The following is a 144,179-nucleotide window of genomic DNA, read 5'->3' on the forward strand; positions in this document are numbered from 1 at the left end:
AGAAGAGGAGGGGGCCTAGGACTGATCCTTGAGGAACCCCAACAGTAAGGGGAAGGTGAGAGGAGGAGGAACCAGCAAAACAAACAGTGAAGGATCGGCCAGAGAGATAGGAGGAGAACCAAGAGAGAACGGTGTCCTTGAGGCCGATGGAGCGGAGCATAGTGAGGAGGAGCTGATGATCCACAGTGTCGAATGCTGCGGAGAGATCCAAGAGAATTAGCATGGAATAGTGACCATTAGATTTAGCTGTTAGTAGGTCATTAGAGACTTTAGTGAGGGCAGTTTCAGTAGAGTGTAAAGAGCGGAAACCAGATTGAAGAGGGTCGAGAAGAGAATTATCTGAGAGATAGCGGGTAAGACGGGAGTGGACCAGGCGTTCCAGGAGTTTAGAGATGAAGGGAAGATTAGAGACAGGTCTATAATTAGCGGCATAATTTTGATCGAGGGAGGGCTTTTTAAGTAGTGGATGTATGATGGCATGCTTAAATGAGGAGGGAAAAATACCGGAAGTGAGGGAAAGGTGAAATATTTTTGTTAGGTGAGAGGTGACAGCCGGGGAAAGGGACTGGAGGAGATGCGACGGAATGGGGTCGCTGGTGCAAGTGGTCGGGCGAGAAGATGCAAGGAGCCTGCCCACCTGAAGGACGATGCCGCCATGATTGTGGTGGTAACTTCTTCCCGTTCTTATGATCAGAATCCGATGTATAAATAATTATCTTATTGTCTCTTGTATGGGATTGTTCTTCATCTGAGATGATCCTCGCTAATCCCATTACTCGGACTTTTGTACTGCGGCTTGTTGTGCGGCCGACGGCAACCCGGACACTGGCAGCCCTGACTATGCCGCGTGCTCCGTACCCCAGGAGACCATGAGCAGATTTATCCTCGTCTCTTACATCCTATCATAAATGCATTCAGTGACATCAATCCTCCCTCCTGGAATATTCCTGCCCTTAGTGAATCAGGAGGTTCATGATTAACAATGAGGCCGACTATTGGTACCACAAGAAAGAAGCCTCCGACCCCTGACGTCACTGCATGGATTACTCCAGCCCGTGTCTCATGTCAGGTTGTCAGCCCCGCCCCCTGGTGATGACATCACAGATATATGACACGTGGTCAGATCAGGGCTGTAAGTTTCCATCCTTTCTTTTATTCATCTTATTGATAAAAGCCTCTCCCAGCTGATAACAGGGAGCAATAGCCTCTATTTACCCATCCTACATTCAGCCTTACAGCCTGAGGTGGCTGATAACAGAGAGTGCAACGATCCATACACTTTGTCACGATAATATGAATATGCCATGTTTGAGTATATACCTAAAGGGTCCATGTCTTTTCAGACCCCCGCGGTGGGCTTTTCCGACCCCCCCTCTTCACTCTGCCTAGAAATCTCTCCACTCTCTTAGCCTGCAGGCAACTCCCTCCCCCTGCTATATAGTGTAATGTGAGACCAGCCAGCACATTCACTGAAGAATTTATATGGCTTTGTGCTGCAAAAGCCAGGGTCCTTAAACTCCTCATTTCCCCCTCCAGCCTAATACCAGCCAAAACTGGTGCAGAAACTGCATGGGACTCTTTGTTCTTTTAAAGCTATGTATAATGGCACTGGTCAGGGCTAGAGATATAAGGATTATATATTCCGGATGTCCATCGAGAGATCTATAACTCACTGAAATCTCTAGAAGCTAAAGCCAACGAGTGCAAGGAGTGGGATTCTCCATAAGCGGGTCATGTAACTACGCCATATTTATACTTAAAAGAACCCCCCTGACGTGGTGAACATCCTGATCATGGTGTCGTTAGTATACGAGGTTCATACAGCGAGTTAGGTACATATATGGTTTGTCATATAACTTTAAGAAAGGGGAGGATTCAGCCTCTGAGTGAGGTCACCACAGGGGGAGAGTGCCTTGGTTTTGGGCTGGGAGATAACTGAGTGGAACATCAGTCTTCACGTGTCTTTTGTCCAGAGTCTAGCTGCTATACAGATGTGTGATGCATCTTGATGTGTCCCCTGAGCACATGGTTAACTAGGAGATTAAATGATCGAAAGAAATGTAAGTGTTTTTTCAACTTTAATCCCATTTTATTTGTAATTGTACTTTACATATGATACTTGTCTTCTTTATAATACCTTTTTATACATCTGTAAACACTGCCTACCTTTTTTGGAGTAAAATATAACATTACTAGCTTTGTCTCTACTTGCTCTATAACGTACTGTCACATCCTCTGAAGTGAATTATGCTATTTTGGGTTGGCTCCGGCCCCGTTAAGAAATTGGAGCTGGTGGCAGCGGATTTGTCCTGTGCGTTTGGGAGGCTTTGTAGGGACTGGCGGCATTGATAATTATTGCTCCTGCCTGAGTGGGAGTAGTTATATCGCCCTCGCTGCAGTGTGCCCATTAGCCAGTACAAAGTAAGGCAGACTTTCTGGTGACTAATTATCATAGGTGCAGTACCCTGTCTGACCTGAGGGTAAGGGGGGCGCCAGAGAGCTGCAAGTTCCAAACAGGAACTGAGATGTGGGATATAGATAAATCCCCTTCAGAATGAACCAGGGGCAACCAAACAACCTCGGTTCATGACAAATTGGTGTGAGTGGTTGGGATGATAAAGGTATCCTCCCCGTGAACTGTGACACACTTGTACGGTAAAGGCCCTCAACATAATATTGTTATTCTTCCCCCTGTATCATGAAGGCGTCCCCCCGCTTTCTGTCTCCCATCTCTCCCAGTCTGTCAGGTTGGTCGCAGCAGTTTCCGATCACTGCTCACACTCAGCACTGCGGCTGCCAACAGAGAGTGGGAGAGAATGACAGGCAATAAACACAGAAAAAGATGGAAGATGTCAATATTGTGAGCAGAACGCGCAGCTCCTGGCAACAGCTCCGTCAGCGCAGAGTTGCACAGCACCAACAGCGACAATCCGGAACACTACATATCCCAGATTGTCTCTACAGTCTGCGGAATCAGTGCACACACATTACAAGTAACTCAGGATTAGTGCAGGGTAAGTAATGTAATGAATGTACACAGTGACTGCAACAGCAGAATAGTGAGTGCAGCTCTGGAGTATAATACAGGATGTAACTCAGGATCAGTAATGTAATGTATGTACACAGTGACTGCACCAGCAGAATAGTGAGCGCAGCTCTGGGGTATAATACAGGATGTAACTCAGGATCAGTAATGTAATGTACACAGTGTAACGTTTTTGAAGGCAAGAACGAGAGTGGACCCTCTGGACCGTGGAAGGGACAAACCTCCGGGCGAGCAGACCTAGAGTTAACCAACCCCTATACAGAGGCTGTCAGGCGCAGGCCCAGAGGCCGCCAATCCACAGTTGCAGACACCAAGAGGGACGGCTCAGAAGGAGGGAACAAGGAAGGGTACTAAACAAAAACACAGGAGCTGGGTAGGTGGAACCAACAGCAGGACCAGGAGGTAGGTACGTCAGGCTTGTACTAGAAGGAACACTGGACCAGAGACAGAACTGTAGAAAGGGAGAGAAACAAGAGAAGCTGAGTAAATGGCGACACAAAGAACGCAAGGCAAAGTAAGGTACACAAAGCTAGCACGGAGGTGCAATACTCAGAGAGGAAGGTGGCCGGAGGCAAAAGCCAACGCAAATGACACTCAGGCACCTCCTAGTAGGGGAGGTGGCTAGAAATACTGTGGGCCTTACCAGGATTGGCTGCCAAGGTTCTCTGGATCAAAACATCCGGGAACAGAAGATCCAGGACTGGAGAAGTGCGTCTATTGCAGAAGTCTGCGCACCTGCGCAGATGCTGCACACCTCCTAGCAGTGCGGGCAGCAGGACGTGGAGGAGGAGTCCGCCGAGAACGAGCGCACCACCTCCCGGAAGTAGGACAGCGGGGACGAGCAGAGATGGAAGCAGCCGGAGCCGCCGAGGAGGAAGAGAGAGACGCGCGCCGGGACCCGGAAGAAGAGTGACCAGGAACAGCAGCCACAGCAGAAGAAGCAGGGACGACGCGCTGGAAGCCAGGAGTGGAGCGACGAAGGTGAGTAGCGGCGGTAACAGTACCCCCTCCTTAAAATCCCCCCTCCGAAAGCTGGTGAGGATTTGGTGAGAAGACGAGGTGCATTGATATTCTCCAGAGGCTCCCACGATCTCTCCTCTGGGCCAAAACCCCTCCAATCCACCAAGAAAAACTCTCTCCCATGAACCTTCTTCATAGCTAGAATATCCCTCACTTAAAAAATGTTATCGGCACGAACAGACTGAGGAGAGGTACAGGAAGAAGAATGGAAGCGGTTAAGAACAACAGGTTTGAGCAGAGACACATGGAAGGTATTGGGAATACGGAGCGAGGCAGGCAACTTCAGCTTGTAAGCGGCATCGTTGACTCGACTCAGAATCTCAAAGGGACCGATGTAGCAAGGACCAAGTTTATAAGAAGGTATCTTGAGTCTGATGTAACGTGAGGAGAGCCAGACCTTGTCGCCGGGTAAAAATGGAGAGGAATCTAAGCGCCTTTTGTCTGCATGTCTTTTCATCTTGACAGATGCCTTATTGAGTGCTTCTTTAACCTCTCTCCATACTGAAGAAAAGTTCAAAATTAAAGAATCAGCTGCAGGGACTCCGGAAGTAGTGGAAATCGGAAGGGGTATATTCGGATGCTGACCAAACACGATGAAAAAAGGAGCCTTTGCTGAGGACTCACTGGAGTGATTATTATAGGCGAATTCAGCCCAAGGCAGAAGACTGACCCAATCATTTTGGTGGGCATTAGAGAAGTGACGAAGATAGGCAGCCACAATTTGATTTGTTCGCTCAGCTTGACCATTAGTCTGAGGGTGATAGGCAGACAAAAAATCAAGAGACACCTTCAAGAGTTTGCATAACACCCTCCAAAAATGCGAAGTAAATTGTACTCCTCTGTCGGACACGATGTTTTGAGGAAAACCGTGAAGTTTGAAGATATTAGAAATAAAGATCTTTGCCAATTCAGGAGCCGAGGGTAGTCCGGGCAGGGGAACAAAATGGGCCATCTTGGAGAACCGATCTACTACCGTAAGGATGACTGTACAACCAGAGGAATTCGGTAAATCGGTAATGAAGTCCATGGCGATATGCTGCCACGGACTAGATGGTACGGGAAGAGGAAGAAGACCTCCACGAGGTAACCGTCTAGGCACTTTGTTTTTAGCACAAGAAGGACAAGAGGCGACAAATGCTTCAATATCTTGACTGTTGTGAAATTGGATTTTGGGCTCCCCCGGTGGCCACTGGTGGAATTGAACTTGTGTGCATCATCCCCTCTGTTCACCTGTTCCCATCAGGATGTGGGAGTCGCTATTTAACCTTGCTCCTCTGTCACTTCCATGCCGGTCAACATTGTAATCAGAAGCCTTTCTGTGCATGTTCCTGCTACCAGACAACTTCCAGCTAAGTCGGACTTTTGTCCTTGTTTGTTTTTTGCATTTTGTTCCAGTTCACAGCTGCAGTTTCGTTTCTGTGTCTGGAAAGCTCTTGTGATCTGAAATTGCCACTCTGATGTTATGAGTTAAAACTAGAGTCTTAAAGTAATTTCAGGATGGTGTATTGATAGGGTTTTCAGCTGACCATGAAAGTACCCTTTCTGTCTTCCTGCTATCTAGTAAGCGGACCTCGATTTTGCTAAACCTATTTTCATACTACGTTTGTCATTTTCATCTTAAATCACCGCCAATATATGTGGGGGCCTCTGTCTGCCTTTCGGGGAAATTTCTCTAGAGGTGAGCCAGGACTATATTTTCCTCTGCCAGGATTAGTTAGTCCTCCGGCCGGCGCTGGGCGTCTAGGGATAAAACGCAGGCTACGCTACCCGGCTACTGTTAGTTGTGCGGCAGGTTTAGTTCATGGTCAGTTTAAGTTTCCATCCTTCCAAGAGCTAGTTCCTATGTATGCTGGGCTATGTTCTCTTGCCATTGAGAACCATAACACTTGACGTAACGAAGGCCACCAATAGTAGCGGGTGATGAGAAGGATGGTCTTCTTTATCCCGGCATGGCCTGCCAATTTAGAGGAATGTCCCCAACGAAGCACCCTTTCTTTGTCATCCTCCGCCACCAGGGTTTTACCCGGAGGAGGACAGATCATCCTTAAAAGAGCCACCATGACGACCTTGCTGGGATCCAAGATATGAGCTGGTTCTTCGTCGGCATCTTCTGGCTGAGAGAGCCTTGACAGTGCGTCTGCTTTGACATTTTTGTCGCCAGGCCGAAAATGAAGTTCGAAGTCGAAGCGGGCAAAAAACAGGGACCATCGAGCCTGTCGAGGATTAAGCCTTTGTGCTGTCTGAAGGTACGCCAGGTTCTTGTGGTCAGAGAAAATTACGAATGGATGAACAGCTCCCTGTTGTGATTTTGCTTTTTGCTCCCTCTAGTGGTCATTAGTGATTTGACTCTGGAGCTTCTGTCTTTTCCTATATCCTCACCTGGGCCGTTAGTTCAGGGGCGTTGCTATATAAGCTCCCTGGACCTTCAGTTCAATGCCTGGCATCGTTGAAATCAGAGCTAATCTGTTGTGCTCTTGTCCTATGATCCGGGTTCCTGTATTTCAAGCTAAGTCTGCTTCCTTGCTTTTTGCTTTTGTTTTGTTTGGTATTTTTGTCCAGCTTGTTCCAATCTGTATCCTGACCTTTGCTGGAAGCTCTAGGGGGCTGGTGTTCTCCCCCCGGACCGTTAGACGGTTCGGGGGTTCTTGAATCTCCAGCGTGGATTTTTATAGGGTTTTTGTTGACCAGATAAGTTATCTTGCTATATTCTGCTATTAGTAAGCTGGCCTCTCTTTGCTGAACCTGGTTCATTTCTGTGTTTGTCATTTCCTCTTACCTCACCGTTATTATTTGTGGGGGGCTTGTATCTTGCTTTGGGGTCCCTTTCTCTGGAGGCAAGAGAGGTCTTTGTTTTCTTCTCCTAGGGGTAGTTAGATTCTCCGGCTGGCGCGAGTCATCTAGCGATCACCGTAGGCATGATCCCCGGCTACTTCTAGTGTTGGCGTTAGGAGTAGCTATTTGGTCAACCCAGTTACCACAGCCCTATGAGCTGGATTTTTGAATCTCGCAGACTTACACGTTCCTCTGAGACCCTGTCCACTGGGGTCATAACAGTATGCCAGGCCAGTATTAAATGTTTAATGCATTGCAGAAGTGGGATTATAAGAAAGAAAATTTTGAGGTTTTTTTTTTCCTCTCTCATTTTTTATTTTTTTTTTTTCTTTTCTTTTCCCCTTTACCTCAGAGTGGCTTAAGTTTGCTGCAGACATGAATGTCCAGACCTTGATTACAAGTGTGGACCAGCTTGCCGCTCGTGTGCAGGGTATACAAGATTATGTTACCAGAAATCCTAGGTCTGAACCCAAGATTCCGATTCCTGAACTGTTTTCAGGAGACCGATTTAAGTTTAGGAATTTCAGGAATAATTGTAAATTGTTTTTGTCCCTGAAACCTTGTTCGTCTGGAGACTCTGCTCAACAAGTAAAAATTGTTATTTCATTCTTACGGGGTGACCCTCAAGATTGGGCTTTTTCGTTGGCGCCAGGAGATCCGGCATTGGCTGATATTGATGCGTTTTTTCTGGCGCTCAGTTTACTTTATGAGGAACCCAATCTTGAGATTCAGGCAGAGAAAGCCTTGCTGGCTATGTCTCAGGGCCAGGACGAGGCTGAGGTGTATTGCCAAAAATTTCGGAAATGGTCCGTGCTGACACATTGGAACGAGTGTGCACTGGCCGCTAATTTTAGAAATGGCCTTTCTGAGGCCATTAAGAATGTTATGGTGGGTTTTCCCATTCCCACAGGTCTGAATGATACCATGTCCCTGGCTATTCAAATTGACCGGCGGTTGCGGGAGCGCAAAACCGCAAATTCCCTCATGTTGTTGTCTGAACAGACACCTGATGTGATGCAATGTGATAGAAAAACCGCAAATTCCCTCATGGTGTTGTCTGAACAGACACCTGATTTGATGCAATGTGATAGAATCCTGACTAGAAATGAGAGGAAAATTCATAGACGCCGGAATGGCTTGTGCTACTACTGTGGTGATTCTACACATGTTATCTCAGCATGCTCTAAACGTATATCTAAGGTTGTTAGTCCTGTCACCGTTGGTAATTTGCATCCTAAGTTTATTCTGTCTGTAACTTTGATTTGCTCACTGTCATCTTATCCTGTCATGGCGTTTGTAGATTCAGGTGCTGCCCTGAGTCTTATGGATCTCTCATTTGCTAAGCGCTGTGGTTTTATTCTTGAACCATTAGAAAATCCTATCCCTCTTAGAGGTATTGATGCTACGCCATTAGCAGAAAATAAACCGCAGTATTGGACACAGGTTACCATGTGCATGACTCCTGAACACCGCGAGGTGATACGTTTTCTCGTTCTACATAAAATGCATGATTTGGTTGTTTTGGGGCTGCCATGGTTACAGACCCATAATCCAGTCCTTGACTGGAAGGCTATGTCAGTGTCTAGTTGGGGCTGTCGTGGTATTCATGAGGATTCCCTGCCTGTGTCTATTGCTTCTTCTACGCCTTCGGAAGTTCCTGAGTATTTGTCTGATTATCAGGATGTCTTTAGCGAGTCCAGGTCCAGTGCATTGCCTCCTCATAGGGAATGTGACTGTGCAATAGATTTGATTCCAGGCAGTAAGTTTCCTAAGGGAAGACTGTTTAATCTGTCGATACCTGAACATACCGCTATGCGTTCATATATCAAGGAGTCTCTGGAGAAAGGACACATCCGTCCGTCTTCTTCCCCTCTTGGTGCGGGATTCTTTTTTGTGGCTAAAAAGGACGGATCTTTGAGGCCTTGTATTGACTATCGGCTTTTAAATAAGATCACTGTCAAATTTCAGTATCCTTTGCCGCTGTTGTCTGACTTGTTTGCCCGGATTAAAGGTGCCAAGTGGTTTACCAAGATAGACCTTCGTGGTGCGTACAACCTTGTGCGCATTAAGCAAGGGGATGAATGGAAAACCGCATTCAATACGCCCGAAGGTCATTTTGAGTACTTGGTGATGCCTTTTGGGCTCTCTAATGCCCCTTCAGTTTTTCAGTCCTTCATGCATGACATTTTCCGGAACTATCTGGATAAATTTTTGATCGTTTATCTGGATGATATTCTGTTTTTTTCTGATAATTGGGACTCGCATGTGGAGCAGGTCAGGATGGTCTTTAACCCCTTCCCGACATGTGACGGAATAGTACGTCACATGTCGGGACCCCCGCTTTGATGTGCGCTCCGGCGGTGAGCGCACATCAAAGTCGCGACATGTCAGCTGTTTTTTACAGCTGACATGTGCGCGCAATAGCGGCGGGTGAAATCGCGATCACCCGCCGCTATTAACTAGTTAAATGCCGCTGTCAAACGCAGACAGCGGCATTTAACTACCGCATCCGGCCGTGCGGCCGGATATGAGCGCATCGCCGACCCCTGTCACATGATCGGGGGTCGGCGATGCTCCTCCATTGTAACCATAGAGGTCCTTGAGACCTCTATGGTTACTGATTGCCGGTGGCTGTGAGCGCCCCCCTGTGGTCGGCGCTCACAGCACACCTGCATTTTAGCTACATAACAGCGATCTGATGATCGCTGTTATGTAGCAGAGCCGATCGGGCTGTGCCTGCTTCTAGCCTCCCATGGAGGCTATAGAAGCATGGCAAAAGTAAAAAAAAAAAGTTTTTAAAAATGTGAAAAAAATAAAAAAAACATAAAAGTTTAAATCACCCCCCTTTCGCCCCAATCAAAATAAATCAATAAAAAAAAAAAAAAAACTACACATATTTGGTATCGCCGCGTTCAGAATCGCCCAATCTATCAATTAAAAAAAAGCATTAACCTGATCGCTAAATGGCGTAATGAGAAAAAAATTCGAAACGCCAGATTTACGTTTTTTTGGTCGCCACGACATTGCATTAAAATGCAATAACGGGCGATCAAAAGAACGTATCTACACCAAAATGCTATCATTAAAAACGCCAGCTCGGCACGCAAAAAATAAGCCCTCACCTGACCCCAGATCACGAAAAATGGAGACGCTACGAGTATCGGAAAATGGCGCAATTTTGTTTTGTTTTGTTTTTTGCAAAGTTTGGAATTTTTTTTCACCACTTAGGTGAAAAATAACCTAGTCATGTTAGGTGTCTATGAACTCGTAGTGACCTGGAGAATCATAATGGCAGGTCAGTTTTAGCATTTAGTGAACCTAGCAAAATAGGCAAGCAAAAAACAAGTGTGGGATTGCACTTTTTTTGCAATTTCACTGCACTTGGAATTTTTTTCCCGTTTTCTAGTACACGACATGCTAAAACCAATGATGTCGTTCAAAAGTACAACTCGTCCCGCAAAAAATAAGCCCTCACATGGCCAAATTGACGGAAAAATAAAAAAGTTATGGCTCTGGGAAGGAGGGTAGCGAAAAACGAAAACGGAAAAACGGAAAAAGCTCCGGGGGTGAAGGGGTTAAAATTTTGCGTGAAAATTCTTTGTTTGTCAAGGGCTCAAAGTGTCTTTTTGGTGTACAGAAGGTTCCCTTTTTGGGGTTCATTTTTTCCCCTTCTGCTGTGGAGATGGACCCAGTCAAGGTCCGAGCTATTCTTGATTGGACTCAGCCCTCGTCAGTTAAGAGTCTTCAGAAGTTCTTGGGTTTCGCTAACTTCTACCGTCGTTTTATCGCTAACTTTTCTAGCATTGTGAAACCTTTGACGGATATGACCAAGAAGGGCTCCGATGTGGTTAATTGGGCTCCTGCTGCCGTGGAGGCTTTCCAGGAGTTGAAACGTTGGTTTACTTCGGCGCCTGTTTTGTGTCAGCCTGATGTCTCGCTTCCCTTTCAGGTTGAGGTGGATGCTTCAGAGATTGGAGCAGGGGCCGTTTTGTCGCAGAGAGGCCCTGGTTGCTCTGTTATGAGACCTTGCGCCTTTTTCTCTAGGAAGTTTTCGCCTGCGGAGCGAAATTATGATGTGGGCAATCGGGAGTTGTTGGCCATGAAATGGGCATTTGAGGAGTGGCGTCATTGGCTCGAGGGTGCTAAGCATCGTGTGGTGGTCTTGACTGATCACAAAAATCTGATGTATCTCGAGTCTGCTAAACGCCTGAATCCTAGACAGGCCCGCTGGTCATTGTTTTTCTCCCGTTTTGACTTTGTTGTCTCGTATTTACCAGGTTCAAAAAATGTGAAGGCCGATGCTCTTTCCAGGAGCTTTGTGCCTGATGCTCCTGGAGTCGCTGAACCTGTTGGTATTCTTAAGGATGGTATTATCTTGTCAGCTATTTCTCCAGATCTGCGACGTGTGTTGCAGAGATTTCAGGCTGATAGGCCTGATTCTTGTCCACCTGACAGACTGTTTGTGCCTGATAAGTGGACCAGCAGAGTCATTTCCGAGGTTCATTCCTCGGTGTTGGCAGGTCACCCAGGAATTTTTGGCACCAGAGATCTGGTGGCCAGATCCTTTTGGTGGCCTTCCTTGTCTAGGGATGTGCGGTCATTTGTACAGTCCTGTGGGACTTGTGCTCGAGCTAAGCCTTGCTGTTCTCGTGCCAGCGGGTTGCTCTTGCCCTTGCCTCTCCCTAAGAGACCTTGGACACATATCTCCATGGATTTCATTTCTGATCTTCCGGTGTCTCAAGGCATGTCTGTTATCTGGGTGATATGTGATCGCTTCTCCAAGATGGTCCATTTGGTTCCTTTGCCTAAGCTGCCTTCCTCTTCCGATCTGGTTCCTGTGTTTTTCCAGAACGTGGTTCGTTTGCACGGCATCCCTGAGAATATTGTGTCAGACAGAGGATCCCAGTTCGTTTCCAGATTCTGGCGGTCCTTTTGTAGTAGGATGGGCATTGACTTGTCGTTTTCGTCTGCTTTCCATCCTCAGACTAATGGACAGACGGAGCGAACTAATCAGACTTTGGAGGCTTATTTGAGGTGTTTTGTCTCTGCTGATCAGGACGATTGGGTGACCTTCTTGCCGTTGGCTGAGTTTGCCCTTAATAATCGGGCTAGTTCCGCCACCTTGGTTTCGCCGTTTTTCTGCAACTCTGGTTTCCACCCTCGTTTTTCTTCGGGTCATGTGGAACCTTCTGACTGCCCTGGGGTGGATTCTGTGGTGGATAGGTTGCAGCGGATCTGGAATCTTGTGGTGGACAACTTGAAGTTGTCACAGGAGAGGGCTCAGCGCTTTGCCAACCGCCGCCGCGGTGTGGGTCCCCGACTACGTGTTGGGGATTTGGTGTGGCTTTCTTCCCGCTTTGTTCCTATGAAGGTTTCCTCTCCCAAATTTAAACCTCGTTTTATAGGTCCTTACAAGATATTGGAAATCCTTAATCCTGTATCCTTTCGCCTGGATCTTCCTGTGTCGTTTGCTATCCACAACGTGTTTCATAGGTCCTTGTTGCGGCGGTACGTTGTGCCTGTGGTTCCTTCTGCTGAGCCTCCTGCTCCGGTGTTGGTTGAGGGCGAGTTGGAGTACGTGGTGGAGAAGATCTTGGATTCTCGTCTCTCCAGGCGGAGGCTTCAGTACCTGGTCAAGTGGAAGGGCTATGGTCAGGAAGATAATTCCTGGGTGGTCGCCTCTGATGTTCATGCGGCCGATTTAGTTCGTGCCTTTCACGCCGCTCGTCCTGATCGCCCTGGTGGTCGTGGTGAGGGTTCGGTGACCCCTCACTAAGGGGGGGGTACTGTTGTGATTTTGCTTTTTGCTCCCTCTAGTGGTCATTAGTGATTTGACTCTGGAGCTTCTGTCTTTTCCTATATCCTCACCTGGGCCGTTAGTTCAGGGGCGTTGCTATATAAGCTCCCTGGACCTTCAGTTCAATGCCTGGCATCGTTGAAATCAGAGCTAATCTGTTGTGCTCTTGTCCTATGATCCGGGTTCCTGTATTTCAAGCTAAGTCTGCTTCCTTGCTTTTTGCTTTTGTTTTGTTTGGTATTTTTGTCCAGCTTGTTCCAATCTGTATCCTGACCTTTGCTGGAAGCTCTAGGGGGCTGGTGTTCTCCCCCCGGACCGTTAGACGGTTCGGGGGTTCTTGAATCTCCAGCGTGGATTTTTATAGGGTTTTTGTTGACCAGATAAGTTATCTTGCTATATTCTGCTATTAGTAAGCTGGCCTCTCTTTGCTGAACCTGGTTCATTTCTGTGTTTGTCATTTCCTCTTACCTCACCGTTATTATTTGTGGGGGGCTTGTATCTTGCTTTGGGGTCCCTTTCTCTGGAGGCAAGAGAGGTCTTTGTTTTCTTCTCCTAGGGGTAGTTAGATTCTCCGGCTGGCGCGAGTCATCTAGCGATCACCGTAGGCATGATCCCCGGCTACTTCTAGTGTTGGCGTTAGGAGTAGCTATTTGGTCAACCCAGTTACCACAGCCCTATGAGCTGGATTTTTGAATCTCGCAGACTTACACGTTCCTCTGAGACCCTGTCCACTGGGGTCATAACAGCTCCCTCTAGCAGATGCCTCCATTCCTCTAGGGCCAATTTTATGGCTAAGAGTTCTCGGTCTCCAATGGTATAATTACGCTCTGATGCAGAAAAAGTTTTAGAAAAGAATCCGCAGGGGACCGGTCGACCCATAGGAGACCTTTGGGAGAGCACTGCTCCGGCTCCCGTGGAAGAGGCATCCACCTCCAGGACGAATGACTTGTTAATTTCTGGATGGTGTAATACAGGAGCGGAGGAAAAAGACTGCTTCAGGAGCTCAAAGGCATTCTCGGCCTCCGGGGTCCAAATCTTCGGGTTGGAACCCTTATGAGTGAGAGCTAAAAGAGGTCGAATTACTGAGGAGAAGTGAGATATGAATTGCCTGTAGTAGTTGGCGAATCCCAGAAACCGCTGGATGGCTTTTACTCCAAAGGGACGCGTCCAATTAAGAATGGCATTCACATTCTCTGGATCCATCTTAAGACCAGAATCCGAAATGATGTATTCAAGAAAAGGCAAAGAAGTTTGTTTGAAGAGGCATTTCTCATACTTAGCATAGAGACGATTCTCCCTTAAACGTTGCAAAACCAAACGGACACTTCTTCTGTGTGTCGGTAAATCTACCGAAAAAACTAGGATGTCGTCCAAATACACCACCACACAGGAATAGAGAAGGTCCCGGAAGATGTCATTTATGAATTCTTGGAAGACTGCGGGAGCATTGCTGAGGCCAAACGGCATGACCAAGTATTCGTAATGACCGTCTCGAGTGTTATTTGCGGTCTTCCACTCATCTCCGGCGCGGATTCGGACTAGGTTATAAGCACCTCGAAGATCCAACTTAGTAAAAATTCGTGCTCCTCTCAGTCGATCAAAGAGCTCAGGAATGAGAGGCAGGGGGTACTTGTTTTTAACTGTAATGTTGTTTAAACCCCTGTAGTCAATGCAAGGTCGAAGTGCACCGTCCTTCTTCTTGACGAAAAATAATCTGGCTCCTGCGGGAGAAGAAGACTTTCGGATGAATCCTTTAGTTAAATTTTCTTGGATGTATTCAGACATGGCTTTGGTCTCAGCAGGTGAAAGTGGATAAATTCTCCGTCTAGGGGGAATGGAACCGGGAAGAAGCTCGATCGGGCAATCGTAGGAACGATGCGGAGGAAGAGTCTCAGCTTCTTTCTTATCAAAAACATCTATGAAGGACCAGTAGGGAGAAGGTAGTCCAGCGGGGACAGAATCCGTCGGTGGAGGAACAACAGGGCAAATGGACAGAAGACACTGTTTTTGACAAGTGGATCCCCAACGGAGCACGTCACCCGAACGCCAGTCAAGAGTAGGTTCATGAGTTCAGAGCCATGGTAACCCAAGTAACAGAGCATGGGCGAGGTTAGGCAGGACATAAAAAGTGATCCTTTCGTGATGTAGGGCTCCGATCCGTAGTTCTACCTTTTCAGTAACCATGGTGATTGCATCTGGCAAGGGTCTCCCATCTACGGAGGCAATCAAACGAGCAGAGTCCAAAGAGAGTACTGGAACGCGTAGCCTCCGAACCGCCTCAAGACTGATAAAATTGCCGGCCGCGCCCGAATCCACATACGCAAGCTCGGAAAAATGCTTCTGATTAAGAACGAGTAAGACAGACAGAAACAGGGGTTGAGAGGAATCAGGAACACCTAGGGAGGCCTCTCTTACCTGTCCTAGGCGGAGGAGTTTTCCGGTCTCTCAGGACAAGACCGCAATAAATGTGAGGCGCTACCACAGTAAAAGCAGAGTCCCTGGGAACGTCTCTCCCGACGGTGTTGCTCTGCCATCTTGACCCGATCAACTTGCATAGGCTCAGGTGCGGGTGCAGTAGGAGACGTCAAAGGAAGCGGACTTCCCGACCTGCGAACAGATGGTAAGGCGCGGTTAGGCCTCCTCTCTCTAGCAGACTCGCGAGATCGCTCTTGGAAGCGTAAGTCGATACGTGTAGACAGAGAGATGAGGTCTTCTAAAAAAGTTTGGGTATCTCGTCCAGCCAACTCATCCTTTATTCGACTGGACAGACCTCGCCAGAAGGCGCCAACCAATGCCTCATTGTTCCACCCTAGCTCAGAGGCTAGGGTACGAAAACGGATGGCATATTGGCCAACAGTTAGGGAACCTTGTTGAAGGCTAAAAAGCGACTCCGTCGTGGAAGCTAAACGCCCGGGTTCGTCAAAAACCCTGCGAAAGGTCTCCAGGAAAAAAGCTAACTGGGAAACTATGGGATCATCCCGCTCCCACAGGGGATTGATCCAAGCCAAAGCCTCCCCCTCTAAATGGGACACTATAAACGCCACCTTGGCCCGATCAGTAGGGTATTGTTGGGGGAGGAGTTCGAAGTGGAGACGGCACTGATTCAGGAACCCCCTACAGAGTTTGGGATCCCCGCTAAACCTGGGTGGTTTGCCAAGGCGAGGTGACGGATGGGGCAGAGAAGCAGAATTAGAGTCTTGTGTGACCAGCTGAACGGAGGCCGCAGAGGCTGACTGCAAGTTAAATAAGCGGTCATCTATAGAAGCCATATAGCTGAGCATGCGCGCCTGCGTATCTCGCTGCTGGGAGAGTTCTTGCTGCAAACCCGCTAGTTGAGTGGCATTAACTGGGTCGGAAGTCTGTAAAGCGGTCAGACGAGACTCCATGGTTTTCAAGAAGGTCATGATGCGCTGCTGATTGTCACGCAAGAGTGCTAATTCCTTCTGGGCAGAAAACGTGGTACCTGCGGGGTCCATGGCCTGAGTGTACCGTAACGTTTTTGAAGGCAAGAACGAGAGTGGACCCTCTGGACCGTGGAAGGGACATACCTCCGGGCGAGCAGACCTAGAGTTAACCAACCCCTATACAGGGGCTGTCAGGCGCAGGCCCAGAGGCTGCCAATCCACAGTTGCAGACACCAAGAGGGACGGCTCAGAAGGAGGGAACAAGGAAGGGTACTAAACAAAAACACAGGAGCTGGGTAGGTGGAACCAACAGCAGGACCAGGAGATAGGTACGTCAGATTTGTACTAGAAGGAACACTGGACCAGAGACAGAACTGTAGAAAGGGAGAGAAACAAGAGAAGCTGAGTAAATGGCGAAAAAAAGAACGCAAGGCAAAGTAAGGTACACAAAGCTAGCACGGAGGTGCAATACTCAGAGAGGAAGGTGGCCGGAGGCAAAAGCTAACGCAAATTACACTCAGGCACCTCCTAGTGGGGGAGGTGGCTAGAAACACTGTGGGCCTTACCAGGATTGCCTGCCAAGGTTCTCTGGATCAAAACATCCGGGAACAGAAGATCCAGGACTGGAGAAGTGCGTCTATTGCAGAAGTCTGCGCACCTGCGCAGACGCTGCACACCTCCTAGCAGTGCAGGCAGCAGGACGTGGTGGAGGAGTCCGCCGAGAACGAGCGCACCACCTCCCGGAAGTAGGACAGCGGGGACGAGCAGAGATGGAAGCAGCCGGAGCCACCGAGGAGGAAGAGAGACGCGCGCCGGGACCCGGAAGAAGAGTGACCAGGAACAGCAGCCACAGCAGAAGAAGCAGGGACGAAGGTGAGTAGCGGCGGTAACACACAGTGACTGCACCACCAGAATAGGGAGTGCAGCTCTGGAGTATAATACAGGATGTAACTCAGGATCAGTAATGTAACGTATGTACACAGTGACTGCACCAGCAGAATAGTGAGTGCAGCTCTGGAGTATAACACAGGATGTAACCCAGGATCAGTAATGTAATGTATGTACACAGTGACTGCACCAGCAGAATAGTATGTGCAGCTCTGGAGTATAATACAGGATGTAACTCAGGATCAGTAATGTAATGCATGTACACAGTGAGTGCACCAGCAGAATAGTGAGTGCAGCTCTGGAGTATAACACAGGATGTAACTCAGGATCAGTAATGTAATGTATGTACACAGTGACTGTGCAGCTCTGGAGTATAACACAGGATGTAACTCAGGATCAGTAATGTAATGTATGTACACAGTGACTGCACCAGCAGAATAGTATGTGCAGCTCTGGAGTATAATACAGGATGTAACTCAGGATCATTAATGTAATGCATGTACACAGTGACTGCACCAGCAGAATAGTAAGTGCAGCTCTGGAGAATAAAACAGGATGTAACTCAGGATCAGTAATGTAATGTATGTACACAGTGACTGCACCAGGTAACCACAAAAAGAAGGTGTACTAGTCCAAAGTAAATATAAATATCAACTTTATTGAAATACATACATGTATAGAAAGGCTAGAATGACGAAGGGTGAAAACCGGCCCTCGGATAGCACATAAAAGGGGGACCCAGCAACTCACACAAACCAGACGAAGGGGCATATAAATGTACACTAGTCCATAATAACCCCCTGCTCACACTTATATGTAAACACAAAGTGACCCAACAGTGGGGAAACAAATAGCAGTGGTAAAAAACAAAGGACCAGTGGCATACCTGATGACAGTATTAGCTGGATATGTGATGCGGCATCCCCCACCTCCCGACGCGCGTTTCGGATAAACCTTCCTCAAGAGAGGCATATCCATAATGAAAAACCCCATCCATTTATGCTCGCTGTTCCGGAAATCCATCCACCATTAAGACCGCCCACCACGTTGGTACACATGGGCCAATGTGACCAGACGCGGGGAGACGGCAGGAAATAGCGGAGAAATAACAAAGCGCATACTGCGCATGGCCGGAAGTATAGTCGCGGCCATCTTGGAACAGGTATAGTATGCCCACATCGCGAATATATGTTCTATGTAAATAAAATTACACAGGTGGCCGTACCTCAAAAACAGTAAAGCACGAAGGTGCCATTATATATATATAGAGGATGTGATCAACCAGGGAAAACAGTCAAAACGGCCATCTAAGTCGAACAAAAAAGTGCGACGTATAGCGCCATATGCATAGTGTCATATATATAAAAACAAAAGTACAACATACCACAGCACACAAAAAAGGCAATATAGGCATATGTTAAACAATATTATGACCGGTATACATAGCACAAACAGAGCAAAATATATCATGTAATATACAAATAACCAGACCATAATAAGGACACAGTGGCCACATTACCATATAAAGGTTACTAAATACTATAACATATCACATATTAGCAATAGACGACAATTGTTGAAGAGATATATGACTAATGATGATAAATGGTGTCGACGTAATCTTTTCAGATGGGGGATAACGGCACATACTTGAAACTGCAAATAATAAGGGAAAAATTAGAAACAAAAATTAAAACCATGATAAAAACAAGTGCGACTAAGCGCACGGTTATGGTGCACAGCAGCCAGCAGACATCAATTTAAAGGAAGGGAGCAAAGGAGAGTCCCTCATTTAACCCGAACGGATGAATAGTATTAAGTTGCCAAATCCATCTGGTCTCCAGTCTACCCAGTCTTTTGGTGAGGCCACCCCCCCTGATATTGATTTTAAGGGCATCAATCCCTTTAACTTTCAGGGAGGTACCATCACAGTTATGAAACTCCTTGAAGTGGTGGGGTAGGGTCTTAAGTGTGGATGTATCCGTGTGGGTACGTGCCGCCTCAATGCCCAGTACGTGTTCTCTTATGCGGACCTTTAGTTGGCACGTTGTTAGTCCAACATAAATTAATCCACACGGGCATGTGGCATGATATACCACATACCTCGTAGTACAGGTGATCCGCTGTCTAATTCTGAATTGTTTGGTGTTATCAAAGTTAGAGAATTCACTACATCGCACAACATTGGGGCAGGCGACACATCCACCACACGGAAAACATCCAACACTCCTAGAAAAATTGTCAAGAAACGTAGCCACCCCGTCACTAGAGTAATGACTGGAGACCAGATGGTCCCTCAGATTTTTAGCACGCCGAAAAGCCAGAGATGGCCTCTCAGGGAGCAATTTGGCAATACTAGAATCCACCCGTAAAATGGGCCAAGCCCTTTGAAGAATAGATCTAAGCCTATCCGATTGTGAGCTAAAGGTAGTAACGAATCTTAATGTAGAGGGATTATCAGTGTTAGACCGTACTGTATTGCCAAATAGGAGATTCTGGCGAGTAGCATGTTTGGCACGATTAAGAGCCCGTTTAATAGACCGATTACTGTACCCGCGGGATCTAAACCGCTCACTCAAATCCTCCGCCCATGAAAGGAAATCCGCCTCTGAAGAACATATCCGGCGTAGGCGGAGAAATTGCCCCACAGGTACAGAATTGATCATGTGGCGTGGATGGCCAGAAGAGGCGTGTAAGAGTGTATTTGTAGAAGTTTCCTTCCTGAAAATGTCCGTCTGTAGGGTTCCGGAGGGATCTCTCCTTATTGTCACATCGAGAAAATCCAAAGATTCACCACTATATATGAATGTAAGATGGATATTGAGATCATTGTCGTTAAGGGTATGAATCAACCGCTCAAGATCGACTGGAGTGCCCTGCCACATGAAGAAGATATCGTCAATATACCGAGTCCAGAAAGGGACCCGGTCCATAGACCCCAATTCATCGGACAGGAAGAGTTCCCTCTCCCACAGCCCCAGAAAGAGACCGGCATAGGCCGGCGCAAATGCCGCCCCCATGGCGGTCCCCTGGAGCTGCAGGTAGAAGTTGCCCTTGAACACAAAAAAGTTGTGTGTGAGGGTAAACTCTAAGAGTTCCAGCAGGAGGTCCCTGTATCCAATAGATAAAGATGAAGTAGAAAGGAAGAATCGGACCGCTGATAGCCCATCCTTATGTTTGATGTTAGTGTATAGGGATTCCACATCTGCTGAAACTAGTAGAGTATCACCCTCAATTTGCAGTCCATCGATCCTGCGCAGAAGATCACCCGTATCCTTGAGGAAGGAGGGGAGGCCCGAGACAAGAGGTTGGAGATGATAATCAATCCACTTGTTAATATTCTCCAAGAAGTTACCCCTACCCGAAATAATCGGTCTACCTGGTGGAGAGGATGTGCTCTTGTGGATCTTCGGGAGGAGGTAGAGGGTGGGAATAGTCGGTTCAGGAACCACCAGGGCAAGTCTAAGGTCGCGGGTGATAACGTCATTCTCCAGTGCACGTTTCAAAATGATGTCTAATTGACCCGAATATGCCGAGAGTGAATTATAAGTAAGCCTCCGGTAGCAAGTGCTGTTATTAAGCTGACGGAAAGCTTCCCTCTCGTACATATTAGTGGGCCAGAGAACGACGTTACCACCCTTGTCCGCTGGTTTAATAACAATATTCGGTAGCTCCAGAAGATATCCCAGACGACTCCTCTCCTCCCGAGAGAGATTATCATTATCCACACATGTTGGAACTTTATAGAGCTCATCCATAACCACCTTGACAAATAAATCAACATTGGTACATGTAGATAGTGAGGGGAACTTATTGGAGCGTGGACGAATTGTGGGTGGGATCTTACCTCCACCTCCAGTGTGTTCAATTGCCAATTCCTCTAGGATTCTCAGGGCCTCTTGTTCCTCCTCTGTCGGGAAAATAGATTGAGTGTTATTAGTACTAAAATATTTCTTAAAGAGCAATGATCTCGCAAACATATGCAGATCTTTAATAGTGGTGAACAAGTCAAAACCAGATGTAGGTGCAAAGGAGAGACCCCTCCCAAGAAGCCCCAAATCCACATCAGAAAGAGCATACTGACTTAGGTTAATCACCTTATTGTCCCTGATATTCCTTGGGACCGAAGGAGCTCTCCTGTATGGGTGATAGGAGTGATCCCGAAACCTATTACTTTCCAAAGGTCCAGTAGTAGACGTAGAGGCGATGGACACATCAGAGCCGCCACTTGTGGAAGTAATAGATGTAATTGACGGACTTTTCTGTAAATTGATATTATTTTTGCCACGCCACAAGTAGACTTTTTTATTTTGATAGTCCCTCAGATCTCTTGCATATTTCAGCATTTGAGTTTCCTGAATCTTTTTTACCATTAAGTCCATAGATTTATCTAAACTGGCTTCAAATTTATTAACTTTATCAGTTGGACATAGAGTTCGAACCTCAGATTGTAAGCCATCAATCAAACCATCCAGTTCACTGATCTTGGTGGTGTTCATTTCAATCAACAGTTGCATAAGTGTACTAGAGCAACCGTTACAGATCTCCTCCTATTTGGCAATAATTCCCGGATCCTCCACTGGATAGGATGGAATAACTCTTACCCTTAGTCCCCTCGGGATCATTTTGTTACCAATATATCTCTCCAAAAACATTTTATTCCACCAAATTCTAGTACGTTTCTCAATATAATTTTTAATGGTGAAAAGCTTATCGTCCCATATAGAATCTGCTGGCTGCGGTGCATCAACCCCACCGTCACGAAAAACCTTATCCATCTCACAGAGCCACGTTTTTTCTTTGGCCCGGAAATCCATGATGCCACCCAAAATGCCTGTGCATAACACAGAAAGAATTAGATAAAGACACGGAAAGCATATATGGCTTCTAACACAATGAAGCAACATAGTGCCATAGATAGAAGCCAAATGGAGCCGATGTGCAGGACACACCAAAATATATAGGTAACCACAAAAAGAAGGTGTACTAGTCTAAAGTAAATATAAATATCAACTTTATTGAAATACAAACATGTATAGAAAGGCTAAAATGACGAAGGGTGAAAACCGGCCCTCGGATAGCACATAAAAGGGGGACCCAGCAACTCACACAAACCAGACGAAGGGGCATATAAATGTACACTAGTCCATAATAACCCCCTGCTCACACTTATATGTAAACACAAAGTGACCCAACAGTGGGGAAACAAATAGCAGTGGTAAAAAAACAAAGGACCAGTGGCATACCTGATGACAGTATTAGCTGGATATGTGATGCGGCATCCCCCACCTCCCAACGCGCGTTTCGGATAAACCTTCCTCAAGAGAGGCATGTCCATAATGAAAAACCCCATCCTTTTATGCCCGCTGTTCCGGAAATCCATCCACCATTAAGACCGCCCACCACGTTGGTACACATGGGCCCATGTGACCAGACGCGGGGAGACGGCAGGAAATAGCGGAGAAATAACAAAGCGCATACTGCGCATGGCCGGAAGTATAGTCGCGGCCATCTTGGAACAGGTATAGTATGCCCACATCGCGAATATATGTTCTATGTAAATAAAATTACACAGGTGGCCGTACCTCAAAAACAGTAAAGCACGAAGGTGCCATTATATATATATAGAGGATGTGATCAACCAGGGAAAACAGTCAAAACGGCCATCTAAGTCGAACAAAAAAGTGCGACGTATAGCGCCATATGCATAGTGTCATATATATAAAAACAAAAGTACAACATACCACAGCACACAAAAAAGGCAATATAGGCATATGTTAAACAATATTATGACCACCTGTGTAATTTTATTTACATAGAACATATATTCACGATGTGGGCATACTATACCTGTTCCAAGATGGCCGCGACTATACTTCCGGCCATGCGCAGTATGCGCTTTGTTATTTCTCCGCTATTTCCTGCCGTCTCCCCGCGTCTGGTCACATGGGCCCATGTGTACCAACGTGGTGGGCGGTCTTAATGGTGGATGGATTTCCGGAACAGCGGGCATAAAAGGATGGGGTTTTTCATTATGGATATGCCTCTCTTGAGGAAGGTTTATCCGAAACGCGCGTCGGGAGGTGGGGGATGCCGCATCACATATCCAGCTAATACTGTCATCAGGTATGCCACTGGTCCTTTGTTTTTTACCACTGCTATTTGTTTCCCCACTGTTGGGTCACTTTGTGTTTACATATAAGTGTGAGCAGGGGGTTATTATGGACTAGTGTACATTTATATGCCCCTTCGTCTGGTTTGTGTGAGTTGCTGGGTCCCCCTTTTATGTGCTATCCGAGGGCCGGTTTTCACCCTTCGTCATTTTAGCCTTTCTATACATGTTTGTATTTCAATAAAGTTGATATTTATATTTACGTTGGACTAGTACACCTTCTTTTTGTGGTTACCTATATATTTTGGTGTGTCCTGCACATCGGCTCCATTTGGCTTCTATCTATGGCACTATGTTGCTTCATTGTGTTAGAAGCCATATATGCTTTCCGTGTCTTTATCTAATTCTTTCTGTGTTATGCACAGGCATTTTGGGCGGCATCATGGATTTCCGGGCCAAAGAAAAAACGTGGCTCTGTGAGATGGATAAGGTTTTTCGTGACGGTGGGGTTGATGCACCGCAGCCAGCAGATTCTATATGGGAGGATAAGCTTTCCACCATTAAAAATTATATTGAGAAACGTACTAGAATTTGGTGGAATAAAATGTTTTTGGAGAGATATATTGGTAACAAAATGATCCCGAGGGGACTAAGGGTAAGAGTTATTCCATCCTATCCAGTGGAGGATCCGGGAATTATTGCCAAATGGGAGGAGATCTGTAACGGTTGCTCTAGTACACTTATGCAACTGTTGATTGAAATGAACACCACCAAGATCAGTGAACTGGATGGTTTGATTGATGGCTTACAATCTGAGGTTCGAACTCTATGTCCAACTGATAAAGTTAATAAATTTGAAGCCAGTTTAGATAAATCTATGGACTTAATGGTAAAAAAGATTCAGGAAACTCAAATGCTGAAATATGCAAGAGATCTGAGGGACTATCAAAATAAAAAAGTCTACTTGTGGCGTGGCAAAAATAATATCAATTTACAGAAAAGTCCGTCAATTACATCTATTACTTCCACAAGTGGCGGCTCTGATGTGTCCATCGCCTCTACGTTTACTACTGGACCTTTGGAAAGTAATAGGTTTCGGGATCACTCCTATCACCCATACAGGAGAGCTCCTTCGGTCCCAAGGAATATCAGGGACAATAAGGTGATTAACCTAAGTCAGTATGCTCTTTCTGATGTGGATTTGGGGCTTCTTGGGAGGGGTCTCTCCTTTGCACCTACATCTGGTTTTGACTTGTTCACCACTATTAAAGATCTGCATATGTTTGCGAGATCATTGCTCTTTAAGAAATATTTTAGTACTAATAACACTCAATCTATTTTCCCGACAGAGGAGGAACAAGAGGCCCTGAGAATCCTAGAGGAATTGGCAATTGAACACACTGGAGGTGGAGGTAAGATCCCACCCACAATTCGTCCACGCTCCAATAAGTTCCCCTCACTATCTACATGTACCAATGTTGATTTATTTGTCAAGGTGGTTATGGATGAGCTCTATAAAGTTCCAACATGTGTGGTTAATGATAATCTCTCTCGGGAGGAGAGGAGTCGTCTGGGATATCTTCAGGAGCTACCGGATATTGTTATTAAACCAGCGGACAAGGGTGGTAATGTCGTTCTCTGGCCCACTAATATGTACGAGAGGGAAGCTTTCCGTCAGCTTAATAACAGCACTTGCTACCGGAGGCTTACTTATAATCCACTCTCGGCATATTCGGGTCAATTAGACATCATTTTGAAACGTGCACTGGAGAATGACGTTATCACCCGCGACCTTAGACTTGCCCTGGTGGTTCCTGAACCGACTATTCCCACCCTCTACCTCCTCCCGAAGATCCACAAGAGCACATCCTCTCCACCAGGTAGACCGATTATTTCGGGTAGGGGTAACTTCTTGGAGAATATTAACAAGTGGATTGATTATCATCTCCAACCTCTTGTCTCGGGCCTCCCCTCCTTCCTCAAGGATACGGGTGATCTTCTGCGCAGGATCGATGGACTGCAAATTGAGGGTGATACTCTACTAGTTTCAGCAGATGTGGAATCCCTATACACTAACATCAAACATAAGGATGGGCTATCAGCGGTCCGATTCTTCCTTTCTACTTCATCTTTATCTATTGGATTCAGGGACCTCCTGCTGGAACTCTTAGAGTTTACCCTCACACACAACTTTTTTGTGTTCAAGGGCAACTTCTACCTGCAGCTCCAGGGGACCGCCATGGGGGCGGCATTTGCGCCGGCCTATGCCGGTCTCTTTCTGGGGCTGTGGGAGAGGGAACTCTTCCTGTCCGATGAATTGGGGTCTATGGACCGGGTCCCTTTCTGGACTCGGTATATTGACGATATCTTCTTCATGTGGCAGGGCACTCCAGTCGATCTTGAGCGGTTGATTCATACCCTTAACGACAATGATCTCAATATCCATCTTACATTCATATATAGTGGTGAATCTTTGGATTTTCTCGATGTGACAATAAGGAGAGATCCCTCCGGAACCCTACAGACGGACATTTTCAGGAAGGAAACTTCTACAAATACACTCTTACACGCCTCTTCTGGCCATCCACGCCACATGATCAATTCTGTACCTGTGGGGCAATTTCTCCGCCTACGCCGGATATGTTCTTCAGAGGCGGATTTCCTTTCACGGGCGGAGGATTTGAGTGAGCGGTTTAGATCCCGCGGGTACAGTAATCGGTCTATTAAACGGGCTCTTAATCGTGCCAAACATGCTACTCGCCAGAATCTATTTGGCAATACAGTACGGTCTAACACTGATAATCCCTCTACATTAAGATTCGTTACTACCTTTAGCTCACAATCGGATAGGCTTAGATCTATTCTTCAAAGGGCTTGGCCCATTTTACGGGTGGATTCTAGTATTGCCAAATTGCTCCCTGAGAGGCCATCTCTGGCTTTTCGGCGTGCTAAAAATCTGAGGGACCATCTGGTCTCCAGTCATTACTCTAGTGACGGGATGGCTACGTTTCTTGACAATTTTTCTAGGAGTGTTGGATGTTTTCCGTGTGGTGGATGTGTCGCCTGCCCCAATGTTGTGCGATGTAGTGAATTCTCTAACTTTGATAACACCAAACAATTCAGAATTAGACAGCGGATCACCTGTACTACGAGGTATGTGGTATATCATGCCACATGCCCGTGTGGATTAATTTATGTTGGACAAACAACGCGCCAACTAAAGGTCCGCATAAGAGAACACGTACTGGGCATTGAGGCGGCACGTACCCACACGGATACATCCACACTTAAGACCCTACCCCGCCACTTCAAGGAGTTTCATAACTGTGATGGTACCTCCCTGAAAGTTAAAGGGATTGATGCCCTTAAAATCAATATCAGGGGGGGTGGCCTCACCAAAAGACTGGGTAGACTGGAGACCAGATGGATTTGGCAACTTAATACTATTCATCCGTTCGGGTTAAATGAGGGACTCTCCTTTGCTCCCTTCCTTTAAATTGATGTCTGCTGGCTGCTGTGCACCATAACCGTGCGCTTAGTCGCACTTGTTTTTATCATGGTTTTATTTTTTGTTTCTAATTTTTCCCTTATTATTTGCAGTTTCAAGTATGTGCCGTTATCCCCCATCTGAAAAGATTACGTTGACACCATTTATCATCATTAGTCATATATCTCTTCAACAATTGTCGTCTATGGCTAATATGTGATATGTTATAGTATTTAGTAACCTTTATATGGTAATGTGGCCACTGTGTCCTTATTATGGTCTGGTTATTTGTATATTACATGATATATTTTGCTCTGTTTGTGCTATGTATACCGGTCATAATATTGTTTAACATATGCCTATATTGCCTTTTTTGTGTGCTGTGGTATGTTGTACTTTTGTTTTTATATATATGACACTATGCATATGGCGCTATACGTCGCACTTTTTTGTTCGACTTAGATGGCCGTTTTGACTGTTTTCCCTGGTTGATCACATCCTCTATATATATATAATGGCACCTTCGTGCTTTACTGTTTTTGAGGTACGGCCACCTGTGTAATTTTATTTACATAGAACATATATTCGCGATGTGGGCATACTATACCTGTTCCAAGATGGCCGCGACTATACTTCCGGCCATGCGCAGTATGCGCTTTGTTATTTCTCCGCTATTTCCTGCCGTCTCCCCGCGTCTGGTCACATGGGCCCATGTGTACCAACGTGGTGGGCGGTCTTAATGGTGGATGGATTTCCGGAACAGCGGGCATAAAAGGATGGGGTTTTTCATTATGGATATGCCTCTCTTGAGGAAGGTTTACCCGAAACGCGCGTCGGGAGGTGGGGGATGCCGCATCACATATCCAGCTAATACTGTCATCAGGTATGCCACTGGTCCTTTGTTTTTTACCACTGCTATTTGTTTCCCCACTGTTGGGTCACTTTGTGTTTACATATAAGTGTGAGCAGGGGGTTATTATGGACTAGTGTACATTTATATGCCCCTTCGTCTGGTTTGTGTGAGTTGCTGGGTCCCCCTTTTATGTGCTATCCGAGGGCCGGTTTTCACCCTTCGTCATTTTAGCCTTTCTATACATGTTTGTATTTCAATAAAGTTGATATTTATATTTACGTTGGACTAGTACACCTTCTTTTTGTGGTTACCTATATATTTTGGTGTGTCCTGCACATCGGCTCCATTTGGCTTCTATCTATGGCACTATGTTGCTTCATTGTGTTAGAAGCCATATATGCTTTCCGTGTCTTTATATACAGTGACTGCACCAGCAGAATAGTGAGTGCAGCTCTGGAGTATAACACAGGATGTAACTCAGGATCAGTAATGTAATGTATGTACACAGTGACTGCACCAGCAGAATAGTGAGTGCAGCTCGGGAGTATAACACAGGATGTAACTCAGGATCAGTAATGTAATGTATGTACACAGTGACTGCACCAGCAGAATAGTAAGTGCAGCTCTGGAGTATAATACAGGATGTAACTCAGGATCAGTAATGTAATGCATGTACACAGTGACTGCACCAGCAGAATAGTGAGTGCAGCTCTGGAGTATAATACAGGACATATACGGTACACAATTATTTAGGGTTGGGGGAAGTTCATGTAGGTGTTTTGGCATCATACAGACATTACACCAGGGGGCTACATTTTCTGTCTGCAGTGATATAATATTATAATCCATTTTTGCTTCTTTTTTTTTAACTGGTTAAAATGGTCTCTAGCACCAGAACCGCCATCAGGGCATTACAGCCGTGACTGGCGTATGGGGCCCGGTGGGCAGAGGGGGCCCACATCGGGCCCCGTCTCATCTGCTCACCGGGCCCCTACCGGCAGCCGCGGGCTAAACCGGGCCCTTAGCGGCGCTGCAGCTGTTTAACGCTATTGACGTGCGGGCCCATGCCCGCACGTCAATAGTTAACAGCCGCCAGCCAATCTGAGGCTGGCAGCTGACGTCAGCCGCAGCGTGCATGTCACCGGCGTCTGACATCATTGCGCTTCAGCAGTGTGGAGAGAGCAGGAGCGCGGTGAGGTGAGAAGAACTTTTTTTTTTTTTTTTTTATTGAGAGCGGCGATCCGGGGGGCCCAGGGCAGAACGCTGGACACAGGGGCAGAAAGCTGGACACAGGGGCAGAAGGCTGGTCACAGGGGCAGAAGGCTGGACACAGGGGCAGAGCGCTGGACACAGGGGCAGAGCGCTGGACACAGGGGCAGAGCGCTGGACACAGGGGCAGAAAGCTGGACACTGGGGCAGAAAGCTGGACACTGGGGCAGAAAGCTGGACACTGGGGCAGAAAGCTGGACACTGGGGCAGAAAGCTGGACACTGGGGCAGAATGCTGGACACTGGGGCAGAATGCTGGACACTGGGGCAGAATGCTGGACACTGGGGCAGAATGCTGGACACGGGCAGAAAGCTGGACACAGGGGCAGAAAGCTGGACACAGGGGCAGAAAGCTGGACACAGGGGCAGAAAGCTGGACACAGGGGCAGAAAGCTGGACACAGGGGCAGAAAGCTGGACACAGGGGCAGAAAGCTGGACACAGGGGCAGAAAGCTGGACACAGGGGCAGAATGCTGGACACAGGGGCAGAATGCTGGACACAGGGGCAGAATGCTGGACACAGGGGCAGAATGCTGGACACAGGGGCAGAATGCTGGACACTGGTGCAGGGATGCTGGACACGGGCAGAAAGCTGGACACAGGGGCAGAAAGCTGGACACGGGCAGAAAGCTGGACACGGGCAGAAAGCTGGACACAGGGGCAGAAAGCTGGACACAGGGGCAGAAAGCTGGACACAGGGGCAGAAAGCTGGACACGGGCAGAAAGCAGGACACGGGCAGAAAACTGGACACAGGGGCAGAATGCTGGACACAGGGGCAGAAAGCTGGACACAGCGGCAGAAAGCTGGACACAGGGGCACAAAGCTGGACACGGGCAGAATGCTGGACACAGGGGCAGAAAGCTGGACACAAGGGCAGAAAGCTGGACACAGGGGCACAATGATGGACACAGGGGCAGAATGCTGGACACTGGGGCAGAATGCTGGACACGGGCCGATTGCTGGACACGGGCCGATTGCTGGACAGGGGCAGAAGGTTGGACACAGGGGCAGAAGGCTGGACAGGGGAAGAAGGCTGGACACAGGGGCAGAAGGCTGGACACGGGCAGAATGCAGGACACTGGTGCAGAGATGCTGGACACGGGCAGAACGCTGGACACTGGTGCAGAATGGAGATACACAGGGGGCAGGATGAAAGACATGGCGGCATGACTGGAGACACTGGGGCATGACTGGAGACAGATGGGGCAGGATTGGAAACAGATGGGGCAGAATGGAGACACAGGGGGCATGATTGCAGACATGGGGGCATGATTGGAGACGGGGCAGAATGGTGATACGGGCATGACTGAAGACAGATGGGGCAGGATCATGGGGCAGGATGGATACGATGGGAGACAGATGGGGCAGGATGGGGAGATCATATGGGGCAGAATGGATACTCATTAGGGCAGGATGAGAGAACATATGGCTGATGCCAGGAATGAGACACACGGGGGCTAGGATGGCGAATATTATTACCATAGGGGCTAATTAAGGGATATTATTACTGCAGTGATGTATTTATTTTATTTTTTGAGTATACTGTTTTAAATGGGGGGGCGGTCCTGTTACTGTGTAGAGTGATACTACGTTGCCTTCTTCATGTGGTGTAATGTAGAAGTTGGGAAAATTAAGTAATGTGCTCTGCAAGTGGAACTCGAGATAACTGTGTTATTCCCTGCAGAAACGAGTCCTGGCTGGATGAAGTGATGGCGGTCTGTGCTGGATGAAAGAAGGACTTCACCTAGAGACGTCACTGGTGAGTCAGTGTTACCTATACACTGACACTATACACTGTACACCATATACAGAGCTCCTGTGTATAATGTCACCGGTGATCACTGTATTACCTGTACACAGACACTGCATACTAAGTACAGATCTCCTGTGAATACTGGCACTGATAGTGATAGTATTGTGGGGTGTTTTTTATTACTGATCAGTATTGTAGTATTCAGTCACTATGTGGTGGTAATATGTGGTCTGGACATGGTGTTGTGGTATTTGTTCCTTGTATTTGATATTATTCGGTCACTGTGGTGGTAATATGGTGTCTGGTCATGGTGCTGTGGTATTTGTTCCTTGTATGTGGTATTATAGGTCATTTTAAAAATTGAAAAATAAAAATAAACCTAAATTGTATTGCATATTTTAACAAATATTTAATAGGTTACAGTAGAGTAGGGCCTGGCCAAAAGTGCCAACTTTGTTATTTTGGTGGCTTAAAAAAATCTTTTGGCCAAAACAAAAGCTGCCGGCTTTATGTGTGATCTGGTGATGGGAACTGTCAATGTGTGATAGGTGAGAAGTGGAGATTTTCCAAGAGAGAGCGGTGGGACTGTGGACAGTTCGAGGGGTGGAGCGTGGAGGCGGGGCTGGGTGGAGCCTGGGCGGAGTCTCAAGGGGGCCCCGAAAATGTTGCCAGTATGGGACCCCGAAATTTCTAGTGGCAGCCCTGTCTAGCACTAACAATGTTGAAAATGATCGGCTCTCGCTCCCTCCAGTGGTCAGTAGAGGTTTTACATATTAGAGAATTTTGGGATATTTTGTCTTATGAAATGAAGCTGTTTCTCTTCCCTGGTAGGTTGTTAGTTTTCTGCAGTAACATTGTGAAGAGTATAATATTTATTACTGGATATAAATACAGGATCAGTCAGAAGTCCGGACTATGTTGTTCATGTAATGGTTTTCCTGGCTCTTACTGGAATGTGTACATTGAAAATTCAGACTCGAGGCCGCAAATTCAAGAAGAAAATAAGGAGTAAAGAACCACGTGTCACCTCATTACACAACGTCTTACATCTTATACAAATGAAGGTGCCACTTAGTGCAGAACAGAGGAGATGGTGGTCGCGGCAGAAAGCGGTGGTGGCCATGCTGGGGAAGTGTGCCGTGAATTGGAATAAATTACCACCAGTGTCACTTGCAGAGACCGCTACCATCACCCCACCCATCCATGTTTCATAGTGGACACCGTACATGTATAGACCATTCACTCACCTTTTGTGCATCTCACACAGACATGGTGGCTGGTACCAAAATCTCTATTTGTGACTCCTCGGACCACAGATTTCCATTGATCTCATTTCTAGTCCTTGAGTTGCTCGGTCCACACAAGCCTCTTCTTGTTTGTGGTCCTCAGTTGCGGCTCCTCTGCAGAAATTTGACCATAGAGGCCACTTCTTGTCTCCTCTGGATATCTTGTGTCAGCTACTTAATTTCTGTGTATCATTTATGATGTGCTGTTATTTTGCGTCTTCCGACACTGGTCACGCTGATGAACTTATCCTCTGCAGCAGAGGTAATTCTTGGTTTTTCTCTTCCTGTGATGGCCTGCTATTGATGGTTTTTATGACTGCACTTGAGAACACCTTCAAGGATCTAGCAATTTTCTGCACGGACAGACCTGTGGCTTCTCTTCTCTTAGTTGAGTGTCTCTTGTCATATTCCAGCTTAGAACATTTGTGGATTCAGGTGAAACCTGTATGGAGTTGTCCACCAACGCTGCCCTACAAAACACCTGATGGTCGTAAACACTTTCTGACGGCCGGTGACTCTACACATGGGCTCTGGACAAGGAAACCTGTTCATTGGCAGCCATACCAAGGGACGACGGATGAAGATGATGGGGAGAAGTGAAAAGGATGTGAAGGTGTCATCGAGTAAGGAATTGGAGGTCTACCATGTTTTGGGTTTCTTTCCTTCCTCCCTTCCTGCTTTTGCTGCCTTCAGTCTGAATCTGCAATGTGCACACTCCAAAAACAACAAGGAAAACCATGACACGATCGGGGGTCACCAGCGTCAGAGTAGAAGCCATAATCATCAACATTAACAGAAATAAACACGTGGAATAGATCACTCTGTGTGTAATTACTCTATAGAATATACGAGTTTCACTTTTTGTACTGAAATAAATTCACTTTTGACGATATTCTCATTTAGTGAGCAACACCTGTATATAACCTGAAGCCAATGGTTTTGACTGTCTCCTAATGAAGAGTTAAACGTTGTCAAACAACTTAACTCCAATTATTGCCCCCTTATACAAGATGTCTGTTCATGGTGACCGATCTGCCCAAACTTCTACTTCCTGCTGCGCAATAGTCCAGTCATCGTTCAGTGCAGATATAGAGTCCAATAGTCTGTAAATTCCGGTGATCCAGCATCACGTTTACAAACATTTCTCCACACAAAACTCATGGGGCACAGAGTGCTAAGAAAATCAATTTCAGTTATAGATTTCCAAGGGATGGAGCGGTACAGGGGCCGGGACCCAGATCTGATCCCGCAAGAAGGCGAAGAACACAAAAAACAATACAAAAAGGGGTAAAGAAAAAAAACACCTAAAACACAAAGAACAACCCAGATTCTTTATATTTATTAATCCGGTCGCCACTTTGATCAGATTTTAGCATATTTGTAAATGGTTGAAGAATCCCCCCGCTCAGCTTATAATGCAGGAATAATGCAGGATTGGAGCAACTCAGCGCGGAGAAGGATGAAAGATGGTGAGGAGCTCGCAGCGCAGCACCACAACCTGCATCGCGTTAACCCTTCCTTTCCCAGGTGCCACAGTTAAATAAGGGAGGAGGAGGTTTCTCGGTTGCAGCTGCAGATTTGCAGCGCTCTGTCGCTTTAAGACTACAGACTGCGATACCTCAGATGAACTTCGCTGCAGACAGCAGAAGAAAAAAAAGGTGCGCGCGGGCCCCCGCCGCTATAATCCGTGATGTCATTATCCAGGTGTCAGTTTGCAGGAAAGGCAGAGACTCCGCTTGTTGCTAGGACGTGAAGGGTAAAGTCGGATGGGATTGGTTTTTCTATTTTCTCATCGAAACCAATGGCGAGCGATCAGCGTGAAGCCGCAGAACGGCACATTCTTCTCTGCTACCCGGACAAATAACCCACGGCAGCGGCGGCTACGCGGGGGGCTCAGCTCTCTGGTATTGGCTTCCACCGGGGGCTACGGTACAAAGGCTCCACCGACAAAGGAAAATCTAGGAGGCAGCGTCAGGGGGGATCAGACAAGAGGGCGGCGATGTGCCACATTATCCAGGAGACCAGCGGATCGATGGATTCAAATCCTGCAGATCAATCCGCCATCTGTCCACCATGACGGCTCAGGGCGAAGATGATTAGTCATGATTCTGATTCATTAAGTGACTCTGCAGAGCGGGCGGATCAGCATGAGACGACAGAATATTAATATTTCCAGCGCAGCCCAGAAAAATCTACAACTCAGCGCCGAGTTCTGGCCGCCATTGTACCAGCAGCAACTGATGCACCGACGAAACTCAGCGCCGAGTTCTGGCCGCCATTGTGCCAACAGCGTACGATGCACCGATGAAATCCAATGCCAAGTTCTGGTCACCATTGTACCAACAGCATACGATGCACCGACGAAACTCAGCTCCGAGTTCTGGCTGCCATTGTACCAACAGGATACTATGATGCACCAAAGAAACCCAATGCCAAGTTCTGGCCGCCATTGTACCGACAGTGAGTGTATGATGCACTGATGAAACTCAGCACAGAGTTCTGGCCGCCATTGTACCCACAGCAAAGGATGCACCGACGAAACTCAGGGCAAGTTCTGTCCGTCATTATACCAACAGCATATGATGCACCAGAGAAACCCAATGCCAAGTTCTGGCCTCCATTGTACCAACAGCGTACGATGCACCGACAAAGCTCAGGGCCAAGTTCTGGCCGCCATTGTACCAGCAGCGTAGTATGCACCGATGAAACTCAGCGCCAAGTTCTGGCCGCCATTGTACCAACAGTATACGATGCATAGACGAAACTCAGCGCCGAGTTCTGGCCAAAATTGTATCGACAGCATACAATGCACCGATGAAACTCAACGCCGAGTTCTGGCCGCCATTGTACCAACAGCGTACGATGCACCAACGAAACCCAATGCCGAGTTCTGATCGCCATTGTACCGACAGCATACGATGCACTGACGAAACCCAATGCCGAGTTCTGATCGCCATTGTACCGACAGCATACGATGCACTGACGAAACCCAATGCAGAGTTCTGATCGCCATTGTACCAACAGCATACGATGCACTGACGAAACTCAGCGCCAAGTTCTGGCCGCCATTGTACTGACAGCGTACGATGCACCAAAGAAACCAAAAGTCGAGTTCTGTCCGCCATTGTACCAACAGCGTACGATGCACCAACGAAATCCAATGCCGAGTTCTGATCGCCATTGTACCGACAGCATACGATGCACTGACGAAACCCAATGCCGAGTTCTGATCGCCATTGTACCGACAGCATACGATGCACTGATGAAACTCAGTGCCAAGTTCTGTCCGCCATTGTACTGACAGCGTACGATGCACCAAAGAAACCAAAAGTCGAGTTCTGTCCGCCATTGTACCAACAGCATACGATGCACCAACGAAACCCAACGCCAAGTTCTGGCAGCCATTGCACAGACTGTGTACGATGAACCGACGACTCACACTAAGCAACATATGTTCATAATGGCATGTTAAAGCAGCTATATAGGTTAAATAAACATGGCTGCAGAAATGGCGCCATCCCTGTCCAAAGGTTGCCAGAATCCGTCCCTTCCTCACCCCACAATCTACTAAAACTCTTGTGCATGCCTTCATCATCTCCCACCTTGATTACTGCAACACCCTCCTGTGTGGCCTCCCCGCTAACTCCCTTGCACCACTCCAGTCTGTCCTCAGCTCTGCTGCCTGGCTAATCCACCTCTCTCCTCGCTACTCCCCTCTGCAAATCCCTCCACTGGCTCCCAATTCCCCAACGAATCCAGTTCAAACTACTAACACGGATCTACAAATCCATCCACAACCTCTTCCCTCTCTATATCTCTGAACTAATCTCCCGATATCTTCCCTCACGCAATCTTCGATCCTACCAAGACCTCCTACTCTCCTCCACACTTATCCGCTCCTCACCTAACCGCCTCCAAGATTTCTCCCGAATATCCCCCCATCCTCTGGAATTCCACGCCACAACACGTCCGATTATCCACCACCCTCGGATCCTTCAGACGGAACCTGAAAACCCATCTCTTCAGGAAAGCCTACATCCTGCCGCCTCACCAACCACCTGAGCTGCCATGTCACCAACCACCTGAGCTGCCGCGATGCCACCACCAGAGCTGCCGCCTCACCAACCACCCGAGCTGCCACCTCATCACCACCAGAGCTGCCGCATCCCCGACCTTCCCCACTATCCCGTAGAATGTAAGTCTGCAAGGACAGGGTCCTCTCCCCTCTGTACCAGTCTGTCATCGTAAATTTGTGTACTGTAAATGATATCTATAACCCTGTATGTAAGTGCAGCGCCCCAGAGTCCTGGTCGTTGCAGTACTGTGGCTCCGCCACTAAGGGGAGCTATGGTACGTCTGATGGCACTGAAGGAGTTCATCTGACCAGGTATCACAGACACCAAGACATTTCACAGTCGGGCCTCCAGGGGGAGCTAAGGGTTCTATTCATTAGGCCACTCCTCACATACTGGTAAAACTGGGGGTAAGGCAGGAAGTTAGAGAGAAAGCTGACTGGGTTGGAACCAGGCAACACCTTGTGGCAGAGGGTGTTGTGGGGGAAGATTCGGTAGGGCCCCTGTCGGGGGTGGGATCCTGACAGAGGTCTGGCAACTTGAGAGAACGTCACGGGACCGTGCCTGCTCAGTATAGCGGCGGTGCCCAAGGAAGGATTAGAAGCGAGATAGATTGTGCTGAGTGAGAAACAAGATCAAAGCAACAAGGAGAATACCAGTAGGAGTCGTGCTGTGAGACCGAGGCAACATCCTACTGAGGCGCACAACCGGCGTCCGGAACGCCGAGGAAGTATTCATACATCTAGCTTCAAGCAATACTTCAAACCAACGGCAGGACAGTCAGTCTAAGGCGGGCTGTCTCACCTAAATCACCTACGAAGACATAGGGGGCAACTTGTGGAGAGGGGCGACTCTAGGGTCCCGGAAGAGCTCCGTGCCTACCCGTCATACGGGTGCCGTCCTAACCGTAACATCAGGGAGGGACGGAAGATTAGCAGAACATCATCTAATCCAGTTGTGAGGGAACTTAAGAAACAGACACAATAGTTGTGGGGACTTTCTGTAAGCTCAGCAGGGAAGGACCGCAACACATAGCGCTAGCAGGAAGGCACAGATTTCCACCTGCAAAGAGAACTCTGGAGGTGCCATTGGACCGGCCGGACTTGCGCAGCCTGGTTAACCGTATTCCGGATTGAGGACCCAGAGATCTTCAGTAAAGAGGTAAAGAGACTGCAACCTGGTGTCCTCGTTATTTACTGCACCGCACCACCACCACTATCCACATCCATTACTGTACGCCCCTCAGCAGGGTCACGGACCGGGTCTAGCCACCGTGACAACCCCAGAGCAGAGACTCAGAGGCCCGGTACCGGGTACCCCTCGGCCCTGCGGCAGTGGGGGCGCTACATAACCCTTTCTCATGTACAGCACCATGGAATTAATGTGCTATATAAATAAATAATATTACATTTCAGCCCTGTTCACTTTAATAAATCCAAGCTACAATACCACACACAACCTGCAGACAGGGGTGACACTGTTCTAGGAAGAAGGTAGAATGTTTTTGTAAATGGAAAGCCCATTTGATTGGTGGAGATTTTCAAGTTATGGCGGATTATAGCAGCAGTCGGGGCTATGCAAATCGTCCAGCATGGCTTCCACGTGGTACAGAAAGGCGACATGGCTCTGCACTGGTTGTAGTGTGAAGACACCTGTTCCAGCCTTATCAGCCCTCATCAGTGCACATTATGGAGACAGTGTTAAGATTTTATTGATTTGCGCCATCTTTTTGAAAATATTTTGGCACAGTTTATGCCAACCATATGACCCAAAATTGTGCACTTTTGAGCAAAAATTTGGCATTTCTTGCCACAAGATGGGAAAGTGGGTGAGGGAGGCAGCAAGGTGTTACCGAAATTCAGCAGTAACGGGCGATATTGCGCACACATCTGCAACCAAGATGCAAGAAATCAGTTAAGAGGAGTGAACTGATAGATTGGTGAGCTTTAGATTGGGGTATAAAATGAGCACTCATGTCCCTACAGGGGCCCAGTAATAAACCAGAGAGGGGCTGGTGGGATGAAGGGGAGAGGATACAGCAGATTTATACAGTCCGGCAGTACGGAGCCCTTTATTCACACAGAGCTGTTCCTGACTTGTCCCTCCTCATCAGCAGAGTCATGCAGAACGGTCTTCACACCGTATGACCCGTGAGATTGTGGCCTAGAGGGACAGGAGGAATGATCAGACCCTGAATCCAGCAGGGCCGCTGGATCTACACCACAGAGCCACACATTTCACTAATGTGGGCACAAGGCAGAAATAGGAAGGGAGTTCCGCACAATGTTACATTGTGTCCATGCCGTACACCAAGGGTTCTAACCTGCATTAGTCCATCCTCCTTTTGGCGATTTCCCTTGGTCAGGACCCCAGATATCGATGCTTCTGACCGGTGACAGGCGTCACATGCAGATTCTGTGCGGCGATTACTGAAGTTTTAGGACTCCTGCGGACATTTACTTTTCTTCTGATTTTCGGGGTGAACCCTCAGAGGTTATTAATGTGTTGTCCATTTAAATCAACATTTTATTTCCTTTTTCCCCCATAGTGATAGACTCTGCCACCATCTACAGGACACGTCCTCACGTCTGCAGTTACCGGACATCCCTCTGCGACTTTAGGGAACTACAACCCCCATCGTTCTTATTACCATAACTGCATGACCGGAAATAATCGAGGACAAAGCGTAGGATCCAAATACATTTTAATGCAAAGTTAAAAACAAACAACAATGAACATTAAATCCAAAGACTGTGCAAAACATGGAAACATTAAAAAAAGGCACAAAAAGTGGAATAAAAATGTCTGAGGCGGCGGAGTGGGAAGTGGCTGTACCGGGGGATGTGAGGGGTTAATGGCGGTCAGAGTGGCATCTACATACAGAGGCGTAGTGCGAGGGTCCCGTATTCTGCGGATTATGGGGGCATGCGCACTCCGACCGAATCAGAGCAACAACGCGGACAGGAAACAATTCAGACGGCTCCATAAAGGGGACCCCGAGCGGAGGCATCAAATATAGATCAGGGAATCGCATGATGATCAGCTGCTCACAGGGAGCATACACATTCTATAATATCTGTCCCCATGACAACACTGCCGGGAAAAGACAGGTCCTCTGTGAGCGGCTGCAGCTTTAGGGCTTTCCACCCACAAGAGGGCGCTGACAGGTATGTAGCGGCGACCCGCTGCTTCCCTGAGCACTGCATTCTGGGAGAAACACTATACAATATCATTACTTACCATGTAATTTCCTAATGTAGATTTAGATGCGACTCAGAAGTGGAGCGCCCCTTTAAATACACAGGTATAGACAGTGATAGAATCCTGATAGCAGTAAACAGTGCTGCAGGCGATCAGACTCCGGGACTTTACTAGTGCAGAGAGGATGAAAGCCGTCGTCTGATTGTACTGGTGATCTATAGTCAGTTATTAGGGTAACACACGTTACTGGAATGTATGATAAGCGGACGCCGCTGCTGCACATCGCCCCGCGGCCACTGATATGGCACAAGTCATCTGGTATTGCTTACAGCACGGGGGTGAGCACATATATCGCACCCCTGCTGAGGGCGCTGGACTGAAGAAAACAGCCCTACTGAAAATGGACCCCCACACATCACTCCTACTCCAGTCACACCCACAGCTGCATTCACAAGTCTGCTGACATGTCATGTCTTCTGCTCCAGTCACACCCACAGCTGCATTCACAAGTCTGCTGACATGTCGTGTCTTCTGCTCCAATCACAACCAGAGCTGCACTCACAATTCTGCTGCGATGTCATGTCTTCTGCTCCAATCACAACCAGAGCTGCACTCACAATTCTGCTGACATGTCATGTCTTCTGCTCCAGTCACACCCACAGGCTGCACTCACAATTCTGCTGACATGACATGTATTCTACTAGTCACAACCAGAGCTGCATTCAACATTCGGCTGACTGACATGTTGTGTCTTTGATACTAGTCACACCCACAGCTGCATTCACAATCCTTGGGTTCAGTCAGCACCTAGAGGTGAAGCTTTCCGCCCTAGACCCCAGATAAAGTCAGCCCCGGGGGCCACACATTCCCTTTGTGCTGCATGCAGAGCTGTGCCTATTGTACACACTGCATCTCCCACGCCGCGAGCAATCACCGGGGCGGCAGCTGTGCCGGGAGATCTAGAAAGTGGTACTGAGCAGAACTGTGAATGCAGCTCTGGATGTGAGTAGAGTATAGGACATGCTACACACTACATGAGGATGACCGGGATAAAGCAGCGGTGTGGGGGAGGCGACCCGCACCTTAGTGTTTTCTTAGGGGAGAATTTTGGAAATTTTGGTTGCTGGTGATTTAGAAGAAAAAGATAAATAAAACCGCTGCGGCGGCGAGTATATACGTAAGAATGGCGCACACAGAATCACACAGATTAGATACATTGTTACAAGGACGCATCACACACAGCGGCTCGGCCCTCCACCAACTTGGCACTACGCTACATTCCTGAGATTTTAGGGCCCCGATACAACCTGACCTCTCTGTGCCCAGCGGATACGAGAGAATAATAATGGCGGTCACATGATGGGGACCACTGACCGAAGAGGGGAAGGAACAGAGAACCGCTCAGTGAAGGGTTAAAAATGGAAACTATACAGACGGGCCCTAATAACGTCGGTCCTGGGAAGCCACAATCCTCCCAGGGGCCAATCAGGAGCAGAAAATGGCTGTGAGCTGGGCCTCCCCTCCTCTTGGAGCAGAGGGGCCCAGGGCCCCGAATTTGCACTTTGGGTTGAAACTATTCAGACCCCCAAGATTAGAAAATGACGTTCAATCATCAGATCATTAAAAGTTTCAGAACTTTCTAAAATAAAACAACAAACTTTCCATTTCAGTTTCTCATCATCTTCAAAACCTGCAGCTGCTGTAAGTGAATCCTACTTGCTTCCAGTCAGGGGTTGTTCTGCACAGCTGAGGGTTTGTTACATTGTACTCAGCCTATAGGATGTGTGCTGCAATGTATCAGTCTGTTTCCAGTCACTGCCAGTAAGCAGAGATCTAAGAACTGGCAGGGAACTGAAAGATAAAGTGTAAGAGAACGATGCAGAACGGTGGGACCAGCCCGGAGAAATAATGGCGCACACCCATCCCGACACACTGTAACAATAGTCAGCTGTGAGGACAGCTCCGGCAAGTAACATCACAGCGAGGAAGAAAGCACAGGAACCTCAGAATAACAACAGAAATCACATCTGTACCATATACACAGCCACAATCCGGGGGGCATCCTGGGTGGACGGCAGAATTACGAGCGCAGCTCTGTATCTTCACAGCTGGGTATAGCCACCACACAGCTTCATGTCTCCCAGCTTTTCAGCCTCCTGCACGGCCGATCTGTCCAATGATAAGCTCCTTCTTATGCAAATGGATTGTTTAGGAGTCCAAAAAAAATCGGGTAAAAAGTGAGAGCAGTAAAAGCCGTCCTACTGCCTGTCACCCAACTTTCCAATGTCATGAATGTGCAATCTGCCTCTCACATACAGTACATCCTTCCCCAAAATGATTTATTATTCTGGAGCATGGGAAAACTGGGAGAAAACCCCTGAGGGGCAGTCAGTGCAGCTTTACTGGCTATCACCCAGCTTTCCAAGCATCCTCAATGGCCAATCTGTCTCGTCAAAGAGCAATATGTTCCATCCCATGCAGATCGGTCATTCGGAGCGGGAAAATGAACGAGGCAGCTGGAACTGGAGCTTTCCAGGCTGTCACTCAGGTTTCCAAGAGCCATGAACGGCTGAAGTGTGTAGCTAAGTAAGAGTTCAAGCCTTGCTACACAGTCTGTGGGAAAGCTGGGTATTACCATACGGCCCTGTGCTGGCTCTGGCTAGTGGGGAAATCTCATGTGAGATGATGAATGCAGACAGACAGTGCTAGTCAGCTCCACGCAGAGCACTGGGGGGCACAGTGTGGGGAGCACAGTATGGGGGGGGGGGCACAGTATGGGGGAGCACAGTATGGGGGGGCACAGTGAACCAGCAAAAACATACCAAATAGATTAACCCCTTCAGCGCCGATCCCCGTACCTAGACTCGTCGACATAGAACGAGGGCAGTTCAGAAACTGCGGTGGCGGCCGGCTCCTCCGGTAACCAGTCAGTAAGGCACCTCACAGAACCCCCCCAATGCCGAGCGTCCCGGGCTCCACACACACATATATATTACATATCTTCACATTTACAGCAGACGCAGGGCGAGGGCCGGCAGGCGGACGATTTGGTTAACAGAAATCCGTATTTCACAGTCGACGACAACGTTTGTTTTCCTCTTTTTGGCCAATATAAAAATAAGGTATCGCAACTGAAAAGTGCGGGAAATCCAAAGAACAGACGGACGATTCCTCCGAAAAGATGATATTTACATCATTTTGGTTTGGACCTCAACAGCCACGAGCTTCACGCTATCACCATGGGGACGTCGTCTGAGAAGCCGGTGATCATCGGAGCATCATCATCATCGTCACCTGGAAGAGGAGGACAAGGCATCAGCATCATCACCCCGGAGGCAAAGAGCGCCATCGCCCCGAACACAAGAGAGCGCCATCGCCCCGGGCACAAGAGAGCGCCAATGCCCCGGACACAAGAGAGCGCCATCGCCCCGGACACAAGAGAGCGCCATCGCCCCGGACACAAGAGAGCGTCATCGCCCCGGACACAAGAGAGCGCCATCGTCCCGGTCATAAGAGAGCTCCATCGCCCCGGACACAAGAGAGCGCCATCGCCCCGGACACAAGAGAACGCCAATGCCCCGGACACAAGAGAGCGCCATCGCCCCGGACACAAGAGAGCGCCATCGCCCCGGACACAAGAGAGCGCCATCGCCCCGGATACAGGAGAGCGTCATCGCCCCGGACACAAGAGAGCGCCATCGTCCCGGTCATAAGAGAGCTCCATCGCCCCGGACACAAGAGAACGCCATCGCCCCGGACACAAGAGAACGCCATCGCCCCGGACACAAGAGAACGCCATCGCCCCGGACACAAGAGAACGCCATCGCCCCGGACACAAGAGAACGCCATCGCCCCGGACACAAAAGAACGTCATCGCCCCGGACACAAAAGAACGCCATCGCCCCGGACACAAAAGAACGCCATCGCCCCGGACACAAAAGAACGCCATCGCCCCGGACACAAAAGAACGCCATCGCCCCCGACACAGAGAGCGCCATCGCCCCGGACACAAGAGAACGCCATCGCCCCGGACACAAGAGAACGCCATCGCCCCGGACACAAGAGAACGCCATCGCCCCGGACACAAGAGAGCGCCATCGCCCCGGACACAAGAGAGCGCCATCGCCCCGGACACGAGAGAGCGCCATCGCCCCGGACACGAGAGAGCGCCATCGCCCCGGACACGAGAGAACGCCATCGCCCCGGACACAAGAGAACGCCATCGCCCCGGACACAAGAGAACGCCATCGCCCCGGACACAAAAGAACGCCATCGCCCCGGACACAAGAGAACGCCATCGCCCCGGACACAAGAGAGCGCCATCGCCCCGGACACAAGAGAGCGCCATCGCCCCGGACACAAGAGAGCGCCATCGCCCCGGACACAAGAGAGCGCCATCGCCCCGGACACAAGAGAGCGCCATCGCCCCGGACACGGAAAGCGCCATCGCCCCGGACACAGAGAGCGCCATCGCCCCGGACACAGAGAGCGCCATCGCCCCGGACACAGAGAGCGCCATCGCCCCGTACACCAGAGAGCGCCATCGCCCCGGACACAAGAGAGCGCCATCGCCCCGGACACAAGAGAGCGCCATCGCCCCGGACACAAGAGAGCGCCATCGCCCTGGACACGGAAAGCGCCATCGCCCCGGACACAGAGAGCGCCATCGCCCCGGACACAGAGAGCGCCATCGCCCCGGACACCAGAGAGCGCCATCGCCCCGGACACAGAGAGCGCCATCGCCCCGGACACAGAGAGCGCCATCGCCCCGGACACAGAGAGCGCCATCGCCCCGGACACAGAGAGCGCCATCGCCCCGGACACAGAGAGCGCCATCGCCCCCGACACAAGAGAGCACCATCGCCCCCGACACAGACAGCGCCATCGCCCCGGACACAAGAGAGCGCCATCGCCCCGGACACAAGAGAGCGCCATCGCCCCGGACACAAGAGAGCGCCATCTCCCCGGACACAAGAGAGCGCCATCGCCACGGACACAAGAGAGAGCCATCGCCCCGGACACAAGAGAGCGACATCACCCCGGACACAGACATTATACATCAAGATAATCTGGCATCTGATAATCTAGAACCTGCTTGGACAGATCTGCTTTAGGCTATGTGCACACGTCAGGATTTGTGGCAGAAATTTTCCTGACAAAAACCGGACATTTCTGCCAGAAATCCACATACGTTTTTACCGCGATTTTGACACGTTTTTTCCCAATGCATAGAATAGCGGGAAAAACGCGAAAAAACCCACAAAATTAATGAACATGCTGCTTTTTTTCACGGAAGAAAACGCACCATGTGCACAAAACATGCAGAATGCATTCTAAATGATAGGATGCATAATGTACACATTTTTAATGAGTTTTTATAGCGTTTTTATCGCGAAAAAAAGGTGAAAAAACCTGAACATGTGCACATACCGTTAAAGGGGAACTTCACCTGCAATCAGATCAGTGCTGCAGGGCGAGATGGAGACTGAAGGTAGCACAGCAGCAGGATGAAGTGCGTAGTCTACAGCAGTCTGGGAAAGTGTTGGCTTCCCAGTAGGATGCAGCTGACCAGTAGCCACCGTGGTTATTATACTGGTCCCCAGAGCCGGCAGGTGCCGCTTGTCTTACCTATATCATCCCCCGATGAGAAGATGGCGGCTCCAAGGCGCGAACTGTAGTGACTGTTTGCAAATGCGGTGAAGCTGTTCTGGAGTCGCCGGTGTCGCATGTACAATATAACGAAGCCACAGCCCATGGCCACCAGCAGCAGGAAAAGGACCGGGACCACGATCGAAGCCACATCCGAGGACTGCACGCTGGTGGACGGCAACGAGTCCACTCCTGAAAACAGCAGAGATACCACAAAAGCCAAACAGGCGACTCTCTGTTAGACTGCATGATCCAATCACATTTCCAAAACCTCTACTTCCTGTCAGTGAATGGGAACATTGGCCCGGATTCATGTTTGTACGTGACCCCCAGGTCTTTTCAGTTCCACCTAGTCGGACATTTATTTTGCACTTCACCCTCTGTTCCCCAGTATGGGAGTAGTTGTTTTTTTTAACCCAGGGTGTGCGGCCCATTCATTATTTGTGATTTAGCAAAAAAAATGGTTGTCCGAATTTTGGAGCAAACCAGGAGAAAGAACTATGCCGACAATAAGAAAAAAAAACCACATATGGAATGGAGGAAAACCATTCAATGAAAGCAAGCAGAGGTAGTGAAGAGATTAAACACAACAGTCTATCACCATTAAAGCCGAAAACCAGCAGCACAGATCTCACCTGTGCCAAGATGGTCATAGAGCAGCAGCGCCGGCTCCCCGCAGATCTGACCGCTGTATAGACACCGCGCCTGGACGCTGAACGTGTAACTGTGACCAAGTCTCAGGTCGGAAATCTTAAAGAAGTTCTCAGATGTGTTTCCCAGAGGAAAGGAGAGGTTCCTGGAGCTGTCAAACATGTGCACTTCATAACCCTGCACCAGGAGAGTATAGCAGAATAGTGATTGCAGCTCTGGGGTATAATACAGGATCAGTAATGTATGTACACAGTGACAGCACCAGCAGAATAGTGAGCGCAGCTCTGGAGTATAATACAGGATCAGTAATGTATGTACAGTGACTGCAACAGCAGAATAGTGAGTGCAGCTCTGAGGTATAATACAGGATGTAACTCAGGATCAGTAATGTAATGTATGTACACAGTGACAGCACCAGCAGAATAGTGAGTGCAGCTCTGGAGTATAATACAGGATGTAACTCAGGATCAGTAATGTAATGTATGTACACAGTGACTGCACCAGCAGAATAGTGAGTGCAGCTCTGGAGTATAATACAGGATGTAACTCAGGATCAGTAATGTATGTACACAGTGACTGCACCAGCAGCATAGTGAGTGCAGCTCTGGGGTATAATACAGGAGGTAACTCAGTATCAGTAATGTAATATATGTACATAGTGACTCCACCAGCAGAATAGTGAGTGCAGCTCTGGGATATAATACTGGATGTAACTCAGGATCAGTAATGTAATGTATGTACACAGTGACTGCACCAGCAGAATAGTGAGTGCAGCTCTGGGGTATAATACAGGATGTAACTCAGGATCAGTAATGTAATGTATGTACACAGTGACTGCACCTGCAGAATAGTGAGTGCAGCTCTGGAGTATAATACAGGATGTAACTCAGGATCAGTAATGTAATGTATGTACACAGTGACTGCACCAGCAGAATAGTGAGTGCAGCTCTGGAGTATAATACAGGATGTAACTCAGGATCAGTAATGTAATGTATGTACACAGTGACTGCACCAGCAGAATAGTGAGTGCAGCTCTGAGGCATAATACAGGATGCAATTCAGGATCAGTAATGTAATGTATATACACAGTGACTGCACCTGCAGCAGAATAGTGAGTGCAGCTCTGGAGTATTGTATACTTACTCTGGACTCATTGAAGTATTTTTCTCTTAGTGCTAAACTCTTCCAGAATAGGAGAATGTGATCTTTCTCAAAGATGAGTTTCAAGGCTTCTGGAGCAGACAGAGGAACTGAGGAAAAGTGTAGAAGAAGCGGAGTCAGCGGGAGGTTTAGGGTGTTTTCTGCTTACGTAGGGAGCGCTGCGGTCACACGGGTCTGTCGTCCTGCCGTTCTCTCACCTGTGCTGACTTTGGCGCTGGCCTCTTTGCTCATGTTCCGCAGCTGGACGATGGCGCTGTATTTTCCCCCGGGCTCCAGGTTTCCGATCCTGAACTCCACGGTGCTGTTCCGAGTGTTCACTTTGTAACTCTTCTCTGTCTTCATTATTAAATCTTTCATGGAGATGATGTACGCCTGGAATATAGCGGTATCCTGAGACTGCGCCGTGGACTGGACGCTCCCACTGATGACAGTTATAAGGTAGCATCTCTGCTTGCTGAATATGAATGAGGGAGGCTCACAGGTTTGTTACAGTGTGTCAGCGCAGCCAGTCCTCTGAGGACTAAACACATCACCAGCACAGATCAGCTCCTGTCCTAACTGCAGGCTGCGTGCTGTGACCTCCACTGACACATTGTAACGGATTGCAGCTATGTGAGTGCTCGGTACGTTCAGGTTTGTAATCTATAAATGTAAAAAATAATGCCTGCATCTACAGACAGCAAGCGGAGATCCTGACCGCGGTGCTGAATACACAGTCCGAGCAGGCGCAAGCGGGTCACACGGGGCAATCACTCACCAGCTCACTGTCCGGTGAATCGTACGGCGATTCCCACTTCATGATCACAAAGGTTTTCTCCACCTGCACGGCGTGAAGATGGCGAGGCGGCAGCCGGTTGTCGGGAATCATCTTGACCACAGCGTAGTCTGACGGGGGTCCCTGATACGGGGATGTGACCCGCACCTGACAAGAGACGCCGTAATGTCAGGACCCGCAATAACAGGCTCCAGCTGCACAGCGCGGCGCTAGGTCTCCTCACCAGGAACAAGTACTGCTCGTCTCTGCTCACACGGATGGTCACGTCGTGGAGAGTGGTTGTGATGTTCAGCGGATTCCTATGCAGCTCGGAGAATGACGTGGCATAATACACCCCGTACGTCTGGACGTGAAAGATCAGGAACAATGTTACTGAGGCCTCGGCCCCATATTTATTCTGCTCTACTCACAGCCAAAGCTGCACTTGTAAATCTGCAGCTTCCTGCGCCTCTGCTGCTCCCTGCTGGTGGCTGATGCACTACACCACGCACAGTCCATTAGATTGATCTACACTCCCAAGATGAAGTCTATGGTGTGCCCAGCAGAATTTTGGATGCAGCTCAGGCTGTGATTGGAGGGTAAGACATAAAATAGAAGAGCCTCTTACCACATTCCTGCTGCCCACCCAGCTGCACTCCACTGCCGTCTGGTTAATTACTTTTGCTTTCAGACTCGGGACTTCTGGTCTTGTTCCTTTCGTGGTAAAGTGCTCAAACGCCACAGAGCTCTCACCGTAAGACGACTGCGCCCAGGCCGAAATCTCGTACTCTGTGTGCGATGTCAGGTTCGTCACTGAGGAAAAACGACAAAGGGGAGAATAAGACAAAGCGAGGAAGGAACCAGTGCACAGAGCAGGTTATCAAGAGCCCAAATCAGTCCCCATAGATCCAGAGCTACAGCCTGTGTTATACCCAGTCACTGTGTACATACATTACTGATCCCGAGTTACCTCCTGTATTATACTCCAGAGCTGCACTCACTGTGTACATACATTACATTACTGATCCCGATTTACCTCCTGTATTATACTCCAGAGCTGCACTCACTATTCTGCTGGTGCAGTCACTGTGTACATACATTACATTACTGATCCTGAGTTACATCCTGTATAATACTCCAGAGCTGCACTCACTATTCTGCTGGTGCAGTCACTGTGTACATACATTACATTAATGATCCTGAGTTACATCCTGTATAATACACCAGAGCTGCACTCACTATTCTGCTGGTGCAGTCACTGTGTACATACATTACATTACTGATCCTGAGTTATATCCAGTATTATACTCCAGAGCTGCACTCACTATTCTGCTGGTGCAGTCACTGTGTACATATATTACATTACTGATCCTGAGTTACATCTTGTATTATACCCCAGAGCTGCACTCACTAATCTGCTGGTGCAGTCACTGTGTACCTACATTACTGATCCTGAGTTACATGCTGTATTATACTCCAGAGCTGCACTCACTATTCTGTTGGTGCAGTCAGTGTGTACATACATTACATTATTGATCCTGAGTTACATCCTGTATAATACTCCAGAGCTGCACTCACTATTCTGCTGGTACAGTCACTGTGTACATACATTACATTACTGATCCTGAGTTACATCCTGTATAATACTCTAGAGCTGCACTCACTATTCTGCTGGTGCAGTCACTGTGTACATACATTACATTACTGATCCTGAGTTATATCCAGTATTATACTCCAGAGCTGCACTCACTATTCTGCTGGTACAGTCACTGTGTACATACATTACATTAATGATCCTGAGTTACATCCTGTATAATACACCAGAGCTGCACTCACTATTCTGCTGGTGCAGTCACTGTGTACATACATTACATTACTGATCCTGAGTTATATCCAGTATTATACTCCAGAGCTGCACTCACTATTCTGCTGGTGCAGTCACTGTGTACATATATTACATTAGAGGACGTGACTTTCACCTGTCTGTGAGACACTTCGTCCATCAAAATGTAACGTTCTTCTCTCCTGAATATGAGAATCAAACTCCCAGGATAAAGTCACCGTATAACCTGTCATCTGAAAAACAATTCACATGTGTGACACTGTAAAGAGGCAGGAAAAGGTGGAGACAGAACGGAGGGATGCGGGGGAGGCACGACGGAGGGGAGGGGTGTGGGGGAGGCACAACGGAGGGGTGCGGGGGAGGCACGACGGAGGGGAGGGGTGTGGGGGAGGCACAACGGAGGGGTGCGGGGGAGGCACGACGGAGGGGAGGGGTGTGGGGGAGGCACAACGGAGGGGTGCGGGGGAGGCATGACGGAGGGGTGCGGGGGAAGCACGACGGAGGGGTGCGGGGGAGGCACGACGGAGGGGAGGGGTGTGGGGGAGGCACAATGGAGGGGTGCGGGGGAGGCACGACGGAGGGGAGGGGTGTGGGGGAGGCACAACGGAGGGGTGCGGGGGAGGCACGACGGAGGGGAGGGGTGCGGGGGAGGCACGACGGAGGGGTGCGGGGGAGGCACGACGGAGGGGAGGGGTGCGGGGGAGGCACGACGGAGGGGTGGGGTGCGGGGGAGGCACAACGGAGGGGTGCGGGGGAGGCACGACGGAGGGGTGCGGGGGAGGCACGACGGAGGGGTGCGGGGGAGGCACGACGGAGGGGAGGGGTGTGGGGGAGGCACAACGGAGGGTGGGGGGAGGCACAACGGAGGGGTGCGGGGGAGGCATAACGGAGGGGTGGGGGGAGGCACCATGGAGGGGTGCGGGGGAAGCACGACGGAGGGGTGCGGGGGAGGCACGACGGAGGGGAGGGGTGTGGGGGAGGCACAACGGAGGGTGGGGGAGGCACAACGGAGGGGTGCGGGGGGAGGGACGACGGAGGGGTGTGGGGGAAGCATGACGGAGGGGTGCGGGGGAGGCACGACGGAGGGGAGGGGTGTGGGGGAGGCACAACGGAGGGTGGGGGGAGGCATGACGGAGGGGTGCGGGGGAGGCACGACGGAGGGTTGCGGGGGAAGCAGGACAGAGGGGTGCGGAGGCTGAACACGTCAGTGCAGGACACATTTCTCTGTCTCTGTCCCAGGATGCGACTCACCAAAACATCAGAGTCGTCCCTCAGTGTAAACGCCACCGAATCCTCTTTAATTGTCTGAATTTTAATGGTTGGGGGAGGCACAACTATCAGAAACAAATAAGAAGACACCTGTAAGTACACCGGCCCCCTATGGCTGGGTATGTCTATGGTGTACAATGCACCAGAAGATGGACGGACCCCCTACATCTCGGCAGTTACCTTTTGCAGTGCTGATAGATTTGATGCTGCTCCATTCCCCGGCCCCCCGGCTAGTGACAGCGGCCACCTGAAACAACAGGAATTACAGAAGAGTTACTAAATTACTGCTATGAGACCAATCTGATGACGTCTGACCCATCCTGAGACCACCGGTCACAACGCCGTCTGTCCCATCCTGAGAGCACCGGTCACAACGTCGTCTGTCCCATCCTGAGAGCGCCGGTCACAACGCCATCTGACCCATCCTGAAAGCACGCCGGTCACAACGCCATCTGACCCATCCTGAAAGCACGCCAGTCACAACGCCGTCTGACCCATCCTGAGGGCACGCCGGTCACAACGCCGTCTGACCCATCTTGAAAGCAAGCCGGTCACAACGCTGTCTGACCCATCCTGAAAGCACGCCAGTCACAACGCCGTCTGACCCATCCTGAGGGCACGCCGGTCACAACGCCGTCTGACCCATCTTGAAAGCAAGCCGGTCACAACGCCATCTGACCCATCCTGAAAGCACGCCGGTCACAACGCCATCTGACCCATCCTGAAAGCATGCCAGTCACAACGCCGTCTGACCCATCCTGAGGGCACGCCGGTCACAACGCCGTCTGACCCATCCGGAGAGCGCCAGTCACAACACTGTCTGACCCATCCTGAAAGCACGCCAGTCACAACGCCGTCTGACCCATCCGGAGAGCGGCAGTCACAACGCAGTCTGACCCATCCTGTGGGCACGCCGGTCACAACGCCGTCTGACCCATCCTGAGAGCGTCAGTGACAACGCCGTCTGACCCATCCTGAAAGCAAGCCGGTCACAACGCTGTCTGACCTATCCTGAGGGCACGCCAGTCACAACGCCGTCTGACCCATCCGGAGGGCGCCAGTCACAACACTGTCTGACCCATCCTGAAAGCACACCAGTCACAACGCCGTCTGACCCATCCGGAGAGCGCCAGTCACAATGCAGTCTGACCCATCCTGAGGGCACGCCGGTCACAACGCCGTTGACCCATCCTGAGAGCGTCAGTGACAACGCCGTCTGACCCATCCTGAAAGCACGCCGGTCACAACGCTGCCTGACCCATCCTGAGAGCGCCAGTCACAACACCGTCTGACCCATCCTGAGAGCGCCGGTCACAAAGCCGCCTGTCTCATCCTGAGAGCGCCGGTCACAAAGCCGCCTGTCCAATCCTGAGAGCGCCGGTCACAAAGCCGTCTGACCCATCCTGAGAGCGTGCAGGTCACAACGCAGTCTGAACCATCCTGAGAGTGCCAGTCACAACGCCGTCTGACCCATCCTGAGAGCGCCGGTCACAACGCCGTCTGTCCCATCCTGAGAGCGCCGGTCACAACGCCATCTGACCCATCCTGAGAGCGCTGATCACAAAGCTGTCTGTCCCATCCTGAGAGTGTGCAGGTCACAACGCCGTCTGACCCATCCTGAGAGTGCCAGTCACAAAGCCGTCTGACCCATCCTGAGAGCGTGCAGGTCACAACGCCATCTGACCCATCCGGAGAGCGCCAGTCCCGACACTGTCTGACCCATCCTGAGGGCGCCAGTCACAACGCCGTCTGACCCATCCTGAGAGCGCCGGTCACAACGCCGTCTGTCCCATCCTGAGAGCGCCGGTCACAAAGCCATCTGACCCATCCTGAGAGTGTGCAGGTCACAACGCCGTCTGACCCATCCTGAGAGTGCCGGTCACAACGCCGTCTGACCCATCCTGAGAGTGCCGGTCACAAAGCCGTCTGACCCATCCTGAGAGTGCCAGTCACAAAGCCGTCTGACCCATCCTGAGAGCGTGCAGGTCACAACGCCGTCTGACCCATCCTGAGAGCGCCGATCACAAAGCTGTCTGTCCCATCCTGAGAGTGTGCAGTTCACAACGCCGTCTGACCCATCCTGAGAGTGCCAGTCACAAAGCCGTCTGACCCATCCTGAGAGCGTGCAGGTCACAACGCCATCTGACCCATCCGGAGAGCGCCAGTCACGACACTGTCTGACCCATCCTGAGGGCGCCAGTCACAACCCCGTCTGACCCATCCTGAGAGCGCGCCAGTCACAACGCCGTCTGACCCATCCGGAGAGCGCCAGTCACAACGCCGTCTGACCCATCCTGAGGGCGCCAGTCACAACGCTGTCTGACCCATCCTGAGAGTGCCGGTCACATTGCCGTCTGACCCATCCTGAGGGCGCCGGTCACAAAGCCGTCTGACCCATCCTGAGAGTGTGCAGGTCACAAAGCCATCTGACCCATCCTGAGAGCGCCGGTCACAAAGCCATCTGACCCATCCTGAGAGTGTGCAGGTCACAACGCCGTCTGACCCATCCTGAGAGTGCCGGTCACAACGCCGTCTGACCCATCCTGAGAGTGCCGGTCACAAAGCCGTCTGACCCATCCTGAGAGTGCCAGTCACAAAGCCGTCTGACCCATCCTGAGAGCGTGCAGGTCACAACGCCATCTGACCCATCCGGAGAGCGCCAGTCCCGACACTGTCTGACCCATCCTGAGGGCGCCAGTCACAACGCCGTCTGACCCATCCTGAGAGCGCCGGTCACAACGCCGTCTGTCCCATCCTGAGAGCGCCGGTCACAACGCCGTCTGACCCATCCTGAGAGCGCTGATCACAAAGCTGTCTGTCCCATCCTGAGAGTGTGCAGGTCACAACGCCGTCTGACCCATCCTGAGAGTGCCAGTCACAAAGCCGTCTGACCCATCCTGAGAGCGTGCAGGTCACAACGCCATCTGACCCATCCGGAGAGCGCCAGTCACGACACTGTCTGACCCATCCTGAGGGCGCCAGTCACAACCCCGTCTGACCCATCCTGAGAGCGCGCCAGTCACAACGCCGTCTGACCCATCCGGAGAGCGCCAGTTACAACGCCGTCTGACCCATCCTGAGGGCGCCAGTCACAACGCTGTCTGACCCATCCTGAGAGCGCCGGTCACATTGCCGTCTGACCCATCCTGAGGGCGCCGGTCACAAAGCCGTCTGACCCATCCTGAGAGTGTGCAGGTCACAAAGCCATCTGACCCATCCTGAGAGCGCCGGTCACAAAGCCATCTGACCCATCCTGAGAGCGTGCAGGTCACAACGCCGTCTGACCCATCCTGAGAGTGCCGGTCACAACGCCGTCTGACCCATCCTGAGAGTGTCGGTCACAAAGCCGTCTGACCCATCCTGAGAGCGCCGGTCACAACGCCGTCTGACCCATCCTGAGAGCGCCGGTCACAACGCCGTCTGACCCATCCTGAGAGCGCCGGTCACAACGCCGTCTGACCCATCCTGAGAGCGCCGGTCACAACGCCGTCTGACCCATCCTGAGAGCGCCGGTCACAACGCCGTCTGACTCATCCTGAGAGCGCCGGTCACAACGCCGTCTGACCCATCCTGAGAGCGCCAGTCACAACGCCGTCTGACCCATCCTGAGAGTGCGCCAGTCACAACGCCGTCTGACCCATCCGGAGAGCGCCAGTCACAACACTGTCTGACCCATCCTGAAAGCACACCAGTCACAACGCTGTCTGACCCATCCGGAGAGCGCCAGTCACAACGCCGTCTGACCCATCCTGAGGGCACGCCGGTCACAACGCCGTCTGACCCATCCTGAAAGCAAGCCGGTCACAACGCTGTCTGACCTATCCTGAGGGCACGCCGGTCAAAACGCCATCTGACCCATCCGGAGAGCGCCAGTCACAACACTGTCTGACCCATCCTGAAAGCACGCCAGTCACAACACCGTCTGACCCATCCGGAGAGCGCGCCGACAACGCCATCTGACCTGTCCGGTCACTTCACAGTAATGACTGGGAGTCTTGTTAATGGAAGAGCCCAAATATTGCAGAGCCGTAGTAACACTGGCAGCACTCACCCGCAGCGTGTACAAGGTTTTGGCTTCGGTATAGTGGATGTTATAGCAGAGGTCCTGCGTACTGAATGACGACCAACCCGTGGAAGTGTTTGTACTGTACTCCACCTGGAGGAAGGAGCGAGCAATTAATCTTATATAGCGTGCAGTATTGCACCTCTACCAGCAGGTGGCAGCAAAGACATGACGATCCTCTGATCAGCCCATATGCTCACCACATACTCCCGAATTAACCCATTAGGGTTTGCAGGAGGGGACCAACAACAAATGATGGTGGATGGAAGGTTCTTGTTCAGGTCCAGCTGCCGCAGCTGAGGCTGACCAGGAACTAGAGAGAGAAAACGATAATACAGCATCAACCTTCCTGGATACATGGATTAAAGTCGCACTGCAAGCTCCCCGTCTCAGTGATGTTTTCTAATAATCTCACTGGTGGTTTATATTTATTACTCCTTTCTATGGCTCCAGAGCTTGGGCAAATATGAACAGAATTGCAGTATAAAGCATGGTGGACAGGCAAGAACTGCAGCACTGTAACATTTATATGACGGCCTCCGTGGGCTCTACACACCTAATAGCCTGTGTGCCATCATGTGAGCAGGGCGATACTTACGTCCTTCAGGGGTGCGGAGGGTGATCAGGTCATTGCTGTTGTGCACCTTGCGCAGACATTGCACCTGGACCTTCACCTGATACGTCGTGTCCGGTTTAAGGATCTTTAATATGCAGACTGTCTTGCTGCTTTGAGTTTCCAGAATTTTCCATGTGCTTTCCCCGATAGCCCTGCAGACACGGGAGACACAAAGATGGGAAGAAACGATGTGGTAAGGAGATGCAGTACCGATGAACAGCCACTAGGAGGCACCCATTGCTGTGCATGCATCTGAGCTGGGGACGTATTTGTCAGGGGGCTCAGTGTTACGTGGGACTGATGCAGAGTGCTACGTGGGACTGACGCAGAGCGCTACGTGGGACTGACACAGAGCGCTATGTGGGAGCCATGCAGAGCGTTACGTGGGACTGATGCAGAGCGTTACGTGGGACTGACGCAGAGCGCTATGTGGGACTGACGCAGAGTGCTACGTGGGACTGACGCAGAGTGCTACGTGGGACTGACGCAGAGCGCTACGTGGGAGTCATGCAGAGCATTATGTGGGACTGATGCAGAGTTTTATATGGGACTGATGCAGAGCGTTATGTGGGACTGATGCAGAGCACTACGTGGGAGTCATGCAGAGCGTTATGTGGGACTGATGCAGAGTGTTACATGGGACTGATGCAGAGCTTTACGTTACGTGGGACTGACGCAGAGCGCTATGTGGGACTGACGCAGAGCGCTACGTGGGACTGATGCAGAGCGTTACGTGGGACTGACGCAGAGCATTACGTGGGACTGATGCAAAGTGCTAAGTGGGACTGATGCAGAGCATTACGTGGGACTGACGCAGAGCGTTACGTGAACTGATGCAGAGCATCAGTCAGCGATGAGAGGATGATACAAGGCGCTCATATGTCCTCCTTTACACATCTATTTTTAACCATCACATATTGATTTTGCACAAAACGTGAGACATTATGTACAAGTGAGATGAACAAGAAAACTCTATTGTAGCCAAAAATGTACAGAATATTATATTTAGAATTGAGAGTCCTCAGTGGTTGATACCTTTTAATGGCGAACTGAAAAGATGGTAATAAATTGCAGCTTTAGCGACTACGCAGGTCTCTTCATCAGAAAGAGACTAATCTAGACTATACCTGATGAAGAGGCCTGAGTAGCCTCGAAAGCTGCAATTTGTTACCATCTTTTCAGTTCGCCATTAAAAGGTATCAACCACTGAGGACTCTCAATTCTAAGTATTTTTCTATCTACTGGCTAACATGGTACCGAGATATATATCTTTCCTGTATCAGATTATTATATATAATGTATCGACCGTTCATTCGGCATCTTTACTTGATATTAATCATGCGCCTTTCCCGCTCTCTTACTGAAGGCCTGCGATCTTCTCTGTGAAGTGTCCAGCCGTAATCCACCTTCATGTTCACGATCCATCTACCTTGGTATCAATTGTTCCATCTCCTTGATTTCCTGATGAAATCTTTCTCTATGCTCTTTGCCATGGAAATATAAAGAACGTAACTTCACATTCATCAGACAACCCAAGGCCCTGAAGCGTCTCGGCATCTTCTCCACCATGGACTTTAATTTTGGACTTTTGTTGCTGCCTAGAAATGTCTTCACAAAGTCTTTAATAGAATCCCGAGCCCTTTTCTCAGCAGCTTTATTTTGTTTCAAACACGTCGCCCTTCACGAGTTTCCGAATATCCAGACCCACTACAATGCCTTCCTTTGGTTTTGCTGAGACCTGGCACACAAGCACCTAAAAATCTCTCCTGCGTTCGGTCGTGTTCACAAACTGCTTCATTGGCCGAGGTTAATGTGGAGAGGTAGCACGAGGACTTTAGTGGGATCAGTGGAACCTGTTGTTGAGTCCAGGTTGCCCATTTGTCCTCGGCCACCTTTTGTGGCTCCAGTGCGGAGTCCTATCGGGCTGCGCCATTCACACAATAACATGGGCACTTCGTGTATCCTCCTTTCTGCCCAAGAAGCAAAGAGAGAACTTTCAGATCACGACATACTGACCATCCTGGAGCCTCGTAGTTCAGTTTCTTGAGACTAAGTCTAAATTCTCATCACTTTCCTTCAAGGCACAGAAAGCCGCACAGGCGCGGAGCATACGAGCGGCCATTGTGCAGCAGCAGCCTTCCATCAATCGTCTCCACTCGCTCTCATTGTTCCACAATACACTTGAGCACCGTCTTAAGAAAAGTATGGAAGGAATATTTATCCAATCTAAGGACGCCAAACTCTTCCATCAAAGGTCACACAAAGGTGTCAAACGACGGAGCAAGAAAAAGTCCATGGAGTCGGTGCTTGTGAAATAACTACATGATGGAATTTTTTTCTACTTTTTCTGAGTTCAACGATGTAAAGTATATAAAAGTCGTCACTTTTCACACAATTGTACGCTTACACCGGTGTAATCAGGGCCGCCATCAGGGCATGACAGCCATGACTGGCGTATGGGGCCCGGTGAGCAGAGGGGGCCCGCATCGGGCCCCGTCTAATCTGCTCACCGGGCCGGCGCTGCGGCCCCCCCCCCTGCCGACGCTGTGGGCCCCCCCTGCCGGCGCTGCGGGCCACTATTGACGTGCGGGCCCGTGCCCGCACGTCAATGGTTAACAGCCGCCGCCAGCCAGTCGGAGGCTGGCAGCTGACTTGAGCGGCCGCAGTGCGCAGTCGCACTTCGCCGGCGTCTGACGTCATTGTCAGCCGCCGGCGAGTGCGTCCTTCACCTGCGTGGAGGAAGTGAGGTGGTTCCCTGCCGCAGGAGCATGGAAAGGTAAGAACTCTTTTTTTTTTTTTTTTTTGAGAGCGGCGATCCCAGGGGGGTGGGGCCCGGGGCAGAACGCTGGACACGCTGGGGCCCGGGGCAGAACGCTGGACACACACGCTGGGGCTGGACAGGGGGCAGAGATGCTGGACACAGGGGCAGAGATGCTGGACACAGGGGCAGAGATGCTGGACACAGGGGCAGAGATGCTGGACACAGGGGCAGAGATGCTGGACACAGGGGCAGAGATGCTGGACACAGGGGCAGAGATGCTGGACACAGGGGCAGAGATGCTGGACACAGGGGCAGAGATGCTGGACACAGGGGCAGAGATGCTGGACACAGGGGCAGAGATGCTGGACACAGGGGCAGAGATGCTGGACACAGGGGCTATGAATGATGCTGGACACAGGGGCTATGAATGATGCTGGACACAGGGGCTATGAATGATGCTGGACACAGGGGCTATGAATGATGCTGGACACGGGCTATGAATGATGCTGGACACGGGCTATGAATGATGCTGGACACAGGGGCTATGAATGATGCTGGACACAGGGGCAGAATGGAGATATGGGGTATGATGAAAGACATGGGGGCATGACTGGAGACAGATGGGGAAGGATTGGAGACACAGGAGGCATGATTGGAGACACTGGGGGCAGAATTGGAGACAGATTGTGCAGGATCATGGGGCAGGATGGATACGATGGAGACAGATGGGGCAGGATGGGGAGATCATATGGGGCAGGATGGATACTCATGAGGGCAGGATGGGAGAACATATGGCTGACGCCAGGAATGAGACACACGGGGGCCAGGATGGGGAATATTATTACCATAGGGACTAATTAAGGGATATTATTACTGCAGTGATGTATTTATTTTTTGAGGACACTGTTTTAAATGAGGGGGCGGTCCTGTTACTGTGTAGAGTGACACTATGTCGCCTCTTTTTCTTTATGCGGTGTAATGTAGAAGTTGGGAAAAATTAAGTAATGTGTTCTACAAGCGGAGCTCGAGATAACTGTGTTATTTCCTGTAGAAACGAGTCCTGGCTGGAAGACATGATGGCGGTCTGTGCTGGATGAAAGATGAAGGACTTCACCTAGAGACGTCACTATACACTGTATACTATATACAGAGGTCCTTTGTATCATTTCACTAGTGATCACTGTATTATCTGTACACAGACACTGCATACTAAGTACAGATCTCCTGTGTATAATGGCACTTATGGTGATAGTGTGGTGCTTTTTTTTATTACTGATCAGAATTGTAGTATTCAGTAACTATGTGGTGGTAATATGTGGTCTGGACATGGTGTTGCGGTATTTGTTCCTTGTATGTGATATTATTCGATCACTGTGGTGGTAATATGCGGTCTGGTCATGGTGTAGCGGTATTTGTCCCTTGTATGTGATATTATTCGATCACTGTGGTGGTAATATGTCATCTGGTCATGGTGTAGCGGTATTTGTTCTTTTTATGTGATATTATTGGTCATTTTAAAAATTGAAAAATAAATAAAAATATACCTAAATTGTATTGCATATTTTAACAAATATTTAATAGGTTACAGCAGAGTAGGGCCTCACCAAAAGAGTCTACCGTGTTATGGTGGCGGCTTACAAAATCTTTTGGCCAAAACAAAAGCTGCCGGCTATGTGTGTGATCTGGTGATGGGAACTGTTAGGGTATGTGTCCACGTTAAGTAAACGCTGCGTGTTTGACGCTGCGTGGGGCCACAGCGTCAAACACGCAGCGTCCAGATGTTCCAGCATAGTGAAGGGGATTTTATGAAATCCCGTCTCCACTATGCGTGGTAACACGCACCCGGCGGCCCTGCGACTCCGGACATGCGGGGCTTCTTTTAAGATCGCAGCATGTCCGTGTTCCTTGCGGCAGCTGCGCCGCCGCAAGCTATAACACAGGGCCCTATGTGTGGGGTGCGATGATCCCGCATGTGTGCAATGAACACATCCGGCATCATCGCGTCACAGTAGGGGGCGGGGCTTAGCGCCGAGCAGGTTTGCCGCTCCGACGCAACCGCCGGCCATCCTGAAGGTGGATACGTACTCTCAATGTGTGATTGGTGAGAAGTGGAGTTTTTCCAAGAGAGAGCGGTGGGACTGTGGACAGTTTGAGGGGTGGAGCGTGGAGGCGGGGCTGGGGTGGAGCCTGGGCGGAGTCTCAAGGGGGCCCCGAAAATTTTGCCAGTATGGGGCCCCGAAATTTCTAGTGGCAGCCCTGGGTGTAATCCATGAGCCGGCGCAGCATTACCTGTAGAGCACGTTGTAGACGCAGGACGCCAGCGGCATCCTCTTGGGTCGCGCCCACGTCAGGGTGATATTGCCGGAGAAGTCTGCGGACCACTGCAGATTCTGGACCTTGTAGACCACGTTGTCATCTAGAGCAGGTAAGGGACAAGTCAGGTGACACAAGCTCACAAAGTCCAATAATCCGGCGCCTTTATGTGCTGGATTACTGGAAGTCTTAAGTCATGATTTTTTTTCCTGGCTTTCTTTATATTTCATTATAAATACTTTATTCATCCCTTTTTTACCAGTGTCGAGAGGTTGGCTTGCTGTAAGTGAACGGGAACAATGCTGGTTGTTGTGCTGATGACAGCTGCAGTCTGTTACAATGTGCAATGTCGTTCCTTCCTAATCTAATCACAGCTCTCCTGCACCGACACATTGTAACAAATGACACCTATGGACAGCACAGACTAGAAATGAGAAGTGACACTTACCGGTGCAGTTATTCTCATCGCTGCCGTCAGAACAGTCCAGAAAGCCGTCGCAGCGGTCAGACAGCGCAAGACAGGCTTCACCGTCATCACACAGGGAACCGTTCACACAGGAGGACGGTCTGTGAGTCGCTGCAGAGGCGGCAAATATGGATCAGTGTAATGGCAGAAGAACAACACGACCGCCCAGTCCGGCTCCGCAGGTACGTGCAATCCACTGCTCTCTGTTATCAGCCATCACTATCATAATAATTACATCTAGTGCTCTCTGTTACCAGGAAAACACCAAACTTACGGCAGTGAAGCTCATCTGTGCCATCCTGGCAGTCCGTGATGCCGTCACAACGCTTCCACTTGGGCACACAGTATTTCCCCTTCTGGCATTCAAACTCAAAGCTGCTGCATTGGTCGTGTGATGTCGAGCTGGGCGAGGTGGCGTTGGCTGCCAGTGGAAAGACCGAAAAAAGAGCAAAAAAAAGGCCTGATTGACTCACAGTCACCCGCACCCCGAACTCTCACAGTCACCCGCACCCCGGACTTTCAGTCACCCGCACCCCGGACTCTCACAGTCACCCGCACCCTGGACTCTCACAGTCACCCGCACCCCGGACTCTCACAGTCACCCGCACCCCGAACTCTCACAGTCACCCGCACCCCGGACTTTCAGTCACCCGCACCCCGGACTCTCACAGTCACCCGCACCCTGGACTCTCACAGTCACCCGCACCCCGGACTCTCACAGTCACCCGCACCCCGGACTCTCACAGTCACCCGCACCCCGGACTCTCACAAGTCACCCACACCCCGCTCCAGTCTCACAGTCACCCACACCCCGGACTCTCACAGTCACCCGCACCCCGGACTCTCACAGTCACCCGCACCCCGGACTCTCACAGTCACCCGCACCCCGGACTCTCACAGTCACCCACACCCCGCTCCAGTCTCACAGTCACCTACATCCCGGACTCTCACAGTCACCCACACCCAGCTCCAGTCTCACAGTCACCCACACCCCGCTCCAGTCTCACAGTCACCCACACCCCGCTCCAGTTTCACAGTCACCCACACCCCGGACTCTCACAGTCACCTGCACCCTGGACTCTCTCAGTCAACCACACCCAGGACTCTCACAGTCACCCGCACTCCGGACTCTCACAGTCACCCGCACCCTGGACTCTCACAGTCACCCGCACCCTGGACTCTCACAGTCACCCACACCCTGGACTCTCACAGTCACCCACACCCCGGACTCTCACAGTCACCCGCACCCCTCTCACAGTCACCCGCACCCCGGACTCTCACAGTCACCCGCACCCTGGACTCTCACAGTCACCCGCACCCCGGACTCTCACAGTCACCCGCACCCTGGACTCTTACAGCCACCTGCACCCCGGACTCTCACAGCCACCTGCGCACCCAAGCTCCAGACTCTCACAGTCACCCACACCCCGCTCCAGTCTCACAGTCAACCACGCCCCGCTCCAGACTCTCAGTCATCCGCACCCAGACTCTCACAGTCACCGGCACCCCCGCTTCAGACTCTCAGTCACCCGGACCCCCGTTTCAGTCTCTCACAGTCACCCGCACCCACGCTCTGGACAAATTAGGGAGAGGGACACGTACATCATATACCAGTAATAGGACAGCCGTCCCCGGACTCTCACAGTCACCGGCACCCCAGCTCCAGACACTCACAGTCACCGACACCCCAGCTCCAGACTCTCACAGTCACCGACAACCCCAGCTCCAAACTCTCAGTCATCCGCACCCTGGACTCTCACAGTTACTGGCACCCCCACTCCAGTCTCTCACAGTCACCCGCACCCCCACTCCAGTCTCTCACAGTCACCCGCACCCCCGCTCCAGACTCACAGTCACCCCCCCCCCTCCCCCGCTCAGGACAAATTAGGGAGAGGGACATGTACATAATATACCAGTAGTAGGACAGCCATCCTCGTCAGAGCCGTATATACAGTCCTTGTAACCGTCACACACCCACGTATTCATGATGCAGACACCATTGTCACATCGGAAGTGATTGGCCGGGCAGGTGGACGGTCGTGTGGTCGTCTGAGGAATGGTTGCTGTTCACCGTAGAAAGAATATTTTATTTTAAAGGTAGAAAAGTTTAAGTCTTTATATCGACATTGAGTAAAAGGAAAACGATTTTTCTTCCGTGTGACAGAAGACAAACCTCCGCACTCCTTCTCGTCTGACCAGTCCCCGCAATCGTTCTCGCCGTCACATTTCCACCGGGTGGGTATACAGTGGCCATTCTCACACTGGAACTGATAGTAGCGGGCGCAGGCGGGGGTGTCCGTGGGGTTCGCTGCAGCAGAGGAGACAGTGTGAATAGTGGAGCAGCCAATATACCAGACATTAAAGGGCACTCCACCTACACAGAATGGAAATGTATCACCACCAAAGAACAAAGGAGACGGCTTCCATTATGTCCCATGCAATAGGACATAGTGTCCCCCATCACCAGGAGGCTTAAAGAGCCTCCTGACAAACGTGGAGGGGGCTGTAAGAACACTGTACGGTGATTTCCAGGCGCTGAGAGGGGTCATTCTCGGTGTGTCTAGGTGTTAGGTGTTATCCTGCACACGTCTGATGGGGACTGACCGCAGTTCGCCTCGTCCGAGTAGTCGCCGCAGTCGTCCATGCCGTCGCACTTCCACACCAGGCTGATGCAAACTCCGTTTTGGCAAGAAAAACTCTGAGAATCGCAGTTCTGCTTAAATTCTGGATCTCGAGCTGTTAAAAAGCAACAAAACAGATTACTACTGTATGTAAATCCTCACCCACTTCACAGCTGCAGGTTTATTACAATTGTGTGGGCTCCGGACAGGAGCATTTTACTTGCCCTGATACATTGTAACAATCCGACAGAAGAGGGATCAGTGTTGTTACAGAAGATTGACTAGACTGGATACATTGTAACAAACCTTCAGCTGTAAAGTAAAATATCTGCATCACTGAAGCGCTGTAATACTCACAACATCCAGCGTAGGCGGGGTCCTCATCGGAGCCGTCGTGACACTGCACGATGCCGTCACATACCATGATATGGAACAGACACTGCAGCCTGTTCTTACACACAAAGTCCATGTAGCGGGTGCACAGGGGCTCTGCGGGCACAGGGAACAGTAATTACCAGGTATTCCACCAATGGCCGACCGCTGGACCCCCGGGGGCCGGACTCACCGCAGTTCTGCTCGTCTTCCCCCTCGGAACAATCCTTCGCCCCGTTGCAGTGTTTCCCGGACGGGATGCAGGTTCCGTTTCTGCACTGGAATCCATTGCACTTCTTTTCTGTGGGTGACAGCAGGGACACAGTCACATCCCCGTACACAGCACATGGCAGCCCCCCGCATTCGGCTCCTTACCGCAGATGGCGTGGTCCTCATCGGAGCCGTCCTGGCAGTCGGAGTCGCCATCGCAGACCCATCTCTGGGGGATGCAGTGACTGTCATGACACTGGAAGCTGGAGGGTTCGCAGGTGTGAGAGACGGCTACGGAGAAGAGGGTGGCCGAGGTCGTCACGTCTTACGAGAGTTACTGCACCCACTGACGCTGGCAAGACAGCCGGCTCTGTGCCTCAGCAGGACCCTCGCATGCAACCCCCTGCATATACCGCCGGAATAACCACGAGGACCCCCTGCAGGAGGGGTCGTATCTGCAGACAGCGGCTGCAAGCTGTTTGAGAGCTCCCTCTAGTGTATAGAAGGTTGGTGCTACATGACGCAGAGGATTTGTGGTTAAATATATTTTTATTAAAGAGAAGAGAATTTTACAAGAAAAACAGTAGTTGAAAACTACGTCAATGATCAAAGTACTTTTTCTTATAATATACAATTCGAGAAGAGTAACACAAAAAAAACACTCATTCACAAACCTTGCATAAATCTTACAAAAAAGAGAGAAAAAAAAAAAAATTAGAGGGAGTAAACCCTCAAGAATGACTACGGTATCTTTAACATATAAGCAATGACTCCTTGCCCCCGCAACAGGCGAGGACTTTCATTACCGTAAATAAAGTAAAGCATACCTAAAATCAGTTCGCCCATGTCCCCTAAAGCGAGACATGCACGCAGATAGTATCATTATAAAAGTAACTGGTAAATCATGGTACAGACCTATCACACCGAGCTGGTGGAAGGTGAACAGCTCACCCAGGGGGGAGATAGAAAGAAGAAAAAATAGAGGGGGGAGCCCAATTAGGTGGGGCTCAAGAAAAGATATATAAAATGAGAACACGAAAAGAAAGGAAGAGTAGCTTAGTAATCGACTGTAGAATAGACAGGTGTATTCAGGTAAACAGGTCAGGGAAACGAGCAGAATCTTTAAATAGAATCCATTCAGTCCAGGTACCTAAGAAGGAGACCCTTGTCTGTGAAAGGTCTTCTTCAATTTCCTCCATCCTAAAGATGGTTTCAAATTCTGAAAACCACTCCACAACATCGGGGGGAACCGGGTCTCGCCATCGGCGGGGGATGACCGTTCTAGCAGCTGCTAGGCAAAATTTAAGGATGTCCTTTTTTTGGGATCTCACCGAACCGGGAATCATGGAGAGCAATGCCATCTCCGGAGTACCGGTGATGTGCTTGCCTGTGATCAAACCATAATTTCGGAACACTTGGTCCCAGAATGTTCTAATCAAGGGGCAGTCCCACCAGATATGCAAAAGGGAGCCAATGCCATTTCCACACCTCCAGCAGCAGTTTGAAATTGAGGGTGAAAATTTGTGTAACCTGTCAGGTGTGAGGTACCACCTATATTGCAGTTTATACCCCTTTTCCGAGGCCTCACTGGAACTCGGGAGTTTATGGTTCATCAGGAAGCAACGCTCCCAATCCTCATCCGACAGAGTCCGCCCTAAATCCTTCTCCCAAGCAGACTGGAAATAGAGCCTTGCGTCAGAGTCAGGTGTTGAAAAAATTGAGTAGAGGGAAGAGATTCCCCTGCTCGGGGCGTCACCACCGGCAAACAACAGTTCCAAGGGAGAGAGTCTACAGTTCGAACCCCTAGGCAAATTCAAAGAGGCCAGGAAAGACCGGACCTGCAAGTACTCCCACCATAGAAGTTTAGTGGATAGAGATTGGGTTTGGAGGGAACAGAGGGTGGGAATCTCGCCACGCTGTAAGATATCACCAACCCGTATGTCATCCTCGTATTTCCATCCCATGAAGGCTTTCCTGTGAATGCCCGGAGGAAATGCCGGGTTGCAAAAAATAGGTGTAAGAAGGCTGGCCCCAGAAGGAGCGGACCCCTTCACCCCACTGCAGTGCCATGCCCTCATAGCCTCTGAGGTTAGGAAGGAAAATCTCCCCTGTTGAAGAGCATATTGCTTTGGGATCCACTGAAGATACTGAAGAGGCAAATCGGACCATTCTTGTTCCAACTCTACCCATTTTTTAAATTTAATTTTATATTTCCAGTCCAAGAGGCGAACTAATATGGCCGCCCTGCAATAGTTTCGGAGGTTGGGTAGACCAACCCCACCAAACTGGCGTGGCCTAGATAAAACCTTGTAACTCACCCTCGGTATTTTCCCCTTCCAGATAAAACGGGAAATCAAGGACTGTATTTTAATAAAAAACGATTTATGTGGCCAAATGGGAATTGCCTGAAAGATATAAAGAAATCTCGGCAGGATATCCATCTTTACCACCTGAATCCTACCGAGCCACGACAGCCTCAATGGGCCGTAAGACTCCAGAAGGGATCCCACCTTGTTCAAAATGACCTGATGGTTCAAAGAAAATAATTGAAGAGGATCCGAGGTGAGGTTCACCCCGAGATATGAAATCTGATCCCGTTGCCATCTGAAGGGGAAGGCCTGCTTCAAGGAAGCCACCACGGAAGAAGATAGAGAAATGTTTAGGACCTCAGTTTTGGAGTAATTAATCTTGAAGTTACTTAAATCCCCGAAGGATTCAAACTCCTTCATAAGCACTGGAAAAGAGACGACTGGGTTAGAGACAAAGAGGAGGATGTCGTCGGCAAATAGGGCCGTTTTATGGTTAGAGTTTCCAACCTGAATCCCGGAGATACTGTCATTAACTCGGATAGCCTTAGCCAAATGCTCAATAACTAAAACATACAATAGGGGCGACAACGGGCAGCCTTGTCTAGTACCGTTCTGGATATAAAAACGATCGGACAAAGATCCATTGACTCTAACACGAGCTGAGGGTTTTGAATATAATGACATAATTTTCCCCAGGAAATTGGATTGTAAGCCAATATGGGTCAGGGTCTCCCGTAGAAAATCCCAATGGACTCTATCAAAGGCCTTTTCCGCGTCAATCGACAGAAGACAAAGAGGGGACTTTTGCATCTTGGTCCTCTCAATAAGGAGAAGAGACCTGATAATGCTGTCCCGCGCCTCCCGGCCCTTGACAAAGCCCACCTGATCAATGTCGATAATAGATGGGAGAAGTCCCGACAATCTGTCAGCCAATATCTTAGCAAATAATTTTACATCGACGTTGATCAGGGAGATTGGCCTATAACTCCCGGCCAGTAGGGGATCTTTATTAGGCTTTAGCAGAACAGAAATATGAGCCTCTAGAGACTGGGGGGTAAAACTATTCTCCTCAGAAATCGCATTAAAGGTGAGGACCATTTGGGGAAGCAAGTCAGATAGAAGGGATTTATAGAATAAGGGAGTGAACCCATCCGGCCCAGGACATTTAGAGGTGGATTTAACAGCTTCTGACAGCTCCTCAGGGGTTACGTCCTTTTCCAGGACAGCCAAATCCGCCTCAAGGAGGGACGGGACCTTGATCCTATTCATATAAGATTTAATTTTATTTTTCAACGTGGTGGGATCCAAATCAGCGAACCTGCCCCTAATGTTGTATAGAGATTTATAGAACTTTTGAAAGACCTCTAGGATCTCCTCATTACTATGGACCAGTTGGCCCTTATCATTTTTGAGTGATGAGATAAGGGTGGGACCCGATCTGGGATGAAGCAGTCGTGCAAGAGGGCGCCCGCAAACATTAGCTCTTTTGTAGAAAAACCCTTTAGTTCTTTCCTTGTCACCCATAAACCGTCTATCCAGCAGGCCTTTAAGTTCAAGCCTTTTTGTAGTGAGCTCAACCAAAGTCTCAGAGGACCTCGAATTCTGACGCAGAGGATTTGGAGTTCTGTACCAGGAGAGCGCAGCTCCGACAGATATAAAGATCCATTGCGGAATGAATCAGTGCCGACGACTGGCAGCAGCAATGACCGGATGATAAACCGCGCAGATTCCCGTCAGGGGGGTGTACAGCAATGCAGACGGCCGCAGCTCCCGTGACCTACCTGTACAATTGGCCTCATCAGACCAGTCCCTGCAGTCATTGTCCCCGTCACAGACCCACGACTGCCGGATGCACATCCCCGAGCTGCAGTTAAACTCGTCCTCTTTACACCGATGCGCCTCTGCAAAGAGTCAGGTGGTAAGACGCGTCAGGGAGGTATCTAATGTATCCAAGCACGGCCGCCACCGTCCGGCTGCATCCAGGAACCTGAACAAAGCACAGACCTCTCCTGTGCTGGTCATTTGTTACAATGTATCAGTGCAGGGAAAGTATCAGTCTGGAGTGCACAGATAGACTGAATACAACTGCAACAAACCCTCAGCTGTACGGAATATTAGCCCCCATCCCTCGATATTAAAGGATCCCCCCCCCCCCCCCCCCGGGCCCCTGTACTTCCCGAATCTGCCGCTCACCACAATGACTCTCATCGCTGTTATCTCCGCAGTCGTCCTCCAGGTCACACTTATAGGACAGGGGGATGCAGGACCCCGACTCCTGACAGCGGAACAGCGTATCGGGGTCACAGGCCGTAGTCGCTGAGGAGAGAGAACGCCGAGGATCAGCGAGCGCCGAGCACGCGGGGGAATCGGAAGATTCACAGAGTCCGGATCATAAGCCCCAACACCCCGCAGCCAGCCCCCTGTACATGAGCGGAGCAGGCAACGCAGGGGACTACAAGCTATTACCCCCTGGTATCAGCCATTACTGGGGGAGGAGACTACAGTCTATTACTCCCTGTTATCAGCCACTTCAGGCTGGGGGCAGCGGTGCGGACTCACGGCAGTCCCTCTCATCGCTCATGTCCCCGCAGTCGTTGTCGTTGTCACACTGCCAGATGCTGTTGATGCAGTTCCCGTTGGAGCAGCGATACTGACTGGGCAGACAGGAGATCTCTGCAGAGAACACAAGAGACAAACCGATAAAGGATTCCTGTAAGGAGAAAGCATGGCGGCGACGCTGCTGCACTGATGGAGGGGGGGGGGGGGCACTGCTGGGTCAGCTGATGTGGTGGTGACCACTCCCACCATCCTATAATGGTCACCTGATGCATCAGCTGACTGTTGGTGATAGAGCAATCTTCAGTGACCAAGCCTGAGTGAGGAGCTCTCGGGTGCAGTGGTGCTTCTGCTGGGTTCATTATCCTGGTGCCTTTATTCTGCTGTGCGGCGCTTTGCAGCAGAGAAAGCGAAGTGTTTATTTCCTCGTCCCTTTGGTGTTTGTCACTATCCCCTGTGTAGTAATATCTGCAGAAGGGAGGGGCCCGGAGGTCAGAAGCAAGGGGCCTGAATGTCAGGTGGGTGGGGCCCGGAGGTCAGGTGGGTGGGGCCCGGAGGTCAGGTGGGTGGGCCCCAGAGGTCAGGTGGGTGGGGCCCGGAGGTGAGGTGGTGATTTGCTGTGCGATGGGGTAAGTCTCTCTGGGTTCTGGCTATCCTCGCTCGGCCCCAGCGCTCACCTTGCTTGGCGCAGGTCTTGTTCTTCAGCTGATAACCATGAGGACACTCGCACTGCGCCTCCCCAGCAGAGGAAGTCTCCTCCTTCACCCCCTCCGGACAACGGCAAACTCGGCTGTTGTTGGCCTTGGGCAGACACAGGAGACGGCAAGAGTTCGATGTACAAGAATTCATTCCTGTGTGGGAAACCATCAGCAGGTATGTTAAAGACCACAGATAAGACGCTGGTACAACCACTGTATTTTACACAGATCAGTGACTGACATCTGGGTTATGTTACATTACCCATCCATTTGCCCTTATAGAAAATCTTCATGTCCATCACTCCTGACAATCGACCAATCAGAACTTCCGCCTGGGCTCCATTGTACTTTGAGGCCCTGAAGATGCTGAGCTGGGACCAGTCGTCCCAGTAGACTTGATTCTGTCAGTAGGAATAGCAGCGGTATTAAAATACGTGGGGCTCAACTAGCGCATAGGGGGGCACAAATAGCGTAAATGGGGTAATACTAGCATATAGGGCATATTACTAGAGTATAGGGGGTATTGCCAGCATATGGGGAGGGGGTACTACCAGCAAAGAGGGGGTATTACTAGCATATATGGGGCATTACTAGCATATATGGGGCATTACTAGCGTATATAGGGCATTACTAACGTATGGGGGGTTTTACTAGCATATAGGGGGTATTGCCAGCGCATGGGTGGTACTACCAGCATATAGAGGGTATTACTAGCATATATGGGGCATTACTAGCATATATGGGGCATTACTAACATATAGGGGGTATTACTAACGTATAGGGGGTATTGCCAGCGCATGGGTGGTACTGCCAGCATATAGGGGGGTATTACTAGTGTATATGGGATATTACTAGTGTATAGGGGGTACTGACAGCATATAGGGGGTAATAGTAGCATATATGGGATATTATTGGCGTATATGGGGTATTACTAGCGTATATGGGGTACTGCCAGCATATAGGGGATATTACTATTGTATTTGGGATATTACTAGTGTATATGGGATATTACTATTGTATAGGGCAGTGTTCCCCAACTCCGGTCCTCAAGAGCCACCAACAGGTCATGTTTTCAGAATTTCCTTAGTATTGCCCAGGTAATAATTGCATCACCTTCACAGGCAATAATTCCATCACCTGTGAAATACTAAGGAAATCCTGAAAACACGACCTGTTGGTGGCTCTTGAGGACTGGAGTTGGGGAACACTGGTATAGGGGGTATTACTGGCATATATGGGGTATTACTGGTGTATATGGGGTACTGCCAGCGCACCCACAAATCTCTCCACAGTTCTGCACTGCCTTATATCTCCTCTCTCATCTCGGTCTATCACCCTACACGTGCCCTCCGTTCTACAAATGACCTAAGACTAACATCCCCCGTAATCCGAACCTCACACCTCCATCTCCAAGACTTCTCTCGTGCTGCTCCAGCTCTCTGGAATGCACTTCCCCAGACGATCAGACTGATACCTAGCCCTGACCAATTCAAGCGCGCTTTAAAAACCCATCTCTTCAAACAAGCCTACCACATCAACTACTCAGTAAACTAACTTTGCCCTGTTCCCTCCTTCCAAATATTACTCTGAATCTGCACCCTACTATTCATCTGTCTCCACACCCTCCATGCACATGATAGCTGCACTTGATACTTGACTCTTGCACTTGAACACACGGGCTGATGACCGGATCATGCAGCTTTATATGAAAATCCCTATTTATTATAATTGCCAGACCTGAAATAACAATCACTTTTCACCTATTGTGTCCCCCCATTTCCTTGTAGATTGTAAGCTTGCGAGCAGGGACCTCACTCCTAATGTCACTGTTTAAATTGTCTTAACTTGTATTGAATTTATTGTCTGTACATGTCCCCGCTTAATTGTAAAGTGCTGCAGAATATGTTGGCACTATATCAATAAAAATTATTATAATTATTATTATTACTGGCATATATGGGGCATTACCGGCATATATGGGGTTTTACCAGTGTATAGGGGGTATTACTAGCATATATGGGATACTACTAGCTGTCACGATAATATGAATATGCCATGTTTTGAGTATATACCTAAAGGGTCCATGGCTTTTCAGACACACGCTGTGTGCTTTTCCGACCCCACTCTTTAGCTCTGTTTAGAAAGTTCTTCTCTTTTTGCCTTCAGGCAACTCCCTCCCCCCTACTATATAGTGTAATGTGAGACCAGCCAGCACATTCACTGAAGAATTTATATGGCTTTGTGCTGCGAATGCCAGGGTCCTTAAATTCCTCATTCCCCCCTCCCGCCTAATACCAGCCAAAACTGGTACAGAAACTGCATGGGACTCTTTGTTCTTTTAAAGTTATGTATAATGGCACCAATCAGGGATAGAGATATAAGGATTATATATTCCGGATGTCCATCGAGAGATCTATAGCTCACTGAAATCGCTAGGAGCTAAACCCAATGAGTGCAAGGAGTGGGTTTCTCCGTAAGCGGATCATGTAACTACTGTTTATACTTAAAAGAACCCCCCTGACGTGGTGAACATCCTGATCATGGTGTTCACATACGAGGTTCATACAGCGAGTTATGTATCGAAAAGGCTTGTCATAACTCTAAGAAGGGGGGGGAATTCAGCCTCTGAGTGAGGTCACCACAGGGGAAGTGCCTTGGTTTTGGGCTGGGAGAAAACTGAGTGTGACATCAGTCTTGAGTGTCTTTTGCCCGGGGTGTAGCTGCTATACAGATGTGTGATGCATCTTGATGTGTTCCCTGAGCACATGGTCAGCCAGGAGATGAAATGATCTGAACGAAATGTAAGTGTTTTTTCAACTTTAAACCCATTTTATTTGTAGTTGTATTATACATACGAAACTTGTCTTTATAATATATTTTTATACTTCTGTAAACACTGCCTACCTTTTTTGGAGTAAAATATAAAATTACTAGCTTTGTCTCTCCTTGCTCTATAAGTACAGTCACGTCCTCCAAAGTGAATTACGCTACCAATTTGGGTTGGCTCCGGACCCGTTAATGATTAAAAAATAGGGATTTTTGTGTACTCACCGTAAAATCCTTTTCTCCGACCCATTCATTGGGGGACACAGACCGTGGGTGTATGCTGCTGCCACTAGGAGGCTGACACTAAGTGATACAAAGAAAGTTAGCTCCTCCCCTGCAGTATACACCCTCCTGCTGGCTCTCAGCTAACCAGTTCGGTGCAAAAGCAGTAGGAGATCAATAACAACATATGAGCGTATAGCATGTCACATTACATATGAGAGTATAGCATGTCAAATTATAAAATAAGCACAAACTAATAATAGGGAGGGAGCTGTGTCCCCCAATGAATGGCTCGGAGAAAAGGATTTTACGGTGAGTACACAAAAATCCCTATTTCTCCTTCGCCTCATTGGGGGACACAGACCGTGGGACGTCCCAAAGCAGCCCCTGGGTGGGGACAACATCAGATCAGGCCGGTGTAACCGCTACTTACAAGTGCGTCACCGCGGCCTGTAGAGTCCGCCTGCCCAGACTCACATCTGTGGAAGTGTGGGAATTATAGTGCTTCAAGAATACATGCGGACTGGAGGAATTTGCAAGCTTGCGGCCGTGCTTGCCGACGTCTGGTGTCTAGAGCCCTCAGACAGGGAGATAGGCTGACATCTAGCACGGAAGGACTCCTGGATGGTGAAAAGAATCCACCAAGCTAACATGGCTGATGAAAAGGCTAAACCCTTCCTGTGACCGTCAGGAAGCCGTCTTACCATCGAGAAGCCCAAGTAAAGTGTCCAACCTTCGGAAGGACGCGGTCCTCGATACGTACCCACTCGGAGCACTCACTTCTTCCAGATTATGGAGAACCCATTCCGTTTTGTGGACTGCAGCCGAAAGAGATGAGAGAAGGACGATGCCCCTGCGACAGTGGGAATACAATACCACCTTGGTAACGAGGGAAGGAGATGGCCTGAGGGCGACCTTGCCTTGATGGTAATAAGGAAAAAAGTCTAAAAGAACAGAGCGGCGAGCTCTGAAGACTCATCAGGATGACAGGAACGCAGAGAAAAAAAAAAAGGGGGAGCGACCATCCCTGATAGTAAAGTCTGTCCGGATCAAAAAAGGAGTCTACTGTAAGATCCCCAGGACCATTAAGGTCCCACAGATCTAACGGTACGCGGTAGGGAAGAACTACAGGTGAAGACTCCCTGCTAGAAATTCCATATTTGCAGTTTTGTCGCAATAAGACGGAAAAAAAATACTAGTACGGCAAGCGAGAGAACCTGACATTGTCAGTATGGGTCTCCCGGGATCACTGGGACCCTTTCTGCTTCCAAAAAGATCTCAGAAGTAGTGGAAGAGGGGTTATGGAAATTGGTACCATGGAAGAACAGAGCATGCACTGCGATGGTCTTGGATCTCGAGGTCAAACCATGAACTGGAGTACATTGGTGTTCAATTTGGACGCCATCCGACCTACATCTGGAGCACTTCAGTGAAGGCAGATCTGATGGAAGACTTCCGAGTGAAGTTCCCACTCACTTGAGGAGAAACCCTGACAGCTGAATATGTCTGCCGCCCAGTGTTCTACTCCAGGGATATGTACTGCTGAGATCACCGAGTAATAGATCTCGGCCCATCAGAGTGCGAGGTACCTCGGCCATGGCGCTTGACTGTGGGTACCTGCTAGATGGTTGACGTATGGCGCAGCCGTGGCATTATCCAATTGAAGACGGATGGTTGACCCGCCTGAAGGCAGTGGACCTGCTGTAGGATTAGCCGTACCGTTCGGATCCCCAGTGCAATGATCGGGAGAAGAAGACTGGCATTGGTATTCCCTAATAACCATTGGACCAGGAGAAGGCTCTGGATGAGGAAAGAGCTCAGAGACTGCCCTTTGAAAGCCTGGTTGACTTGCTGAAAACGAGCGGAGCGAAAGAAACTGCTTCCATTGTCGTCTTTTTCCCCAGAACCCTCCTAGCGAATTGAATGAACCGAGGGAATGAGTTACCAAGTGCTCGAGCTCCCTGTTGAAGGGCCACGACCTTGACTCGAGAGAGGATTACCATCCTTCTTGTGCAGGATCATCCTCAAAAAGGATCTGCTGGGCTGGGAATGAGGAAAAACTTGTCTAAGTTTAGCTGCTAGCCCAAGTGAGAGGGTATTGCAAGTGATATAGACGACTCAGCGTAGTCCTTGAAGAGCGGCTAGAAAGTCGACCAAATAGGGCAGGACGACCATGCTTCTAGGGTGCAAGAGGCACATGACAACCGCCATGACCCTTGCGACCACTCTGGTGCGGTAGCCAGGCCGAAGGGCAAGGTCGTGACTTGAAAATGCTGTTCGCCAATGGAAGGCGAAGGGATTATTGTAGAGGTGAAAAATAGGAATGTGAGGGTAAAAATCCCGAATGTCGATGGATGCCAGAAACTCCACATTTTTCTGTTGAAGTAATGGCTGAGCGGAGGAACTCCATTTGAAAAAGGAGGACCTTGTCAAAGGTTGTTAGAAGTTTGAGGTCCAGGATCGGTCTTACTTTTCATTCCCCCTTTTTGGAACCAAGATCCCTTAGATCTAGACTGTCCTGGACAACGCTTCCACTGCTGGTTGGGTCTGTAGAAAAGATACGATCCCTTGTTTGTTAGTCTCCCGCTAAGATTTGATTGGCCAGCTGTACGGTCTTCGGGGAAAGGTTATTTGTGTGAATCGAAGTAGCTAAGGTCTCTGACCAGGAGACTATTGGTCCAGCAACCCATGTGGCGGCTAAGGAAGGGTAGAGCGGCGCTGAACCCGAAGCCACAAGACGGAACGAACCAGATTTGCTATCCGACCGTCTGCGGTATTTTAATTGATGATACATCGGGCAGGGACACTGGTAGGTATACCATAAGAAATTCTACCCGGTTAGTCAGCCAAGTGGCAGAATGCGGGGCTGCATCCAGCAGGTCAGGAAAATACAGTCTCTTGCCATCGTCGTGCAGAGTAGAAAATTAGGAACCCTCGATCCACCATCCTCTTAACAGGGAGGAATCGTCCGCTTTCTTGCATCAGCCGCTAAATAGTGGTGATACAAAGAGGGGTGCTCGGACGCCAGGGCAGGTTGTCTGGCGATAGGCCTGGATGCAGAAGAGGATACATGGAGGCGACACTGCATGTGCTCGTCTGTTGATGGTGTGGGGGGGGGGGAAATCGGTGCCCTTTAAAGGACCCGTCGCCCTTAAAAATCAGACCAGGTATGGCATCCCACGTAGAGGCTTCTGTCCAGGGAACCGCTCGTCAATTTGTTGATATAAATAGGTGAGTCCCTCTTTTTCTGAAGCTCCGGCAATCCAAGGCAATATCTGATCCATATTCAGAGCGTTGTTGTCAAAAAATCATAGGGGAGAGATCAGGAAATGAAAACTTCCGTTTTATAGACGCCTGTACATTTTTCTAGAATACTTGCGGCCCCTGCTAGCCGACGGCTCCCATTGTAGGAGAGGGACCATGTATATCGGTCCTGCGAGCACTCCGAGCCACAGAGGGTTCACAGAGGGATTCGATCTCTTGGTCAGAGAAACCATGGGTTGCGGTTAGTGACAAAGTCCACTGAGGGGGACTAGGTACTCTGAAATAAACTGGGATCAGCGGCGGAGGGCTCCAGAGCTCAGTTAGAGTGACCAGCTTCGGATTGAACATGTGCCCTTAAGACCAGTGAATACTGGTCATGAGCCTTTAAGACCACGGAATACTGGTCTTGTGCCTTTAGGGGGGCATACTGTTTATGTGCCTTTAAATGGTCATGTGCCTTTAAGAACCAGGATATACTGGTCATGTGCCTAAAGGTGCGGTGGTTGGTCATGTGCCTTTAATAGTGGTGGTGCAGTGGGGGCTGCTCGGACGCCACGCTGGAGAGTGCCTCTGAACAGCCGAGGGTAAAACCTGGTGGGCAGGGCTGAATGTCCGGCAATAGGCCTGGCTGCAGAAGAGGATACTGGAGGTGAAACTCCAGTGCTCGTCTGATAAGGGAGGGGGAGATCGGTGCCCTTGAAGGGGCCCGTCGCCCCTAGAATCAACTCAGGCAGTGGTTTCCCACGTCGCAGGAGAGGATACGGAGAGGTAAAACTCCCGTGCTCGCCTGTTGTTGGTTCGGGGAGATCGGAACATGAAAGAATCCGTCGCCCCATTCGTCCGTTGTAAAAGGTAAAAAGGTAAAAGTAAAAAGAGTTCTTTGGGTCTGAATAGCAGACCAGTCCATGTGCCTCCTACGGACACTAAGCAAGAACTGGTTAGCTGAGAGCCAGCAGGAGGGTGTATACTGCAGGAGAGGAGCTAACTTTCTTTGTATCACTTAGTGTCAGCCTCCTAGTGGCAGCAGCATACACCCACGGTCTGTGTCCCCCAATGAGGCGAAGGAGAAATCGGAGATGGTGGCAGCGGGATTTGTCCTGTGCATTTGGGAGGCTTTGTAGCGACTGGCAGCGTTGATAGTTATTGTTCCTCGCCCTCGCTGCAGCGTGCCCATTAGCCAGTACAAAGTAAGGCAGGATTTCCGAAGACTAATTATCCTAGGTGCAGTACCCGGTCTGACCTGAGGGTAAGGGAGGCAACAGAGAGCTGCAAGTTCCAAACAGGAACTGAGAAATGGGATATAGATAAATCCCCTTAAAAAAGAACCAGGGGCAACCAAACAACGGCGGTTCATGACATATTGGTGTGAGTGGTGGGGATGATAAAGGTATCCTTCCCGTGAACCGTGACACTAGCGTATATGGGATATTACTAGTGCATATGGGATATTACTAGCGTATAGCAGGTGTTACTAGCGTATAGGGGGAAATACTAGTATATATAGGATATATTATTATATTTATATAGGATAGTATTAGGGTATATGGGGCAGTGTTAGCATACATGGTGCGACTCCGCTGTTACCCGCCAGTGCCGCTGAGGAGCCGCTTACCTTGAACACGGCTATTGCATACGGATGGGGCAGGTTGTCCAGGACCACCTGCCGCTGCTGCCCACTGAAGTCGATCCTCTCGATCCGGTCCATATAAGCCTCGGTCCAATAGATCCAGTTCTCATCCACAGAGATGCCATTGGGCCATTTAATGCCATTGGAGACCAGGTGCGTCACCCCCGATCCGTCCATCTCGCTCTTGTAGATCCCGTGCCGCTCGTCTCCCCAGTCTGTCCAGAACATGAACCTGCAGACAGAAACATGGGGGTCCCTCTGTATAAGGAGCAGATACGGCTGCCAGGTGACCTGGAGTGACGCTATATCAAGGCCACTTCCCCTTCATCAAGACTTCCCACCGCCAAGGAGGTGAAAGTAAACGGCTCAGCTGCTCACAGCGACCCTACACCCATCACGCGGGAACGTGGTCGTCACTGTGTACGGGCAGTAAATACACTCAGAGGATGTGGCAGAGATTGTCATGGAGATCCCACCTCCAACCGCTGCTGCCGGACAAGACAAGAAGACACTACGGGGGTGAGCAATCGTCACGAAAAGCAGCCAACAGCAGACTCACCCTTCCCTAGGCACTAAAGCGAGAGCACGGGGGCGCTCCAGGACCGAGGAGTTGAGAATAGTCAGACGCAAGTCTCCATCAGGGTTAGCAACCTGCAAGAGCGAAAAGGGCACAATCCTAAGTATCGCCAGACCCTGCAAGTGTGAACAGACATCTAACAGCCGAGCACCCGAGATACAGAGAGGGAGAGCCAGAGGACGGGAATGATGCTCTGAGGCTGCAGAATAGTGAGTGCAGCTCTGGAGTATAATACAGGACTTAACTCAGGATCAGTAAAGTATTGTATGTACACAGTGACTGCACCAGCAGAATAGTGAGCGCAGCTCTGGGGTATAATACAGGATGTAACTCAGGATCAGTAATGTAATGTATGTACACAGTGACTGCACCAGCAGAATAGTGAGTGCAGCTCTGGGGTATAATACAGGATGTAACTCAGGATCAGTAATGTAATGTATGTACACAGTGACAGCACCAGCAGAATAGTGAGTGCAGCTCCAGAGTATAATACAGGATGAAACTCAGGATCAGTAATGTAATGTATGTACACAGTGACTGCACCAGCAGAATAGTGAGTGCAGCTCCAGAGTATAATACAGGATGTAACTCAGGATCAGTAATGTATGTACACAGTGACTGCACCAGCAGAATAGTGAGTGCAGCTCTGGAGTATAATACAGGAGGTAACTCAGGATCAGTAATGTAATGTATGTACACAGTGACTGCACCAGCAGAATAGTGAGTGCAGCTCTGGAGTATAATACAGGATGTAACTCAGGATCAGTAATGTAATGTATGTACACAGTGACTGCACCAGCAGAATAGTGAGTGCAGCTCTGGAGTATAATACAGGATGGAACTCAGGATCAGTAATGTAATGTATGTACACAGTGACTGCACCAGCAGAATAGTGAGTGCAGCTCTGGAGTATAATACAGGATGGAACTCAGGATCAGTAATGTAATGTATGTACACAGTGACTGCACCAGCAGAATAGTGAGTGCAGCTCTGGAGTATAATATAGAATTGTGATATCATGTCATACCTCAATTTTTTTAATTCCAGCATCGACCCAATAAAGCAGCTGGCTCAGAGGGTCAAACGCCAAGGACTCCACAGTCTCCAGGCCACTTTTCACGAGGACTTCTTGCCCGGTGCTGCCATTCAGACAGAGTCGCTGTGAGAAAGTAAACACTTAGCATCCTGGTTGTTGTTACCCGCTGGTATCGCACATACTGGCGCAGCTCTGGGGTTGGCTTTACCTGTATGAGGTCCAGGGTGACGTCGGCCCAATATAAACAATTACTTTCATAGTCGAAGTCCAAGGCTACAGCCCCCCGCAGACCCTTCAGCGGCAGCTCCTCGCTGACCCCAGAAGACAGGTCATGCCGGTAGATGGCGTTCCTCATGGCGTACAAAACAAACTCATTTTCCTCTTTAGGATGAAGCACAGAAGGGACATGGGAAGATCCTCATCAGATGCGAGGACAGAAACAATATTCTCCGGGGTCTCCCGAATACAAGGCAAATTAAAGGGGCAGAACATACAGTTATAGGGGCCCCATCTCATCTCAAGAAAAGTTCTGAAACTTTCTAATATTTTTTGCATTTCAATTCTTTAGCAATTTTAGGATTTCCATTTGCTGCTGAGACTATAAAGCAAAAATTTTTGACAGCTGAGGTTTTGTTACATTCGTAGCAGGAATCTCTCTTCTGGCCAGATGGTTTTTTTACAGTCATGATGTGGACTGGACAAATTTGTAACAAACCCTCAGCTGTAAGAAGTATAAAACCGGTGTAGTTATTCAGGCACTGAATGTGAGCAATGTTTCGATTCACTGACACCAATCAGAGATTTTAAAAATTGTAAGAAAATGAAACATAAAATATGTTAGAAAGTTGTAGAACTTTTGGTTACACGGCGATTGGGTGTAATGTGCAGCCGCGTTCTGGGGGGGGGGGGAACTTGTGACAGTCCCAATGGAGAGTAAACCCGGATGTCAATTACCTCCCACGGGACACGGGACGTCCTCTCCGTCCAGCCGAGCCGCCACGTCTCCTCCAGAACACGTGTCTCCAGAAATCCTGCGGTAACTAAACCGAGGAGCTGACTGTCAAGACGTGCAGTAATGTAAGGCAATATCTCTGATATCAAACACAAATCCCAAAATATAAACCCAGCAGTCACACAGGTATGAGCGGTGACATCACGAGGCCCGGAGGACAGAGACAAACGTAACACCATAGGATCAGAAGACCCGGAGGATGGAGACAAATGTAACACCATGGGATCAGAAGACCAGGAGGACGGGGACAAACTTAACACCGTGGGATCAGAAGACCCGGAGGACGGAGACAAACGTAACACCGTGGGGATCAGAAGATGCGGAGGACGGAGACAAACGTAACACCGTGGGATCAGAAGACCAGGAGGATGGAGACAAACGTAACACCATGGGATCAGAAGACCCGGAGGATGGAGACAAATGTAACACCATGGGATCAGAAGACCAGGAGGACGGAGACAAACGTAACACCATGGGATCAGAAGATCCGAAGGACGGAGACAAACGTAACACCGTGAGATCAGAAGATCTGAAGGACGGAGACAAACGTAACACCGTGGGATAAGAAGACCCGGAGGACAGAGACAAACGTAACACCGTGGGATCAGAAGATCCGAAGGACGGAGACAAACGTAACACCGTGGGATCAGAAGATCCGAAGGACGAAGACAAACGCAACACCATGGGATCAGAAGATCCGGAGGACGGAGACACCGTGCGATCAGAAGACCCGGAGGACGGAGACAAACGTAACACCGTGGGATCAGAAGATCCGAAGGACGGAGACAAACGTAACACCGTGGGATCAGAAGACCTGGAGGACGGAGACAAACGTAACACCGTGGGATCAGAAGATCCGTAGGACGGAGACAAACGTAACACCGTGGGATCAGAAGATCCGGAGGATGGAGACAAACGTAACACCATGCAAGACGGCTCGTCAGCCTATATGTGGGGCAACATTCCTCAATGTATTGCAGCAAGCAGAGATCTTAAAAAAAGATGTATTTATATATAGATGCCTAATTTATAACAGACATCATGAAAATGTATTCGGTGCATTAATCTTAAGAGACCGGTCGCATTTTTGTGTCGTGTGGACATGAAATCTACGGCTCATCACAGCAAGTCAGTTGCTACATTCACTTTTCTCAGCCCTGACACTTTTGTTTTTGTTAAAAAAAAAAAACAAAACATAGAAAAAAATATAAGAAAATACAGATATGAAGGGCTGGTGATTAAAAGGAACAAAAAGTTGTCTTTTTTTTTTGCAAATTGCGCCACACTACGTAAATTTACAAGCTAAAAAATGGACGTCGTATGCAAAAAAAATTAAGAACAAATTAATTACTTTAGTGCCGTTAATTAAAGAGAGAAAGTCACTAAATGTAGAAAAACGGTGTCAGACAAGCCCGATCCCCCAGGAGATGCGCTCACCCTCGGCTTCTCTTGTACGTCGTTCCCACCGGACACGGCGAGGGGATGAGGTAGAGGCTTCCTGCAAACTCGGGGTCAGGAACACAAACTTCAGAGCGGAGATCTTGATTCAGCTTAAAGCCGTAATCACTGGCGAGATAAAGGACACCAGTTAAGGAAGATGTCGGAGAGTCACAGCTGCCAGCAGCACAGGAGGGAATCACCCAGAGCGGCGGATGATTCTCGGAGCATGCTGGGAGTTGTAGTTTGGCAGCAGTTGGAGTCACAGTTTTGGAGACAAGAAATCTAAAAGGTTACTTAAAACGGCAGCAATTGCTGACTGTCTCCACTATCCAGCAAAAGCGTCGCCCACCACATGCTCCCCGCAGCAATCTAACAGCAGTGGTAAATCCCTACAGAATGCTCCCTACCACTCAAAGTCTTGTCTGGTGCACGAGCAGTTGGAGGTTGTGATCGGCCGGTCGAAGTCTTCACCATTGAAGCAGGTGGCGTGCGGGGTTCGCCTCTTGAACACGGTTTTGCTTCCCAGCAGACACTCGTAGCCTCGTTCATCGGACGGAGACCAGAGCTTATAGTCATTGTCAGTGCAGGGGACGCCTGGAAGACCAAGAGAGAGGCAGTGAAAACCTGGCTCAGCACTGGACCAAGCGACGGCGGCACCGGACCAAGCGACGGCGGCACTGGACCAAGCGACGGCAGCACTGGACCAAGCGAAGGCGGCACTGGACCAAGCGACGGCAGCACTGGACCAAGCGACGGCAGCACTGGACCAAGCGAAGGCGGCACTGGACCAAGCGACGGCGGCACTGGACCAAGCGACGGCAGCACTGGACCAAGCGGCGGCAGCACTGGACCAAGCGACGGCAGCACTGGAGCAAGCGATGGCAGCAGGGCACAATGGTGACATAATCTTCAGTGCCAGGCTGTCAGGACTGTCCTGTTAAACCGGCACAGAACTATTTTTGACACACTGCCGCACGTCAGCCATACTGCACTTCACTTTTCTGCATGAGACCTAACAGTAATTATAATAAACCCTGATCCGCAGATTTCTCTATGCACCAAATATATTTATCCTTAAAAAGTATTTCTCTTATATAAATAAATTTACAGCCAAAAGTAGGGGATGGGTTAACAAATAAATCTTACACTCCCTCTTTCAACACTCCGCTGTTCTGCCCGTCTCCCCTCGATCGCCATACTTCAGTCCCGTGACCACCAAAGCCAATCACTGGGACTGGTCACGTGACTGACAGAAACCACGACCGGCAGGGAGAATAGGTACGCCGGTGACAGAGGAGCACGGGAGCGAATCCGCAAATGTAAACTCATATTTCATTTGCTTTTAACCCATTACCTGCTCTCGGCTGCCTTTTTATAAAGCCCCATTAAATTGAGCTAAATATAACCTGCAGCATCAGGGCCACATTTGCACAGGAGTGGCCACGGTGTACAGGGACGGCGTGGCACCAATCTAATCTAGGAAACAGTAGCAAAAAAAACAAAAAACTGCAAAAGCCTTGTAACAGAGGCTTTGTGCTGCGGTACTACAACCTCGTGGTCTCATAGGTGGGGAAGTTATTGTCTTCAATATGCCAAGAACAATACAGAGGTGGGGAAGATTGCAGAAAAAAGACAAATAATAAAGCAACATGAATGCAAGAAGCAGGGAATGGCCCCATCCCCACAATACGTTCTGTTCGATGGTTGAAAGAAGTGATGAGCTTTCTCCAGCCCCCGACTGGCACATTATGGACCATTAAAGGAGTTATTCCCAACATTAAAAGTCCAGACCTATTCACAGGATAGATGATACATTTCTGATCGCTGTGGGTGGGACCCCAATAATCCCAAAATCAGGACCCTGAAATGCCCATTAGAGCGGAGTGGTGGCCACGCATGCACACAGCGTTCTCCAGCATTGCCATAGACAATGTATGAACGGTGGCGCACAGATTTAAGGGGCCAGCGCTCCATTCCAAAGGGGCAACGTTATCACCCCGTTCTCAGAATCAGTGTTTGGCCCCAGAAAATCACAAAGTATTTTCCCATCCCATATCCATAGTGATACGTTTGGCAATATCCCCTTAAGGGAGGCCAGCAGCTCAGTGGCATCAATACAATACCAAGCAGCCCGGAAAACTCAGGACCTTATACAAAGAACGAAAATCCATCGCTCTGCAGACAGAGGTCTACAGAGGTCCTCACCAAGAACATCGCTGGCGTTGACCTGTAATATCACCCAGCTGTGCCCCTTATGGACATAGGAGCCAAAGATGGTGAACACGGCGCTCTTCTCCCCTGGCTCCGTTAGTAATCCATACACGATCAGCGAGATGTCAGAAAAGTTAAAGGTTTTCCAGGTTTCCCCTTCATTTGTACTGTACCTGAAAAATCAAGAGTGAAAAAGAAAAATGGACGCTACAGAAAACCTTTGATGTGAAAGACGGACCCCACGAATCATGTCGTACTTTAACTGGTTGGTTTCTACTCCTTGTGCAATCGCCACCAACACACCGCCATGGTCGCCCCAAGTGCAAAAATGTGATCCTAGGAGAGACTGCAAAAACGTGACATAATGAGGAATAAGCAGCGAGGAAGGCGAGAAGGAAGGAGAAAGCCAGGAGATGACGTTACCTCTCTCCACCTCACCCCCGCAGTGCTGGACACGTACAGGTTAATTTTACGGATTGTATCTTTGCCCACTGAACCTAGAGAGACAAGAACATGTACAGGTAATGCGCAAAAAAAAAAAAAAGAAAACAGATTATTATTTTAGTAATGCAACAAAATAAAGAAATGGCTTTAAAATCTCTGATCACTAAAGCCTGTAACAGTCTTACCCGTGGCCGCTATTAACCCTGGCGCGGACTCCTTGGAGACGATGGGCATGACCCGTCCTTGCGCGGTCACCTGACTGAGTGGCTGCGCCAGGTGTAGATGACATTCCTTGGAGTTCTGCAACAGGAGCGAGTCTGAAACACCCGTGTATCGGTGCAAGGCGGAGGACACAATGTAAATAACGACCTGATACACTGTGACAACTTACCATGCAGCGAGCAGTGTCCCCAAAACCACTATACCCCGGGGCCAGGAGATACTCCCATGTCCCTCCTTTGTCAAAAGTAATGACCGAGGCCACGTTCTCCTTGGACAGAGGCCCCGTGAGGGTGTTGGCGATGTACACTCCCCTCACGCCTTTCACACGGTGAATGTCGGCAAACGGCTCGTTCTCCAGAAACCTGTAGACAAAGTTACAATCAGCAGCCCATGAGTATCTCTGTGCCACTGCAACAAACCCTCAGCTGTGTGAACGCCAGTACTAGTTAACTACAAGATGTAAACAAAAGCAAGCGGAGGGTTTGAGAAGGTGGAGACATTGGCTCTGCTAAGGTGAAGGGCAGATCGTGGCGAGCGGCTCCGAATGTCCCGGTACCTGATCAGCGTCTCCTTCCCGGCTCCAGGATTAAAATACAAGATGTTCTCCAGGGACAGAGAGAAGCGCAGACCCTCCACCTCCGATATGTACAGGTTCGTTACATTGTTGCTTTGCTTGACACATGCAAACACCTGATCCTCAGAGACGTCAGTGATGTAGTATTCCTGCACACGAAAGAGGAAGATACTTTCCTGTTATATTGTTACATTTTTGGAATATTAAATGACAGATTATAAAGGAATGTTATGGAATATCACACAAATGTAAAAGCCCGACACATGGGCGACTTACTGTGATCGGATGCCTGGTTAGAAACTGCGCTGACTGCATTGGTTTGCGGTTGTAAGAGACCCACAGCTGCACCGAGGACTGATCCCGACTGCCCAACAAGTGCTGAAAAGAAGACGGAGCGTCATAAATCCACTGAAAAGGACGGGAAATGTAGAGAGAAGAATGAAAGTAACCGAGAAGATACATCCCGCAATATAGAGAGACAGAGAAAACAACTGTGAGGAAGTAAAGCACCGCCGGTATCAGGCTAGGTTCACACTGGCCGTTTTTGCAATGTATCTTTTATGCAAATCATCATCTGCGTTTTACAGCACCAGCAAAGTCTTTGAGGTTTCAGAAATCTCATACATACATCTTGTTTTTTTGTCATCAGGATTTTATGCTTTTTAGTTTTTTGCACAATGGCGCAGGTCACTGCTTTCAGCATTTGTTCAGTATTTTTTACCCATTTAAATGAATGGGTGGTGAAAAAAAAAGCTGCAAAAACGCAGGTATCCAACATCAGCATGCACAAGAGACAAAACTATCATGCCAAAAGCGCAGCAAAAAAACACAAATAAAAAAAAACAAGGAAAATATGCTGTTTTTCAGCAGCTTCTTTCCTGCCAAGAGACCAGGTTTTGCTGCAGAAAAATAACGCTGAAAAAAGCCTAGTGTGAACTTATACTCCACAGCTGCACTCACTATTTTGCTGGTGCAGTCACTGTGTACATACATTACATTACTGATCCTGAGTTACATCCTGTATTATACTCCAGAGCTGCACTCACTATTCTGCTAGTGCAGTCACTGTGTACATACATTACATTACTGATCCTGAGTTACCTCCTGTATTATACCCCAGAGCTGCACTCACTATTCTGCTGGTGCAGTCACTGTGTACATACATTACTGATCCTGAGTTACATCCTGTGTTATACCCCAGAGCTGCACTCACTATTCTGCTGGTGCAGTCACTGGGTACATACATTACATTACTGATCCTGAGTTACCTCCTGTATTATACCCCAGAGCTGCACTCACTATTCTGCTGGTGCAGTCACTGTGTACATACATTACATTACTGATCCTGAGTTACATCCTGTATTATACTCCAGAGCTGCACTCACTATTCTGGTGCAGTCACTGTGTACATACATTACATTACTGATCCTGAGTTACATCCTGTATTATACTCCAGAGCTGCACTCACTATTCTGGTGCAGTCACTGTGTACATACATTACATTACTGATCCTGAGTTACCTCCTGTATTATACTCCACAGCTGCACTCACTATTCTGCTGGTGCAGTCACTGTGTACATACATTACATTACTGATCCTGAGTTACATCCTGTATCATACTCCAGAGCTGCACTCACTACTCTGCTGGTGCAGTCACTGTGTACATACATTACCGATCCTGAGTTACCTCCTGTATTATACTCCAGAGCTGCACTCACTACTCTGCTGGTGCAGTCACTGTGTACATACATTACTGATCCTGAGTTACATCCTGTATTATACTCCAGAGCTGCACTCACTATTCTGCTGGTGCAGTCACCATGTAGATACATTACTGATCCTGTACTGATCCTGAGGATGCGGCATATCTGTAGGATTGGGTTTAGGGTTTAATATTAAGGATATTAAACCCTAACCCCAGTCCTACAGATATGCCTCATCTTCAAACCTACACCTATGATGCATTCTTGATCCTTCATCCCAAACACGATCCTATAACTATGTTGCATCTTCAATCCTGCACCCCAAATCAGATCCTACAGCTATAACGCATTCTCGATCCTTCACCCTAAATGCGATCCTACAGAGATGCTGCATCTTCAATTCCACACTCTAAATCAGATCCTACAGGCATGATGCATCTTTGATCCTATGGATAACATAAGGTATATATTTGTAGCTGCAGGATCGGGGTTAGGTCTTGCACCCTAAACCCTGTCAGACAGCTACACTGTAGCCTTGATTGTATCTGTAAGATCAAAGATGTGTAATAGCTGTAGGATCGGGTTTGCAATAAACAATCAAGAATATATTAAAGTTGTAGGATTGGGTTTAGGGTGTAAGATGGAAGATGCAGCATATGTGTAAGATCGCATTTAGGGTGAAGTATCGAGGATGCGGCATAGCTGTAGGACCAGGTTTAGGTTGTGGTACTGAATCATAAATATAGGATCAGGATTGGGAAGAAGAATTAAGAATGCATCATAGCTGTAGGATTAGGTCTAGAGATAGAGATACAAGGTATTGTTGACCCTACACCAATCCTACAGTTACAATATATCTCTTATCTTATAACTACAAGGCATCTTTTCATCCGGCTACAATGCGCCTGCTCTTGGGGGGAGACGCTTACCGTGGTCTTGGTGGCGAACATGTAATTGTCCCTGAGCTGGAAGCCGTCCACGTCCTCGATAATCAGCTCTGTGCTTTCACGAGACTGGAAGTAATCTGTGCTGCGCAGGACGGTGGAGGTGCCCCGGGGCTCATGACGTTCCACGTAAACCGTGTTTGGTTTGTCCAGAGGAGCGGAGCCCCTGAGGGGAGAAGACCACACAGAACAATCGCGGGATGAACATATATGACATTCCCACCATCATCCATCATGTAGTCCCCTGATATCACGTGGTGGCTGGCTGTGATACAATGATGAGCGTTACCACGGCCACAGAATCAAAGAAGCGTTCATTCCTAACTTGATACATTGTAGATTATTGATAACCTTTTTTAACACCTTGATTATTTATAGGGCCGGCACAGAAATCGGATAAGAGCAAAGCAAGGAAAGTGATATTTATTTTGTCATTTTTATTATTATTCAGAGCTGCAGCTGACAAAGGCCCAGACTTATGTTTTATCAGTCCGGCTAGTGACGGTGGGGTATGGACTCTGCGGCACCTACCAGTAGAAGGACTTGACGTGCTCCTGGATCATTATCCACGTCTGCCCAAAATCTTCAGACTTCCAAAGCTGAATAAAAAAAAAAGATGTTCTTATTTATATCCAAAAACTGACAAACTGTCCTAACCTCATAGCAGAGATCATTGTTCCTGTACTGATACATTGTAACAAACTATCAGCACAAGAGAGATTTGTGCTGCTGACGTGTTTAGCTCATGGAGGATTATCCTCGGCTGTGTGAGCAGGGCAAGGTCTGGACGGGTTTTACAAGAGTTTCCCGGCACGCTGTTACCAATACGCCCCCTTCAGCAGGTTCCTCTGGCCTCCGTCTGGGCCCTGAGCGCCCGCGCATTTATATAACGTGCAGGACACAGGCCGCGCTGGGATACACTCAGGATCGTCAGGGAATAACATACACCGTGCAGATGACGGGCTTTGCTATGGGTCCCTATGGCCACAAATGGTATTTGCACTTAGCCTTAAAGAGGTTGTTAAATAGGTAACTTTGCAAACTGCTTGTAAAAAAAAAAAAAAAAAAGCAACTTTACAAAAACGTCTTATTAAAAATAAAAATCCTGTCCGTCCCCAAGAATGGAAAGATTGGCAATTCCATAGTTGTCTGCTCATTGCCTAGGTTACCAGCCACCTCTGCAGTCTGTCAGTGGTGGCCAGTCTCCAAGGCAATGAGTGCAGCACTTGTAAGCTGCTTGCTATAGAGCTTGTAAGAGCTGCTCTAAAGCTAAACAGGTCACTAGATCCGGCCGGCCTCAGTGCTCCTCCAAGGCTGCAGAGGGAAAGCAGCCTCTGTTTGCAGCAATTGTTGCATTCTCTCCATACTTGTTCTGAGCGGTCGGTGCGATTGTGAAGTCAATGATATTCTGTCCGACGGCGCAGAGCATCTGACAACCCGGAGCATCGGAGCAGCCAGCACACGTCGGACTTCATACCATTACACCTCACCTGCTTGTTGGGGTGCAGCTTGTCGTACCCCAGCACCAGGTTGCTGTCATTGCTGTGCAGGAGGAGATCCGTCGGTTTGAAGGGAATAGAAAACACCTTCACGGTAACACAGAAATCTGTGGAGATCCACAGGTAGTTGGCGTCAGCGTCGACAAAGATGTACTGAAACACAAGAAAGAAAAGTCAGGGGGCAACCATCACGCTGCAATAATCGCTTAGGACCCTCACCTCTGAAACTGCACCTCTCTGGAATAATTTGTTACAATTTCTCACCATTTTGATGATCTCTTCTTGCTAAGCCCTGGACTGTAGACTGATACATGTACCTGCACTGACACAGTGTAACAAACATCAGGATAGGAGAGAGACTTGTGTTGCTGATGTATTATCTCACAGACTATTGTCTAGATGTAAGAGTAACAAACCCTCATCTGTGAGAAGCATTAGGTCTACAGAGTTTCTTACATAAGAATACTCATTTATTGAAAGCAAGCAGAGATCTTAAACATGTTGAGAGGTTTAAGCAGCGTAAATGAATGTGTGGCAGAGCCTTTTACTACGCCGAGGTGTATCTGCAGCACCGCCCGATACGGACAAGGGAGAAAGCCGCCCCATTCTCTCTACGCAAGAACACGTCGCCACCTCTCCTGTTTCCACATTATATTCTATATGGGGGTCACCTCCAGGTCACCCCTGACCCATATCGTGGGCCGCAGACTACAAGTTACCCGCTTGTTATCCACAGGGCTGTGAAAGAACTGGGCTACGGTGGGAGATCTGCCGTCAGAGGGGTATCGAAACTTGTCAGATATTCTGCTAAAGCTTTTTCCATAGTCGTAAGACACGTAGACCTGCGGAGAATCAGAAGTACACACCGCATTACACACATGGAGCAGCCAAGATGGGCAGGAGCCCAAAGGGGCATTCCACCTACATTACTTTAAGAATATTAACATACTTTTGGAAAATAACATTCAATTCTCTCAACTGATCAAGAGAATCTCATCCCTCGGACCCCAACGTCCTCCCTCTGTCCCCCAACGTCCTCCCTCCGTCCCCCGGACCCCAACGTCCTCCCTCCGTCCCCCGGACCCCAACGCCCTCCCTCCGTCCCCCGGACCCCAACGCCCTCCCTCCGTCCCTCGGACCCCAACGCCCTCCCTCCGTCCCTCGGACCCCAACGCCCTCCCTCCGTCCCTCGGACCCCAACGCCCTCCCTCCGTCCCTCGGACCCCAACGCCCTCCCTCCGTCCCTCGGACCCCAACGCCCTCCCTCCGTCCCTCGGACCCCAACGCCCTCCCTCCGTCCCTCGGACCCCAACGTCCGCCCTCCGTCCCTCGGACCCCAACATCCGCCCTCCGTCCCTCGGACCCCAACGTCCTCCCTCCGTCCCTCGGACCCCAACGTCCTCCCTCCTTCCCTCGGACCCCAACGTCCTCCCTCCGTCCCTCGGACCCCAACGTCCTCCCTCCGTCCCTCGGACCCCAACGTCCTCCCTCCGTCCCTCGGACCCCAACGTCCTCCCTCCGTCCCTCGGACCCCAACGTCCTCCTTCCGTCCCTCGGACCCCAACGTCCTCCCTCCCTCCCTCGGACCCCAACGTCCTCCCTCCCTCCCTCGGACCCCAACGTCCTCCCTCCCTCCCTCGGACCCTAACGTCCTCCCTCCGTCCCTCGGACCCCAACGTCCTCCCTCCGTCCCTCGGACCCCAACGTCCTCCCTCCCTCCCTCGGACCCCAACGTCCTCCCTACGTCCCTCGGACCCCAACGCCCTCCCTCCGTCCCTCAGACCCCAACGTCCTCCCTCCGTCCCTCGGACCCCAACGTCCTCCCTCCATCCCTCGGACCCCAACGTCCTCCCTCGGACCCCAAAGTCCTCCCTCCGTCCCTCGGACCCCAAAGTCCTCCCTCCATCCCTCGGACCGCAACGTCCTCCCTCGGACCCCAACGTCCTCCCTCCGTCCCTCGGACCCCAACGTCCTCCATCCGTCCCTCGGACCTCAACGTCCTCCCTCCGTCCCTCGGACCCCAACGTCCTCCCTCCGTCCCTCGGACCCCAACGTCCTCCCTCCGTCCCTCGGACCCCAACGTCCTCAGTCCCTCGGACCCCAACGTCCTCCCTCCGTCCCTCGGACCCCAACGTCCTCCCTCCGTCCCTCGGACCCCAACGTCCTCCCTCCGTCCCTGGGACCTCAACGTCCTCCCTCCGTCCCTCGGACCCCAACGTCCTCCCTCCGTCCCTCGGACCCCAACGTCCTCCCTCCATGAGAGATACACAATTCCTTAGTCACTCACATTGCTGCTCTTGGTGCCCAGAGATCCCAGACTGTCTCTGGTGAGACCCACGATGACGTTACTTCTCTCTCCGGCCCAGTGGACGACAATCTGGTTGTGGGAGTCATTGAGGCTGACCTGAAGAGGGAGGTCGAGAATTATCATCATATATATTATGACAATACAGTAATATCATTGGTGAAACTTCCGTTCATGAATGTGCTGCAGCCTGTTTGCTGTGAGTGAATGTCTGTCAGTCTCACGAGTGGTCTGCACACAGCAGGATCGTTACAGTGTGCCAGTCTAGAAATCCTCAGGACTAAAGCACATGTCTGTGCTGGAGGGACGAGTTTTCTTTCTTAGAAACGTTCCCAATATTGGGAGGCAGCCATAGTCATACATGGCAGTCTCAGCTCTCTTTAGGCTTTACTAATTCTTTGAGAAAAATTGCATTTGTATAAAATAGTCAATGCAAACAAGCAGAAATGCAGTGTAAAGCATGAGGGTGGGACAGAGCATCAGAAGTGAGCGGCTGCAGGGGTGACTAATGTGGCTGCAAAGCAAAAAGTAGCAAAGCCGCGGAAAGAAGACACCAGCTACACACACAACGGACGGCAGCCACAAGCTTCACCGGCCTCCTGCACAGCGTCCTGTGCCACCATGTACACCGGGGCACAACCAGACAGGAGCACAGCACGATATCACCGCTGTACTGTAATAAGATGTGATATCACCGCTCCTCTTATATCACCGCTGTACTGTAATAAGATGTGATATCACCGCTCCTCTTATATCACCCTGTACTGTAATAAGATGTGATATCACCGCTCCTCTTATATCACCCTGTACTGTAATAAGATGTGATATCACCGCTCCTCTTATATCACCGCTGTACTGTGATAAGATGTGATATCACCGCTCCTCTTAGGCTGGTTTCACACTTGCGTTTTGATCTGCAGCGTTTTAGCGCTAAAAAACGCATGCGTTTTTTTTCTATACTTAACATTAAAAACACATGCGTTTTTTAGCATGCGTTTTGACGCGTTTTCGGCAACGCATGCGTTTTTTGACGCGTGCGTTTAGTTGCAGAAATGCAACCTGTAGTAATTTCTAGCGGCGTTTTTTTGCCGCAAAAAAACGCATGCGTTTATTCGCGGCAAAAAAATGTATTGCTGTCTATGTAAACGCATGCGTTTTTAAGCACATGCGTGTGCATGCGTTTTTAAATGCATGCGTTTCTATAGAAAAACACAAGAAAACACAAAAAAAAACAAGAAAACCCTAACCCTAACCCTTGGGTTACTAGGGATCCTAACCCTAACGTTAGGATCCCTAGTAACCCTAGGGATCCTAACCCTAACCCTTGGGATCCTAACCCTAACCCTTAGGGTTAGGGTTAGGATCCTAACCCTTAGGGTTAGGGTTAAGATCCCTAGGGTAACGGTTAGGGTTAGGATCCCTAGTAACCCTAGGAATCCTAACCCTAACCCTTAGGGTTAGGGTTAGGATCCCTAGGCTTATGGTTAGGGTTAGGGGTAGGGTTAGGGTTTGGATCCCTTTATCACCTTGATGGTGGGGGGTGGCTTATCAGTGACCTGGTGACCAGGACATTCTTCTAATAAAAAGCTACCCCTAACCCTAACCCTAGGGATCCTAACCCTAACCCTATGTAATTCTATTAATAGTGGGTTTTCTAGTTGATTTTGATGATTAGCAGCTGTCACACACTTCTCAGCATGCGTTTCAAAAACGCCAACGCAGAAAAAAACGCATGTAAATGCGTCAAAACGCCGCGTTTTTTTCTGCATGCAAAAACGCATGCGCCTAAAAAACGCAGCGTTTACATGCGTTTTCTCACCACCTGCGTTTTTTTTTTAAAACGCTGCAGATCAAAACGCAAGTGTGAAACCAGCCTTATATCACCCTGTACTGTGATAAGATGTGATATCACCGCTCCTCTTATATCACCCTGTACTGTAATAAGATGTGATATCACCGCTCCTCTTATATCACCCTGTACTGTAACATTATCATTGTTATTATTGGGAGCGCTGCTCTGCAGCACATAGTGAGGTGTGTCGACAACAGCACTGGGGTCAGGGACATCTTGGGGCGCTGGTTTATAGGTGACTGAACCTGTGATCAATATGTTGTTTGCTTGATATCACCGGCTCATTGCTGCACACGGCGCTGCTGCCATCAGTCCGGTCTGTGATATTCGGCTCACACACATAGTCATTTTTCAAATTTTTCTTATTAATTACTAGGAATTATCACCTCCATCGCAAAAATAAAGAAACTAGCAAATCCGAAATGCTTCAAGAGTGATTTTTATTCCATAAATAAGCAGTAAATATATCTTATAAAAAAATCTGCTTCTTTCTCCAAATGGACTTTCAATTCAGGGGTAAAATCAGTATTTAGCAAGGACAGATTCCCATTACTGAGAATGGAGAGGACAGTTGGTGCTTTTTTAATTCTATGGAGGAGTTCAGAGGTGACAGGCAATCCGCTGCCAAGTCCATAGAACAATGAGCGCTATCTGCCATCACCCATCTCAGTAATGGAACAATCTGAACTCACCAGTAAAGGTACCTGCAGCGATATCGACAACGATGCCGATCGCTGCAGCGTCGCTGTGTGGTCGCTGGAGAGCTGTCACACAGACAGCTCTCCAGCGACCAACGATGCCGGTCCCCGGGTAACCAGGGTAAACATCGGGTTACTAAGCGCAGGGCCGCGCTTAGTAACCCGATGTTTACCCTGGTTACAAGTGTAAAAGTTAAAAAAAAACAAACAGTACATACTCACATTCCGGTGTCCGTAACGTCCCCCGGCGTCTGCTTCCTGCACTGACTGTGAGTGCCAGCCGTAAGGCACAGCACAGCGGTGACGTCACCGCTGTGCTCTGCTTTTACTTTACGGCCGGCACTCACAGTCAGTGCGGGAAGCAGACGCCGGGGGACGTTACGAACACCGGAATGTGAGTATGTACTGTTTGGTTTTTTTACATTTACAATGGTAACCAGGGTAAACATCGGGTTACTAAGCGCGGCCCTGCGCTTAGTAACCCGATATTTACCCTGGTTACCATTGTAAAACATCGCTGGCATCGTTGCTTTTGGTGTCAAACACGACGATACACGCCGATCTGACGACCAAATAAAGTTCTGAACTTTCAGCAACGACCAGCGATATCACAGCAGGATCCTGATCGCTGCTGCGTGTCAAACACAACGATATCGCTATCCAGGACGCTGCAATGTCACGGATCGCTATCGTTATCGTTGCAAAGTCATGTAGTGTGAAGGTACCTTAAGAGCAGAAAAGAAAAAGAATTCTCCAGCGTGTAGACTTGGATAAAGGTCCAGTTTAATCTGAACTCACCCTATTTTACCTGTGAATTGAGAATTTTGAGAATTAAACATCAGTCCAGGCAGAGGAAGAAGCAGTGTTGTGTCGTAAGATATATTACATAGTTTCTTACTTTCACTTGTATTATTGATTTATGTAAAAAAAAGTAATAAATATACGGTTACTCTTTAAGTATGTGGGAACATCTGAGCTGGAGAAGGGTCAACGCTGCCCGTCCCCCTGATAGAGAGAATGTGGGAGAGGAAACTTAGCATCATTCCAGGACTGTGATGGTCCGCAGGCATTAGGCTGAAACTATGGGACATTCACGACTTACCTACACACATTTTAGGGGGGGGTCTTTGCTTCCTGAATGTGACCTCTGACCTATCCTACACTGCAATGGTACCAGGAGCTCAGAGAAACACAAAGATAAAGGGATCCTGGACTCGTGCACAGTGAGTAGTTCTGCGCCATGTTCCGGATGTTCAGATGCTGCTGGTTAATAGGAAACAAATCTTTGATCCAAAGGCTGGAAAGTTTCAGTCCGGACTGAGGATGACGACTCTCCGGCTCTCACCCACAATTATTAATCGGTTTTTGGAGTAACTTTAGCCTCCAAATCAATCTTGGAATAAATCCAGACAGACATGTCCCTGGAAGCAAGGATCACCAAGATATGACATACATAGTTACATAGTTTTTATAGGTTGAAAAAAAAAAAAAAAAAAAAAAAAAACAACATAGCAAGGTCCAACAAGTTCTACTTTTCTCCACAAAAAGAGCGATCACTGGAGAAGGACATAACCTGATGGCAGGATACTATCAAGAGAGTGGTGGAGAAAACCCCGGTGACCGATCGAGGCTGCACAAGATCAATTTTCCTACAGATCATTCATCCATCAAGACGCCATGAACCGAGATCAAGCAGAAGGCTATTAAATAAATATTAATAATAATAATAAATTAGCCTCCAAAAGTCGCAGATTGTACAAAATGTTCACTTTTTGCATCGTTCTCACCATCAGTTGTAATGTACAAGAGGGACATATAGACAGGCTTAAAATGGTAACAAACGTTTAGTTATTGTTTAATAGATTTTCTTGTCCTACTAACTGCTTGCAGAGTGGCGGAGGTCTAAGTTTTGAGATACCCACAAATCGTAAAAAAAAAACAGCTCAGGAGACAGGAGATCACAGCTGCCCGAGCTCACGGAGCGGAGGACAGATACTAGAGAAAGTCTACGCTTCCAATGGAGTCCTCACCACTGATGAGAATGGGGAGAACCTTCTGCGCTGGATCGCTGATGAAATGGAGGGGTGGGCGGTTTCCATTGCACTCACAGATGGGGTTTTTGCACACTGGAGACCCCTTTAAGTACTATGTATATAACACTGTGGAGGGAGGGAGTCGCGAGATATATGGTCAGCAGCCATCTGCTTTATGGACGGTCCCGGCATGGACTTTAAACTATTTTGGCACGGCAGAACCGCACACAGTCTGGTTATGACCGCTCGGATTATCAGATCCGTCTGTAACTCTTTGGGGGATATAGAGCAGCCACTACTGGTCTGCAGAAGGTGGCGACTGCCGGGATGATACAGAATAACAGGGCGGCTGTGAAGAAGAATACATTCCCTGAGGACGAGCGTTACCAGGTGGAGCTCCGCAGACACGGTAACATGGATCACAGCGTAGGGTGCAGCTGGTGACGAGGTACAAACATCTAGAAGGCTCCGCCAGGCACACGTGATGCAAAACCCTCGAAAAACAGCATTCCAACGGGAACTCCGACGGAGCCATACACGGTCCGACCTCCATCCTGGCAGTAGTCATCTTTTTCAGACATGCACAAAAAAACATGGTTTGCCTGTCTGCTCGGTTTCCTCACATTTTTCAGTTGCTTTTCTCCAATTTTAGTCAAAAGATGACCCATAGACTAAAAGAATGAAATCAGGAAAAGTTATGGCTGCATTTGCCCTTTCGACTTCAGTTATAGATGTCCGAACCTGTGCTAGAGGTGGGATCCCTTTAACAAACAGTTTCTAAAACTCTAATCTGTGCAAAAACTACAATTCAATTTGTTAATCTCCCAGGTACAAGAAAGGAGCAGAAACCTGCAAAAGCCGGGTCCAATAGCAATCAGCAGCAAAGAATGTCACAACGAGGGACGTAGGAGCAAAGCGACACCCCAAAACACGGGGTCAGCTCAGATAGAATACCCAAAGGAGAGTCCCTGTGCCCGTACATGACATATCCTGTATTATACCCCAGAGCTGCACTCACTATTCTGCTGGTGCAGTCACTGTGTACATACATTACATTACTGATCCTGAGTTACATCCTGTATTATACCCCAGAGCTGCACTCACTATTCTGCAGGTGCAGTCACTGTGTACACACATTACATTACTGATCCTGAGTTACCTCTTGTATTATACCCCAGAGCTGCACTCACTATTCTGCAGGTGCAGTCACTGTGTACATACATTACATTACTGATCCTGAGTTACCTCTTGTATTATACCCCAGAGCTGCACTCATTATTCTGCTGGTGCAGTCACTGTGTACATACATTACATTACTGATCCTGAGTTACATCCTGTAGTAGAGAAGGGCAAAGGTTCGTAACCACTCATTGGCTGCCCGCCTGTCGGTCGCAGACAGGTCCTTTGGAAATGAGCCCGTTATGACTTGTAATTGCCCTTCTCTGCATATGTAATTAATAAACTGTGACCGACCTGTTCAACCCATCCAGGCTTGTCTGTGTTTTCATTGTGGGATCTGTGGGAAGGGAGGAAGTCACTGTTTACGACACACAAGTCTCCGCAATCTTTTACCCCAGAGCTGCACTCACTATTCTGCTGGTGCAGTCACTGTGTACATACATTACTGATCCTGAATTACATCCTGTATTATACCCCAGAGCTGCAATCACTATTCTGCTGGTGCAGTCACTGTGCACATTACATTACTGATCCTGAGTTACATCCTGTATTATACTCCAGAGCTGCACTCACTATTCTGCTGGTGCAGTCACTGTGCACATTACATTACTGATCCTGTACTTATCCTAGGCTACATTCTGAGATTACACTCCTGAATCAGGCTGCTCAGGATGAACAGAGTAAGAAGTGAACCTATGACCAGTAACATGGCGGCTTCTCTGGGGATCGTCACTGGAGTCTTGGACGTCATCTCAGGACAGACTGTGTCACACAATGATATATTGGGGACGCCGCAGACAATCGCGTTTCCGGTCCGGTATCAGTGTCCCCGCTCTCAGTTCTGCCCAATATAAAAGCTTCATAATAAAGAGACAAGAGGCGGCGGATTCTGTCCCTGGGGTCACAAGACACCATCAGAGCAAAAATCTGCAAGTAAACACGGACAAGGGGAACACACTGTGCGATGGGTGTCATATGGAAAACATCCCCCGTTATCAGTGCATAATGGGAGTTGTAGTAGTGCAGAGACCGTCACACCGAGAGGGGCAGCGTGGGGTAAGAGGGGGGCGCAGATACAGCAGCTATAAATACAGGGTTGTGTGGGTACAGCAGGGGATACAGCACCTCCAAAGACAAACTGACGGGGAACACAGACCGAGAGCCCCGATGGGGACAGTGAAGATCATGTCTGCAAAGCACTGCGGGATTACTGGCGCTATGTACGTAAGGGAAGAAAATAAAAAAGCAAAGGGCAGTATACAGGGCGGGGGGGGGGGCAGTATACAGTGCAGGGGGGTGGAGGGAGGTATACAGGGGCTGGGGTGGGGTGGAGAGGCAGTATACAGGAAAGGAGGGCAGTATACAGGGCAGGGGGTGGAGGGCAATATACACAGCAGCAGTATAGGGGGGCACTGTATACACACAGCAGTATAGGGGGCACTGTATACACAGCAGTATAGGGGGCATTGTATACACACAGCAGTATAGAGGGCACTGTATACACACAGTAGTATAGGGGCACTGTATACACAGCAGTATAGGGGGCACTGTATACACAGCAGTATAGGGGGCATTGCATACACACAGTAGTATAGGGGGCACTGTATACACACAGCAGTATAGGGGGCACTGTATATACACAGTAGTATAGGGGGCACTGTATACACACAGCAGTATAGGGGGCACTGTATATACACAGTAGTATAGGGGGCACTGTACACACACAGCAGTATAGGGGGCACTGTATACACAGCAGTATAGGGGGCATTGTATACACACAGCAGTATAGGGGGCACTGTATACACACAGCAGTATAGGGGGCATAGTATACACACAGCAGTATAGGGGCATAGTATACACACAGCAGTATAGGGGGCACTGTATACACAGCAGTAAAGGGAGCATTGTATACACAGTAGTATAGGGGGGCACTGTATACACACAGCAGTATAGGGGGGCACTGTATATACACAGCAGTATAGGGGGCACTGTATACACACAGTAGTATAGGGGGGCACTGTATACACAGCAGTATAGGGGGGCACTGTATACACACAGTAGTATAGGGGGCACTGTATACAAACAGTAGTATAGGGGGCATTGTATACACAGCAGTATATGGGGGCACTGTATATACACAGCAGTATAGGGGGCACTGTATACACAGCAGTATAGGGGGCACTGTATACACACAGTAGTATAGGGGGCACTGTGTACACACAGTAGTATAGGGGGCATTGTATACACAGCAGTATAGGGGGCACTGTATATACACAGCAGTATAGGGGCACTGTATATACACAGCAGTATGGGGGGCACTGTATACATAGCAGTATAGGGGGGCACTGTATATACACAGCAGTATAGGGGGTACTGTATACACACAGTAGTATAGGGAGCACTGTATACACACAGTAGTATAGGGGGCACTGTATACACACAGTAGTATAGGGGCACTGTATACACACAGTAGTATAGGGGGCACTGTATACACACAGCAGTATAGGGGGCACTGTATACACACAGTAGTATAGGGGGCACTGTATATACAGCAGTATAGGGGGGCATTGTATACACACAGTAGTATAGGGGGCACTGTATATACAGCAGTATAGGGGGGCACTGTATACACACAGTAGTACAGGGGGCACTGTATACACACAGTAGTATAGGGGGCATAGTATACACACAGCAGTATGGGGGGCACTGTATACACACAGTAGTATAGGGGGGCACTGTATACACAGCAGTATAGGGGGGCATAGTATACACACAGCAGTATAGGGGCAATGTATACACACACAGTAGTATAGGGGGGCACTGTATACACAGCAGTATAGGGGGGCATAGTATACACACAGCAGTATAGGGGGCACTGTATATACACAGCAGTATAGGGGGGCACTGTATATACACAGCAGTATAGGGGGCACTGTATACACAGCAGTATAGGGGGCACTGTATACACACAGTAGTATAGGGGGCACTGTGTACACACAGTAGTATAGGGGGCATTGTATACACAGCAGTATAGGGGGCACTGTATATACACAGCAGTATAGGGGCACTGTATATACACAGCAGTATAGGGGGCACTGTATACACAGCAGTATAGGGGGGCACTGTATATACACAGCAGTATAGGGGGTACTGTATACACACAGTAGTATAGGGGGCACTGTATACACACAGTAGTATAGGGGCACTGTATACACACAGTAGTATAGGGGCACTGTATACACACAGTAGTATAGGGGGCACTGTATACACACAGCAGTATAGGGGGCACTGTATACACACAGTAGTAAAGGGGGCACTGTATATACACACAGTAGTATAGGGGGCACTGTATATACAGCAGTATAGGGGGGCATTGTATACACACAGTAGTATAGGGGGCACTGTATATACAGCAGTATAGGGGGGCACTGTATACACACAGTAGTACAGGGGGCACTGTATACACACAGTAGTATAGGGGGCATAGTATACACACAGCAGTATGGGGGGCACTGTATACACACAGTAGTATAGGGGGGCACTGTATACACAGCAGTATAGGGGGGCATAGTATACACACAGCAGTATAGGGGCACTGTATACACATACAGTAGTATAGGGGGGCACTGTATACACAGCAGTATAGGGGGGCATAGTATACACACAGCAGTATAGGGGGCACTGTATATACACAGCAGTATAGGGGGGCACTGTATACACACAGTAGTATAGGGGGCACTGTATACACACAGCAGTATAGGGGGCACTGTATACACACAGCAGTATAGGGGGCATTGTATACACACAGCAGTATAGGGGGCACTGTATACACACAGCAGTATAGGGGGCATAGTATACACACAGCAGTATAGGGGCATAGTATACACACAGCAGTATAGGGGGCACTGTATACACAGCAGTAAAGGGAGCATTGTATACACACAGTAGTATAGGGGGGCACTGTATACACACAGCAGTATAGGGGGGCACTGTATATACACAGCAGTATAGGGGGCACTGTATACACACAGCAGTATAGGGGGGCACTGTATACACAGCAGTATAGGGGGGCACTGTATACACACAGTAGTATAGGGGGCACTGTATACAAACAGTAGTATAGGGGGCATTGTATACACAGCAGTATATGGGGGCACTGTATATACACAGCAGTATAGGGGGCACTGTATACACAGCAGTATAGGGGGCACTGTATACACACAGTAGTATAGGGGGCACTGTGTACACACAGTAGTATAGGGGGCATTGTATACACAGCAGTATAGGGGGCACTGTATATACACAGCAGTATAGGGGCACTGTATATACACAGCAGTATAGGGGGCACTGTATACACAGCAGTATAGGGGGGCACTGTATATACACAGCAGTATAGGGGGTACTGTATACACACAGTAGTATAGGGAGCACTGTATACACACAGTAGTGTAGGGGGCACTGTATACACACAGTAGTATAGGGGCACTGTATACACACAGTAGTATAGGGGGCACTGTATACACACAGCAGTATAGGGGGCACTGTATACACACAGTAGTATAGGGGGCACTGTATATACAGCAGTATAGGGGGGCATTGTATACACACAGTAGTATAGGGGACACTGTATACACACAGTAGTACAGGGGGCACTGTATACACACAGTAGTATAGGGGGCATAGTATACACACAGCAGTATGGGGGGGCACTGTATACACACAGTAGTATAAGGGGGCATAGTATACACACAGCAGTATAGGGGCACTGTATACACACACAGTAGTATAGGGGGGCACTGTATACACACACAGTAGTATAGGGGGGCACTGTATACACAGCAGTATAGGGGGGCATAGTATACACACAGCAGTATAGGGGGCACTGTATATACACAGCAGTATAGGGGGGCACTGTATATACACAGCAGTATAGGGGGCACTGTATATACACAGCAGTATAAGGGGGCACTGTATACACACAGTAGTATAGGGGGCACTGTATACACACAGCAGTATAGGGGGCACTGTATACACAGCAGTATAGGGGCACTGTATACACACAGTAGTATAGGGGGACACTGTATACACAGCAGTATAGGGGACACTGTATATACACAGCAGTATAGGGGGGCACTGTATACACAGCAGTATAGGGACACTGTATATACACAGCAGTATAGGGGGGCACTGTATACACAGCAGTATAGGGGACACTGTATATACACAGCAGTATAGGGGCCCTGTATACACACAGTAGTATAGGGGGCACTGTATACACACAGTAGTATAGGGGGCACTGTATACACAGCAGTATAGGGGGGCACTGTATACACAGCAGTATAGGGGGGCACTGTATACACACAGCAGTATAGGGGGGTCACTATACACAGCAGCATAGGGGGTCACTATATACACACAGCAGTATAGGGGGCATTGTGAACATATATACACAGGTGTCAGACATCCGGGCTCCTCCTCACCTGACCGTACAGCTGCACCGGGGGCTCGGCGCTGGGCTGCGGACTCCTCCTACTCCGCTCTCCGCTCCTCTCAGTTCCCCGGTGACGGGCGGTCACTGTGCCCTCCCCAGCAATGGCTACCCCCAGACAGAGCATCCACACCCCGGCCACCGAGAGCGACCACCATTGCCGCCTCCTCATCGCCTCACACTCCGCCATCTTCTGACAGCACGTGACCCCCCCAACACCGCCGCCTACCGGAGACACGTGACGTACCGGCACCGGTCACCTCACAGCGAGCGACGCCACCACCGGACCCCCCGGAAATGTGCAGGGACCGGACATATCTCCCCCAAAACATTAGTCACCTTTCCCCCATCCCCTACCTCTGCCCCACTAATCTCTCCAGGTGTCGGTCACGTCCCCCCAATCTCTCCAGGTGTCGGTTAAGACCCCCCCCCCCCCCCGATCTCTCCAGGTGTCGGTCACGTCCCCCCGATCTCTCCAGGTGTCGGTCACGTCCCCCCGATCTCTCCAGATGTCGGTCACGTCCCCCCGATGTCTCCAGGTGTCAGTCACGCCCCCCCCCCCCCATCTCTCCCACTGTCGGTCACGTTTCCCCCGATCTTTCCAGGTGTTGGTCATGTCCCCCCCATCTCTCCAGGTGTCGGTCACGTTCCCCCCATCTCTCCAGGTGTCGGTCATGTCCCCCCCTCGATCTCTCCAGGTGTCAGTCACGTCCCCCCTCGATCTCTCTAGATGTTGGTCACGTCCCCGATCTCTCCAGGTGTCGGTCACGTCCCCTCGATCTCTCCAGGTGTCGGTCATGTCCCCCCGATCTCTCCAAGTGTCGGTCATGTCCCCCCATCTCTCCAGGTGTCGGTCACGTTCCCCCCATCTCTCCAGGTGTCGGTCACGTCCCCCCTCGATCTCTCCAGGTGTCAGTCACGTCCCCCCTCGATCTCTCTAGATGTTGGTCACGTCCCCGATCTCTCCAGGTGTCGGTCACGTCCCCTCTATCTCTCCAGGTGTCGGTCATGTCCCCCCGATCTCTCCAGGTGTCGGTCACGTCCCCCCGATCTCTCCAGGTGTCGGTCACGTCCCCCCCCATCTCTCCAGGTGTCGGTCAGGTCCCCCCCATCTCTCCGGGTGTCGGTCACGTCCCCTCGATCTCTCCAGGTGTCTGTCACGTCCCCCGATCTCTCCAGGTGTCGATCAGGTCCCCCCTGATCTCTCCAGGTGTGGATCAGGTCCCCCCTGATCTCTCCAGGTGTCGGTCACGTCCCCTCTATCTCTCCAGGTGTCGGTCACGTCCCCCAGATCTCTCCAGGTGTTGGTCACGTGCCCCCGATCTCTCCAGGTGTCGGTCACGTCCCCTCGATCTCTCCAGGTGTCGGTCACGTCGCCCCGATCTCTCCAGGTGTCGGTCACGTCCCCTCGATCTCTCCAGGAGGCGGTCACTTCACCTTGATCTCTCCAGGTGTCGGTCACGCCCCCCCCCCCATCTCTCCAGGTGTCGGTGATGCCCCTGATCTCTCCAGGTGTTTGTCATGTCCCCCCCATCTCCAGGTGTCGGTGACGCCCCCGATCTCTCCAGGTGTTTGTCATGCCCCCCGATCACTCCAGGTGTCGGTCATGTCCCCCGTTGATCTCTCCAGGTGTCGGTCACGTCCCCCCCCCATCTCACCAGGTGTCGGTCACACACCCCCGATCTCTCCAGGTGTCTGTCACGTCCCCCGATCTCCAGGTGTCGGTCACGTTTCCCCCGATCTCTCCAGGTGTCGGTCATGTCCCCCCCATCTCTCCAGGTGTCGGTCACGTTCCCCCCATCTCTCCAGGTGTCGGTCACGTCCCCCCTCGATCTCTCCAGGTGTCGGTCACGTCCCCCCTCGATCTCTCCAGGTGTCAGTCACGTCCCCCCTCGATCTCTCTAGATGTTGGTCACGTCCTCGATCTCTCCAGGTGTCGGTCACGTCCCCTCGATCTCTCCAGGTGTCGGTCATGTCCCCCCGATCTCTCCAGGTGTCGGTCACGTTCCCCCCATCTCTCCCACTGTCGGTCACGTGCTCTCAATCTCTCCAGGTGTCGGTCACGTTTCCCCCGATCTCTCCAGGTGTCGGTCACGTTCCCCCCATCTCTCCAGGTGTCGGTCACATTCCCCCCATCTCTCCAGGTGTCGGTCACGTCCCCCCTCGATCTCTCCAGGTGTCAGTCACTTCCCCCCTCGATCTCTCTAGATCAGAGGTCCCCAACCTTTCTGACATTGAGAGCCACATTCACCTTAGAGAGAGGGTCGCGAGCCACATTCAGCACTGAGAGAGCGTCGCCAGCCACATCTAGATCCCACCCCCTTCAAAGCAGTGTCAACCAAAGCCCCCATTACAGGTATAATGATAATCAAAGATTTTGCACATAAATTACTCCAAAGCAGTGCACGGAGATCCCGGGGTTCCCACAATACCCCCCCATTCAGTATTCTCCCATCAGTGACTCCCAACACACTATCACATCCAGCTTTGAGCACCTCCTCTAACAGGTAGTACCATCTTCTTGCATACCATACCTAAAACATCTCTAAACCCCTAAGACCAGTAAATGTGCATCCAGATCTGCACTACTGTGCAGGGCTACTCACAAAATTCACCATTTTGAGATGTGTTCTTCATACCAGTTTGCTAGACATGGAGCTAATGCACCAAGCTGGCAGACAGTCGCGAGCCACAATTCATGGGACCGCGAGCCACATGTGGCTCCCGAGCTACAGGTTGGGGACCCCTGCTCTAGATGTTGGTCACGTCCCCGATCTCTCCAGGTGTCGGTCATGTCCCCTCGATCTCTCCAGGTGTCAGTCATGTCCCCCCGATCTCTCCAGGTGTCGGTCACGTCCCCCCCATCTCTCCAGGTGTCGGTCACGTCCCCCCCCATCTCTCCAGGTGTCGGTCAGGTCCCCCTCATCTCTCCAGGTGTCTGTCACGTCCCCCGATCTCTCCAGGTGTCGATCAGGTCCCCCCCGACCTCTCCAGGTGTCGGTCACATCCCCTCAATCTCTCCAGGTGTCTGTCACGTCCCCCGATCTCTCCAGGTGTCGATCAGGTCCCCCCTGATCTCTCCGGGTGTCGGTCACGTCCCCTCGATCTCTCCAGGTGTCGGTCACGTCCCCCAGATCTCTCCAGGTGTCGGTCACGTGCCCCCGATCTCTCCAGGTGTCGGTCACGTCCCCTCGATCTCTCCAGGTGTTGGTCACGTCCCCCCGATCTCTCCTGGTGTCGGTCACGTCCCCTCGATCTCTCCAGGTGTTGGTCACGTCCCCCCGATCTCTCCTGGTGTCGGTCACGTCCCCTCGATCTCTCCAGGAGGCGGTCACTTCGCCTTGATCTCTCCAGGTGTCGGTCATGCCCCCCCATCTCTCCAGGTGTCGGTGACGCCCCCGATCTCTCCAGGTGTTTGTCATGTCCCCCCCGATCTCTCCAGGTGTCGGTCACGTCCCCCCTCGATCTCTCCAGGTGCCGGTCACGCCCCCCCCCCATCTCCAGGTGTCGGTGACGCCCCCGATCTCTCCAGGTGTTTGTCATGCCCCCCCGATCTCTCCAGGTGTCGGTCATGTCCCCCCCCATCTCGCCAGGTGTCGTCACACACCCCCAAACTCTCCAGGTGTCTGTCACGACCCCCCGATCTCCAGGTGTCGGTCACGTCCCCCCCGATCTCTCCAGGTGTTGGTCATGTCCCCCCCCCCCATGTGTCCAAGTGTCGGTCATGTCCCCTCAATCTCTCCAGGTGTCGGTCACGTCCCCCCCATCTCTCCAGGTGTCGGTCACGTCCCCCCCATCCATCCAGGTGTCGGTCACGTCCCCCCAATCTCCAGGTGTCTGTTATGCCCCCCCCCATCTTTCCAGGTGTCGGTCACGTCCCCCCGATCTCTCCAGGTGTCAGTCACCTCCCCCCAATCTCTCCAGGTGTCGGTCACATCCCCCCGATCTCTCCAGGTGTTGGTCACATCCCCCCTGATCTCTCCAGGTGTCGGTCACACCCCCCGATCTCTCCAGGTGTCGGTCACGCCCCCCCCCCCCCGATCTCTCCAGGTGTTTGTCATGTCCCCTCCGATCTCTCCAGGTGTCGGTCATGTCCCCCCTCGATCTATCCAGGTGTCGGTCACGCCCCCCAATCTCTCCAGGTGCCTGTCACGTCCCCCCTGATCTCTCCAGGTGTCAGTCATGCCCCCCGATCTCTCCAGGTGTCGGTGACGCCCCCCCGATCTCTCCAGGTGGTTGTCATGTCCCCTCCGATCTCTCCAGGTATCGGTCATGTCCCCCCTAGATCTCTCCAGGTGTCGGTCACGCCCCCCAATCTCTCCAGGTGTCGGTCACACCCCCCTGATCTCTCTAGGTGTCAGTCACGTCCCCCCCTGATCTCTCCAGGTGTCGGTCACGTGCCCCCCATCTGTCCAGGTGTCGGTCATATCCCCTCAATCTCTCCAGGTGTCGGTCACGTCCCCCCCCATCTCTCCAGGTGTCGGTCAGGTCCCCCCCATCTCTCCGGGTGTCGGTCACGTCCCCCCCATCTCTCCAGGTGTCGGACACGTCCCCCCAATCTCCAGGTGTCGGTCATGCCCCCCTGATCTCTCCAAGTGTCGGTCACATCCCCCCCATCTCTCCAGTGGTCGGTCACGTCCCCTCGATCTCTCCAGGTGTCGGTCACGTCCTCGATCTCTCCAGGTCTCGGTCACGTCCCCGATCTCTCCAGGTGTCGGTCACGTCCCCTCGATCTATCCAGGTGTCGGTCACGTCCCCCCGATCTCTACAGGTGTCGGTCACGTCCCCCCCATCTCTCCAGGTGTCGGTCACGTCCCCCGATCTCTCCAAGTGTCGGTCGCGTCCCCCCCATCTTTCAGGTGTCGGTCGCGTCCCCCCATCTCCAGGTGTCGGTCATGCCCCCCCCCCCATCTCCAGGTGTCGGTCACGTTCCCCCATCTCTCCAGGTGTCTGTCACGTCCCCCCAATCTCCAGGTGTCGGTCATGCCCCCCCCGATCTCTCCAGGTGTCGGTCACATCCCCCCCATCTCTCCAGGTGTCGGTCACGTCCCCCGATCTCTCCAGGTGTCGGTCACGTCCCCCCATTTCTCCAGGTGTCGGTCACATCCCCCCAATCTCCAGGTGTCAGTCATGTCCCCCCGATCTCTCTAGGTGTCGGTCACGTCCCCCGATCTCTCCAGGTGTCGGTCACGTCCCCTCGATCTATCCAGGTGTCGGTCATGTCCCCCCGATCTCTACAGGTGTCGGTCACGTCCCCCCCATCTCTCGAGGTGTCGGTCACGTCCCCCCGATCTCTCCAGGTACAGATGTGGGGGCATTGTGGAGAGGTGCTATGGCGGTACTGTGGATGGTACAGATGTGGGGGCATTGTGGAGAGGTGCTATGGAGGTACTGTGGATGGTACAGATGTGGGGGCATTGTGGAGAGGTGCTATGGAGGTACTGTGGATGGTACAGATGTGGGGGCATTGTGGAGAGGTGCTATGGAGGTACTGTGGATGGTACAGATGTGGGGGCATTGTGGAGAGGTGCTATGGCGGTACTGTGGATGGTGCAGATGTGGGGGCATTGTGGAGAGGTGCTATGGAGGTACTGTGGATGGTACAGATGTAGGGGCATTGAGGAGAGGTGCTATGGAGGTACTGTGGAGGTACTGTGGATGGTACAGAAGTGGGGGCATTGTGGAGAGGTGCTATGGAGGAACTGTGGATGGTACAGATGTGAGGGCATTGTGGAGTGCTATGGAGGTACTGTGGATGGTGCAGATGTGGGGGCATTGTGGAGAGGTGCTATGGAGGTACTGTGGATGGTGCAGATGTGGGGGCATTGTGGAGAGGTGCTATGGAGGTACTGTGGATGGTACAGATGTGGGGGCATTGTGGAGAGGTGCTATGGAGGTACTGTGGATGGTGCAGATGTGGGGGCATTGTGGAGAGGTGCTATGGAGGTACTGTGGATGTTGCAGATGTGGGGGCATTGTGGAGAGGTGCTATGGAGGTACTGTGGATGGTACAGATGTGGGGGCATTGCGGAGAGGCGCTATGGAGGTACTGTGGATGGTGCAGATGTGGGGGCATTGTGGAGAGGTGCTATGGAGGTACTGTGGATGGTGCAGATGTGGGGGCATTGTGGAGAGGTGCTATGGAGGTACTGTGGATGGTACAGATGTGGGGGCATTGTGGAGAGGTGCTATGGAGGTACTGTGGATGGTACAGATGTGGGGGCATTGCGGAGAGGTGCTGGCATTGCGGAGAGGTGCTATGGAGGTACTGTGGATGTGTAATAATTATAGGGGATAACTCAGGAGACTCTTTGCATGGAACAAGACAACTACAGGACACAGTTTTATAAGTGGTAAAGTCTATATTATCACACGATGATTCAAACAGGTGCAGAGAGAAACTCAAGTCCACAACACTTGGTGTAAATATTAAACGCAGCTTAGCAGTCTATAGGAAACTTCAGAGGAAAATGCAATCACGCAGAAAGTCTATGAAGCACAATTATTCTTGAGGATACTTGACATGAATAAGTCCTTGTTTTAGTCCAAACACAGATAGATATGCTTATAAGGCAGTTCAAATAATATCTTAGCTCAACCAGGGAGGCCTGGGTAAAAGTCTCAGGTTTTTGCAGAGCAGCAACAGCTTACATGTCCAGCAAATGCAGATGGAAGTAAACACGAGCAGCAGATGAAGGAGGATTATCTGGCCAATTACTTCAAAGAAAAAATTGACCACATTCGACAGGAAATCATCTCCCAATCTCTTCATACCATGCACTGTCCTCCCTCCCCCACTGCATCTAGTTCACTCTCTGACTTTGAACCAGTTACAGAAGAAGGCGTAATCAGGCTCCTTGCATCTTCTCGCCCAACCTCTTGCACCAGTGACCCCATTCCGTCACATCTCCTCCAGTCCCTTTCCCCTGCTGTCACCTCTCACCTAACAAAAATATTCAACCTTTCTCTCACTTCCGGTATTTTTCCATCCTCATTTAAGCATGCCATCATACATCTGTCACGGGAAACCTAGGTAGGCTAGAGCTAATAACCCGGGCCCCTGCGATTTCCCTCAGACTAGGGAAAGCCTGACTGACCCTCTCCCAGAGTTTACACTGATGGTGTGCATGTCTGGGCCTCCATCCTCACCCTGTCTCCTGTTTCAACCCTAGGCTGAAATACCACCGACCACCCAGTGAAGAGACCACACACAAGTACCCACAGTAAGCACAGACAAGGATAACGGAAAAAATATGCACCACGCCGCAGTCACTCAGGAATATGCTATAAGTGTACAGGACAAAACAAATACAAATATAGGACGGAGTAAATAAGACAAAGGGAAATACACCACCAGATTCGATACTCCAACTCCTAGCTCATCACTCCAGACCGAGATAACCTAGCACAAGACAGAAGCTATAATCGGCGACGCCCAATGTTCAGAAGAACTATTTAAAGGCAGTGGGCGTGGCCCAGCTTCCAATCCGAGCACCAGCTAAATTAACCCCGGAACAGCTAGACAAAAACTAGCCGACGCCACTGAGCGCATAGTGGACAAAAGCGGAATTACCGCTGTCTGTCGAACGTCCTAGTATGAACAGCGTCCGACATGACATTACCCCGCCTTCTACGAGGGACCCCAGGGCCCTCATGACTTATAGGACCTGGCTTGTCCGGATGGCGGCGGTGAAACATACTAACCAGCCGATCAGCATGAATGTCCGAGGCTGGTACCCAGGACCTTTCCTCAGGCCCATAACCACGCCAGTGTACCAAGTACTGTGAAGTGCGGCGCACTACACGAGCGTCAACCACCTTGGAGACTTCAAATTCCAAATTACCATCCACCAAGACTGGAGAAGGCATTGGTGTCGCGTCCACAAGACCCACCGTCTTTTTTAGCAACGATCTGTGGAACACGTTGTGTATCTTATACACCGTCGGAAGCTCCAATCGGTACGCTACTGGGTTAATGACGGCGGCGACCCTAAATGGACCAATAAACCTTGGACCCAATTTAAGGGATGGTATCTTGAGTCTTATGTTTTTTGTGGATAACCACACCCAGTCATCCACACTCAGGTCCGGACCAGGCACACGCCTACTGTCAGCCACACGTTTGTACCTAGCACCCACGCTCAACAGGCGCTGTTTAACTCTCCTCCAGACTGATGATAATTGTGCTCCTAACTGGTCTTCCTCCGGGACGCCAGAAGAGCCCCCCTGACTCAAAGTACAAAATTGAGGATGTAGCCCGTAAACACAAAAAAACGGAGACTCCCCAGACGACTCCTGGCGGTGATTATTGATGGCAAACTCAGCCAAAGGAAGGAACTTCGACCACTCCTCCTGGTTATCAGACACAAAGCAGCGTAAGTACTGTTCCAAATTTTGGTTCATACGCTCGGTCTGACCATTTGACTGAGGGTGAAACGCCAAAGAATGAGACAACTTGATCCCCAGCCGTGAGCAAAATGCTTTCCAAAATTTTGCCACAAACTGAGTACCCCTATCAGACACGATGTCAGACGGAACTGGAGCGCCCCCACACCGCCGCAGGGCCGAGGGGTACCCGGAGCCGGGCCTCTGGGATCTCAGTCCTGGGGTTGTCACGGTGGCTAGACCCGGTCCGTGGCCCTGTCTGTCAGTGGGGGACGTCCGTTGCAAATAGGTGCTGTTAACGGTGGTGTAGCGGTGCAGTTGTGGGGTGCAGGTCGCGGTAAATAACGAGGACACCAGGATGCAGTCTCTTTACCTCTTTACTGGAGATCTCTCGGTCCTCAGTCCGGAATCCGGTCCACCAGGCTGCGCAAGTCCGGCCGGTCCAATGGCACCTCCAGAGTTCTCCTCACAGGTGGAAATCAGTGCCTTCCTTCTTAGCGCTTTGTGTTGTAGTCCTTCCCTGCTGTGCTTACGGAAAGTACCCCACAACTGTTGTGTCTGTTTCTTAAGTTCCCTCACAACTCGATTAACTGATCTTCTGCTAATCTTCCGTCCCTTCCTGATGTTACAGTAAGAACGGCACCCGTTTGTCAGGTAGGCCTGGAGTTCTTCCGGGACCCTAGAGACGCCCCTCTCCCGCAATTGCCCCCCAAGACTTCATAGGTGATATGTGGTAGACAGCCCGCCTGAGACTGACTGTCCTGCCGCTGTTTGGAGTATGGCTTAAAGCTGTATATTATTCCACTCCCTCGGCGTTCCGGCCACCGGTAATGCGCCTCAGCAAGGTGCTGCCTCTTTCAACAAAACCCCTGCTGGTATTCTCCTTCTGCTTGATTTCGTTTCTCACTCAGCACAATCTATCTCGCTTCTAATCCTTTCTTAGGGCACCGCCGCTATTCTGAGCAGGCACGGTCCCGTTACGTTCTTTCAATGCCAAGCCTCTGCCAGGATCCCACCCCTGGCAGAGACCCTACTGTCTCTTCCTCCACAACACCCTCTCTCACTAGGTGTTGCTTCGTTCGATCCAGTCAGCTTTCTCTACTAACTTCCTGCCTGACCCCCAGTTTACCCACTATGGTGGGGAGTGGCCTAATGAATAGCACCCTTAGCTCCCCCCGGAGGCCCAGCTGTGAAACATATTGGTGTCTGTGATACCTGATTGGAGGAACTCCTTCAGTGCCATCGAACGCACCATGGCTCCCCTTAGTGGCGGAGCCACAGTACTGCAACGACCAGGACTCTGGGGCGCTGCACTCCCCCCTGGTTAAACACAGTACTCCGGGACTGGGAAGAAATCAACAATACAGGTTAGCAAAAAGACATACAAATTTGTTGAGTGCAAAACAATAAGCATACTTGAACAGGCTTCCCTTTATGGGAGGTGAGGACACTTTAACGTTACAAAACATAATCAAATATCATAGCAACAGGCTACAATTAACTCTCATTACCCAACCGGGTATTCTACTAAGTGCAAATGCTGGAACAATAAATTAACATTGCCTTTAAGAAACATACACTCTTAGTTTATCAAAGGCCTTCCTATAATCACATTACAGGGCAAGGTAACTTCACATTCTCCTACTTTGAACCTGCAGGACCGCCTGTCCCTATGGCACCAGACCTACTGCCTCTCCTTTCTTTTACAGGACCGCCCCATTCAGCCAGGGCCTACTGCCTTTCTCTACTATACATAGTATAGACATAACATTCCTTTCAATTTGAGAGCATGGAGCACACTCTGCTTGGCTCCTATAAGGACTCACTCACTAACCCCTACGGGTCTACTTTCTGTCCTTAGTAACGAACTAACTTTCTATGGGGACGCAGGGTTTACCTTCTATCCTCACATTCGTTATTACTTCTTTACTTTCAGTTAAATGGAACTCTACATCTACCCCTACGGGCTTTCTGCATCTTTCTCTTCAAAGAACATTATCTAGGTTTCACATTTTAAACAAATTAAACACACATAACTTTTCCATGAAAAACAGTTACATTTCCTTCAAAGCATTATCTCGACATTACTGTTCTAAAACAGTATCACTTTCAAGTTCAATTCTAACCTCCCCTTTAAGAGGAGATCAAGTCTTTCTGAGGTAGCTCTTCTTCTCAGCCTACCAGTCCATGCAAAGGCTCCGGAATGGTATCTTCGCAAAATGTCTTTAAACAAAACCAGTAGGAAGCACCTTTAAGAAGGTGCAAACTATTTACAAGAAAGTTCAAATCATGCACAGTCCATGATTTCGCAGTTTGTGTAACTTTGTGCAAAGCTTCAAGAAAACAACAACAGTGACCCCGGGTCAACAAAGGGGTCACCTTTTTAAAGTTTACCCTGGACGGGTTTAGCAGCAACTTAAAGAACAAACAGTAACTATTTACATTTTAGAAGCAATAAAATCTTACTGGGGTTCTGCGGAAGGCGACCTCTTATCCGGCCTCACCAGGCCAACAGATCGCACCGGTGAGCCAGGACGCCGTTCCGGTCCCAGTAACGATAAAATCCCTCGCCGGGAGGTCCTCCTTGTCGGCAGGTGCACCCGTCCCTCCGGGGCACGGCGAGGCCGAGCTTCTCGCGATTCCTCGGGGCCGGGTCCTGCTGCCTTCCCTACGGGATTATCTCCTTCCGGTGCTTCCGCCGCAGCCTGGAGGGCGACGCATCGTTGGACACCTCGGGCGAACCAGCCCGTCTCTCCAGTGCCCCTTCTCCACCTCGTGTAGGTGACGGCGTCTCCCGGCTCCAGGTCACGATCGAACCTTCCGCTGCAAGGCTCCACCTCCTCCCGGTCCACGCGGATCTGCAGTGGCTCTCCAATTTCCTGGATCACCCCTCTTCCATACCGGGGGTTGAAGGCCACCACCACACCCCAGTGTGAGGACGGAATCTCCGGAACACTAATCAAATTAACTTGCTCCGCCTGGGGCCGGCTCCGCCACTCTGCCATAAGACGCCGTAAGTGCTCAGCATCCGGCATGATTTTCAGGCCCGGTGCGGGTAGCGTACCTTCCGCCGCGGCCGGGTAAGCAGCAACAGGAGACAACTTGATCTCGGTGGGCTGGCCCACCCGGGTGAGGGCACGGGCATCAGCCTTCAGGCGGCGGGCCAGCTGTCGGGCCTCGGCTGCAGCTACACATTCTTCGGACAGTGGCACAGGGGGTCGGCCCAACAGTGGCTCGGTGAGGGTCAGACCCCGCAGCGTTGGCGTTTCGGAGCCTGTCCCAGCTTGTGCGGCCTCGGACTGGGCCGGGTCAGCTCCGCGCTGTGCTCCTGGTGCCGCCATTTCTTGTTCTTTTCCCGCGTCTTCTTCCCGCGGTCTCTTCCGTGGGCGGCCCCGTCCCCATGGTCTCCACCCTCCGGCCAGGATCAGGAGGCGGACCTCTGCTGTTGACGGGCACGTCCTCAACACACAGAAATATTTAGACTGGGCGGCCATTACTGTTCGCGCTCTCCAACTTGTCTACGCCCACTCCACGCCCCTCTTCTCTTCCTGCGCTCTCCTCAGCGCTGCAATGGCGGCGGATTTTGGCGGCAAATGGCACAACACACAGTCTTTTCAATAAAGTACGGTTCAAATACAGTAAATCACAGTCTCTAGGCACACATGACCTGATTCTTCAGGCTTAAGTAGATCCTGTTCGTGACGCCAAGATTTGAAGCGCCCCCACACCGCCGCAGGGCCGAGGGGTACCCGGAGCCGGGCCTCTGGGATCTCAGTCCTGGGGTTGTCACGGTGGCTAGACCCGGTCCGTGGCCCTGTCTGTCAGTGGGGGACGTCCGTTGCAAATAGGTGCTGTTAACGGTGGTGTAGCGGTGCAGTTGTGGGGTGCAGGTCGCGGTAAATAACGAGGACACCAGGATGCAGTCTCTTTACCTCTTTACTGGAGATCTCTCGGTCCTCAGTCCGGAATCCGGTCCACCAGGCTGCGCAAGTCCGGCCGGTCCAATGGCACCTCCAGAGTTCTCCTCACAGGTGGAAATCAGTGCCTTCCTTCTTAGCGCTTTGTGTTGTAGTCCTTCCCTGCTGTGCTTACGGAAAGTACCCCACAACTGTTGTGTCTGTTTCTTAAGTTCCCTCACAACTCGATTAACTGATCTTCTGCTAATCTTCCGTCCCTTCCTGATGTTACAGTAAGAACGGCACCCGTTTGTCAGGTAGGCCTGGAGTTCTTCCGGGACCCTAGAGACGCCCCTCTCCCGCAATTGCCCCCCAAGACTTCATAGGTGATATGTGGTAGACAGCCCGCCTGAGACTGACTGTCCTGCCGCTGTTTGGAGTATGGCTTAAAGCTGTATATTATTCCACTCCCTCGGCGTTCCGGCCACCGGTAATGCGCCTCAGCAAGGTGCTGCCTCTTTCAACAAAACCCCTGCTGGTATTCTCCTTCTGCTTGATTTCGTTTCTCACTCAGCACAATCTATCTCGCTTCTAATCCTTTCTTAGGGCACCGCCGCTATTCTGAGCAGGCACGGTCCCGTTACGTTCTTTCAATGCCAAGCCTCTGCCAGGATCCCACCCCTGGCAGAGACCCTACTGTCTCTTCCTCCACAACACCCTCTCTCACTAGGTGTTGCTTCGTTCGATCCAGTCAGCTTTCTCTACTAACTTCCTGCCTGACCCCCAGTTTACCCACTATGGTGGGGAGTGGCCTAATGAATAGCACCCTTAGCTCCCCCCGGAGGCCCAGCTGTGAAACATATTGGTGTCTGTGATACCTGATTGGAGGAACTCCTTCAGTGCCATCGAACGCACCATGGCTCCCCTTAGTGGCGGAGCCACAGTACTGCAACGACCAGGACTCTGGGGCGCTGCAGAACCCCATGAAGTCTGACCACCTCCTGCACAAATACCTGAGCCAGAGTCTTAGCGTTAGGCAACGAAGGCAAAGATACAAAGTGCGACATTTTTGAGAACCGATCAACAATCACCAAGATGACCGTGTTCCCAGCAGAGGAGGGCAAATCAGTGATAAAATCCATGGAGATATCCGTCCATGGCTTACTAGGTACCTCGAGAGGAAGTAGTGTGCCAAGAGGACGGGAGCGGGGCGTCTTAGCCCTAGCGCACGTGGTGCAAGCTGACACGTATGAGACCACGTCCTGTCGGATCTTGGGCCACCAAAACCGACGTGACACCAACTCCAAGGTACCCCTAACCCCTGGGTGGCCAGCCAGGACAGCATCATGATGTTCCGCCAAAACCTTTAAGCGGAGATGAAGCGGTACAAATGATTTGTTGATGGGAAGCTCAGATGATACCTCCTCCTGAGCCTCGGCAATCTCAGCCTCAACCTCGGTAGTGAGAGCCGAAACCACAACACCCTTTTGGAGGATGGGTACTTGATCTTCCCGAGGTTCTCCCCCCGGAAAACACCTGGACAGAGCATCCGCCTTAGTGTTTTTAGACCCAGGTCTGTAAGTGACAACAAGTTGAACCGCGTGAAAAACAATGCCCAGCGAGCCTGCCTGGGAGACAGACACTTGGCAGACTCCAAATAAAGTAAATTCTTCTGGTAGGTAATAACAGTAACCTGATGAACCGACCCCTCCAAGAAGTGTCGCCATTCCTCAAAAGCCAACTTGATTGCCAACAACTCCCTGTTGCCGATATCGTAGTGACGTTCTGCGGGCGACAGTTTCTTGGAGAAATAGGCGCATGGACGCAAATCGCTCAAGGATGAGCCTTGTGACAGTACCGCCCCCACACCAACCTCAGACGCATCGACTTCCACAACAAAAGGTTTTGATACGTCTGGCTGCACAAGAATGGGGGCCGAAACAAAACTGTTCTTAAGAAATTCAAATGCGCGCACAGCAGCCTCAGGCCAAACGGAGAAATAGGTACCCTTTTTAGTCATGTCAGTTAGCGGTTTAGCAATGATAGAAAAACCTTTGATAAACTTCCTGTAGTAATTTGAAAACCCAAGGAACCGCTGAAGTGCTTTCAGGTTATCAGGACGTTCCCAATGCAGCACCGTTTGCACCTTAGCGGCGTCCATTTTAAAACCAGAAGCAGACACAATATAACCCAAGAAAGGCAACTCTTGAACAGAAAATACACATTTTTCAAGTTTAGCATACAGCTTATTCTCTCTGAGAAGCTGTAACACCTGCCTGACATGATCCAAATGAGTATCACGGTCGCAAGAATATATGAGAATGTCATCTAGGTACACAATAACGAATTTCCCCAAAACATGCGAGAACACATCATTTATGAAATGTTGAAACACTGCAGGTGCGTTAGTCAACCCAAATGGCATCACCAAATTTTCAAAATGACCCTCGGGGGTATTAAAAGCCGTCTTCCACTCATCACCTTGACGGACTCTTATGAGGTTGTACGCCCCCCTGAGGTCAAGCTTGGTAAACCACTTAGCACCTGCCACCTGGTTGAACAAATCCGGTATCAATGGCATAGGGTATGGATCACGAACCGTAATCTGGTTCAACTCCCTGAAATCCAGACACGGGCGAAGTCCACCATCTTTCTTCTTAACGAAGAAGAACCCTGCTGCCACAGGTGAAGATGAAGGCCTGATGTGCCCTTTGCTCAAACTTTCAGCAATGTAATCCTTTAGCGCTTGTCTCTCTGGACCGGAGATGTTAAACATCCTTGCTTTAGGCAATTTGGCCCCTGGTTTAAACCTGATAGTACAGTCATAGGGGCGATGTGGTGGCAACTCTGAACAACCCTTCTCAGAGAACACATCCACAAAATCCAGAAGTGACTCAGGAACTCTTGAAGTCACCGCAGAAACACATGTGGCCAGGCAATTCTCCTGGCAGAATTCGCTCCACTGAATTATGTCCTGAGTTTTCCAATCAATAACCGGGTTGTGCATGGACAACCATGGAAAACCCAGAACCATTTGTGCAGGAAGACTCTTGAGCACCTTACATGTAACCTGCTCGAAATGAAGAACCCCAATGTGGAGTTTCACCTCAGCCACAAACTCAGTAATCTCCCCCTGTGGGAGAGGAGCAGCATTGATGGTGACCACGCGGATAGGATGAGGCAGTTGTTCGATCTTGAAACCGGCAGTGTGCGCAAACTCCTCATCAATGAGATTTGTGGCAGAACCACTATCCACAAAAGCAGTGATTGGCAGCTCTCTGCCAGCGACAATAACTTTGGCAGGGAGCATGCATTGAGAAACCACCATGGAGGATATACATAAGCTCAGAATGGCCTCCTCCACACCCTCTGAGCTTAGAAGTTTTCCGCCGTTGCGTTTTTCTTAGACAGCAGAGGACAAATATTAACAAAATGACCAGTTTTACCGCAGTAAAAACAGGTTCCCTGCTTCCTGAGCACAGGGGCTAGATGCTTAACATGTGACACCCCTGCAATTTGCATAGGTTCCGTGGGCTCACCTGCAGCAACCTCACGTGAACCTAAATCTTCTCCCACAGGCGGCGTCTCATGCTCCCCCTGACGCAAACGGCGGTCAATGCGGACCACAAGACTCATAGCGGAATCTAGTGAAGCAGGAGTCTCGTACATCAGGAGGGCTTTTTTAACCCTTCCAGAAACCCCATGAATAAAGTGACTTCGCAGCGCGGGATCATTCCACTGCATGTCGACCGCCCAGCGGCGAAATTCAGAACAGTAATCCTCTGCAACACGCTCCCTCTGGCGAATAGTGCATATCTTAGATTCTGCTAGAGCAATTCTGTCAGGATCATCGTAAATGTCTCCAAGAGCAGAAAAAAACTCTCCACCGAGTTAAATGTAGCAGAATTAGATGGCAAAGAGAACGCCCATGCTTGGGAATCCCCGTTTAATAAAGACAACACCAGGCCCACACGCTGAGCCTCATTACCTGAGGAGATCGGGCGCATACGGAAATACAGTTTGCAAGCCTCACGAAAAGTAACAAATTTACTGCGTTCACCAGCAAACTTTTCAGGCAGAGGAAACTTAGGCTCAGCAACTCTACCTGTTACTCCAGCTTGCACATTAGATACTGCTAGTCCCTGTTGCTGCACTGCCCCCCTCAACTCAGTGACCTGTAGGGACAGCGCCTCCAACTGGCGGGTTATGGAAATCATGGGATCCATGGAAATAATGCTGGCCGATTATAATGTCAGGGGAAACCTAGGTAGGCTAGAGCTAATAACCCGGGCCCCTGCGATTTCCCTCAGACTAGGGAAACCCTGACTGACCCTCTCCCAGAGTTTACACTGATGGTGTGCATGTCTAGGCCTCCATCCTCACCCTGTCTCCTGCTTCAACCCTAGGCTGAAATACCACCCACCACCCAGTGAAGAGACCACACACCAGTACCCACAGTAAGCACAGACAAGGATAACGGAAAAAATATGCACCACGCCGCAGTCACTCAGGAATATACTATAAGTGTACAGGGCAAAACAAATACAAATATAGGACGGAGTAAATAAGACAAAGGGAAATACACCACCAGATTCGATACTCCAACTTCTAGCTCACCACTCCAGACCGAGATAACCTAGCACAAGACAGAAGCTATAATCGGCGACGCCCAATGTTCAGAAGAACTATTTAAAGGCAGTGGGCGTGGCCCAGCTTCCAATCCGAGCACCAGCTAAATTAACCCCGGAACAGATAGACAAAAACTAGCCGACGCCACTGAGCGCATAGTGGACAAAAGCGGAATTACCGCTGTCTGTCGAACGCCCTAGTATGAACAGCGTCCGACACGACAACATCCATTACTTAAAAAACCATCCCTCGATCAAAACTGTGCCGCTAATTTTAGACCTGTCTCTAACCTTCCCTTCATCTCCAAACACCTCGAACGCCTGGTCCACTTCCGTCTTACCCGCTATCTCTCAGATAACTCTCTTCTCGACCCTCTTCAATCTGGTTTCCGCTCTTTACACTCTAATGAAACTGCCCTCACTAAAGTCTCTAATGACCTACTAACAGCTAAATCTAATGGTCACTACTCCATGCTAATTTTCTTGGATCTCTCCGCAGCATTCGACACTGTGGATCATCAGCTCCTCCTCACTATGCTCTGCTCCATCGGCCTCAAGGACACCGTTCTCTCCTGGTTCTCCTCCTATCTCTCTGGCCGCTCCTTCACTGTATCTTTTGTTCCTCCTCCTCTCACCTTCCCCTTACTGTTGGGGTTCCTCAAGGATCAGTCCTAGGCCCCCTCCTCTTCTCTTTGTATACTGCCCCTATCGGACAAACAATCAGTAGATTTGGTTTCCAGTACCATCTCTATGCTGACGACACCCAATTATACACTTCTCCTGTTTTCACGCCGACCTTTTTAGAAAACACCAGTGATTGTCTTACCGCTGTTTCTAACATCATGTCCTCCCTCTATCTGAAACTGAACCTGTCAAAAACTGAACTCCTCGGGTTTTCTCCCTCTATTAACCTATCTTTGCCTGACATTGCCATCTCCGTGTGCGGTTCCACCATTACTCCAAAGCAACATGCCCGCTGCCTACAGCTTACATGTCCAGCAAATGCAGATGGAAGTAAACACAAGCAGCAGATGAAGGAGGATTACTGGAAATTGGTGTATGCAGCAGGAACTCAGAGCAGAGTAGCAGGATCACCACACAGGTTCACAGGAGCAGGTATATAGCCAGGGAGTCACCAGAGTCAGGAGCTGGATGCAAGGCAGAATACTCTAGCACAGACTGAAGGCTGGGGTGGAGTTTTATAGCAGGAAGACACAGTGCACATGAGACCAAAGACGCCATCTTGGAAAAGGGCAGTAATGCACAAAAGGTAAAAAAAATGTTCAGAGTCCTGACTGGATGGTACAGATATGGGGGCATTGTGGAGAGGTGCTATGGAGGTACTGTGGATGGTACAGATGTGGCAGCATTGCGGAGAGGTGCTATGGAGGTACTGTGGATGGTACAGATGTGGGGGCATTGTGGAGAGGTGCTATGGAGGTACTGTGGATGGTACAGATGTGGGGGCATTGTGGAGAGGTGCTATGGAGGTACCGTGGATGGTACAGATGGGGGGGCATTGTGGAGAGGTGCTATGGAGGTACTGTGGATGGTACCGATGTGGCGGCATTGCGGAGAGGTGCTAGGAGGTACTGTGGATGGTACAGATGTGGGGGCATTGTGGAGAGGTGCTATGGAGGTTCTGTGGATGGTACAGATGTGGCGGCATTGCGGAGAGGTGCTATGGAGGTACTGTGGATGGTACATATGTGGGGGCATTGCGGAGAGGTGCTATGGAGGTACTGTGGATGGTACAGATGTGGGGGCATTGCGGAGAGGTGCTATGGAGGTACTGTGGATGATGCAGATGTGGGGGCATTGTGGAGAGGTGCTATGGAGGTACTGTGGATGGTACAGATGTAGGGGCATTGAGGAGAGGTGCCATGTACGGACTGTGGATGGTACAGAAGTGGGGGCATTGTGGAGAGGTGCTATGGAGGTACTGTGGATGGTACAGATGTGGGGGCATTGCGGAGAGGTGCTATGGAGGTACTGTGGATGGTACAGATGTGGGGGCATTGTGGAGAGGTGCTATGGAGGTACTGTGGATGGTACAGATGTGGCGGCATTGCGGAGAGGTGCTATGGAGGTACTGTGGATGAGACAGATGTGGGGGCATTGTGGAGAGGTGCTATGGAGGTACTGTGGATGGTACAGATGTGGGGGCATTGTGGAGAGGTGCTATGGAGGTACTGTGGATGATGCAGATGTGGGGGCATTGTGGAGAGGTGCTATGGAGGTACTGTGGATGGTACAGATGTAGGGGCATTGAGGAGAGGTGCCATGTAGGGACTGTGGATGGTACAGAAGTGGGGGCATTGTGGAGAGGTGCTATGGAGGTACTGTGGATGGTACAGATGTGGCGGCATTGCGGAGAGGTGCTATGGAGGTACTGTGGATGGTACAGATGTGGGGGCATTGTGGAGAGGTGCTATGGAGGTACTGTGGATGGTACAGATGTGGCGGCATTGCGGAGATGTGCTATGGAGGTACTGTGGATGGTACAGATGTGGGAGCATTGCGGAGAGGTGCTATGGAGGTACTTGTGATGGTACAGATGTGGGGACATTGTGAAGAGGCGCTATGGAGGTACTGTGGATGGTACAGATGTGGGGGCATTGTGGAGAGGTGCTATGGAGGTACTGTGGATGGTACAGATGTGGGGGCATTGAGGAGAGGTGCTATGGAGGTACTGTGGATGGTGCAGATGTGGGGGCATTGTGGAGAGGTGCTATGGAGGTACTGTTGATGGTACAGATGTAGGGGCATTGAGGAGAGGTGCCATGTAGGGACTGTGGATGGTACAGAAGTGGGGGCATTGTGGAGAGGTGCTATGGAGGTACTGTGGATGGTACAGATGTGGCGCGGCATTGCGGAGAGGTGCTATAGAGGTACTGTGGATGGTACAGATGTGGGGGCATTGTGGAGAGGTGCTATGGAGGTACTGTGGATGGTACAGATGTGGCGGCATTGCGGAGAGGTGCTATGGAGGTACTGTGGATGGTACAGATGTGGGGGCATTGTGGAGAGGTGCTATGGAGGTACTTGTGATGGTACAGATGTGGGGACATTGTGAAGAGGCGCTATGGAGGTACTGTGGATGGTACAGATGTGGGGGCATTGTGGAGAGGTGCTATGGAGGTACTGTGGATGGTGCAGATGTGGGGGCATTGTGGAGAGGTGCTATGGAGGTACTGTTGATGGTACAGATGTAGGGGCATTGAGGAGAGGTGCCATGTAGGGACTGTGGATGGTACAGAAGTGGGGGCATTGTGGAGAGGTGCTATGGAGGTACTGTGGATGGTACAGATGTGGCTCGGCATTGCGGAGACGTGCTATAGAGGTACTGTGGATGGTACAGATGTGGGGGCATTGTGGAGAGGTGCTATGGAGGTACTGTGGATGGTACAGATGTGGCGGCATTGCGGAGAGGTGCTATGGAGGTACTGTGGATGGTACAGATGTGGGGGCATTGTGGAGAGGTGCTATGGAGGTACTGTGGATGGTACAGATGTGGGGGCATTGTGAAGAGGCACTATGGAGGTACTGTGGATGGTACAGATGTGGGGGCATTGTGGAGAGGTGCTATGGAGGTACTGTGGATGGCAAAGATGTGGGGGCATTGTGAAGAGGCACTATGGAGGTACTGTGGATGGTACAGATGTGGAGGCATTGCGTAGAGGTACTATGGAGGTACTGTGGATGGTGCAGATGTGTGGGGCATTGCGGAGAGGTGCTATGGAGGTACTGTGGAAGGAGCAGATTTGTGGGGCATTGTGGAGAGATGCTATGGAGCTACTGTTTTATTCTCTTTTCTATAAATGTTTATCATCTTCTGCTCACAGTGATTTGTTATATGGTGATAGTAGGTGCAGGATTTGAGCAGCATGTTGTGTGCCAGAGCTGCGCTCCTCCAGTGCAGATGGTTGAATTGATGGCAGAGTGATGCTGTCACTTCCTTGGCTCCGTGTAGGGCGACGCTTTCACAGAATGCTGTTGGACCCTTTCCTCTGTGTTTGTGCCGAGTTTTGTGTGTTTAGGACATACGATATCATTCCATCTCACACATTCGCCTCCAATTCCTGGAAATGAGGGATTTTGCGGTGGAGAAAGAGCACGTACCAGAAATGTGAGCCTGATTAATATCTGTGAAGAGCAGAGAACGTATAAAAGATTGAGGGGCACCGGCGGTGGAAGGAGCCGGGACCTGCGTGTACAGATACAGAGTGGGGAGACAGTGTTGCGTGAAGTTATATCTATATTAGGACAGGAGTCGATGAATTAAATGTAACAGCTCTGCCTAAAGCTGTGGCTTTAGAGCACAATGAAAACTGTAAACCTGATTGCTGGAGATAGCGCATTCCGGAGAATTGTTGCAGCACAAGAAAAGGCAGGAGGTCATTCCGGAAGGTTCAGATTATGAAGAAGGTTAGATTTAAGCCCCATATGCATACGCTTACAATCACTGTATGCAATCACCGCTTACAGTCTAATGTATGCGGGCCTCTTGACCCTCCCATGACAAATGATGTTGGTGGAGAAAAGTTTGGGACTTTTGAATTCAAAGACTTTAAACTTTTTGCTCTCCAGTTAGAAAAGATTTTGCCTGATAAGTGTTGTCAGTGACTTTCTCTCATAGAGAAGACATCTGAGCGTTTATATAAATTGAGGGATCAGGAAGGATCCGCTAATCAGAATAAGCATTAGTAGATCGGAGGGCACAGGTACCCGTGGTGGATCATTGGTGGATCGGAAGGGATGGATAGAGTCATAGAAAATATTAAAATCTCTAAACCCCTAGTGATGGGGGCACTTGCCCCCCTCCCTCCCCTCTCTCTTTGCAGTCTGACAAGAGCTGGCAAAAAAAACAGCTGACAGCTTGAATTTCCTAGACTCAGATTAGTACAATGGACATAAAGGAGCAGAAAATCTTAATTAACATGCAGGAGCTCCTGTTAGGACAAAAGACCAAGGCAGTACCAAGGAGGATGTATTTTGTTCCTAGACAAAGTGTGTGGTAGATCGCAATCCCAGTATCGGCCATCCTTCACGGCGATCTTCCTAAGCATGGATTTCAAGATTTTGTTGGTCCTCTCCACCAGGCCGTCCGCCTGTGAATGGTACACTGATATCCGGAGTTGTGTAATCTAGAGAGCCTTACACAACTCCCTCATCACTTTGGACATAAAAGGAGTTCCTTGGTCCATCAGGATCTCCTTTGGCAGGCCCATCTGAGATTTAATATTGACTAGCTCTTGGGCTGTACTCCTGGCTGAGGACTTTGCTATCACCTCCGGGTACCGTGTTGTCCAATCCCCACTAGGATGTATGGGTGCCTCCTTGCGGACTTAACTAAGGGCCCCACAAAATCCACCACAATCTGGTCAAATGAGATCTCTACAATGGGCAACGGCACTAGGGGACTCCGAAAGTGATATACGGGAGCACTTTGCTGACAACTGGGGCAGGACCGGCAGTAATTAACAATGTCCCTGTGACACCCAGGCCAGTAGAACTTCTGAAGGACTCGTTCTTGAGTTTTGTCTACTCCCAGATGCCCATACAATATATGAGAATGGGATAGGTCTAGAACCCTATGCCTATAGGGACCTGGTACTAACCACTGCTCTGCCACGTCTTCTCTTAGTTTAGTGATTCGATATAGCAGCTCCTCTTTTAAAGAGAAATGTGGAAACCTGGTGTCGGTCCCCGGCTCTTGAGCGACCCCATTTATCACAATTACATTGTCGAATGCCCCTTTTCGAGTAAGATCCCGCATTTGAATAGTCCCAAAATTTCCCCCAGAAACCCCCAGTTCAGGAATCTCGGCCTCATTGGTCGCCATCTCGTCCTCGTCACCATCAAGGACACACAATGGGAACTTGTCCACCTCCGACTGCGATGGGGTTTCATCGTGGTGAAACCGGCTCCTGTCTGAGTCATCTGGTACTTCCGCATTCTTCCATATGTCCCAAAACAAAAAGTCCTGCCCTGTTATCACCGGGTGTAGTGGGTCCTTAACCTCCCCAACCTCATGGGTCTCAGCCACACAGTTCGTTTTTATAGACACTTTGACAACGGGTTAGTCCTTGGTGTCCCCGTGAATACAGTGGATGCCCGGTATCAACTGGTGGGGAGTGTAGCCCTTACCATGGTCACCAAATTCCCAGAGTCCCAACACCAGTACCCTATGTATTGTTACAGGACATGCCTGCGCCCCCCTCACTGAGCTGATAGTCCACACTGCAGTTGGGTTAGTCATAGTGCAAACAGCGACTCCCCATGCTACAGTCCATCTGTTCATAGGACAACGGGTGGCTATAAGTCCAGGACCGTGACATCTCCAGCAAAGCAAGTCTTTACCACCAGCCTTTGGCAACTCCTCAGTGACCCATTCGGAACTCGGACTCCCCACAGTGGTGGCTCTACTAGCCCTCTTTTGGGATTTGGGCTTCCACTGGGTACCCCATTGTATGAATGCAACACCACCCAGCTTCCCTAGGGACCTCTCGGCCACCTGATATCTTTCCACTAGCCCCACCAGGTCGTGTGCATTTCGGGGGTCCCCCGGGGCCACCCAGGTTTGCACCTTCCTGGGAATGAAGTGGATAAATCTGTCCATTCCGACCTGCTCTACGATCTGGGCCAAAGTGGAGGACTCCGGCTTCAACTACTTCTGTACCAGATACAGAAAATCGAACATTTGGGAGTGAGGGGGTTTATCACTGCAATATGCCCAGTGGTGAAACCTTTGAGCTTGGACATAGTCACCACTGATTGTGCCGGTATCTCAATTTTTAGTTTGGCATATTACCAGCAACCCTCTGGGGTTTGCCAGTTAGATAGGGGGCAAGGACCTCTGCCCACTGCCCCAGCGGTAGCTTCTCCCGCTCGGCCACCCTTTTAAACACAGTCAAAAAAGCTCTCACATCATCGCCCAGGAAATTTTTTTCATTGCTCCTCTTAACGCTTTCCTGACATGTGTCGTAACCTGGACTTGGGGGAGGACGGACGGCCTCTGCAAACGCCTCAATCTGCTGTTGTCAGAACTGGTCTTGTTGCTGCTGTTGGAGCTGCTGAATCAGTTGCATGAGCAGCTGACTTGTCTCCTGCTGGGCTTTCGCAGGGTGCTTAATCAGGTCCTCCATGCTGTCTGACGTCACTTCCCGACTTATGGCCACCTTCACCGAGGAAATGCGGTTTGTGCACAGCCATCACACGTGCTTCCTGGGAAAATTGCCCATGTTAGAACATCAACTGTGGTAGATAGCTCACTCGGCTGCACACGGTGGTAGATGAAGGAACACTGTCTCTTTTAGACTGTCACTGGTTTATTAGGAGTGCTACATAAGCCAGTGCAGAGTTAGAAAAAAATAAACAAGGCCCTCCTGGCTTAAGGAAAAGCAAAGCATAATATACAGCAAAGTACCTGTGGTTGTGGGGATCAGCCCGTTCAGGAAAAAAAAAAAATACCCAGGTTCAGCTTCTTTGTCACAACACATAGCACTGGAGTTCCACACTCCAGGCTTCCCGGAAACTAAATGCCTCAGAAGGCCGACTATTTCAACCCCAGACTACACCCTGGGGCGGTGAGAAGGTGGACAACCTCCCACCCGCTCTATGGTTGTCCACAAAAACCCAGCCCTTAAAATGGCCAATTAACCCCTCTCAACACATAGTGTGCTGGAGCAAACTTCTGGGTTTCAAATCACTGAAGCTAATAGCTTCAGTGAAACGTAACTCCCCTCCAGCACTTTGCCAGTGACTTTGTCACTAGAGTTATAGTGTGGACAGGTAATTGAGACAGGAGAACTCTTTTCAGAGGATTGGACAGCAATAGGGTACCTGTATTTACACATAAGTAGCAAAGTTGAAGGGTCTTTGTCCCCAGGAAATGCATTTTGAATTCAAGTTTCACTGTGGTTTACTACTAGAGAAATGCTACAATAGCCAGCCCAGACTTTGTCTCCAAAAGAAAATTATGAATATTGGAGTTTGTATAAATCTGATAGTGATGGAACATACATTTGCAGCTTCAGGGCAAATAGGGGAAGAATATGCATATTTCTTCCTAACTATCACACCTGCTTATAATCCCCAAATCAATGGTGGCCAGATAACTGACACCAGCCATGTCATGTTTGAGCTCTTGGTAATGGTAAAATACCAATAAAAAGATATGGCGGATATGGAGACACGTGAGGGGGGGGGGGTCAGCGGCCCCGGTTCGCTAGCTGAAACCACATGGACCAGAGATAATCCCACCGAACGCCCGCTCTCCCTTTAACATTGGCGTAATGCTACTCAGACAAAACAGGGTGAGGGTAAAACAGTGTAGAAATACTTTATTGAAACACAAAACAAGCAGATAACACGTAGAACAGACCCAGTACAGTACCCAAGATGGTGCACATTAGAGTCTCAACCTTCCGCTGACTCGCCAGGATAAGAGCAGCTGTTACTTCAGATCTTCCAGGGTCGACTACCCCACCTATGGCACGCACACAGAAAGGAGGTAATGAATGACAAGCATAGGAAGATGACATTCCATTCAGGTTTAAGACTAGTTGACTGGAGGGTCACGACCTGGCTTCTTTGAACATCTCCATGGAGCCAGGCGAACGGCGGGTCCCAATCCTGGCTTTCTCCAAATGTATTTATGGATACACGGTGGTCTGTGGAGCAGATCTGTATTCTTCCTGCCGAGGCCAAGGTACCCTAAGCTGGCATCCTGTAGAATTATAAATCTGTATGCCTCATGATGGAGCCAAGATGTCATGGCTGCTGTCCTGTCTCTGGTCCTTTGGATGCCTGGATGTATTGGCTGAATCTCTGGGTGTCTCACTCTCACAGAGGCATGTAACCTCTTATTATGGTTAACAAGTGTCCTTCAATCAGTATTTACAGGTGAAGGAGAAAAATGGATATTTATTTGCATAATTTTTCCTCTATTTTAAAAGTCAACAAACTAGCTGGCCAAGACAATGCGTAATTAGCATATCAGCAAATATCACTAGTTATGAAGGATAAGAGCACAACAAATTGTCAATATTGCAGGCTTACACAAGCAAAACTCTGATTTCTTGACCAACCACAAACACATAAATTCAAAAGTCAGCATATAGAGAACAGTCTATTCTCCCTGGCTTGCTTAAAATAGACTTCTGGATAATTAAGATACAATGCTGTGTCTTTATCGCGGCTTTTTTGAACTTCTGCGATCATCTGGAGAGAAGTTATTGCATAAGTTGAGAATTTCGTAAAATCCTGAGGGGCTGTGTGGGTGTAACTCAGGTGCTGATAAAAGGTCAAGCCAAATTATGATCTTGGTTCCTGTAGAGAGATACAATTCAGAGTATGCATGACTCCCGACCGCTGGATGTTCTTCAAACGAAGCGCTCTCCTTCCCTACGCCGAATCATATCTGTGATCGGTGTAGTACGTTTCTTTCGTTTTATTCATTTTATTTTATGTAATTGTGTAAACTGTATTGTTTTGTAACCTTTGTAAAATCTTTTGCATATTGTTTATAAACACTGTGTTGTTTTGGTTTAAATATAACATTTAATAGTTCTGTTCCATTTGCTCTGTACCCCACACCCCTGAAAGCCATATGCTACCAGAACCAAGCCTTCAGTCAGCCTGTTAAACGACTGAAGGAGGCAGTGAGTAGTCTAGGGTTATTGTGGGGTTCGCAGTGACTGTCTGGGGGGTATATGTCATGATCCAAACTGGGTTTTGAGTCCTGTTTCCCCTTTTTCCTGGTCTGGTCATGTCAAGAGTTAACCTTTCTCAGCCTCTGTCTGGGTTCAGGTTGGCTATTTATCGCCGCTGCTTCTTGCAGGTGATGTCAGTTATAGTTTTTGCCTAGTGCTGCTGTAGCTGACTCTGATTGGTTCTGCTGCGTTTGCTGTCGGAACCCATGTCTCTGTTTTCCCCTGTTCCCATCTTGACTAAGTGTTTCCATTTAGTGTGCAGACTCCCTGGTTTTGACTTGGCTTGAATCCTGACCTGTTTCTGTCCTTTGTCTTTTGGCTTATCCATTCCTGACCGTTACTGACCTCCTGGCTTGTCTCTGACCACGAGTTTGCTTATTCCTTTGGTACTGCCCTACAGTCTAGGATTTGACTCCGCTTTTTGACTATTCTGCTGCCACCTGTGGTAGCCTCACTTCTGCACTGCAGGTCAGCTTTGTTTAGGTGCAGACCTGCTTCTTCTCTACTGCCATCTAGTGAAGCCTGCACCTACCTGCATTGCAGGTTTGGAATCAAACGTGTATATACCATATGCCCACTGTTAGTTTCCTGATAACCGGCCTATTAGCGGAAATAGCTGTGGCCTCCTCCGCTGATCATTGGTCAATCGCGTAATTGCCCGGACAATAGGGGGCAGCAGAGAGCTGTTAGCGCCAAAGATAAAAGAGGGTGGATCTGAGATACGGCCCCCTGGACAGCGATCTTTGACAAATTGGTGGTAGCGGTGGGATTCTGAGCGATCCCTCCAGTGTCCCCTCCTTGACAGATCTGGGGAAATCATGGCAGATAGGATGGCACAGATATGGTGGTGGATCATTGGTAGATTGGAGGACAAGGGTAGAGTGGTGGATCATTGGTATATTGGAAGACATGGGTAAGGTGGTGGATCATTGACAGATTGGACAGCATGGGTAGAATGATGGATCATTGGTTGATTGGAGAACATGGGTAGAATGATGGATCACTGGTAGTTTGGAGGACATAAGTAGAGTGGTTGATCATTGGTAGATTGGAGGACATGGGTAGAGTGTTGAATCGAAAGGCACAGGTAGGGCAGTGGATCATTAGCAGAACAGAGAACATGGTTAGGATGGTGGATTATTGGCGGATAGGAGGACATGGGTAGGGTGGAATCATTGGCAGATAAGAGGGCACAGGTAGGATGGTGGATCCTTACCAGACTGAAGAGCATGGAGACCGCTGGAACAATGGCGGTTGGAGCCAGTGATTGTAGCTTCTGTTTTTACTTTATTACATTACTTGTATGTTAAATGTTTTTATTAATAAGTCAGACTTATTTAAGGTCAACACAACAGCACATTCTGAGGAGATGGTGGGCTTAAATGTCAAATGCTGCAGAGATCTAGAAGAACCTTGGACCATATTGGTTGCTTCTCGGACCCAATAATGATTCGTTTGATTGCTTCCTCACATCTTGTGACCGCGTCTTGGGCTCAGCTCACAGATATGAGCAGATCAGTGCAATCCCAAAAAGCATTGTTGTTTGGAGTTCAGCTCTCGGGGACATTTTTCCTTTTTGGGTCTGGATTTAATATGCAGTAATAGTTTGTAGACGCTTCCTGGAGTAACTTGTATGTTTATACAAGAATCCAGAATAACCAGTCTGTCCACAGTGTCGGCTCGGAGCCGAGGATTCGTGAACCAGTGACATGGAGAAGCTGAGGGCGGAGGAGGCAGCCGCTGCGGGCCGTTATACTTATACAACGGTGCCTGTCAGCTGACCCCGGGGAACGTAATAATCAGATAATCTCCAGGATATATCAGCCAGGAGTCGTTGTCTTCTGTCCAGGGGAGGAGAATGAGATATATAAACATACATTATCTTCATTCTATTTCATGCTAAACGCTGAGACAGAAAACTAACCAAATAGGTCAACGCCCCGGATCTAACAGGATCCAAAATACGCTTCACGTTCCACCTGTCACCCTGTCACACGAAGATGTGTAGTTTTCAATCACTATCTATAGGTTGTATACTTTCCCTCCTGCGGGCGCCGCTGTGCTGGATCATGACTAGGTGCCAGGTATCATACCCGGGTCTATTACGCGTGGTGTGTCACACTCTCATCTATACCAGGTAGTGTCATACTCTCATCTATACCGCGTCGTGTGTCATACTCTCATCTATACCGCGTCGTGTGTCATACTCTCATCTATACCGCATGGTGTGTCATACTCTGATCTATGCCGCGTGGTGTGTCATACTCTCATCTATACCAGGTAGTGTGTCATACTCTCATCTATACCGCGTGGTGTGTCATACTCTCATCTATACCAGGTAGTGTGTCATACTCTCATCTATACCGCGTGGTGTGTCATACTCTCATCTATACCGCGTGGTGTGTCATACTCTGATCTATGCCGCGTGGTGTCTCATACTCTCGTCTATACCAGGTAGTGTGTCATACTCTCATCTATACCGGGTCGTGTGTCATACTCTCATCTATACCGCGTGGTGTGTCATACTCTCATCTATACCACGTCGTGTGTCATACTCTCATCTATACCGGGTCGTGTGTCATACTCTCATCTATACCGTGTGGTGTGTCATACTCTCATCTGTACCACGTCGTGTGTCATACTCTCATCTATACTGCGTGGTGTCTCATACTCTTGTCTATACCAGGTAGTGTGTCATACTCTCGTCTATACCAAGTTGTGTGTCATACTCTCATCTATACTGCGTGGTGTGTCATACTCTCATCTATACCGCGTGGTGTGTCATACTCTCATCTATACCACGTTATGTGTCATACTCTCATCTATACCGCGTGGTGTGTCATACTCTCATCTATACCGCGTGGTGTTTCATACTCTCATCTATACCGCGTTGTGTGTCATACTCTCATCTATACCGCGTGGTGTCTCATACTCTCGTCTATACCAGGTAGTGTCATACTCTCATCTATACCGCGTCGTGTGTCATACTCTCATCTATACCGCGTGGTGTGTCATACTCTGATCTATGCCGCGTGGTGTGTCATACTCTCATCTATACCAGGTAGTGTGTCATACTCTCATCTATACCGCGTGGTGTGTCATACTCTCATCTATACCAGGTAGTGTGTCATACTCTCATCTATACCGCGTGGTGTGTCATACTCTCATCTATACCGCGTGGTGTGTCATACTCTGATCTATGCCGCGTGGTGTCTCATACTCTCGTCTATACCAGGTAGTGTGTCATACTCTCATCTATACCGCGTGGTGTGTCATACTCTCATCTATACCACGTCGTGTGTCATACTCTCATCTATACCACGTCGTGTGTCATACTCTCATCTATACCGGGTCGTGTGTCATACTCTCATCTATACCGTGTGGTGTGTCATACTCTCATCTGTACCACGTCGTGTGTCATACTCTCATCTATACTGCGTGGTGTCTCATACTCTTGTCTATACCAGGTAGTGTGTCATACTCTCGTCTATACCAAGTTGTGTGTCATACTCTCATCTATACTGCGTGGTGTGTCATACTCTCATCTATACTGCGTGGTGTGTCATACTCTCATCTATACCGCGTGGTGTGTCATACTCTCATCTATACCACGTTATGTGTCATACTCTCATCTATACCGTGTGGTGTGTCATACTCTCATCTATACCGCGTGGTGTTTCATACTCTCATCTATACCGCGTTGTGTGTCATACTCTCATCTATACCGCGTGGTGTGTCATACTCTCATCTATACCACGTTGTGTGTCATACTCTCATCTATACCGCGTGGTGTGTCATACTCTCATCTATACCGGGTCGTGTGTCATACTCTCATCTATACCACGTTGTGTGTCATACTCTCATCTATACCGCGTGGTGTGTCATACTCTCATCTATACCACGTCGTGTTTCATACTCTCATCTATACTGCATCGTGTGTCATACTCTCATCTATACCGCGTGGTGTGTCATGCTCTCATCTATACAGCGTCATGTGTCATACTCTCATCTATACTGCGTGGTGTGTCATACTCTCATCTATACTGCGTGGTGTGTCATACTCTCATCTATACTGCGTGGTGTGTCATACTCTCGTTTATACGGCGTCGTGTGTCATACTCTCACCTATACAGCGTGGTGTGTCATACTCTCATCTATACTGGGTCGTGTGTCATACTCTCACTTATACTGCGTGGTGTGTCATACTCTCACCTATACAGCGTCGTGTGTCATACTCTCATCTATACTGCGTGGTGTGTCATACTCTCATCTATACTGCGTGGTGTGTCATACTCTCACCTATACAGCGTGGTGTGTCATACTCTCATCTATACTGCGTGGTGTGTCATACACTCACCTATACAGCGTCATGTGTCATACTCTCGTCTGTACAGCGTTGTGTGTCATACTCTCATCTATACTGCGTGGTGTCTCATACTCTCATCTATACCGCATCATGTGTCATACTCTCATCTATACTGCGTGGTGTGTCATACTCTCATCTATACTGCGTGGTGTGTCATACTCTCATCTATACCACGTTGTGTGTCATACTCTCATCTATACCACGTCGTGTGTCATACTTTCGTCTATACCAGGTAGTGTCATACTCTCATCCATACCGCGTGGTGTGTCACACACTCATCTATACTGCGTGGTGTGTCATACTCTCATCTATACCGCGTCTTGTGTCATACTCTCATCTATACCACGTCGTGTGTCATACTCTCATCTATACCGGGTCGTGTGTCATACTCTCATCTTGTTGTGAATTCCGTTCTCGGGCTCCCTCCTGTGGTCATGAGTGGTACTGTGTGAGTTTGTTCTTGGGCTCCCTCTGGTGGCCTTGCTTGCTGGTTAGTTCTGGGGTGCAGAGTGCGCCCCTCACATCGTGAGTCAGTGTGGGGGTTCTTGTATTCTCTGCGTGGTTTATTTTTGATAGTTTTTGTACTGACCGCACAGACTCGTATCTATTTTCTGTCTATCTAGTGTTAGCGGGCCTCATTTGCTAAACCTGTTTCATTTCTACGTTTGTATTTTCCCCTTAACTCACCGTCATTATTTGTGGGGGGCTGTCTATAATTTTGGGGTTATTTCTCTGAGGTAAGTGAGGTCTTTGCTTTCTCTCTAGGGGCAGTCAGTTTCTCAGGCTGTGAAGAGGCGTCTAGGTTTTTAGGTAACGCTCCACGGCTGCCTTTAGTGTGTTGGATAGGATCAGGATTGCGGTCAGTATAGCTTCCACATCCCCAGAACTTGTCCTAACATTCTGGTTATATGTATCAGGTCAGTTTTGAGATCCTACCACCGGATCATAACAGTACAGCAGGCCAAAAAGTGTTAATGCAGCAGAAGAGGGAGAAGAGAAATCCTGAAGTCATTTTTTTTTTTTTCGTCTCTGCACTGTGTTTAGCCTCTCTCCTCCCCTTAATCTCTGGGTGGTTCTGAACTCTGCTGCAGATATGGACATTCAGAGTCTGTCTTCTAGTGTGGATCATCTCACTGCAAGGGTACAGGGCATTCAGGATTATGTAGTCCGCAGTCCTATGTCAGAGCCTAAAATACCAATTCCTGAGCTGTTCTCCGGAGATAGATCTAGGTTTTTGAACTTTAAGAATAATTGTAAGTTATTCCTTTCTCTGAGACCTCGCTCCTCTGGTGATTCTGTTTAGCAAGTTAAAATTGTTATTTCTTTGTTACGTGGCGACCCTCAAGATTGGGCATTCTCTCTGGCGCCAGGAGATCCTGCATTGCTAAATGTGGATGCGTTTTTTCTGGCGCTTGGAGTGCTTTATGAGGAACCTAATTTGGTAGACCAAGCAGAGAAGGTTTTGCTGGCTCTCTCTCAGGGTCAAGATGAAGCAGAGGTTTACTGTCAGAAGTTTAGGAAGTGGTCTGTGCTCACTCAATGGAATGAGTGCGCCCTGGCGGCGATTTTCAGAAAGGGTCTTTCTGAAGCCCTTAAAGATGTTATGGTGGGGTTCCCCACGCCTGCGGGTCTGAATGAGTCAATGTCTTTGGCCATTCAGACTGATCGGCGTTTGCGGGAGCGCAAACCTGTGCACCATCTGGCGGTATTTTCTGAGCAGAAACCTGAGCCTATGCAATGCGACAGGACTCTGACCAGAGTTGAACGGCAAAACCTCAGACGTCAGAAGGGGTTGTGCTTTTACTGTGGTGATTCTACTCATGTTATCTCAGAGTGTTCTAGTCGCACAAAAAGGTTCGCCAAGTCTGTCACCATTGGTACTGTACAACCTAAATTCATTTTGTCTGTTACTTTGATTTGCTCTCTGTCATCCTACTCAGTTATGGCCTTTGTGGATTCAGGTGCTGCCCTGAATTTGATGGATTTGTCATTTGCCAGGCGCTGTGGTTTTATCTTGGAGCTTTTACAATTCCCTATCCCACTAAAGGGAATTGATGCTACGCCATTGGCCAAGAATAAACCTCAGTACTGGACCCAAGTGACCATGTGCATGGCTCCTGCACATCAGGAGGTGATTCGCTTTCTTGTGCTACATAATTTGCATGATGTTGTAGTGTTGGGTCTGCCATGGCTGCAGGCTCATAATCCAGTCCTGGATTGGAAAGCAATGTCTGTGTCAAGTTGGGGTTGCCAGGGAATTCATGGCGATGCTCCTTTGGTGTCAATTGCTTCTTCTACTCCTTCTGAAGTCCCTGAATTTTTGTCGGACTACCAGGATGTATTTGATGAGCCCAAATCCAGTGCCCTACCTCCTCATAAGGATTGTGATTGTGCTATAAATCTGATTCCTGGTAGTAAGTTCACTAAGGGACGACTTTTTAATTTGTCTGTACCAGAACATGCCGCTATGCGGAGTTGTATAAAGGAGTCCTTGGAGAAGGGGCATATTCGCCCGTCCTCGTCCCCTTTGGGTGCGGGGTTCTTTTTTGTGGCCAAGAAGGATGGTTCTCTGAGATCCTGTATTGATTATCGCCTTCTAAATAACATCACGGTCAAATTTCAGTACCCCTTGCCACTGTTGTCCGATCTGTTTGCCCGGATTAGGGGGGCCAGTTGGTTCACCAAGATAGATCTTCGAGGAGCGTATAATCTTGTGCGCATAAAGCAGGGCGATGAATGGAAAACAGCATTTAATACGCCCGAAGGCCATTTTAAGTACTTGGTGATGCCTTTTGGGCTTTCTAATGCCCCCTCTGTGTTTCAGTCCTTCATGCATGACATCTTCCGAGAGTATCTGGATAGATTTATGATTGTGTACCTGGATGATATTTTGGTCTTTTCTGATGATTGGGAGTCTCATGTGAAGCAGGTCAGGATGGTATTTCAGGTCCTGCGTGCCAATGCCTTGTTTGTGAAGGGCTCTAAATGTCTCTTCGTAGTCCAGAAGGTTTCCTTTTTGGGCTTTATTTTTTCTCCTTCTACTATTGAGATGGATCCAGTCAAGGTCCAGGCTATTTATGACTGGACTCAACCTACATCTGTGAAGAGTCTTCAGAAGTTCTTGGGTTTTGCTAATTTTTACCGTCGCTTCATCACTAATTTTTCTAGTGTGGTTAAGCCTTTGACGGATTTGACCAAGAAGGGTTCTGATGTGACAAATTGGTCTCCTGCGGCCGTGGAGGCCTTTCAGGAGCTGAAACGTCGATTTTCTTCGGCTCCTGTCTTGCGCCAGCCCGATGTCTCTCTTCCCTTTCAGGTCGAGGTTGATGCTTCTGAGATTGGAGCAGAGGCTGTCTTGTCGCAGAGAAGCTCTGATGGCTCTGTGATGAGACCATGTGCTTTCTTTTCAAGAAAGTTTTCGCCTGCCGAGCGGAATTATGATGTTGGTAATCGTGAATTGTTGGCAATGAAGTGGGCATTTGAGGAGTGGCGACATTGGCTTGAGGGGGCCAAGCATCGTGTGGTAGTCTTGACTTATCTCGAGTCTGCCAAACGGTTGAATCCGAGACAGGCTCGACGGTCGCTGTTTTTCTCTCGTATCAATTTCGTGGTTTCATATCTTCCGGGTTCGAAAAACGTGAAGGCTGATGCCCTTTCTAGGAGTTTTGTACCTGACTCCCCGGAAGTTTCTGAACCGACTGGTGTCCTCAAAGAGGGGTGATTTTGTCTGCCATCTCTCCTGATCTGCGACGGGTGTTGCAGGAGTTTCAGGCCAATAGACCTGACCGTTGTCCACCGGAGAGACTGTTTGTCCCGGACAGATGGACCAGTAGAGTTATTTCCGAGGTTCATTCTTCGGTGTTGGCGGGTCATCCTGGGATTTTTGGTACCAGGGATTTGGTGGCGAGGTCCTTTTGGTGGCCTTCCTTGTCGCGGGATGTGCATTCCTTTGTGCAGTCCTGTGGGATTTGTGCTCGGGCCAAGCCTTGCTGTTCTCGTGCCAGTGGATTGCTTTTGCCTTTGCCTGTCCTGAAGAGGCCTTGGACGCATATTTCCATGGATTTTATTTCGGATCTTCCTGTCTCTCAGAGGATGTCTGTCATCTGGGTGGTTTGTGATCATTTTTCTAAAATGGTCCATTTGGTACCTTTGCCTAAGCTGCCTTCCTCCTCCGATTTGATGCCACTCTTTTTTCAGAATGTGGTTCGTTTACATGGTATTCCGGAGAACATTGTGTCTGACAGAGGTTCCCAGTTTGTGTCCAGATTTTGGCGGTCCTTTTGTGCTAAGATGGGCATTGAATTGTCTTTTTCGTCGGCCTTCCATCCTCAGACGAATGGTCAAACCGAATGAACTAATCAGACCTTGGAAACTTATTTGAGATGTTTTGTTTCTGCTGATCAGGATGATTGGGTGACTTTTTTGCCATTGGCTGAGTTCGCCCTCAATAATCGGGCTAGTTCTGCTACTTTGGTTTCACCTTTCTTTTGCAATTCTGGTTTTCATCCTCGTTTTTCCTCGGGTCAGGTTGAGCCCTCTGACTGTCCTGGGGTGGATTCTGTGGTGGATAGGTTGCAGCAGATTTGGAACCATGTGGTGGACAATTTGACGTTGTCCCAAGAGAAGGCTCAGCGCTTTGCTAACCGCCGTCGCTGTGTGGGTCCCCGACTTCGTGTGGGGGATTTGGTGTGGTTGTCTTCTCGTTATGTCCCGATGAAGGTTTCCTCTCCTAAGTTCAAGCCTCGTTTCATCGGTCCTTATAAGATTTTGGAAATCCTCAACCCTGTGTCATTTCGTTTGGACCTCCCAACATCGTTTGCCATTCATAATGTGTTCCATAGGTCATTGTTGCGGAGATATGTGGTGCCTGTGGTCCCTTCTGTTGATCCTCCTGCTCCTGTCTTAGTCGAGGGAGAGTTGGAGTATGTGGTGGAGAAGATCTTGGATTCTCGTATTTCGAGACGGAAGCTTCAGTACTTAGTGAAAGGGAAGGGCTATGGTCAGGAGGATAATTCCTGGGTTGTCGCCTCCGATGTCCATGCGGCCGATATGGTTCGTGCCTTTCATTCGGCTCGTCCTGATCGGCCTGGGAGCTCTGGTGAGGGTTCGGTGACCCCTCCTCAAGGGGGGGGTACTGTTGTGAATTCCGTTCTCGGGCTCCCTCCTGTGGTCATGAGTGGTACTGTGTGAGTTTGTTCTTGGGCTCCCTCTGGTGGCCTTTAGCGATATGGCTGGGCTCAGCTGCTTCATTTCCTTCTATGCTGGGCCTATTTAACTCACCTGGACCTTCATTTGTTGCCTGCTGTCGGTGTATTCAGTCCTGATCCTCAGCTCTCCTGAATATTCCTTGTGTCCAGTCTCCTGCTGGAGAAGCTAAGTTTGCTTGTTCATTTTGCTCATTATTTCCTTGAAAACGTTTCTCAGTATATGATGAGTTCAGTCCAGCTTGCTTTTATGTGATTTTTTGCTTGCTGGTTAGTTCTGGGGTGCAGAGTGCGCCCCTCACATCGTGAGTCGGTGTGGGGGTTCTTGTATTCTCTGCGTGGTTTATTTTTGATAGTTTTTGTACTGACCGCACAGACTCGTATCTATTTTCTGTCTATCTAGTGTTAGCGGGCCTCATTTGCTAAACCTGTTTCATTTCTACGTTTGTATTTTCCCCTTAACTCACCGTCATTATTTGTGGGGGGCTGTCTATAACTTTGGGGTTATTTCTCTGAGGCAAGTGAGGTCTTTGCTTTCTCTCTAGGGGCAGTCAGTTTCTCAGGCTGTGAAGAGGCATCTAGGTTTTTAGGTAACGCTCTACGGCTGCCTTTAGTGTGTTGGATAGGATCAGAATTGCGGTCAATATAGCTTCCACATCCCCAGAACTTGTCCTAACATTCTGGTTATATGTATCAGGTCAGTTTTGAGATCCTACCACCGGATCATAACACATCTATACCGCGTGGTGTGTCATACTCTCATCTATACCACGTCGTGTCATGCTCTCATCTATAACACGTCGTATGTCATACTCTCATCTATACTGCGTGGTGTCTCATACTCTCGTCTATACCAGGTAGTGTGTCATACTCTCATCTATACTGCGTGGTGTCTCATACTCTCGTCTATACCAGGTAGTGTGTCATACTGTCATCTATACCACGATGTGTGTCATACTCTCATCTATACCGCATGGTGTGTCATACTCTCATCTATACCACATCGTGTGTCATACTCTCATCTATACCGCGTTGTGTGTCATACTCTCATCTATACCGCATGGTGTGTCATACTCTCATCTATACCGGATCGTGTGTCATACTCTCATCTATACCACGTTGTGTGTCATACTCTCATCTATACCGCGTGGTGTTTCATACTCTCATCTATACAGCGTCGTGTGTCATACTCTCACCTATACAGCATGGTGTGTCATACTCTCATCTATACTGCGTAGTGTGTCATACTCTCACCTACTATACAGCGTCGTGTGTCATACTCTCATCTATACTGCGTGGTGTGTCGTACTCTCACCTATACAGCGTGGTGTGTTATACTCTCATCTATACTGTGTCGTGTGTCATACTCACACCTATACAGCGTGGTGTGTCATACTCTCATCTATACTGCGTGGTGTGTCATACTCTCACCTACTATACAGCGTCGTGTGTCATACTCTCATCTATACTGCGTGGTGTGTCATACTCTCACCTATACTGTAAATTAAATACAGTATACCCTTATGAGATCCCTCAATTTATACCATTAATCTATATTTATATATATATATGTGTATATTTCTTCAAGATAGCAGGTGACCGGTGATCAGGGTGTACTGTAAAAGCACCAGCGGAAACCACTGTGATTAGGGAAACCCAAAGAGCTAAAACCACCTTAGATACAGAATAACACCAGAAAGTTTTGAAGCTTTGGGAATCGTTTAAATAAGCCTTTATTTCTAGAATTGGCAAAAATACTAAAAAATATACCGTATTTTCCGGCGTATAAGACGACTTTTTAACCCCCGAAAATCTTCTTAAAAGTCGGGGGTCGTCTTATACGCCGGGAATCGTCGTGTACGCCGGTGTATATGGTGGGTGGGGAGGGGGAGTGATCCTGATGACGAGGGGGCGTCTCACAGGAAAGTGAGTAATCCCCATTACCTTATCCTAGCGGTGCAGCGTGGGGGTGTCAGTGCTGGGAGCGGCGGCGGCTGCTGTGTTCTGGTGCGGCGGCTCCTCTTCTGTGTGGGGCCTCTGTGCTGTGAGGTGGCGGCGGCAGCGGCGTATCTTTATCCAGTTGGGGCTCCTCCGGCATCTCCTTAGCCCTGGAGGCCCCGCCGCAACTCCATCGGTGCAATGTGGTGGCCTCCGGGAAAATGGCCGCTGCTCAGATTCAGATCTCGTGTCCCGAGATTTCGGGACGAGATCTGAATCTGAGCAGCGGCCATTTTCCCGGAGGCCACCGCATCGCACCTATTGAGCTGCCTCCGGGAAAATGGCCGCTGCATTGCACCGATGGAGTTGCGGCGGGGCCTCCAGGGCTAAGGAGATGCCGGAGGAGCCCCAACTGGATAAAGATATGCCGCCGCCACCGCCACCTCACAGCACAGAGGCCCCACACAGAAGAGGAGCCGCCGCACCAGAGCACAGCAGCCGCCGCACCAGAGCACAGCAGCCGCCGCCGCCACTCCCAGCACTGAGACCCCCACGCTGCACCGCTACGATAAGGTAATGGGGGATACTCACTTTCCTGTGAGACGCCCCCTCGGCATCAGGATCACTCCCCCCCCCCCCAAAAGGCACATATTCACCGGCCCTATAAGACGACATAGGGTGTATAAGAAGACCCCCGACTTTTAAGAAGATTTTATATTTTAACTGGTAAAGTTGGGGGGTCGTCTTATACGCCCAGTCGTCTTATACGCCGGAAAATACGGTATATCTAAAAAGACTTGTGAATATTATAATATAAAATTTATATAAACATGTATATGAAACTACCGCAGGAGCAGGAAAAAATACCCATATACAGGGTTGTTCCCCAATATATATATATAAAAAATATATAAAAAAATATATATATATAAAAAATCCCTTATATCTTCATTTGATCACACTGTGTGCATAATAAAGTGCAAAAAGTGCAATAAAAAACCAAGTAAAAAAATAAATTGATAAAATATTATATCTGTGGAAAATCATGCCATTATTTCATAATAGTGTGCAAAATACGCAATAGCAATTATAAACTAAATCAAAACCTGTGAAAGGGAATTTCTAAGAAAAGAAGTGCACCATATCAAAAAATATTTTTATATATATAATTAGCACCATGTATCTTAGAAAGTGCCTCCGTGCCTAGTGCCTGGATCAGTGTGAAGATAATGGACAAATGTCCACAAACAGCGGTATAGTGCTGCAGTAATATCGCCGCTACTAATACCTGGGGTTGTATAGGGTCCTGAACCTGCGGGCGCCCGACGCGCGTTTCGGAATGATTCCTTCGTCAGGGGACCCCCTGACGAAGGAATCATTCCGAAACGCGCGTCGGGCGCCCGCAGGTTCAGGACCCTATACAACCCCAGGTATTAGTAGCGGCGATATTACTGCAGCACTATACCGCTGTTTGTGGACATTTGTCCATTATCTTCACACTGATCCAGGCACTAGGCACGGAGGCACTTTCTAAGATACATGGTGCTAATTATATATATAAAAATATTTTTTGATATGGTGCACTTCTTTTCTTAGAAATTCCCTTTCACAGGTTTTGATTTAGTTTATAATTGCTATTGCGTATTTTGCACACTATTATGAAATAATGGCATGATTTTCCACAGATATAATATTTTATCAATTTATTTTTTTACTTGGTTTTTTATTGCACTTTTTGCACTTTATTATGCACACAGTGTGATCAAATGAAGATATAAGGGATTTTTTATATATATATATTTTTTTATATATTTTTTATATATATATATTGGGGAACAACCCTGTATATGGGTATTTTTTCCTGCTCCTGCGGTAGTTTCATATACATGTTTATATAAATTTTATATTATAATATTCACAAGTCTTTTTAGATATATATTTTTTAGTATTTTTGCCAATTCTAGAAATAAAGGCTTATTTAAACGATTCCCAAAGCTTCAAAACTTTCTGGTGTTATTCTGTATCTAAGGTGGTTTTAGCTCTTTGGGTCTCACCTATACTGCGTGGTGTGTCATACTCTCACCTATACAGCGTCGTGTGTCATACTCTCATCTATACTGCGTGGTGTGTCATACTCATCTATACTGCGTGGTGTGTCATACTCTCACCAATACAGCGTCAGGTGTCATACTGTCACCTATACTGTGTGGTGTGTCATACTCTCATCTACACTGCGTGGTGTGTCATACTCTCATCTATACCGCATCATGTGTCATACTCTCATCTATACTGCGTCGTGTGTCATACTCTCACCTATACAGCATGGTGTGTCATACTCTCACCTATACAGCGTGGTGTGTCATACTCTCACCTATACAGCGTTGTGTGTCATACTCTCATCTATACTGCGTGGTGTGTCATAATCTCATCTATACCGCATCATGTGTCATACTCTCGTCAATTCCGCGTCGTTATGCTCTCTCTATTACATGTTGTGCTTTATACTTGCGTCTTTACCTCATTGTGTTTTTAGAATTTCTGGACATTATATTTCCTTTTCTGCGCAGTAACCGTGTGATTCCTGGAACAGACACTTGTACAGCGGCTGTAAATCCTCTCTTCCTGCGAGCGGCGGCTGACACATTGCCGATTTGGCCCCATTTCCCGGCCCTCACCCTTGCCCCCGGACACTGTGGTTTTTGATGGCGAGTTGTTGGAGCCAGTTTACACGCAGACGTCTCCCCTTCGCTTCGTTTTCCCGTACAGGGCGAGTGCTTTCATCAGCTTGTATTCCTTACTAACCGATGGGACGACTACCATGATGATAGGCGGACGGACGGTAACACTTCACCGCGGCTCGGGGGTTTATCTGCCACATTGGATCGCTGGGCTTCAGGAAATGATTTGATAACAGATGCCGAGGAGACCTGAGAATAAAGAAAACACATTGCTCTGTGTTAACCCCTCCTTTGCCCGGACACATGGCAGCCGCGGCGGCTCTGGGGACCAGATGTAACACTGTAGCTTATTAGTTCTGACATTATGAAATATGAGCTCCAGGCGCCCATTACCATACCGCTGCTGCCAATCAGTGGAATCAGACTATAAAGGCAGAGACCATCTACCTGGGTACAGATGATGGATCACACCTGCAGCACAGAGTATTTCAGGAGTGTGCTGTATCAGATGCAGCCATTAGACATCAGGTGAAGGATGCATGAATGGTCCTGGGGTCGGGAAGTTCTCCCAGATGGCACCTGGCCCTGGGATCGATACAATGAATATACATAGACTGTATTTGTATTTAATGGATACACTACATATAAGTATTGTATCATGTATATTATTATCGCCATATACAGGGACGGTCACTGTGTCCACAGGGCTGATGGCCGACATAAGGCAGGGGGAGGTCAGTGACAGGCCTGGATTGTAGCTTCACCCTCTGCGCTACGAGTGACGTGCTCTATCCCTGCCTGATGCTACAGTGTGACTTGTGCTGAATTGCTGGGTGCAGGCGCCATCTAGTGGGCATTTTTTGAACTGCGGCTCTTTGG

The 144,179-nt window shown here is 49.4% G+C and overlaps 1 protein-coding gene across 2 annotated transcripts; it reads right to left on the reverse strand.

Moving 5' to 3' along the window:
• Nucleotides 1–38,507: 38,507 nt before the first annotated feature.
• Nucleotides 38,508–102,787, reverse strand: SORL1 (sortilin related receptor 1). Of its 2 annotated transcripts, none has more exons than XM_077249467.1 (48): nt 102,482–102,787; nt 91,222–91,338; nt 89,654–89,776; nt 88,926–89,087; nt 87,967–88,034; nt 87,421–87,601; nt 85,065–85,166; nt 84,771–84,937; nt 84,384–84,576; nt 84,178–84,292; nt 83,972–84,045; nt 83,806–83,894; nt 83,543–83,721; nt 81,745–81,931; nt 81,335–81,463; nt 79,840–79,925; nt 79,094–79,266; nt 78,877–79,008; nt 77,832–77,923; nt 77,258–77,504; nt 69,596–69,734; nt 69,313–69,486; nt 68,639–68,752; nt 68,273–68,395; nt 67,861–67,980; nt 63,936–64,061; nt 63,754–63,861; nt 63,546–63,677; nt 63,172–63,303; nt 62,741–62,875; nt 62,472–62,630; nt 60,842–60,988; nt 60,550–60,678; nt 60,078–60,204; nt 55,010–55,179; nt 54,612–54,724; nt 54,400–54,504; nt 50,529–50,595; nt 50,331–50,413; nt 49,216–49,312; nt 47,865–48,049; nt 47,481–47,600; nt 47,240–47,404; nt 46,680–46,854; nt 46,465–46,571; nt 45,306–45,498; nt 44,650–44,862; nt 38,508–42,315 (listed from the first exon to the last, which is right to left on the reverse strand). In XM_077249467.1, exons 1-48 carry the CDS (start codon nt 102,677–102,679, stop codon nt 42,248–42,250), a joined length of 6,540 nt encoding a protein of 2,179 aa, XP_077105582.1. In that variant the 5' UTR covers nt 102,680–102,787; the 3' UTR covers nt 38,508–42,247. The 2 variants fall into 2 exon arrangements, with proteins under 2 accessions (XP_077105582.1, XP_077105583.1); XM_077249468.1 differs by having other exon boundaries at nt 62,481–62,630; nt 102,482–102,785.
• Between the last annotated feature and the right edge of the window lie 41,392 nt (nt 102,788–144,179).

The sequence above is a fragment of the Ranitomeya variabilis genome, chromosome 4 (genome assembly GCF_051348905.1).
Source record: "Ranitomeya variabilis isolate aRanVar5 chromosome 4, aRanVar5.hap1, whole genome shotgun sequence".
Lineage (NCBI taxonomy): Eukaryota > Metazoa > Chordata > Amphibia > Anura > Dendrobatidae > Ranitomeya > Ranitomeya variabilis.

What these genes read in the sequence shown, in the direction of transcription:
- SORL1 (XM_077249467.1), bottom strand. Translation starts at nt 102,679, where the DNA reads ATGGCGGAGTGTGAGGCGATGAGGAGGCGGCAATGGTGGTCGCTCTCG. An exon ending in ACGTACAAGAGAAGCCGAGG is followed by an intron (nt 79,926 to 81,334) that starts GTGAGCGCATCT and finishes TCCTCGGTTTAG; the next exon opens with TTACCGCAGGATTTCTGGAG. An exon ending in GGGACGACTCTGATGTTTTG is followed by an intron (nt 49,313 to 50,330) that starts GTGAGTCGCATC and finishes ATTGTTTTTCAG; the next exon opens with ATGACAGGTTATACGGTGAC.